This window comes from Leptodactylus fuscus, chromosome 4 (assembly GCF_031893055.1).
Source record: "Leptodactylus fuscus isolate aLepFus1 chromosome 4, aLepFus1.hap2, whole genome shotgun sequence".
Classification (NCBI taxonomy): Eukaryota; Metazoa; Chordata; class Amphibia; order Anura; family Leptodactylidae; genus Leptodactylus; species Leptodactylus fuscus.
Window position 1 is genome coordinate 87,477,383 of NC_134268.1, and position 144,179 is coordinate 87,621,561.

Below are 144,179 nucleotides of genomic sequence, written 5' to 3' on the forward strand. Positions count from 1 at the left end.
CTACTGTTATGATTGGCAGGCTTGTTTAAAAAAAAACTAAAATAAACAATGCCTGCGGAGCCCACTGGGCTCTGAACCGCAGGGCACCCTGGTGTGAACAAGGCTCGACAGTTAACTTCACTGCCTGGCTTTGCCACCAACTGAGTGCTTCTCTTGATACCTTCTCAGAGAAAGCTCTTATAGTTCAGAGCAGCCACAAGTGAATTCTAAAGTCTTAGCAGTTGCTGCACTGCAAGATTAACACAAAGTAACAAACTAAGACTGTGTGCTCCCAGTAGCTCACTGGGCCGCACCCACACCACAGCCACCTGCAGCTGTAGTACCACAGGTAGCAGACTAGCTAGGTACGAGATTCCAAAATTCTAGCTAAGGGAAAGGGTACCCACAATGCTAACCCATAAAGGGGAATACTCCTTACCTGCCTAACTAAGGCAGTACTCTGCAAAACTAATGTATGCACTGACATGCACGATTCAGGTTTTTGGTTTGAGACTAGAGCACCCAGCAGCCAAACCAAACTCCTGAAATAGAGGGAAGGCGGGACCGATCAACCAGCCCAGGTGCTACAAGCCAGATGCCAATAGGCTGAAATCAATGTCAGTCAGCAGACCGACCACGCCCATCGGCTGCAAGGGAATTAACCCCATGCATGCTGGACTGAAACGTTACAACGGAACAGGCTGCGGCCTGATATCATGGCCACACCTGCCGCACAGTCCTAACAGCTACCTCCTATTAAAAACAATGGGAAGCAGATTCAAAAGAAAATTTAGCTCTGATTTTGATGTGAAATCCACCTCAAAATCAGTGACATAGTGACTATACCTATACATAAATTAAACATTCTGCCCTACCTATATGTCCTATAAAGCAGGAAGTACAGCACAGATTGCTTGGCAAGTAGGACATGAAAAGGTATCAAACAGATGGGTAATGGTTAATACTAATTTTAATCTAAGACTGGAACAATTATTCCAATTTCTCAAACCACTCCAATGGAATAGCTAACCAACTCTCTAAATTCACAAAAGCTTGCTACTGTAGACTATACTTCCTAAATATGTGTCTATTGATTCAAAGCCCATAGAGGTTTATGAGAGATCTAGTACTGATGAATAGTTTAAGCCATAACTGTTGGTACTTGCACCTTTTATTATATTTGACATGGTCTTCCTCTAGAAATGTACTTGCCAGAATGGAATGTAAGGATTGCCTATCCTTATTAGGTTCTGAATTGTGGTACCTAAAACAAGTGTAAATTTAGCTTATCAAATGAACAAGTTATTCAGTGTTCTCTTAACATAGTGGCTGTTGGCCAAATTACTGGTGGAAGTTATTTTCTCATGAAATAAGAATGACAAACATGAACTGTTAGATGTATTTATATAGAGTATAACCCGTCTGTTTGGGATACAGAACCCTTGCGGGAATCTTAGTGGTATGTGAGAAAATAGAAAACTAAATATCACTATAACAGACTTGTATCTCCATATGCTGTTTGCAAGGACATAAAAATGCAATATAAAAAAAATAAATGTCTAATACAGTACACAGTGATATTCTAAAGGATATAGTTCTAACAGATCCCAAATAAAAAGAGTAGCTAGAAACAAAATCTGTGTATTCTCTCCAGATCAGGTGTATATAGCCTTTAATCTCCTAACACTCACTAAAATGACAAAAAACTCTCCTGAAAATGTTACATTGTTATTGCAGGTTTTGAATTTATGGCTCAAGTAAATATTGAGGTGCATATTTAGTTTTTTTGTCATTCTATCACTAGAATACCCATTTTAAACTAAATACACGTAGGAATAGCATTATGAAAGACTATTCTTCTCTTACCTTTATTATTCTGATCCGCACCACCATTCCTGAGAGTTTTCTACTTTCTTCCTTATGTTAATGAGTTTTCTCACAACACTGCGCTGTTCCCCTGTGCTGCTTGAAAAGTCTCCAGTGACGGCCTTCGGTCTTCTTCTCAAGCTCCCGACTCTACTCTTGTGATACTCTTCTGTGGACTCTCCCGTTCGACCACAAGAAAAATGGCCGACGGACATGTGCAGTCGGCGCTTTTGGACCAAGGGAAGAGGAGCGTGAGAGAAAAGGCAGAGGCGGTGAAGAAGGTCAGAGGTCGTCGCTGGAGAGTTTTCAAGCAGAACTGGGGACACCGCCAGTGCGGCAAGAAAACTCATTTATAGAAGGAAGAAAGAAGATATTTCTCAAGAACAGCGGTGCAGATTAGAACAATAAAGGTAAAAGAGCTTTTCTTAAGGCTATTCCTACGTGTGTTTATTTTAAAAAGGGTAATCTAATGATAGAATCCCTTTATAGATTTTTTATGCCATACACAGCGCTATATAGATAACACATTAGTTAACAGTTTTTGTTTTCTACAGTTATGTCAATACCAAATTTAAATAGTTTTTTTTTCTATTCCTTTGACACAATAAAGTTTTTTTTTCAAAAAGTTATTTTTGCTTGTGTGTCACCATATTCCAAGACCCATAACATTAATATTTTTCCATTGTCCTGGCTGTACGAGGGCTTGTTTTTGCAGGATTTTTTTTAAATATTGGTGCAATATAAGCATATAGATTATTTTTGATTTGTTTTTATTTGTTCTCGAGAGGTGAGGTGAACAGAAAACATCAATTTCTGGCATATGATAATCAAAATCTTTGAAATATATATATAATATGTAGTACTACCACTACAAGTACATGGTGTACCATTTTATTTTATGGGTTGTTATGGATGTGATGATACAGAGTGTATTTATCTCTGGGTGGTTGTTTTTTTTTGGTCTATTTGCTTACTCTTTCTGTAAAACCAGTTAGGTGCTGTGGCACCAAAAAACAGCCTAACTAGCCACAAGACAAGTGAAGTGTTCTTCTAATGACTTTACACATAGGACCCCAATATTTCATAATGATAGATCAAGTGGCCAGGTGGGGATAGCATGAATAAAAGTTTATGGTACCCCTGCCCTAGGATTATCAGGAGGACAAGAGAATAAGAAATCATTCTCCTCTCCCTGCACACTGTCAGCCTTACACACAGGCTGAAGTTAGAGCTGTGAGTATATGCAGCTCCCAATCCAACCAGTGATAGCCCTGGTTCTAACAGGGTTACAGACATGAACATAAACAGGTATGCAGACCCTCCAACAATCGACATCAGGTACAATAGAGATGTCAGAATTGAATTAACCCTGCAGAATCACCAACTCCCTCGATTGTAGGTGACCTTTAGCCTTACAAAATGATCATGTACTATTTTGATTATAATAATGAGGAACTCCTCCAATCTTATAGGAGACATAAGAAGCCTGCTATTTTTCGAAATATTCTGATCAATATCACGCAAAATCAGTGAGTACAAACTAACTATAAGAAATAAAGTATGTTTCAATAATTAGCTGAACATAGTGTGATGCCAGTCCTTCCATCTGCTTGGTAAGATACCATAGATCTGATTAGACACTAAAACCTTGAGAAGAAACACTTGACTAGTAGTCACTGATGCACAGAGAAGGCATCTGTGCCAGGCTACTACAGTTTATAAAATTTAAGCAGTTCAGTATTGAAGACAAAGATGCTATTAGTCGGGCAGTCTAGGGAGCAGGGCTTAACCTAGCAGAGTGTTGCAGCGTGTCATTTTTTTTCTTAAAGGCACAACAGAAAGTCTTGGTACCATTTGCAGATTCTTAGTTGCATTGGTGACCTATTTGGTTGACATCTGGAGACCTGTCGTGTCCACTTCAAATTGAATAAAATTCCACACCCAAAAAGATTATGGTAAAATTTCAGTTTATATTTACAGACATAGATTGGAAAGTTTATAATTATATAACTATGCAGCAGATACAGTAGTTGTGTTTGATACCCCAAAAGGAATTCTGATAAATTCCCTAGCATTCAAGGATTTGTCTCCTTCATCATAGATTATTACCCTGACCGTGGCAACTCCTTTTCTTTTCAGTTGCAAACATTTGCCCATCAAGTTGTCAACATAATGCCTAGACTAAAAAAGGTTATTCCTTGGAAGGATTAGTCACGTAAAGAACACTTGATAATAGGACGCAACAGGGAGTTAAATATCAGCAAAACCTAGGTAGAACTGGGCAGGCAACTGAAAGATAATGTAAGTAACAGGTTTTATGGTCTTCTACCATGGCTATACATGACTCTCTTTAAATGCATCTTAGATGATCATGCATAAAATACTATACTTATTATAATCTTATCCAGTTATGACTTGGGTATGAAACAGAGCATGCAAATATTGATATGTTGGCCCATTTTAATGGCAACACAGTATACAAAATACATTACATAACCAACTTTGCAGTACTGACTATAGGAATGGGAATGATTTGATAAATATACATTTTTTTTTTTATTTTAAGCAAATACAACAAAAAAATGTTTTTTGGGGGGTTTTTTTGCCTGATGCTCTCTTCATGATTTTGGATACAGACTTCCAGAAATTTGCTAATCCAATTATAGTTGCCATATAGTCAACAAATGATTCCTTTCATCTTAATTCATAGTGCAAAGTCCTTATTTCATGTAATATTAATCATATTTTATTCTTTAGTGATGCTTTATCTGAGCTGCAGAATTATTTTCTGCTTTTTTAACAATATCTACTGTATATCATTCTGTTGCCATATTGTAACGGTGTAGACCAAGTGACCACTGTATACGTATATACAGTAAAAAGATCATGACAGTTGCAGGGCAGAAGTTATATGAGTCAAGTGTCATACGTCTTGTTTTCTAACACATACTTCCTTACATCCAGAAAATTACTTTTTTTATATTGGACAACAGCATTAACCAATTTCAGATTTATTTTGAGAAATGATGTACTCCGCTTAAACCTACAGATTTATTTCAGATTTTACGCAGGCAATCGGATCGTCTTTCGTTACCTGAGTCTATTATGGCACCAAATCTAAAGTAGATTTGTTTGGAACTGAATTCTTCATCCATTTTTTTTTTCTCATTACCTACCTGAGTAATATACAGTCAATTACTTCCCAAGTTTGTTAGGGGTACAAGTGGTTGTGTTTGGAAACAGTAAAAATAATTGTTATCCTGAGGTAGAAAATGTTAAAGTATACATTAAAAACAGAAGCACAGTAAAAGTGATGACACAGTTCTTTGCTATAACAAAACGTGTGTTTTAGATATACTGATAATAAAGTGCCAAGTTGCCAACAAAACACAATTGTGGAATTCAATTAGAATTTGATTCAAGACCTGCACTTCAGTTTTGTAATATACTGTTTATCTCTGCAAAGGTATAGACAGAAAGATACATCTTAAGACCTCTTAACTCATCTAAGCTCTCTCTTCATTGGATGACAGTCACCAGTGTGGTGCCATTCTTAGAGTAGTGACTGCTTAATAGTACATTGGATTGTAGATACAAGTGCTGGGATAGAAGCTTTATGTCTCTGTAGTGTAATTGCTGTATGCCATGGATGAAAGAGAAGTTAAGTGGCTGCTCCATTGTCTTCCTGAATTTCCAGCGCTTGATTCTTCTTCATGTTGTTTATGTTTGGCAACAAGTTGTTTGGCTTCTTCCTCATCTAGAAAAGGGCTTTCACCATAAGTCTCCTTCAACCAATTTCTTAGCTACAAAAAAAAGTTAACACAAGTTATAAAAAAAAAAGTATACTAGCACCCCAATGGTAACATTATTAAAAATATGAAAATACTCAATGAAGGCGCAGGCACAGACTCACTAAGAATCTGAGCAACTGTGTTTGTGGAAAAAAGTTGTGAGCCAGTGGTTTGTGACTTTACAATTCTACTTGAGATAAAAATAATTGCAAGTGGTGTTTGTATGCTGAACTTACAAGTTTTCTAAAAGTGGGCAATGCATGAATGAAGCCAAAACCAAGTTCACTAACATTTACCACATTTTGTAGCATAAATGTCATCAAAAATCCAAGTCAGCTATCATCTGGTGTAGAGATCTGCAGAGGTGCACAGCACAGTGGAGGGAGTGCCTGATTCTCTGTCATTGCAGGGACCATATAATGGTCTGGATGAATCAGCTCCACAATCTTTGACAAATCATAGATAAAATCTGAATGTGTACTTCAAACATAACATGATCCAAAATGTTTTTTATTAAGTAAAATCCTCATTCATATTGTTTGTAGTGCACTTCCTATTTTTAACCATGATTTATAATGATAATCTTTAAGATTACCGTATATACTCGAATATAAGCGGACCCGAATATAAGCCGAGGCCCCTTATTTTACCATAAAAAACTGGGAAAACTTATTGACTCGAGTATAAGCCGAGGGGAGGGGGGATGCAGCAGCTACTGGAAAATTTCAAAAAATAAAATGGTCGAAGTTTTTGGGTGCAGTAGTTGCTGGGCGCCGGGGAAGGGGAGGGGGTGTTTTGGTTGTCTGTCTGCCCCTTCCCTGAGCTTGAGGACTGTTTTTTTTTCCCCCACTTGGAATTCAGCCTGGCTGAATATAGGATATCTGCAGTGCTCCTATTAACCCCTTCCCGACGGAACAGGAGCACTGCAGATCCCCTATATTCAGTAGACCGGGCACTTTCAGACACAGGGATACCTAATGTGTATGTGTTTCACAGTCATTTTCAACCTTTATATGTATTCTAGGGAAAGGAGGGATTTAGAACTTTTATTTACTTTATTTTATTATATTTTTTTAAAGCTTTTTTTTTCAGTATTTTATGGGAGATTCTATACATTATTATTGCGACTGGTCATAGACCCCCCACCCTCCCCCCCCAAAAAATAAAAAAATAAATTTTTTTTTTTTTTTTTTTGCTTCACTCAAGTATAAGCTTAGGGGGGCTTTTTCAGCAAAAAAAACTGTGCTGAAAAATTCAACTTATACTCGAGTATATACGGTATGTTTTTAATCGATTGAGAAGCCGAATCAAATGGGATGGGAGAGATCTACATTGTGCAAAGGGATAGCATTCATATCATTAATTTTTTTTCATCAATTTCTATTATTTTTTAATATCATATTTGTTTAAAAAATGAGCAGAAAGCTTAGCATCTCTTGAATGGTGCTACTTAGGCAAATCAAAATTTGGTTGTCAAGTAGCATTCCATATTGCTGGTGTGAGAGAGTGAAGGGTGTGGTCTGGGAAGACAGGTACATTCCAGTCAGGCACCTAAAGGGTGTATGGTAAAAACTCACACCAGGGAGGTCAGCTGTGTAATCAAGGCCTGATAAAGTCTGTGTGTGAAGACTAGCAGGGTGGCACCACACTGACAGAGCTGAACTGTCCAGACCGGACCTCCAAAGCAGGTACTGAGACACCCGTTGTTGTTGCCACGGTGGGAGACTGGTAGCCAGTCTCCTGTATAGTCAGGGAGAAGTTTCCTTACGTTTAAGTTAGTTTTCTCAGCTGAGAAGGTGTTTGTTTTGTTTATCCTTTGCAAAAGCAGTGCATGCGTTACATGTGAATAAAGCCTGAACCAATCCAGTGTCTGTGTCCCTGTTTCCTGCACTGCTACAAGCATCTACCTGAGCGATTCCCCACACTGGCCAAACCTAAAATTCCATCACACGAGTCTCAGGAGTTTCCCAAGATTTTCAGTAGTAGAAGTCTTTTAATATATAGATACAGCAAAATATAGATCTCTACTTATGTATACAAATATTAATATGCTGTAATGTCATACAACTAAAATATTTCCTTTGCATAAATAAACCTACAATCAATAACAACAATACAATTTGTGAATTTTATTTCAAATTTCCCCAGTATACAAACCTGCACGGTCGCTAGATAATATAGAAATAAAAGTTTGAGAAGAATAATAATGATATCAAATGTAAAAGCTCATTTTTTTCTATAAATCCAATAAGCAACAATGGAGAAACTGAAGTGCAGCTTGTACCCAAGATAACAGGGACACTTCATATTCATTTACCTCCCATTATTAATTGATTTTTTTATGGCAATGCTTTTGTACTAACACCATAGACATGACTAATGCCCTGCATATGAAATGAAGGAGATGGAAAGTCCCTAATATTTTCATCAATGTCTTCAAACCCAATAGAGTGAATTACATGATCAGGGAAAAAGCTTCACAAACGACTCTTCACGGTCGACATTATTCAGTGTTTTAGGAGTAAAATAGCCTGTCTACATGGACTGAATCACAATCTAAACTTGCACACAGACATTTTTTTTTTTTTTAAATCAGGTCTTGTATTAAGAATAGCTAAATAGAAAAAAAAAAATTGTTATATTATAATATATGTAATGAACCTGCTGGAGTTCAAGTCTGTGTGTGAGGAAGTTAACTGAGTACGAGTGTGACAACGGTACTAAGTGACAATTGGAAGTCATTACACTTTAATCTGAGTAACAGTTAATAGGAGAAAAGAAACATTTTATCTCCAAATACGGTTCCGGTATACCTTGGGGTTCTACCAAAGGGTCTTAAGGATTCCCCAAAATTAAATCAAGTAAGGAGGGCATTTTATTAGTGTTATAAACAACCAGTTAGAGCTCTATAGCACATTAGATATAATTTTAGCCATAAATATCAAACCATTTGGGCCATTTGCCATGGAAAATACCGTGAACATCGAATAGCTATGGCTGGTGGTAGACTTTAGCTCAGTCATGCTGGATATATTAGGCCTGTGGTCAGCTGAAAATATCAGAGTTGGACATGATTGTCCTATAGCAGCCATTCACCAGCTGATTTGTATAGACTCAATGTGTTTTTTCTTCTTTACAACTAAATCGCCTCCTGATTGGGTAGTCTGTCTCATCTTTTCAATCATTTAACCCCCACACCTACCACCACTCTAGTGATATGGTCAGTCAGTGCTTATAAGGCTGGGTTTCTACATTCAGATTTTGTTCATGTTCTCTGTTATTTTTGAAACCAATACCAGGGGGAGAAAGTATATACAGCTGCTCCTCTTTCTCTTTTACTCATTCCTCTCCTGGTTTTGAACTTGGACAAAACCTGAATATGGAAACCAAACAGTTACAATAGGCATGGCCTCTAGAGGACCTTTCATGTGAGTGTCATACACTGCTGAAATCAGTGCACTGCAAGTTTTGCTCATATCTGCTCCAGTTGTAGAGATATTGGTGCCAACATCACTGCACTCACAGAGGGGCCAGCCTTACAGCTCTGGGTGGTGAAGAACAGCCCCCCAACAGTGTACCTCTATAGATGTGTCCCACGGTCCAGTGGTGAGACAGAGCTGTGTATTCGGCATGCTGTACAGCAGTATATAACACACACAATATTAGAGGACATGAAAGATTCTCTTTACTTTGTGGCTATGTAATACTAAATACATAGTATAAGGCCTACACCCGGGTGGTATGTGTTGAAATGCATTTTTTTCTAGTGTATAGGAAAGTACAGCCAACTGCACATCCTGATAAAGAGGGCGATACCATGCGATATACATTTTAGCAATACCATGTCATACTTAGTAGACCATTAACAAATAGCAGATCACTGACTGGCTGTCTATGGACTTCAATACAAGTATGAACAACCAATGTAAAACATAATAGTAGGTCATGATGGTTGGCAGGGGTACAGATAGGGTCAGGAGATGAGCCCCCCTACATACACAGCAAAGAGTGTCTACTCTCTTATACAGAAGGCAACTTCTAACAGCTGCTTCAGAAACCATTTGTGGCTTTTAACTTTTTGCATGTCTCTGTCAATTTCGACTGATGCATCAAAGCAGTGGTGTTGCAGAACTGGACTGGATCGCCACCGCAGATCCCATTGATTTCTATGGGTGTCGGCATATGCGCGCTACCCATTGAAATCAATGGGAGGCTTTTTTACCTATTGCTTTCAATGTGATACGCGCGTATGCCAGCACCCATAGAAATCAATGGGATCTGTTTTAACGCCGCTCATTCTGAACGAGTTTATGTTCAGAATGAGTGGAGCATTTACTCCGTACGAAGGCTCCCTAAAGGATTATATTGTAATGAATATCATTGTTTTTTTTTCATTCTTTATGTACCGATGAGCAGATGGTTCCAGTTACACAGCTATAATGAAGGAAGTCACAACTCATTCCCAGTAACTAGATAAACTATATACTTATAGAATAACAATTACACTGCCCCCAACAGGTAGACATAATACAGTCTTTAGTTGCCCATGTGATGCATGCAAGTCAATATGATATCTCATCAGGAGCTCAGAGATATGGGGGGCAGTATACATGAAAGAAGCCTGGAGAGTGAGAGACAAACACTGGACTTCTTTTTTAATAATGTCCAGTCTATAGAAAAAAAAATTGCTATTCTGTACTGATTTCACGGCGTATTTAAGAGCACAGTTCTGTATGACTGTAACACACAAAGTATGTAAGGCGCGTGAAGAAAATAGCAGTTTTTCATATTTGTATGCAGATGTTAACATGAAATATAACTGAATGATTGCTTATTGAGCACTACATACATATGGTTAAACCCCTGGCTTAACAGAAACAGGTATTAGGGATGAGGTTTTTCAGTCAGTTAGACAGAATTTAATAGTAAGGGAGGGGAAGCAAATAAATTATTTTAGTCTTAAAGTGGATTTTTCAAGTCTAGTGGAAATGAGTCAGCATTTAAACATAGATTTCAAGAGTTGACTATTAAACAGGTCTGCAGACTTCACTTTGCACTTTTCCGTTCCTATATAATAAATGATTTAACTTCATGGCATATCATAAGCATTAACAAGTATTTTCTTAAAGGGATATCCCCATATGGGAAATTTGCAGCATTTATGATATTCCCGATTGGGAATACCCCTTTAAGCTATTTATATTGAATTGTTATATGTTATATTGTTTGACAAGTTGCTGTTATGTTACACAGTCTTAATAGTAAAGTGCATGCTTAGTTTACTTACATGATGGACATCACATTTTCCAAAGTCCTCAAGTTGTTTCTGAAAACCCATATTGGGATTAGCACATGTTCTTGCTCCCCTAACAGCAGCCAATGCATCTTCCCAACCCAAATCTGTGATCGCCATGACATAGGCTACTACCAAAGTGACACTTCTGGACACACCTGCCAAACTTAAACATAGAGTAAATTGCACAACTGATATTAAATAAAGTCATGTTCATTCTAACTAGAATAGTATAGAACTATAATAAAGTTTTTGTTTTAGTGGCAGGCCTTCTGCTAAGGTGCAGTTAATGTTTAATATTTCCAAACCATAGGTCAGAATGGGTCTTTGTTGCTCAGCTCTGAAGTAATTTACTATTTATATGGCACTAGAAGTCTATCAAATGAACAATGCAGAATCTAAAAAAATGCTTAAAGATCTGCAAAGACACGTACCAATGGACAAGGCATCCTTCACCTTTCAGCCGACATTCATGGATAAATGCTGTACTTTCTTTAAAATGTTGTACTCTAGAAAATATACAAACAATTATATTAATGTTCTCATTTAGCCTTTTTACATGACAAAAAATGTCAAACTGAACAAAACTAGAATTAGAAGCTTTCAGGCAAAAGGAAAATTTTTATTAGGATTTCAAATGAACCAGTGAGTTAAAATAAGGTTGTTGTGTAATAACACACATATTATATATATATATATATATATATATATATATATATATATATATATATATATATATATATATATATATATATACATACACACACATATATATATATATATATATATATATATATATATATATATATATATATATATATATATATATATATATATGTGTGTGTGTTTGGGAGCATTTAAAATACAAGTAATCAAAATAGTATTTAAAATTTGTAATTAAAATCCTTTTTTTTTATTCAGTATTTTATATTTGTAATTAAAATACTTTTAGGAAGTATTTTACATATTTTAAAACAAAATGTTGGAATTTAAATAACCTGCCTCACCGCACTTTAAAAAAAAAACAAAAAAAAAAAAAAACACAATAGCGTGAATCACGTCATCACTCTCATTTCTCGTATCTCATGCAAGATGTGACGAGAGGAGGGAAAATTGCAGAGCATTCCAGCAACGCAAGTCCGCCTTTTAGTGAAGCATGATTTATTTTTAGTTTTTAATCATCCCGATCGCGTAATCCATTCTGTAAAATTACTTAAAAAATGGAGGAAAATCGTAATACCAGTGAAGGGGATGCAACCAACAATGATTCAGATCTTGAAGACCCACATCTCCCTGCAATTTTGGATGGAACTTTTTTCAAAATTAACAAGACTAAATCCGAAGAGGCAGGGCAGGACAAAAAGTGTCTGCTTACTGCAAGGCCTGTCCAAACAAGTTAACACTGGGCGGTCAAACCAGTGTGGGAGAACGCTCCGGAGAGAGGACGCTGCTACAGTGCCGGCCATCTCTTGCACATGAGAAAGGGCCGATTAAGGCTCGAAACATGCTGTGCTGTGCTGTATTTACTTCAATAAACGCTTCTGAATTTTGGAAATTTGCTATGTCATCTCCTTTCCATACCAGTGAGCGCGGTTCTCCTGAATTGGACCTTTGGTCCCAATTGTTTTTTTTTTTGTTTTTTTTTTATAAATTCTTTATTTATAAACAAAGGATACAACAGGAAAAACCAAAATGCAACATTAGTCACAACACAGCAAAACAGGGAAGGCCCAAGACGGGAACAAAGGCCCAAAACCTGGAAAAACATCACAGGAAGCAGACACAGGACCTCTCAAGTAAAAATAGGAACCAGTGCTGCCAAAGGACAACAAGGGGAAAGGGAAAACCCAGGAGGAAAAAAAAGGATAAAAGGGGAGGACAAAGGAAAGGAGGGGGAGGTAGCAGAAGGAGAAAGGGGAAAGAAGGTGGAGAGAAAAAGGGGGGGGGGGGGGGGCCAGGAACGGACCACAATCAGAACCCTAGAAACAGGTCGAGCCTTAGCCAATGATATCCCTGTAAGATTGGGACCCCTGAAACAAGATCCAAGGAGTCCAGGCCTTCAGGAAAACCTCGTGGGTGTCCCTAAGAGAGGCCGTGAGATCCTCCATGCACTGGATGTCCTCCACTTTACGGATCCAGTGGCGAAGGGAAGGTCCCAATTGTTTTTGTCCAAACAAGTTAACCAACCACCCGGTGAGACGTGATGGAACTCGACGTACGACACTGTCTGTCGTTTGATTTCTGAAAACGTGGAGCCCAAATTACACGACAGCCTTCAAACTTCCAGCTTTCAAGCCCGGTGAGTTGCTACACCAGTATAAATCCATTATGAAGCCAGTTACAAGGGGTTTTATCCTATTACAATCAGAAAAGGGGCGGCTCATGCCAACCATCTTGCAAATTGAGAAGAAATTGCTCTTGTTTAAATTTGTCAAGTATTTTGGTATTTTTAAAATACGTTTGAAGTAGTATTTAGTATTTCTATTTAAAATACTTCAGTCATAAGTATTCTGTATTTAAAATACTTTCGCAAAGTATTTTCCTGAACACTATATGTATGTATATAAATTATAAATCAGGACCAGCGTAGTTTGGGCAATAAAGGGTCTGTCCACATATATAATATACAGGTACAGTGACAGCACGCTCATTCGTCACACGGCCATACAGCACCTCAGTCCCATTCAAATGAATAGCATTGAGATGCAATATCAAGGATAGCCACTGTCAGAAAAAGCAGCATTTTCACCATTGTTTTTGCCTTTTTTGCTGAAATATTAAAACGTGCTTCCAATTATAAAACATTTCATATGTGAATATATATCTCATAGTTAACAGTTTCTGAACCATCCATTGACTATTTCTGTTCGGTTAATCCACTCCTAACCCTGTAAGGATGCACCTTCACATCCTTGCAATGTTATGTAGTTGCATGAATTTGTGCAGCTGCAGAAGCAGGAAGCTAGCTGCTACAACAACTGGACCTTTCATAGACAGAAGGAAGGGATGGTAATACACAGCAATGGAAGTTGTAACAATGCAGCTTATGGAGGGAGCTGAAGGTCCGAGTTGCCAAGTGACAGCCTCAAAATCTTAATTTAGAGATGATCTGCAAAGAGGAGTGGACCAAATTCCTCCTGACATGTGCGCAAAACTCATCATCAACTACAAAAAAAAAAGTCTAACTGTTGTACCCGCCAACAAAGGTTTTGCCACTAAGTATTACAGTAAGTCTTGTTTGCCAGAGGGATCAAATACTTATTTTTCTGTATAAAATGCAAATAAATTTATTAAAAAATTATACAATGTGATTTTCTGGATTTTATTTGTGACATTTTATCTCTCGCTGTTAAAATTAATCTACCCTTAAAATTATAGATTGTTCATGTCTTTGTCAGTGGGCAAACTTACAAAATCAGCAAGGGATCAAGTACTTATTTCCTTCACTGTATAAAAACAAAAACCTTTGCCACTACCACGTCCATGACTTAAGTGCATTTACACCTTTTTTTAACTCATGAAGACTGTGTGAAAAAGTAGAAGCTAGAAAGAAGATACAGCTATACAGCTAAAACAAAAGAAGAAATGTAACAGGTAAAGAAATCACATTTATAATCTAACCTGATTTTACAGAAATAAAAGGCAGTGAACTGATAGTTTTAGATATATACCTTTTAAACCCCCCCTTTTTTTGCTTCTTGTCCTCTTAGACTAAGAATAAGAGGACAAGTTCCTCGAAATGCGTCAGATGATCTTCTCCCTCCCGTACTTCCAGGGATGATACCCTTCATTTTATCATTTTAATGGCATTCTTGTTGTTTGGACACAAGATGAATAAAAGCGAAGTTTTATTTACAAGACCTGGGTTCTGGATCTTTTACTTTTTTTGCCTGCAAACCTATGGAGCAGACCATGTGTGGCATTTAGATAAGGGAAATAGATCACTTTTTTCTAAGACTATTTTCTGTTCAAGTTAATGAGAACTTGATTTTACCTGTGCCACTGTTAACATGAACCACATAGACCATAGAAACATCTGGATATATTTATTGTGGTCTATGAGAGTGTTTTCTAGGCATGTTTTGAGACCTATTGTCGCCATTGTGCAGTAAAGACAAGTAGGCATGACCATCGCCGATTGTGAGTAGTGGTTCCCATGTTGTTTATACATTGGTGTCACCTTTCATTTTAATCTTGCCTGTGCAGATAATGAGGAGACTGCTGCAAAATAAATCTCCTACAAAGCGTGAAGTGTCATCTTACTATTAGGCTTAGTGGCCAAAGTGAATACTGCAGGATTTTAGGTTTTGTTGTAAAAATATAAATATTGACAAAATATGTCATTTTCTGATGACACACTCCCTTCAAAACAGCACAATTCAGTTTCGGTTTACTTTCTTCTTCAAAGATTATGTTAGTTTCATTTGAGAAAACTTTTCTCCTCTTGCTAATTTCTTATCTCTGTTTTACTCACATTATAGAGTATTTCGGTAGCTTCAGATATGGATTGCATGATTATGGGTAAATAAATATGGCGTTGATTTCCCTTCTATATCAATGACAGCTTCCATGCTTACCACAGAATTTTGGAAAGTATCTGTGGGAATTTATGACTGGCCACTTGTGAAACCATGTTCTAATGGGCCCCATAGCTGGAAATGCACAACTGTGTAAAAGATCTATGTCGCTCTTCAATAGAAATAAGAGGCCAAGCCCAAATCCTGATGAATAGCCACTTGTTATTATTCCTTCTCCATCTAATTTTGCAGTAGGCTCTGTGCATTCGGTAAGTAGAGTTCTCTGGTAGAGATGAGCGAACAGTGAAATATTCGAGATTCAATATTTGTTTTGAGTAGAGCCTCAATATTCGACTACTTGATCGAATATCGAATCCCATTATAGTCTATGGGAAAAAATGCTTGTTTCAGGGGAAACCACTATTCAACTAAAGGAGAGTCACCAAGTCCACGAGTAGCAGGAGGAGAGTGTTTAGGAGGAGCGCTGTGCAATTAAAGTGCACGAACCCCATTATAGTATATGGGGACCATGCGCTTTAACTGCACAGCGCTTGCAGTTGCGCTGATAAAAAAGTAAGTTCCTTCGTAATAGCAAGCTGCCAGCTCTCCTGACTAGCAAAGAACTTCTAGAAGCTACAATGTCACAATAACAGTCCATTTAGACTGCAGAAAATGAAGAGGAATTCAGGCAGACTTTCAACTTAGATTCCTCTCCATTTTCCAGCCCTTTGGCTTTCGACTGCAGCGCTCATTCACTAACTAGCCATAGATGATCAGCCGAGCACCTCATGCTGCAGGTTCTCTGGCTGATCAGCTGCAGGATCTGAAGCAAGATCGAGCAGGACTCTTCAGCATCATGCTTTGGCCTCTGCCCCCGTGAAATACAATCAAAGACAGATTCAAAGAGGAATTTTGACCTGATTTGAGGCAGAACTCGCCCCAAAATTATCACCACATTCCTTCACATCAATAAACTGAGGTATTTTAACAAAAACGTAAGCTTTTAAAAATAAATTTGGGTCTCATGGAAGAGCAGTGAACTATAACAGTCCAACAAGTCACTGCTGAACATCACAGTTTCCAATGGGGTTCAAGGTTTCCTCTCACCCAACAGAAACCATGTGCTTAACAACCCATTACAAATAGGACACGCTTCCCTCTTCAATGGAGCAAACTGTTCTTGATAAGAGTCACACATTACTAAGTTCACTTTGGGTTCATTTTTGCATATTGTTAGGGACTTCCCCTTTATATCACCTTTAACGTAGTTTTTTTTTCTCACTTCAATGTTTGCCAAGTTCCCCCTTTTAAGAGGCATTTAAATTTTTACCTTTCTTTCAGCATGTACCCATAATGAAGCAGTTAATATCAGAATATTATACAGCTCTAGCAATGTGCTTGTGACAACCAGGATTTATTCAGTACTGGGGATTCTATTACTGAAACTGCTTTGTTGTCAGCACCATCATTCTCTGCGGTTCTGCTTCTATTGTAAACGATAAATTCTATGATATTGTTTGATTAAAAAATGACAGTAAAGATTAAGCTACTACATCTCCTGACGCATCACTTTTACTATGTACGTGAAATTCATTTGTGATACTGTACTGCTGTATATGACAAAATAGGTCACATTATAGGGTTCTATGGTGATCTTTAGTTTAGTTCAGTAGAGCAATTGGGGTTCCAAGTGTTAGGTCCATTTTACAGAATGCTACATACATATATCTACCTCAAATTTGTTTATGCGGAAACAAATATTTTTTTTATTGCAGATTTTGTTGCTGTTTTTTGAGCCAAAGCCAAGAATGGCTTCAAAAGGAATGGGAAATATAAATTAAGCTCTGATACTTCTCCCTTCATTGGCATTGGCTCAAAAAAACGTAGCAAAATCTTCAACCAAAAAAAGCTGCGTTTCCGTAATGTGGGGCCTCAGCCTAAAGGGGTTTTCCAGGTAATGATAATGAGCAAATGAAGAGTGGCCATCAGATTACATTGGGTCTGAGACCCAGCAATCTCCTATCAGCTGTCTCCAGCAGTTACTGGAGCAGAGTCCTATTCTTTGTGTAGTGGACAGGCTGGGTTACTGCATCTTAACTTCCATTAAGTTCAATAGAGTTGTGTTTCGATTCCATTCACTTTTTTAGCTCCAAAGCCATGGACTGCTGGAAATAGCTGATGGGGGTGCCGAGTGTCAGATCTGATATTGATTACTTATCCTAAGAATAGTTCATCAATATCTGTAACATGGAGAGCTCCTTTAATGCCAAACAGTTCAGGATTGGAGTATGTCAAGCCCATATTTTTTGTTGGATTTACTACATTAGAACCGTGATATGAATTAAAGATCTTTCTAGGAGAATACCAAAGTCAGCACTTACAGATTTTGATTTGGTGAGTCAGATGCTGGAATGCAAAGATATTTCATGCCCTGTGGAGATAAGAAGACACTATATTAAATGTTATCCAGCATATGTACTTCTTAAAATACTTTTCAAATGTCAGTTTCTGGTTTTAGTTAGTAAAGAAAAAAAAAAAATTAATTATATATATATATATATATATATATATATATATATATATATATATATATATATATATGAAACATTCCCTTTAACATAGAAGGAAGCTTCTCAATGAGCAAAATTGAAATAATATTTGCTTTAGGGGTGTTTAAGGCTAGCAACCTCGGTACATATTGGTAAATGGTCAGGTGTCATGGTAAAATGCTTATTCAAAATTTAGCAAAATGGAAGGGTATAAAGTAACAGAATAAGTGCTGTATTCTTGTCCTTATACACTTGATAAAGGAGTCCTGTACCCCAAAACGTATTGTGTGTGCAACATAATAAAGAAGATTATCGTTGTTCATCAATCCTGGTTGAAGCGCAATGAACCTTGGTGATCCTTGGAGATCCCATTCTGGTCCTTTCTGGCTAAGTAACAGAACAAGGATTTTAGTAGTTAGTGTTAGGACGGGCTGGGGCCTCCGCTGTGCTGCGTGGAGGCTCCCAGCCCGTTCTGTGTCCAGCGCCAGGATGACTGCTGGTTCTGGCACAGGGTAAGCCGGAGGCCTCTGCTGGTGTTTGCGGGCGTTCCGGTCTTCCCCTGACACCGGAGCCAGCACTTCCAGGGTCAGAGGGATCAGCGGCAGGCCTGAGGCTATTTAGGCCTCATTGTGGCCCTGGCCCACCGCTGGTTATTCATTTTACCCCGGAATCAGCTCCCTAGCTATTTCTCCCTGCCTGTCTCCTGTCCCTGCTATTCCTGAACCCTCTGCATTTGTATGACCCGGCTTGCTTTTCATACCTCTCCTCCGTGATCCTGATTTGACACCTTTCTGACCTCCTGTGTATGACCTTTGGCTTCCACCTGACTTCTCTTTTGGATACTGATTTTGCTACTTCGTTGACCTCCTGTGTATGAACCGTCTTCCCTGACCATGATTCTGCCTCTGCCTTCTGCTACCACATGACCTCCAGTTATCGACCCGGTTTGCTTGACCATGGTATCGTTCCTTGGTTATTTGCATGTAATCCCTGGATTTCCCTCCTGCTCATCTGTGACTCCATTCTTTCCGCTCTCTTGGACTTCACTCTAAGGTTAGTGTCTGGGTCCTTCTGGGTTCTCCTTTTTGGGATTCGCTGGGTGTGCGTCGCTCTCTGGGCAGTTGCGGATCCGGGCCTCAAACTTTTTCCAAGTCCAACTCTACCATCAGGAGCTCTGGTGAAGAACTCTGGGGCCCTGTTCCATTCCGGTTAGGAGAGCGGGGCACACCCATGATTGTTTTTGCTTCAGCGATTGGGGATTTTAGTTGCCCAGAACTTACTGACAGGTTCCTAACAGTTACATTCTGACAATACTGCTATGTAGTTAAATGCATTTATTTTTAGCAAACCTGAATGCCAAGCCAGAAGGATCGCCTTAACAAAGAAATATCAAAGGAATATCAAAGGACTATGTAACCCTGTGGCGCACCACCACAACCACCAATCAACAATATTCCTTCAGGAGAAGCTTATTGCTGAACTTTCCATTTATTGAAATGGGACTCTAAGGCACATTTAGGGATTACTGTTCTTCCGCACAGTAAGATACTTGATCATTGTATGAAGAGGATGAGCATTTCCATTTGAGAAGACATATTAGTATATAGCGCACTGCACCATACAACCATTTTGACATCAATCTATTCATCAAAGTGACTTTTCAAGAACAACATTTGATGACCTTGAAACTCCTGTATGATACGACTACTTTATATCAAGTTTATAAATAGGAAACTACTTTAAAACCAAGGCAGCTGTGTCATATGAAACTCGAAAGTTAAATGTCGAGAGAAGAAAAAGTAGCGTATGTGAAACATGCTGAGCTATAATGAGAGCTTTTGTTTCACATGAAAAACAGGTGTTGTAGCACAAGAATGTGTTCGGCAGCTGTGAGGTTGTCAGTGGTAGAGCTGCCTGCTTAAAAACAGCAACACACAGATACACCATAGTGTTCCAGCATTGGGAAAAATGCGAAATGCATCAAGTATCATATAGAAAATTAAGCTAACCATACATCCATCCATATCATCTAGTAAAATAAAAGAAATAATTGATTACACTAATTCATGGACACATTTTTTTGCACTGTACACCAATAGCTTGCTATAGATTTCAACGAAACCCACACAATTTACATAACCAAGAGAAATTTACATATTGAGTCTCAATTTTAAGACTTCATGCTTAGAAGAAAAAAAGTTAACGCTTTCTATCAAAAATATATTTCTCATGAGAAAAGCAATTATTAATTGACATGTTAAGACATGTGGTAGAACGTGTGTTTCTTTAGCGCCTCAGTCTATATGGTATATTCATTTTTCACAATTTATAGCAAAAATGTATAATATGTTATCTTTCTTATGATATTGTTCAAAAAGTCATTTCAATCAATAAAATTTAAAAATCTTTTAACCCACAAAAGAACTTGGATGTATAAATTCATAAATACATTTATAAAATTGGGGTGCATAAGGTTTACTTCATACCAAAGCTATGGAGATATTAATATTACTATAGTTTGAAGATACTTTATCATACAAGTCACTGGAAATATTCCATTGACATGTGTCTAAATAATAATTGTATAAACCACACGAATGTCAGAACCTGAAGATCATAGAGAAAGGGGGAGCTGCTATTAATCTCCGTGACAAATACTGTAGCTATAGTAAAATAACAACTTCTACAGCTGCTACACTTTATATTATTCAGTTTTGTATGCCAAGTGCAAAACATCGTAATATATAACTATCACGGAACTTTTTTTATTCTTAAAGCTTACCCACAATTTTATACATTATATATATTATATATATATATATATATATATATATATATATATATATATATATATATACACACACATACGGTATATATATATATATATATATATATATATATATATATATATATATTTTTATATTAACAGCCTCCTTCTCCCCCCTCCTCTCTCCAAAGAGTTCTGTGTGTCAGCTGGTTAAAGCTAAGGATTCTATGTATACAAACAAGCTGATAAGGAGGAGCAACACGATCTTATACTTATTACTAAATTAGAATACAAAGTTTCTTATATTCATGTGCACTATTCCTTTATGAAAACTTGTTGGACGTATGCTTTAACGGATGGCTTCTGAGGCAGCTGAAGCCTGTATTATAAAAAAACAATGCAACTCTGAAGCCAAAATAATATTAACAGTCTCATTGGAGTTCATAGTCTAGCCTTGGCCGTTGATCTGTATTGGAGTTTAAAGATCCTAATATATGTATATAGAGAAAGAATGCCATGACACTCCCCATAAAGTGAAATCAGCCTTCCGCTATTCCACTGCTTTCAAACAAGTCAGCGTGGTGGATACATCAGGCATGTTGGACAACAGTCATTTTGTACTATAGATACTGCATTTTGGTCAAAAACTTATCTGATGTATCTTGACTTATTTCAAAGCACTAGAACAGAAAGAGGATTTTACTTTCTGCTGAGTGCAATGGCTATCTTCTTATATATTATTGGACTAATGTTTCTTGATCACTGGCCACCACTATTATTCCTCTACTGGTGTCATTAATCTCCACGTGTAAGTTATTTCTTATATAGGGGTCTATGGAGAGGGGAGTAGGAGTAGACTGCTGGGAAAAAAAAACAAAAAAAACACTATCCTGTACTTTGATCTTAATAGCTCTTTTGACACTGCTGGACCTTACAATGCATTGCAACTGTATAGAATGAGGCGATACATTTTCAAGCCAGCAGTGTTATCTCCAAACTCTCCTCCTCATAGATTTAGATAGATATAGACACATGTACTATTAGTGATAAGCCGCAGTGAAGGGAAATAAGAGTAAAAAAAAATCCTTATGAATTATATGGAAACATTTAATAAAATATGTTACAAAGTTTCGTGGAGTCACTTGTACTATTCATTTTTATGTTTTAGAATCGGAGGTATGCTTTAAAAGAACTATTATACTGATGGATTGATCTCTCAATGTAGCAAAATACATTTTACATGGTATGCATGGAGAGATATCAGGATTTACTTCAAACAACAATCAATAATAAAAGTAAGATTATGGAAGCGTAATAAAATTCATAAAGCAAATAAACAGGAAGAAAGTAGTATACAAGAGCAATTGATGTTAGAAATGGATACCAAGCAAACCACCAGCCAGGACATTCCTTGAATGTTAACTAAGTCACATATAGAGGATCTACATGTGTTCCAAGTACATCAATATGTAATGCAGTCAGTTAACAATTACAGACAGGATCTATAAATACAAGTGAGGAACATTTCAGCTATTGGAAGTCTTGAAATAAATACCTTACTTAATGTATTCATATCCTATAGCACACAAAATGTGAAATTCTGGAAAGTAACAGTGTACAACAGTATAAATCTGTGTTATGTTATTATTTTAATATGGGCCATAACTGCACAAATCACATTATATTTAAAATGTCTTTCTAAAATAAACCAAGCAATAAATTTGTTAAAAACCAAGACAACCATGACTTAGTTGTCACTGACATCTACTATAGCCTAACCCCATTTCTCAGGTTTGAAGAAACTTGTAGCGGAGCTGAAAACACCTGATAGTAAAACATGAAAACAATTCATTTCACTGACTCAATTTCTTTTCAACATTTTCAAGTTTTTAAGAAAACTGTGATTTTGTTGTAGACTCTCGCTTGTTTCAACTCTTGACAATTTGGAAATCCTACAACTTGTTCTGTTTCAAGCTCTCACTGTATCGGTTTAACTGATTTTTGGTTTCAGGAGAAGCAACAATTTCTAGTTTTAGTGGTTAGGAATTGCATTGATCAACACGTACATACCTATTGTGAGCATAGTAAACCTATGACATTACATAGAGATATAGAATGGCTGCTTTCTAATGATGGACTTGCATACACATAATTTCTAGCTAGTAGAGCTGTCTACTGTATAATATATATGTGCACAGATACATATCCTATAGGAAAATGAAAATTCACTTTGTACTGTATGAAAGTCTTGAGACCGTTAAGGCCATCATCTACACCCTTGTATCAATTTTAGACAGTGTTCCTTAAAGCTATACTTATATAGTACTAGCAGAAGGAGTATACTTCATTTTTTTTGTTTGTGTAGTGGTTCCATAAGATTTGGCTAGTTTTGCACTGATCTATATTGTATGTTATTAGTGTGTGTGTTGAAAAAACCATGCCTTGTCAGATTGGAGTTGGGCTTGGTTCTGGTGAGAGTTTTCATTAACATTAACTCGAGCAGCAGCCATGCATTTTGCTGCAGGAGTGTTGCTATGGGAAAAAAAACCTGGCGTAAAGCTGTGTGTATGTCAAGACTGAAGAACCTGCAAGTTTATATTGGCCTATAAGCGTGATGTGATCATGTGTATTTCACTTTGGCTATGAATAAAAAACCTGCAATCAGTTGTTATGGAAACCTGGAGTAAAGCTGTATGTATGTGACTTTGTGTAACAGTGTCATCCACAGCGCTTTGCACCTTTAAAGCTGATCTACAGTATTTTGGGAATACTGTATCTCAGGAATGGTACATCTTAGAAAGATGAGACCAGATCTAAAACCTTCCCGCACACATGATATACCTGTGTGCCAAATTTGGTAAAGCTCAGTCCAGTCATTTGGTCGAGCATAAAGAACAGACAGACAGGTGGATAAACAGAAACTCATTTTTAAATAAGTAAGAGAAAGAGATAAGAGAAATAGTGTATTAAGTAAAACAATGGCTCTTGTGAGGGAGGAAGAATACGGAAGAACATTTACTACTATGCATTAATTAAAAAAAAGAACACAATTCTCATCTCTTTGTAGTGTGCGTATTGTTTTATTCAGATATTTTAGCTGGAATGTATTTGTGTGGCAGAAACATAGATAAACATACACAGATAACACAGAACCAGATCCTTAAGTATGAGATTGAGGATAACATGTAATATATACATTTGGATTTAATCACTCAATAAAAAAAATCTTTGATTATGAATATTTCAGAAACAATAAGCAATAAATTTGTGTATTCACATTTATCTAGTTAGCTAGTAAAAGTATGACTCCTAAAATTCTATTGTATTTTTTTTAAACAAAAAAAACATTTAAAATCATGGAAACAAATATGAAAACTCATATATGTTAATACAGATGTAGCACACTCTCGCCTGCATAAAAAAACAGTTCAGGCGAGAAGGTAATACAGGCTGAATCTGATGTCGGGGTGGAAGAGGAGATTTTTATTACAACCAAAAATACATTTCTCTATTTATGTCTAGCACAGACCTGGAGCTGTGTCTGAATGAGAGTGTGACAGTAAGGCTTTAACACCTTCCCATTGGAGGCTTTTTATTTTTTACAATATATTAACATTAGCCTTATAGCTACCATCAACAGGCCATAAATGTAACTAGTATAGCTACATTTATATAGTCACAGAATTAATGGCCCTTTGAAGACAACCATAAGGCTGATTTGGCCCTTAGCCAGTCACTTGCATTTTAACTGCAGAACCCTTTTGTTTCGGGGAGATAAGTCAACTTATGAACTTAGAGAAGTATGGCAGTGCCTTCTTCCTTTTCCCCAGTTCTGTACACATATACCACTAGGGCAAGTGTATGATGGCTTTTGGTGGTGCAAGAATAGAACTGCAGTTATGTATCACATGTATTACATATGCATGACCTGCAGTACTAGCATTAAAAGAGATATAAAATTAAAGTGATGTTCCAATATAACAAACAAAAGAATGTCCTAAGGGAAGGATGCAATAAACTAACCAAAAAACAATGCCTAGTAAATTCCCTGTCATTACAAGTCTCCGTTTAACTTGGATGTGGCAATGACATCAGAAACAGAACAAACACTTGATTTCAGAATATGCTAAAGTGTATAGAATACAGAACAAGCAGATTTACACCAATATATTTCCAGCAAGTTTTTACCTTGCTGGTGGCTCAGTGGTTAGCACTGCAGCCTTGCAGCGCTGGAGTCCTGGGTTCAAATCCCACCCAGGACAAGGAGTTTGTATGTTCTCCCTGTGTTTGCGTGGGTTTCCTCCAAGTACTCCGGTTTCCTCCCACACACCAAAGACACTGATAGGGAATTTAGATTGTGAGCCCTATATGGGACAGTAACTGTCAATGTTTGTAAAGCACTGTGGAATATGATGGGGCTATACAAGTAAGCATAATAAATAAATAAATAAATTACAATACTAATACTCATAGGTTATTATACAATAGATTAGAAACCGTACATTTTACAATGATCGCGCTAAAAAAGTAAGATTTATCAGATTTATCTAAGGGTGCATTCACACTGAGTAAACGCTAGCTTATTCTGAACGTAAAACACATTCAGAATAAGCGGCGTCTAAAGCAGCTCCATTCATTTCTATGGGAGCGGGGATACGAGCGCTCCCCATAGAAATGAATGGGCTGCTTCTTTCACTCCGTGCAGTCCCATTGAAGTGAATGGGGAGTGCCGGCGTGTACGCTCCGGCATGAGCAGAGCTTGCCGTATACGCCGGCACTCCCCATTCACTTCAATGGGACTGCATGGAGTGAAAGAAGCAGCCCATTCATTTCTATGGGGAGCGCTCGTATCCCCGCTCCCATAGAAATGAATGGAGCTGCTTTAGACGCCGCTTATTCTGAACGTGTTTTACGTTCAGAATAAGCTAGCGTTTACTCAGTGTGAATGCACCCTTACTCTTTAGTACACAGGAGAATCTGGGAAAAATAGAATTGCTTTAATGTAAAGGCTTATTACACAATAGAAATCTCTATTAACCTTTCAATCATATATTACACTTAAATCTATTATATCGCTATTTTCCTATGACACTCCAATTCTAACATGCAATATATTTTTTTAAATTCAGATATTACTTGAAAAAAAATGTTTTCATAAATGATTTCCAGGAAAACAAGTCACAAAAGATCTATCTCTAGAGTTTACCCGAAAGTTTAATTTGTTTTGCTGTATGCAAATAACTAGTTGCCACCTGGCTAGTCCTCTCAGATTTGTCAACCCTTATTTGACTTTTACCGGCAACAGGGGACCAAAATAGCCCATTTTCAAGGACATTTCAATTTCGGTGTACATGTGTTGTCAGTGTGAAATCTGTCAGTGGTTGCATGAGGGAACACTGAAAGTCTGGAGGATGTCCATCATGCTGTAATAAGTAGCATGCATCTGCCTGTCACAGCTAACGTGACTCATGAAAATTTTCTAAGCATAAACTATGACTAACAGTGTGTAATGAAGTGGAATAAAAGTATAGCTCATAAGCCAGCATTTCTCAATCAGCAATGTGTCACGGCATAAAGTCATACTTCTTAACGGACACCATACTAGTATTCGATGGCTTCTGAACAGATCAAAGCAAATAAAGTTAAATTATTGTACATAAATAGAGATGAGCGAACAGTGTTCGGATATCAGGCTGTTCGATGTGTTCGATTCGAATCGAACATCACGTGGCAAACTCCAAAAAAATTTGATTCCCCTCCCACCTTCAATGGCGCTTTTTTTGCACCAATAACAGCGCAGGGGAGGTGGGACAGGAACTACGACAACGGGGGCATTGAAAAAAATCGGAAAAAGTCATTGGCTGCCGAAATCAGGTGACCTCCATTTTAGACGAATAGTGGATTTCAAATCCGGGTCATATGAGAATGTGAACTTTGTGACTAAGAGACAGCTGTACAGGCTGTACAGGCAGGGATAGCTAGGGATAACCTTTATTTAGGTAGGAATGTTATTAAAAATAACTTTTTGGGGCTCTATCGGGGGTGTAATTGTGATTTTTGTGAGATAAACTTTTTCCCATAGGAATGCATTGGACAGCGCTGATTAGCCAGAGTACGGAATTCGACCAATCAGCGCTGGCTCTGCTGGAGGAGGCGGAGTCTAAGATCGCTCCACACCAGTCTCCATTCAGGTCCGACCTTAGACTCCGCCTCCTCCAGCAGATCCAGCACTGATTGGTCGAATTCCGTACTCTGGCCAATCAGCGCTGGCCAATGCATTCTATTAGCATGACGAAGTAGAGCTGAATGTGTGTGCTTAGCTCAACTACGCCGGTGGAGTAGTTGAGCTAAGCACACACATTCAGCTCTGCTTCATCAGGCTAATAGAATGCATTGGCCAATCAGCACTGGCCAATGCATTCTATTAGCGTGAGCTGAGTGTGCACAGGGGTTCCAGTGCACCCTCGGCTCTGATGTAGCAGAGCCGAGTGTGCACAAGGGTTCTAGTGCACCCTCGGCTGTGCTACATCTGATGTAGCAGAGCCGAGTGTGCATAAGGGTTCTAGTGCACCCTCGGCTCTGCTACATCTGATGGGCTGACCGGCACACGGTGTAGTTGAGCAGAACTGGCTCAACACTGCTGAGTCTCTGCATACCCATAGGAATGCATTGGCCAGCCTTCGGCCAATCAGCGCTGGCTCTGCCGGAGGAGGCGGAGTCTAAGGTCGGATCTGAATGGAGACTGGTGTGGAGCGATCTTAGACTCCGCCTCCTCCAGCAGAGCCAGCGCTGATTGGTCGAATTCCGTACTCTGGCCAATCAGCGCTGTCCAATGCATTCCTATGGGAAAAAGTTAGCTTGCAAAAATCGCAAGCGGACAGGGATTCCCATGAAATAAAGTGACTTTTATGCCCCCAGACATGCTTCCCCTGCTGTCCCAGTGTCATTCCAGGGTGTTGGTATCATTTCCTGGGGTGTCATAGTGGACTTGGTGACCCTCCTGAGACGGATTTGGGTTTCCCCCTTAACGAGTATATGTTCCCCATAGACTATAATGGGGTTCGAAACCCGTTCGAACACTCGAACAGTGAGCGGCTGTTCGAATCGAATTTCGAACCTCGAACATTTTAGTGTTCGCTCATCTCTATACATAAACATCATGTTTTCAGAAAACAAACTAGCGAGAAATGTCATAGAGTTTCACAATATACTGAAACTACACACCCCAAATTTAACATACTACAAACATTGCTTTTCAAATCACACTGGTTTTTGTCGCTTTTTTTGCACAGTATCCCAAGAAAACATCGAGATCGATTTAATAATGCCATCTTAGGCTAAGGCCCCACTTTTTTTGTTGCAGATTTTGTTGCAGTTTTTTGAGCCAAAGCCAAGAATGGCTATAAAAGGAATAGGAACTCTATAAAATGTTCTTATACTTCTACCTTCTGTTCAATCCACTCCTGACTGACTCCAAAAAACGCAACAAAATCTAGAACAAAAAAAAGCTGCAGTACCGCAACGTGGGGCCTCAGCCTTAATCTCAGACAGCTTAAAAGTAGACAAGATCCGCCAAATGTATTTAAGTGGTTGAGCGGATATTAAACGATGTATATTTGGACACTGTTGTCTAAATGCATGGCTGGCACCAAAATTTTGGTGCACTTGAAGTGATGCCCCTGACATCTAAATCATGCCTCATCCCTGATAAGCCCCATCAATAAAAAAAAATTTAAAAAAAACCCAACTTACATGATTTATTAGGTGTAGCATTTCTGCCAAAATTCTGGTTCAACTTAATTAGAAAGTCTGTTTAAAGCTAAGGCCCCACGTTGCAGAAATGCAGCTTTTTTATTGCAGATTTTGCGGAGTTTTTTTGAGCCAGGAGTGGATTGAGCAAAAGAAATAAGTTAATGAACTTTCTATATATTTAACATACCTTTTGTAGTCATTCTTGGTTTTGCCGCAAAAAAAAAAAAAAAACAGAGTAAAATTTGCAACAAAAAAAGTGACATTGTCATATATGATTTCCTACTGACTATTTGACTATTACTATTTGTAATGTTATATGTCTCCTGGTACAAATATTAATATATGCCTGCAGTTGTTATCACCATATGTTAGCTCAGTCACTAGAGTGGTTACCAGAATAAGGGTAGCACAAGTTAGATATTCCTATTAGTCTACAAATAGTTAAAAACCATTGTTTTTAGTTTTTATCTTGTATAGCAACGGAAGTGAATGTAAGTATTGTTGGTAGGAAACAACAAAGTATTTCTTTCTCTTTACACTAAAAAGAAAAAGGACTTGACTAAAATGCTGACCAGTACTAGGCTAAGTTCACACAGAATTTTTTGGTCAGGATTTTGAGGCTGTATCCGCCTCATAATCCTGACGAAAAAGATGGCTCCCATTGAAATCACTGGGAGCCGCTCAGGAGCTTTTCCGGAGCCGTTTCTTCCAGCTACCGGAAAAAAGAAGCGAGGTTCATTCTTCAGGCTGAAGAGCTTCACACAAAGATACGTGCCAACAAATCAGGTGTATTTTATTGGTAGAGCAAACGTTTTCGGTCTTGGCTAGACCTTCCTCAGGCTCTACATAAAGAAAAAATATCACAAACACAAAAACAAAGAAACGGGATATTAACAATACATCCCAAAATTGAAATAAAGTGCATGACACCAAATAAACACAGTTCACACAATTCAACTATCCGCAGACAGGAAATATAATATGTACAAAGAACCATGTGATAACTGGTCTTGATGTTATCTAAGGTAGACGCTTGGAGATATATACGAACATTTAGTTAAGGTGAAATAACATGTCAACGGTTTTGAACACAAGATATGGCCTAGTCTCCATATTACTTCAAACAGCAAAAAACAAATAAATAACCAAAATGCAAACCAGGCTAAGAGGTAAGACGAAAAGCGTATGTAGAATGATCTCAGTACCTGTTCAGTGTAATTATCAGTCACAGATGTTGGTCTGGCAAGTAAAGTGGGAGGTAAATGACCTAGAAGTATATGGGGTACAAATTAGTCCCTAAATGAAATAACCTCCAAGACAAAATATGGATTCAATATGGATCCCAGACCAGCACATGCTCGTTGTATAGGGGGACCTTACCTCTGCCGCCGCTATTCCGGGGCCCGCTCTCTCCGTAGAGGAATGAAGTGTTGCGCATAAAGAGTAAGGCACAGTCTGCCACAGGGAAGCGCAAAGATGCAGCGTCTCCCCTGTCTTAAAAAGGGCGCCGGACCGTTCCTCATTGGTCCGTCGGGCGCCTGCGCATCTCCGTGTGTGTGGAGAAGATGTTAATGCGCATGCGCGAGTGCGCGCTCAATCCAAGCCCGATGTACGGACTAAAATAGTGTACTGCGCATGCGTGCGCTGTCCAGGAACGTAGGGGAAGCAGGGGACACGAATTGAATAGACGTGAATAGAGATGGGCAGACGATGACCTTGTAGATGTGAGCTACCGTAATGAAAAGGACCCGGGTGATAGAAAGAAGGCATATAAATAGAAGGAACAATGATTGAAGCGGCTTCAGACCCAAAAGACTACATAGTATATATATAGCACTTTATTTCAATTTTGGGATGTATTGTTAATATCCCATTTCTTTGTTTTTGTGTTTGTGATATTTTTTCTTTATGTAGAGCCTGAGGAAGGTCTAGCCAAGACCGAAAACGTTTGCTCTACCAATAAAATACACATGATTTGTTGGCACGTATCTTTGTGTGAAGCTCTTCAGCCTGAAGAATGAACACCTCGCTTCTTTTTTCCAGTAGCTGGAAGAAACGGCTCCGGAAAAGCTCCTGAGCGGCTCCCAGTGATTTCAATGGGAGCCATCTTTTTCGTCAGGATTATGAGGCGGATAATTTGATACGGGGTGGGACCCTAGCTTCAACACCGGGACGAAGTCTGTATCCCTACTGGTATATTCTTCAGGCTGAGTCACCCTACGATTCGGCCTGAAGACACTCCCTCCTCCGGACTAGGCCCATTCATTGGGTCTAATCTGGAGCGGATTGTGCGCCTGGATGCCGGTGCAGTGCACCAGCTTTCAGTCGCGGCTACCCGGCTTGATCTTACCGTCTAAACTTACCCTTACTAGTATTTTATGCAACGTGCATACAGGGTGTGGTCAGTCTAGGAACTTAAGAGCTGAGGCTGAAGCTCTTCTTGTACAGTCCACTAACATGTAGCCATTGTGTTGTTGTCTGTGGTTAAGGACCTTTAGTGTACAGAGCCTGTGGGAAATTTGCATTTGAGGAATAAGATATAAAAAATAAAATATACCCCCTTGTAGGGTTAAATTTGCCCCGAGTTTATTTTTAACTACCTATTAACTTTAAAAATCTATATAATGGGAAAATTATTATAAAATAAATTTTAGTAGTACTTTTTTCTCATAAAAAAAAATAAATAAATGAATATATATGTGTGTGCGTGTGTAATATGTAAAATAATTTTCCTCCAGATATTTTCTATATTTATCTGGATATTTAATAAAAACTAATAAATACAAAAAATAAAAATAAAGCCCTAGGTATCACAAAAAAATGGAACAATTATTAGAAAAAAAGTTAAAGTCTTTATTACAGCATAGAACAAAAAAAAAAATAGATAGAAGTAGAGCAAACTTTTGTCACACATTACACATGAAAAAACTGAAATTTCCTTCGGCTAGATGTTCAATATCAGATCAATGAGGGTTCGACACCCTACACTCCCACCGATCAGCTGTGTAAAGAGGCAGCAGTGTTCAGACAAGTGCTGCAGCCTCTTCACCGTAACGATAAAAGTAATTTAGCAATAATACTTCTACTCAAACATTTCCTACTTTGTTCAGAATTTTAGATTACTCTAATTTAGCAGGTTTTTGAGTATATGCTGCTTGTTTCACTACCTGTATTCAGTTCAGGTACGAACACTCTAAATTGTTCATGTCAATGGACTATAATCTATAGCTTACTTTTATCTACGAACACAATTGCAACAACTTACCCAGCTATATTGTAAGTATAACATATATCAGGGGTAGGCAACCTTTTTTGTTTGGCGTGCAGATTTAAATGAAAAAAATCAAAGATGAGGTCCTCGGAGTGCCAGGCTGACAACCCCTATACTAAAGTCATATACCACAAACCATAACACAGAAGTGCTGCCACAACATGCTTTAGGACACATGCGCCTACTGCTATTTCCTGAGACACATCTGTACTATTCCATTAGAAGCAAAGAAAGTCCATGTGCAGCCCCATAATCAGTGGTAAATATGTGTCCAGGAGCACTGTATGACAGCAGCCTTATGGTGGAAACACACTATGTATCTGGATGCAATTATATTCTTAGGCTACTGGAACTTTTACTTAGATATACAGCTGCATTCACATGGCGCATTTCACAAAAACAAAAAAAATGCCTGTTTTTTTGTGCAAAAACATACCTTTATACAGAATAATGTCCCATAGCGGCCCCTGCACACAGTATTATGCCCCATAGTGGCCCCTGCACATGGTATTATGTCCCTTAGTGGCTCCTGCACACAGTATTATGTCCTATAGCGGCGCCTGCACATGGTATTATGTCCCATAGTGGCCTCTGCACACAGTATTAACCCCAATAGTGGCCCATGCACACAGTATTATGTCCCTTAGTAAGCCCTGCACACAGTATTATGTCCATTAGTGGCCCCTGCACACAGTATTATGTCCTATAGCGCGCCTGCACATGGTATTATGTCCCATAGCAGCCTCTGCACATGCTATTATGTCCCATAGATGCCCCTGCACACAGTATTATGTCCTATAGCGGCCCCTCCACACAGTATAATATTCTATCTTTAATAAAATTCCAATTTGCGCCACTTACTAGCTTTTATTATACTGTGGGGTCTCCTAAGGCCCCAGAGTATAATAAGCAGAGGGCCAAGAGACAAGAATAAAAAATGTTATGCAACTTCCCTGCACCTCAGAGCCGCTCGGTTCTCTTCCACACTTCTGCATGAAGTCAGCGACTGCTGATTGGGTCGCATGGGTCACATGATGCCGACGTGACCCCTGAGACCCTATCAGCAGTCTCTCACATCAGGCAGGTGCGCGTAACGTTATTTTTTAAGTTTGATCACCATCCCTGGTGCTCTGCCTATTATATTGTGGTGTCTGAAGATACCCCACAGTATAATAATAGCAGTATCGCTTTGGCGAGGACTCGGGCTGCCCATGCCAGGGAAATAAGCATCATGTGCCACTCTTGGCACGTATTCTGGGGGTTGCCAACCCCTGACATATATGATAAACTGGAATAATAGATGTAGCAGAGCATTCTCACATTTATAAACATTAGGTAACAACTAATCTTGCAGCATGCTCTTGTTTCCGATACCTTTAGTAACTCATATTGTACACAGATTTCTTGGTTCACTGACTAACCAGATGTAGTATCCTCTTAGAACATGATTGAGTTTACATACTTTTTGGAGGACAGCCAAGAAACAAATCATATTACAACAAAGCTTGAGCATTACAGAGATCAAAAATGCAAATAATGTTCCTGAAGACGAACATGGTATATGCAATTATTAGAAATGGAGTACCAAATGCCCTGGATGTGCTAAATGTAATAACAGGTTTTCCAAGAATACAAGAAGTCACTTGCTCTACGAATACTTAGTGGAATGCCATCAATGACAAAAAGATATACACCACATTAAAATATCCATATTAGATACCATTTGTGGCACCTTCATTTTTGGCCACGTGAACAGTTCCTAAAGAGGAATTTGTGGCCGACATGCGCCTCTACATTTTCCGCAGCATTTTTATGCTAGACTGCCCATGTAAAATAAAATTATAAGTATCCTAGAAAAGGACTCGCACATTTTCAAGATACCCTTGTCTCTGAATTCAGGGTTATAGACAAGGACACGTGGAAAAATGTAATAAATCATACTTACAAGGATGAAAAGAACTTACCTCTAACATAGGCCTGGCACTGTCGTGTATAGACAAAATGTGAGTAATGTTATTCTTCTGTAGCTGTTCAATATCTCGAGCATCTTAAAGGAAGGGTGAAAAGTAAGGTCACTTTCAGCCAAATGAAAACAGAAATATTCTGGAATTTTAAATAATTGCTCTAGGCCTAAAGATCAGCCAGGATATTATAAAATTGGATTCAGATTACAAAAATGACCTAGTTAACCAAAGTCGGCTTTACGATGTAATAATTAGATGGCATTCTGACCTAGATTTATTATGCAGAAATCGTGGAGATTGTTTACAAGCGTTTCGTTACTGGCATTACTATACGAGCAAAATTGGTAGGATAACGTAATTGTTTTTCCTAAAAATATCTTATGATCATATACAGTTTACATTAAGAAGTAAAGTAAATTCCATACGCCAGCAAGTATACCTGGCAATGATAAAGCGCAGCAAGTTATTTTTCTTTTTCAAAACATTACAATGTAGCTGTATCACATATAGTAGGAGACCGACATTTCTATGTCAATGCTCTATCACCCAGGGTAGGGCAAATACAGTGTGATAAAACATCGCCCATTCTGCCATAGAGAAGCCATAGACATGATGGGAAATGCAGGGTGCATTAGGGGAACCATATCAGAGGGGGAAAAAAACTAATCAAAATAGACAACTCATAAATGGTCACATCAATTCTTCTCTCCCCTGAGAGCAGAAAGAGCAAGCTGCCAGGAATGGAGACTGAAGGAAGATAAAGAGAGTAGAGACAATGTGTGTAAGAGGAGGGAACTGGGGGCAGATGTAGGGGGCAGTTACACTGAAGGCAGATGGAGGGTGACATTAAACTGGGGGCAGATGTAGGGGCAGATGGAGGGGGGACATTCAAATAGGGGGCAGATGGAGAGTGACATTAAATTGGGGGGCAGATAGAGGGGGACATTAAACTGGGGCAGCTGGAGGAGCATATTAAACCGTGGGGGGTAGCTGGAAGGGGACATGTCTGCCTCTATTTGCCCCCCAGTTTAATTTCCCCCTCCACCTACCCCCACTGTTTAATGTCGCTCTCCAGCTGCCCCAGTTTAACGTCCCCTCTAGTTTCTCCCAGTTTAAACTGGGGCACCAGGAGAGGGAATTAATACTGTGGAACATTTGGAGGGAAACATTATAATGTGGGGGTGTATAATGTACATGGCACATGGAAAAATGATTGAGAATGGGTGGAGTCAACATAGAAGTGGGTGGGGCTAAATTTGCCACGGCACGCATAGTCCTCTAGAACAGTTTCAATTTCTCATGCGGCCCCATGGGAAAATTAATTTCCCACCCCTGCCTTAGAGAGTACATGCTGGAATCAGAGTGCCCAGCTGTCGCCCAAATAACAATGTAATTTCACATTAAATTTCTATGCATTTTAACCGTATATTTTTAGTTTTCATGTAGTGTTCCTAAGCCGAGCAGTGATACATAACCATACTATCAGCATACAAATAATTATTATTAGAGCAGTAACTTCAGTGCTCTGGGTCGGATATATTACCCATTAGGGAGATTAACAACATAGCTTCTGTGCTGTTTCTGCACACAGAGCAGGCTGGAAGCAAATAAGTCAAGTATACATAAGGCTAGTTATATAGCCAGAAGCCTTACAAAACCTCTAATGAGAAGCTAGTTATGTCGGCACAAAAATGTATATGGGATGATGAATCTGCCAGTTACACGGACAGGCTTTTTCAGGCAGATGATGATAGCTGTAATGAACACGGACTTATTTATTACTAAATTTATGCTACACTCCTGGTGTCAAAGCTACATGAAGAATAGATTTGCCAAGTATAACTACATGCTGGTCTGTCATCACATATGTAGTACAGTCTGATATTTATATCTATTCTAGCTTGTCTGTGTTAAATGGGCAGACACAAATGGGAAAACCTATTACAAATCTAATATACAAAACAATCTAAAAGAACATATGACAATACAAAAATATTTGATTAAAATATTAACCCCTCAAGGTCACAGCGATTTTCCATTTTTGTGTTTCACGTGTCTCCTCATCTTTTTAGGGTGTATGCACTTAACAGATGATGTTAACTAAGGTGTCATGCCAAAGCATAAAGTGCGCTCTGGAACACAAGCTCCAGTTCCAACAAATTAAAAGGATTTTCCAGGATTTCTAAACTGAAGACTTATTCTTAGGAAAGGTAATCCATTAAAACCTGTGTAGGTCCAACAGCTGGGATCCGTGTGGATCAGCTTTTTGAGGCAGCATTGATGCTCCCTGAGCGACACTTCTGATTCACAGGACGTGTGACTTCAAGTTCATTGGATACATGATCTGAATGTGGCTCAATCCCATTCAAGTGAATGGACTTAGCTGTGATTTCAAGAATAGCCAGTATAATGTATGAGTATAATGTATGGTGCTATGCTTGGCAAGTCCTCATCTGAATGCAGCAGCCTCTTCAAACACTTGATCAGCTGGGGGCCTGGGTGTTGGGGGCTGAGGGAATAGCTCATTAGTTATTCAGCCTGGAAAACTCCTTTAAATACCAACTAAGGCTAGGTTCACACTTGTGCTGAGTCTCTGCTGGGGGATTCGATTTGCAGCAGATTCTGAGCCATTTGTAGACTTACTCGGAGGCAGCCTGGTTACTTGGCGGGAATATTAATATCCGAGAATGTGGATAAACTGTATTTAAACAACGACGCTCAATGGAGTGCACAGTCCCGGCTCGCAAGAAACTCCCGCCAACTGATCAGGTTTATTTGGCGAGTTAAAAATCCTACTGCTCCCTCATATATTTTCTTCTCTAACCCACACAACACCCATAAAGAATAGATATTTTTGGGGCAAAACCCCTGCTCTTCGCTTGCTTACTGATGCAGCGATTGGCTTCATATCTGTGTCTGCCCATTCCCCAGTGACTATATCATTGTCCCTAGCTACAGTCCCAACCAGGTGCTGCTTCTGGCGTCCTAATGAAGCCTTTCTTAATTCACCTACTTCCTAAATCACTTTATGAACACATTTACTTAACTATTTTAGAGATAATGCGAAGTCCATAAGTCAGTTATGTGCTGACATTGAATAGCATTGGCAACGCAACTCAAAAAAGACAGGAAGGATAGACAACAAGCCATGGCTATTAAAAGTAAGGCCCCAAACCGATCACTTAGCTATACACCCTTTCCTGTCTGTCCTCAGTCAGCTGGTAGCAGCTTGGACAGATCTGAGAGACTTAGCAATGCACACTGCACAGAGACTCCTTCTCCTTCAGTATTATTATAAATGAGGTAATAAGGCACATACTTTGCTGGCTAAAATTTTGAGGGATAACTATGGCTCCTCCAGTCCCAATTTAGTGCACTATGCTAGAGGGTGCCTCCATCACCACCCTGATGCTATTGCTTTGGCCCTCCAGGAGTACTATACTGCATTATATAACCTACCCTCAAAGAATCCATCGGACCCCCAACCTTATTCACAATAGCTGAGTGACTATCTGGAGAACTGTCATTTGCCCTCACTTTCTCTTATAGTCTTAGCCTTTCTCAACACTCCCATTACTGATGAGGAGCTTGCAGAAGTCCTGAAAGACCTTCTTAATGGCATGGCACCCGGACTTGACAGATTCACGTACTTGTATCACAAAACATTTCAAGCAGACCTTATTTCCCATATGACAAAGCTTCTTAATTCCTTTTTAGGTGGAAGCACCATCCTGCAAAAAATGCTTCACTCTCATATTACCCTCCTAATTCCTAAACCTAAAACAGACCTTCACCCTTCTGAATTAAGACCTCATTGTTCACAAATATATAAGCTAACCGACTAGGGGATTTTGTCCTCTGTTGCTAAGGGAAAGACAACATCAGAAGGGATGTGGACTTGACTGACATTTAGCTCACCATTCTGCAACACCTACCCTTCTCCTTAGGTTTAAGGCGGAGAAGGCTTTTGGCTGTCTTGATTGGTCTTTCATAAATACCACTCTGGAAAAGCATGGTTTCTCAGGGGCCTTCCTAACAGCAGTTACAGCACTCTGCTCCCTCCCTACAAGTCTTCAGCTCCCTTCTCCATTAGAAATGTTACTTTAATAATAAATAATAAATTTTATTTCTATAGCGCCAACATATTCCGCAGCGCTGTACTTTAGGCTGCCCCCTATCCCTACACCTGACCCCGATATTACAGGAGTTAGAGTTCAAGACTGTAAAATTAACCTTTTTGCTGATGTCTTCCATACTCACACCAACCATCATATCACCCTGCCTAACCTCATGCGTACCCTCCAAGACTATGGCCAACTGTCAGGCTATAAAGGTGACTCTTCAAAGACAGAGGCCCTTCCCTTAAATATCCCCAAGTCTCTGTCCAGTCACTACGCAATAATTTTGCTTTTCAGTGGTAGGAGGGCTCACTTTGGTGTCTCGGGATTAACTTGACCAAATAACTAGCGTCTTCTACACGTCTCCATTATTAGGCGTACAACTGCAGTAAACTTACAAAGATTTTGCATTATTTTGACTCTGCCAGTAGCCATTCCCAACTATGAATTTTGTGAATTAAAGAAGGCTATTTCCATTTCATCTGGAATGCAAAAAGTCATTGAATTCCTAGGTCAGTAATGTTTGTGGCGACGGGGAAAGGGAGAATAGTGGCGTCACATATTTTTCATTACTACTTGGCAGCTCACTTTTAAATGTATTCCATTTTGGGCTGCTCCAATGGTGCGTAACTGGAGTGGATCAAGCCTGTTCCATATAACATATTTAGTGAACCCTTTGATTCTGGAGCTCAGGCCCTTTGATTATTTTACCTCTGTTGTACATCTAGCCAAGACTGAGCAGCTCCACTAGCAACAAATTACCCAGTTCATGGTCACCCTATTTGGTATTCCACGGGTCTCCACCCTTACTGTATTTGAGAGACTATGCCGAGCAGGTACCTCTACAAGAGGTCTGATCGCTGCTGTTTACAGCTCCTTTCCTCTCCAGAGGAATGCACCCACCCTCAGATATGAGTAGATGGGACGAGGCTATTGGGAAGCCAATTTTCCCAATCGGTGGCAGATCATACAGTCCTATGAAAAAGTTTGGGCACCCCTATTAATCTTAATCATTTTTAGTTCTAAATATTTTGGTGTTTGCAGCAGCCATTTCAGTTTGATATATCTAATAACTGATGGACACAGTAATATTTCAGGATTGAAATGAGGTTTATTGTACTAACAGAAAATGTGCAATATGCATTAAACCAAAATTTGACCGGTGCAAAAGTATGGGCACCTCAACAGAAAAGTGACATTAATGTTTAGTAGATCCTCCTTTTGCAATGATAACAGCCTCTAGTCGCTTCTTGTAGCTTTTAATCAGTTCCTGGATCCTGGATGAAGGTATTTTGGACCATTCCTCTTTACAAAACAATTCAAGCTCAGTTAAGTTTGATGGTCGCTGAGCATGGACAGCCCGCTTCTAATCACCCCACAGATGTTCAATGATATCCAGGTCTGGGGACTGGGATGGCCATTCCAGAGCATTGTAATTGTTCCTCTGTATGAATGCCTGAGTCGATTTGGAGCGGTGTTTTGGATCATTGTCTTGCTGAAATATCCATCCCCGGCATAACTTCAACTTCATCACTGATTCTTGAACATTATTCTCAAGAATCTGCTGATACGGAGTGGAATCCATGCGACCCTCAACTTTAACAAGATTCTCAGTGCCGGCATTGGCCACACAGCCCCAAAGCATGATGGAACCTCCACCAAATTTTACAGTGGGTAGCAAGTATTTTACTTGGAATGCTGTTTTTGGACGCCATGCATAACACCTTTTTGTATGACCAAACAACTCAATCTTTGTTTCATCAGTCCACAGGACCTTCTTCCAAAATGAAGCTGACTTGTCCAAATGTGCTTTTGCATACCTCAGGCGACTCTGTTTGTGGCGTGTTTGCAGAAACGGCTTCTTTCTCATCATCTCCCATACAACTTCTCCTTGTGCAAAGTGCGCTGTATTGTTGGCCGATGCACAGTGACACCATCTGCAGCAAGATGATGCTGCAGCTCTTTGGAGGTGGTCTGTGGATTGTCCTCGACTGTTCTCACCATTCTTCTTCTCTGCCTTTCTGATATTTTTCTTGGCCTGCCACTTCTGGGCTTAACAAGAACTGTCCTTGTTGTCTTCCATTTCCTTACTATGTTCCTCACAGTGGAAACTGACAGGTTAAATCTCTGAGACAACTTTTTGTATCCTTCCCCTGAACAACTATGTTGAATAATCTTTGTTTACAGATCATTTGAGAGCGGGCTGTCCATGCTCGGCGACCATCAAACTTAACTGAACTTGAATTGTTTTGTAAAGAGGAATGGTCCAAAATACCTTCATCCAGGATCCAGGAACTGATTAAAAGCTACAGGAAGCGACTAGAGGCTGTTATCTTTGCAAAAGGAGGATCTACTAAATATTAATGTCACTTTTCTGTTGAGGTGCCCATACTTTTGCACCGGTCAAATTTTGGTTTATTGCATATTGCGCATTTCCTGTTAGTACAATAAACCTCATTTCAATCCTGAAATATTACTGTGTCCATCAGTTATTAGATATATCAAACAAATGGCTGCTGCAAACACCAAAATATTTAGAACTAAAAATGAATAAGATTAATAGGGGTGCCCAAACTTTTTCATAGGACTGTATGGTCCCAAGCCTCAAAGTCCTCCACTTGGGTGAAGTTTAAGGAAACACAGTATAAAATCTTGATGAACTAGTACACTACTGCCCCCCTGTGTTCCTTGAACCCCTCATTCCCCTATGAGTGTTGGCAGTGTCTTTCCACTTTAGGCATCACATTTTTATGTGACTGCCCTCTGATACAGGGTTTCTGGATAGAGGAGAAGGGGTTGACCAAATCCCTTTTTCTGCAGGGTGTCCTGCTAAGTCCTCTTACATATATGCTTCATCTATCAGCTAGACACCTTAACAAGAAGACTGCTAGACTATTCCTTTAATTGTGCATGGTAGCTAAAATTCTTATAGCATTGCACTGGATATGTGTTAACCCTCCTACAGGTGCTGATCTTATAGCCTGTATGAAGGATGTCCGTAGCTTAGAAAATTTAACAGCAAACTTTAATAATACAGTAGAGGTGTTTCAATCTATTTGTTCTCTGTAGGATACCAACTGTATGTCACAGGGTCTCGGAAGACTTACCCCTCTCCCCCCTCCTTACTTGCTCTCCACTTTCTTCCATGCGTTTTCCTCAGTGTATCGTGGTTTGAGTTTAGTCCATTTGTCTATCACTTTATAGCTGATTGTTATTTACACTTTCTATATTATGGACACATTGTTTGTACCATTTATTCTTATTTCTTTGAAAAAACTACAGTTTAGAAATAGAAAAAAAACATTTTATATGAAGTAAAACCATCATAAAATGTAACAACTGATAAATACTGGATAGATGCAAATAAGCATAATAAAACATACCTTTGAAATTGCCAATGAATAACCCAGGAAGAATCTGTAAAATAAAAGCAAATTAATCCACAAAGAAGAAATTATATAGATACATTTATATTTCAAATATAAGGGTGATCTGGTGTAAAAGAGTTAGAGCTGATTTGCCTAAAATAAAATCGCAATTATTTTTCAGGGTTTTGGATAATTTAGAATCTCAAATTTCTTGGATTTTTTGTCAAAAAATATACAGAAAAAGATGAATGAAGAAATTATATATATTCAATGTAGCCTTCATCTTCCTTCCACTCAACTATGATGGATACAAAGAAAGTTTCAATGATACCTGCTGGTAGGAAAAGGAAGTAGGTAGGAAATGCTTTCGGAAGTTTATGGTTTATTGTTCATATGTTTATGTTGGAATGGTTTTGTGATGTACTGTGTACCCAAAAGTGTAATCCTCAGGTAAAATTCCACTTACAATGTGTTATATATAGTTCCAGTGTCTTGTTATGTTGTAGAGAGGCCTTTGGACTACCTGAGGCTCTTTGGCCTGGTAACAACTGCTACCTCTGCACCCCCCTTCCCCAAATTTAAAACCAAGTATAGTAAATCACAGAGTAAATATATATTTGTTACTTAATGTCTTCATAAAGTACAGTAATGAAGTCTCTTATGTAACAAAAAAATAAGAGATGTCTGTTGGCCACTTTCAGCTTAACAGGGTCTGATAGAGATGTCTATTGTTCAGATACCCCAGTAACAGGCCCTAATACACAGATTATGTGGAAAAAAAAAGTAGACATGAACATACAACTGGTATATATGATTTTATGAATTCTATTGTAATACATAAGAGAATTGCATGTATAGCAATCCCCATATATCTGTATATAGATTTTCCACAAACGGTGTATACTAAATTCCTTTATTGAACCTGTATAGTACAAATAAATTGCAGGCTCAATAAAGGGGTCGTCCCATCTCAAGAATCATATTCAGACTTGTAGATTAGAGTAACTTACATTTTCTGCTCTGTTTCATTATATCTGCCATATACAACTAAATCTAATTTCCCCAGTATTTACAGCTGGTTGGCTAGGTTATAGACCTGTTCACAGGTCAGCATGATGACTTCTGGCCATCCCGGCCATCTATATTCTCTTCTACCCTCCCCCTAAATCCTGATTTTAGCTTTTGAGCCCTGATAAGGGTAAGATAAGTTTCTAAATTATTGCAAAGAGGATTTTTTTTCTGCACTGTGTTTGCTTCAAAACGACACCAGGCAGACTCCATTATATTCAATAGGGTCTGCAGGGTTCAGTGTTTAACCGCTGTTTTAGGGGGCCGCCTGTCCATTTGAGTTCCTTAATGATGGGTGTCGTGCAACCCTGGTCTGTCCAGGGTCTCCCGTTCGGCCACAGAAAAATGGCCGACGGACATGCGCAGTCAGCGCTTTTGGACCAAGAGAAGAGGTGGAGGTGGTGAAGAAGATTCTCCAAATCTACAGACATAATAAAAGTATGTTGTTTATTACTGTAATGTGTTCTGTAACATGGTGGTGACATTTACTTATGCTTCGGGGAGGTGACAGACTCCCTTTATACAACCTACAGCAGCTCTAACTGGCTGAGTGGGTATTTCCCGTATGTCAGGATGAGAACAGGAAGCCGAGACCAGCAGCGACCCAGTAAGCAGCAGAATAAAGTGGCAGAGAAATAAGCGAAGACAAGAGCACTTTCATGTTTCATTGCCATTCTCAGCCATCTGTAAATACGTTTTACCTGCCGTTTACAGGACAGTAAAATAGCAGGGGATGCATTTGCCATCTTTTTATTTACCTGATTTTTCAGTTTTACAATGAATGTATTACAATTTTTTAGAAAGTTTAAACTGTCAAAGCATTCCTACATGAATGACACTGCAAAAATAACAAGCAAAAGCAGCACAATGTTTCCTTCTGTCTCTGGTGATGTAACAGATTATAAATAAATGGGTATCCACCAAGGCTGGACGCACTTCCTCTAGCCATAGCAACCATTTAATATCCTCACAACCAGATCAACACACAAGCAAGGAATGCCAGAGTGTATATGTGATTAACTGCGGGCGACACTGACACCAGAACGACACCATGTTATAGCAAGCATCAACAAAGAGCACAAGGACGTCTGATTTTGTGGATTTAACGAGGACCTCTCATGTCCTCATTGATGTGCGGTATTATATACCAATAGAAAGTGCAGTGTGCAGAATTCAGCACACTGTCTGACAGCTCTCCTGTTGTGCGCCCTGGGCTGTTAATTTCAGCACCAAGGTCTCCCCACTGTCAGAAGGGCAGACCTTACAGCCTAGCCTCATTGCTGGGGAATAAGGAATGTCCCCCCAATAGTAGAAGTCAGGTTTGACATTCCTTACATCCCAGCGATGATGCTAGGCTGTATGGCCCGCCCTTCTGATAGTGGGGAGATATTGGTGCCACAATTAACATCACTGATATTTCCAGCATGGGCCACACACTGGGAAAGGCGAGAATGAGAGGAATTCAATGGACTGTGAGCTTTCTAGCAGTATATAATACCACACATCGATGAGGAAGCTAAAGATCCTCTTTAAAGAAGTCATATACAATTAATATACTACATTTACCAAGAGCAAGTTAAGTCAACAGTGAACAGTTGTTTCCCCTGATCTTCATATCAAGTTTCTACCTTACACATGTTTCTATGTTTACTGTGACTGTGTACTGTTTGCATAATGTACCACAATAGCGCAACTGTCCAACGAGACACACAAGCAAATGATGAATTACAAACTTTTGTTGGTATAAGACTGATTGATTGAACTTTTTATTTGCACTGATGTATGCATGAGGCCTGCATGTTAGGGCAATGCGTGTTTCGCCAACCTTTTCCAATGACTACCCACGTGTTCAGCTGGTATTCTTTGTGCAAAGTATCCAAACCTGAAGATGTTCTTTTCAGAAGCTGTGTAAGTAACCCCACCCTCCCTTTTCCCCTATTATGACATCCATATTCCCTATAAGGATATCATGCACAGGAACCGTTTGTGGTTCTACCGAGCGCCTCACAGCTACATATAAAAAGATGAACCATTATGAATTTAGTTTGCCATAAGGTAACCCTTCAGCTTATTCTATTTCGTCTTAACCAGTGCCTTTAAAAATATGAAATATCCCACATCATTGGGATGCAAGTCTATGTACTGTTCAAGATAAAGCTGATCCATGCAAGGAATTCCAGTTTTAATCTGTCACTTCACACCCAGCAAAACTGTAGCACTGGAGGTGGCGGCTCTCTTCTATTTTTAAGTGACTACCATAACTTAAAAATAGCCCCCAAGTGCCTAGTACGTCACCTTCTCTATAGTGCAGCAACAAAAATGAACGCTACTAAAAATATTCACCTCTAACATTATCCTACAAAGTACCAACTGCAGGGATGTAAAAAGGAACCTGGAAAAACACCAATATCTCTCATGTAAGAAGTAACGCCGCCTTAAAGTTTCCTGGTTAAGAATATTCTGAGGATAGGTCATCAATATTACATAGGAGTGGATCCAACACCCCACACTCCCTCCTGCAAGTGCTACAGCCACCACTAAGTATATAGTGTGCATGTGAATAATAGGAAACTGCAAACACACAAGCACTGTAGCTCCTTATAGGTGCAAGCTTATAGGTGGGGGTGTCAGGTGTCAGACTCCCACCGATCTGATGCTGGGTTCACACCAGTGCTTGATTTCCGTTTTCAGGTTTCTGAATTCAGCTGACAGAAGACGGAAACCTGTCAGACCGTGTCCGGCCGTGAGTGCCGGTGAGCATTTTGTGCTCTCCGCGGCGAAACCGATTTTTTTTTTTTTAACTGGACAACCCATTTAAATAAATGGGCTTGAAAAATAACTGCAAGTTTCCATTTCCTGCCCAGTTTCCGTCAGGAAACGGAAACCTGCATAACAGAGACCGGGGCGCAGGTGTGAACGAGCCCTGATATTGATCACCAATCCTGAAGAAATCTCGATTATCCTGAACCTGGAAACCTCCTTTAATAATTGTTATTCCATTCAAGTCTCATGTAATTTAAAATATAAATGTCACTATAAATTGCACAGTTGGCCTCGTACACAGCACAGCAGTAAAAAAAAAGTTTTTTTTAATTATTTTTAACATCCAAGTCTTAATAAATTCATCCCATCTTACATCAGCACAGTTTCAACTTACTCTGGCATATAAAACATCAATATTCAACATCAAGCCGTCACCTAGGTAGTTTTTAGTATTGTGTATACCGTATGTAAACCCTCAGACGTACAGCATCATGGAATTAATGGCACTATATAGATAAATAATTTATATAAATAAATAATAATAATCTACCCCTGGGTCTTTCACTCTCTGACAGCTAGAGGGACAAAGGTGAATACAATGTTTGTTTTTACTAACCCAACAGTTGTATTGCACAAACCGCCAAATCATTTGTGTACTCAAGACTGTCCAGCTAACACATAAATGTAGGAGCCTTTATTCTGTATACTTATAGGGTATGGCTGTAACATCTGGCCTACAGCAGACATAATTGTGATATTATCAGTATTTGCTATTTAGGAGAGTCTTTCATCACATCTTTTTTTCCCATTACGTCATTTCATCATGTACATTATGTCTGTTCGGTTTTTCTGGCTCTTCATACATTTAAGCAGGAACCAGCTATTAAAGACTTACAAGACTTTGGACAATCCTTTTTGTTAGGAGGGTCCACCGCATAGTTGATGGATGACACAGTGTTGCACATAAGAGACCTTAAGCAATTCACTTTATTCTCAGGGCCAAAGATAGTTTTTCAAACTGCTGCCATCACTGTCCTTGTAATACATGGACGTGCTGGGTTCTCTAGGATCAGCAAGTCTCCTGATAACTATTCTGGCTACAGATGATGGCCCTTAACCATTTCCGGACCGCCCATAGACTTTATATGTCCAGGAAGTGGTTGCCTTGTTCTGACAAGACGTGCCAGAACGTCTTGTCAGAACACAACAGCTGCACAAGATCATGCAGCTGCAGATACTGGGAGCCGGCTGTAACTTCAGCCGGAGCTCCCAGAGAGAAGACTGGGAAGGTTTATTACCGTCCCTGCCTTATTGAACTCTGTGTATACAGCGCTCAATGAGCGCTGTATATACAGCTATGCATGCCGCCATAATGGGGCCGCCCTCTGACCCGGTGGTCACGTGATCTGCCGGGCTCAGTGTCTTAGAAGAGTTGCAGGGGCCTACAGGACCCAGATCAGCTCTGTATACTGTGTATACAGTATGCAGGAGGCTGTATTCCTCCTGCAACTGGGGATAAATGTACCAGCCCCAGCTGCAGGGGAAATCAGCCTCCAATACAAAAAAAAAAGTGATCAGATGTCCCCTCATGTCTCTTATGACCTTATGGGGACACCATCTGAAAAAAAAAATTAAGTAAAAAAAAATTAAATAATTTAAAAAATAAGTAAAATAATATGCCAAAAAAATGCCGTTATTAAAGGTTATAGCTCCACCCCCGACAACACCATATAAAATAAAAATTATCATAACGGAGAGGAAAAACTATTTGATAAAGTTTTTCAGTAGCACTTTGTATTATTAATAGAGATGAGCGAACAGTGTTCTATCGAACTCATGTTCGATCGGATATTAGGCTGTTCGGCATGTTCGAATCGAATCGAACACCGCGTGGTAAAGTGCGCCATTACTCGATTCCCCTCCCACCTTCCCTGGCGCCTTTTTTGCTCCAATAACAGCGCAGGGTAGGTGGGACAGGAACTACGACACCGGTGACGTTGAAAAAAGTAGGCAAAACCCATTGGCTGCCGAAAACATGTGACCTCTAATTTAAAAGAACAGCGACGCCCAGCTTCGCGTCATTCTGAGCTTGCAATTCACCGAGGACGGAGGTTTCCGTCCAGCTAGCTAGGGCTTAGATTCTGGGTAGGCAGGGACAGGCTAGGATAGGAAGGAGAAGACAACCAACAGCTCTTGTAAGAGCTAAATTCCAGGGAGAAGCTTGTCAGTGTAACGTGGCACTGACGGGCTCAATCGCCGCAACCCAGCTTTCCCAGGATCCTGAATGGAATACACTGTCAGTGTATTCCCGTATACCCGATATATACCCCGATACCCGTTCCAACGGTGTGCCCCCCCACCTTCACCCCAGAAATACCCTGCAAGTCCCCTAGCAATAGAATTGGGGCTATATACACCCACAATTTTTACTACTGGTATACAGTGCCATTGTCTGACTGGGAATTCAAAGAATATATTGGGAATACAAATACCCTCATTTCTTGCTACTGCCATATAGTGCCAGTGTCTGACTGGGAATTCAAAGAATATATTGGGGTTACGTGCACCCACAATTTTTACTACTGGTATACAGTGCCATTGTCTGACTGGGAATTCAAAGAATATATTGGGAATACAAATACCCTCATTTCTTGCTACTGCCATATAGTGCCAGTGTCTGACTGGGAATTCAAAGAATATATTGGGGTTACGTGCACCCACAATTTTTACTACTGGTATACAGTGCCATTGTCTGACTGGGAATTCAAAGAATATATTGGGAATACAAATACCCTCATTTCTTGCTACTGCCATATAGTGCCAGTGTCTGACTGGGAATTCAAAGAATATATTGGGGTTACGTGCACCCACAATTTTTACTACTGGTATACAGTGCCATTGTCTGACTGGGAATTCAAAGAATATATTGGGAATACAAATACCCTCATTTCTTGCTACTGCCATATAGTGCCAGTGTCTGACTGGGAATTCAAAGAATATATTGGGGTTACGTGCACCCACAATTTTTACTACTGGTATACAGTGCCATTGTCTGACTGGGAATTCAAAGAATATATTGGGAATACAAATACCCTCATTTCTTGCTACTGCCATATAGTGCCAGTGTCTGACTGGGAATTCAAAGAATATATTGGGGTTACGTGCACCCACAATTTTTACTACTGGTATACAGTGCCATTGTCTGACTGGGAATTCAAAGAATATATTGGGAATACAAATACCCTCATTTCTTGCTACTGCCATATAGTGCCAGTGTCTGACTGGGAATTCAAAGAATATATTGGGGTTACGTGCACCCACAATTTTTACTACTGGTATACAGTGCCATTGTCTGACTGGGAATTCAAAGAATATATTGGGAATACAAATACCCTCATTTCTTGCTACTGCCATATAGTGCCAGTGTCTGACTGGGAATTCAAAGAATATATTGGGGTTACGTGCACCCACAATTTTTACTACTGGTATACAGTGCCATTGTCTGACTGGGAATTCAAAGAATATATTGGGAATACAAATACCCTCATTTCTTGCTACTGCCATATAGTGCCAGTGTCTGACTGGTAATTCAAAGAATATATTGGGGTTACGTGCACCCACAATTTTTACTACTGGTATACAGTGCCATTGTCTGACTGGGAATTCAAAGAATATATTGGGAATACAAATACCCTCATTTCTTGCTACTGCCATATAGTGCCAGTGTCTGACTGGGAATTCAAAGAATATATTGGGGTTACGTGCACCCACAATTTTTACTACTGGTATACAGTGCCATTGTCTGACTGGGAATTCAAAGAATATATTGGGAATACAAATACCCTCATTTCTTGCTACTGCCATATAGTGCCAGTGTCTGACTGGGAATTCAAAGAATATATTGGGGTTACGTGCACCCACAATTTTTACTACTGGTATACAGTGCCATTGTCTGACTGGGAATTCAAAGAATATATTGGGAATACAAATACCCTCATTTCTTGCTACTGCCATATAGTGCCAGTGTCTGACTGGGAATTCAAAGAATATATTGGGGTTACGTGCACCCACAATTTTTACTACTGGTATACAGTGCCATTGTCTGACTGGGAATTCAAAGAATATATTGGGAATACAAATACCCTCATTTCTTGCTACTGCCATATAGTGCCAGTGTCTGACTGGTAATTCAAAGAATATATTGGGGTTACGTGCACCCACAATTTTTACTACTGGTATACAGTGCCATTGTCTGACTGGGAATTCAAAGAATATATTGGGAATACAAATACCCTCATTTCTTGCTACTGCCATATAGTGCCAGTGTCTGACTGGGAATTCAAAGAATATATTGGGGTTACGTGCACCCACAATTTTTACTACTGGTATACAGTGCCATTGTCTGACTGGGAATTCAAAGAATATATTGGGAATACAAATACCCTCATTTCTTGCTACTGCCATATAGTGCCAGTGTCTGACTGGGAATTCAAAGAATATATTGGGGTTACGTGCACCCACAATTTTTACTACTGGTATACAGTGCCATTGTCTGACTGGGAATTCAAAGAATATATTGGGAATACAAATACCCTCATTTCTTGCTACTGCCATATAGTGCCAGTGTCTGACTGGTAATTCAAAGAATATATTGGGGTTACGTGCACCCACAATTTTTACTACTGGTATACAGTGCCATTGTCTGACTGGGAATTCAAAGAATATATTGGGAATACAAATACCCTCATTTCTTGCTACTGCCATATAGTGCCAGTGTCTGACTGGGAATTCAAAGAATATATTGGGGTTACGTGCACCCACAATTTTTACTACTGGTATACAGTGCCATTGTCTGACTGGGAATTCAAAGAATATATTGGGAATACAAATACCCTCATTTCTTGCTACTGCCATATAGTGCCAGTGTCTGACTGGGAATTCAAAGAATATATTGGGGTTACGTGCACCCACAATTTTTACTACTGGTATACAGTGCCATTGTCTGACTGGGAATTCAAAGAGTATATTGGGAATACAAATACCCTCATTTCTTGCTACTGCCATATAGTGCCAGTGTCTGACTGGGAATTCAAAGAATATATTGGGGTTACGTGCACCCACAATTTTTACTACTGGTATACAGTGCCAATTTCTAACTAGGAATTCAAAATGCGCAAGGCTCCCGGAAAGGGACGTGGACGAGGCCGTGGGCGAGGTCGGGGGAATGGTTCTGGGGAGCAAGGTAGCAGTGAAGCCACAGGGCGTCCCGTGCCTACTCCTGTGGGGCAGCAAGCATTGCGCCACTCCACAGTGCCAGGGTTGCTTGCCACATTAACTAAACTGCAGGGTACAAACCTTAGTAGGCCCGAGAACCAGGAACAGGTCTTGCAATGGCTGTCAGAGAACGCTTACAGCACATTGTCCAGCAGCCAGTCAGACTCTGCCTCCTCTCCTCCTATTACCCAACAGTCTTGTCTTCCTTCCTCCCAAAATTCCGAAGCTTTACAGAACAATAACCCAAACTGTCCCTGCTCCCCAGAGCTGTTCTCCGCTCCTTTCATTGTCCCTCAACCTGCCTCTCCACGTCACGATTCCATGAACCTAACAGAGGAGCATCTGTGTCCAGATGCTCAAACACTAGAGTCTCCTCCATCTCCGTTCGATTTGGTGGTGGATGACCAGCAACCCACCCTCATCGACGATGATGTGACGCAGTTGCCGTCAGGGCATCCAGTTGACTGGCGCATTGTGCGGGAGGAGGAGATGAGACAGGAGTTGGAAGAGGAAGTGGTGGATGATGAGGACACTGACCCGACCTGGACAGGGGGGATGTCAAGCGGGGAAAGTAGTGTGGATGTTGAGGCAGGTGCAGCACCAAAAAGGGTAGCTAGAGGCAGAGGCAGAGGTCAGCAGCTTAGGCGAAGCCAGGCCACACCCGGAATCTCCCAAGATGTTCCAGTTCGTACCCAGCCCCGAAAAACTCCCACCTCGAGGGCACGTTTCTCGAAGGTGTGGAGTTTTTTCAAGGAATGCGCCGAGGACAGATATAGTGTTGTCTGCACAATTTGCCTCTCGAAATTGATTAGGGGCTCTGAGAAGAGCAACCTGTCCACCACTTCAATGCGCCGTCATTTGGAATCCAAGCACTGGAATCAGTGGCAGGCAGCAACGGCAGGACAAAGGCCGCCTGCCGTTCACGCCACTGCCACTGCCTCTGCCTCTGCCTCTGCCACTGCCACTGCTGACTGTGCTGGCGATGCACTCCAGAGGACGAGCCAGGACACCACTTCATCTGCCTCCGCCACTTTGTTGACTTCTACCTCATCCTCCCCTGGTCCTGTCTTATCTCCTTCTCCTGCACCATCAAAGGCACCATCAGGCGTTTCTTTACAACAACCCACCATCTCTCAGACATTGGAGCGGCGGCAGAAATACACTGCTAACCACCCACACGCGCAAGCCTTGAACGCCAACATCGCTAAACTGCTGGCCCAGGAGATGTTGGCGTTCCGGCTTGTTGAAACTCCCGCCTTCCTGGACCTGATGGCAACTGCGGCACCTCGCTATGCCGTCCCTAGCCGTCACTACTTCTCCCGGGGTGCCGTCCCCGCCTTGCACCAGCACGTGTCACTCAACATCAGGCGGGCCCTTAGTTCCGCGCTTTGCACAAAGGTCCACTTGACCACCGACGCGTGGACAAGTGCATGCGGACAGGGACGCTACATTTCACTGACGGCACACTGGGTGAATGTAGTTGAGGCTGGGACTGCTTCCCAAACTGGCCCGGTGTACCTCGTCTCCCCGCCTAACATTCCTGGCAGGGACACGAGAAGAACACCCCCCTCCTCCTCCTCCTCTACCGCCTCCTCCTCCGCCACCGCCTCCTCCTCCGCCACCGCCTCCTCCTCCGCTGTTAGATTGACCCCAGCTACGAGTTGGAAACGTTGCAGCACTGGCGTTGGTAGACGTCAGCAGGCTGTGCTGAAGCTGATCAGCTTGGGGGACAGACAGCACACTGCCTCCGAGGTGAGGGATGCCCTCCTCGATGAGACGGCAATATGGTTTGAGCCGCTGCACCTGGGCCCAGGCATGGTCGTTTGTGATAACGGCCGGAACCTGGTAGCAGCTCTGGAGCTTGCCGGACTCCAACATGTTCCATGCCTGGCCCACGTCTTCAACCTAGTGGTGCAACGTTTCCTAAAGAGCTACCCCAATGTTCCAGAGCTACTGGTGAAAGTGCGGCGCATGTGCGCCCACTTTCGCAAGTCGACAGTAGCCGCTGCTAGCTTAAAATCTCTCCAGCAACGCCTGCATGTGCCACAACACCGGCTTTTGTGCGACGTCCCCACACGCTGGAACTCAACGTTTCAGATGTTGAATAGAGTGGTTGAGCAGCAGAGACCTTTGATGGAATACCAGCTACAAAACCCTAGGGTGCCACAAAGTCAGCTGCCTCAGTTTCACATCCATGAGTGGCCATGGATGAGAGACCTTTGTGACATCCTACGGGTCTTTGAGGAGTCCACAAGGAGGGTGAGCTCTGAGGATGCGATGGTGAGCCTTACAATCCCGCTCTTGTGTGTTCTGAGAGAATCCCTGATTGACATCAGGGATAACTCAGATCACACAGAGGAGTTAGGGATAGCATCCGATCCGTCACAGCTGGAGAGTAGGTCCACACATCTGTCCGCTTCACTGCGTTTAATGGAGGAGGAGGAGGAGGAGGAGGAGGAGGAGGAAGAAGAGTTGTCCGATGATGTGATGGTGATACAGGAGGCTTCCGGGCAACTTCGAATCGTCCCATTGTTGCAGCGCGGATGGGTAGACATGGAGGATGAGGAGGAAATGGAGATTGAACTTTCCGGTGGGGCCAGAGGAGTCATGCCAACTAACACTGTGGCAGACATGGCTGAGTTCATGTTGGGGTGCTTTACAACCGACAAGCGTATTGTCAAAATCATGGAGGACAACCAGTACTGGATCTTTGCTATCCTTGACCCCCGGTATAAAAACAACATCTCGTCTTTTATTCCGGTAGAGGGGAGGGCCAATCGCATCAATGCTTGCCACAGGCAATTGGTGCAGAATATGATGGAGATGTTTCCAGCATGTGACAGTGGCGGCAGGGAGGGCAGTTCCTCCAGTAGGCAACCAAGTTCTCACCGGTCCACACAAACGAGGGGCACACTGTCTAAGGTCTGGGACACCTTGATGGCACCCCCTCGCCAAAGTGCCGCCACGGAGGGTCCTAGTGTCACCAGGCGTGAGAAGTATAGGCGCATGTTGCGGGAATACCTTTCCGACCACAGCCCTGTCCTCTCCGACCCCTCTGCGCCCTACACGTATTGGGTGTCGAAGTTGGACCTGTGGCTTGAACTTGCCCTATATGCCTTGGAGGTGCTGTCCTGTCCTGCCGCCAGCGTCCTATCTGAGAGGGTGTTCAGTGCAGCCGGTGGCATCATCACTGACAAGCGCACCCGTCTGTCAGCTGAGAGTGCCGACCGGCTCACTTTGATAAAAATGAACCACCACTGGGTAGAGCCGTCATTTTTGTGCCCACCTGTGTAAAGCACCCCAACATGAAACTCCATGTCTGTACTCAACCTCTCCAATTCCTCCGCATCCTCATACTCATCCACCATAAGCGTTGCACAATTCTGCTAATACTAGGCTCCCTCCAACATGATTTCCCCCAACTCTGCTGGTTAGAGGCTCCCTCCACCCTGATTTCCACCAACTCTGCTGGTTAGAGGCTCCCTCCACCCTGCTTTCCCACAACTCTGCTGGTTAGAGGCTCCTTCCACCATGAATTTGCCCAAACTGGGCTGTTTAGAGGCTCCCTCCACCATGAATTGGTCCAAACTGGGCTGGTTAGAGGCTCCCTCCACCATTAATTGGTCCAAACTGGGCTGGTTAGAGGCTCCCTCCACCATGAATTTCCCAAAACTTGGCTGTTTAGAGGCTCCCTCCACCATTAATTGGTCCAAACTGGGCTGGTTAGAGGCTCCCTCCACCATGAATTGGTCCAAACGGGTTTTTAGAGGCTCCCTTCACCATGAATTGGTCCAAACTTGGCTGTTTAGAGGCTCCCTCCACCATGAATTGGTCCAAACTGGGGTGGTTAGAGGCTCCCTCCACCATTAATTGGTCCAAACTGGGCTGGTTAGAGGCTCCCTCCACCATTAATTGGTCCAAACTGGGCTGGTTAGAGGCTCCCTCCACCATGAATTTGCCCAAACTGGGCTGGTTAGAGGCTCCCTCCACCATGAATTGGTCCAAACTGGGGTGGTTAGAGGCTCCCTCCACCATTAATTGGTCCAAACTGGGCTGGTTAGAGGCTCCCTCCACCATTAATTGGTCCAAACTGGGCTGGTTAGAGGCTCCCTCCACCATTAATTGGTCCAAACTGGGCTGGTTAGAGGCTCCCTCCACCATGAATTTGCCCAAACTGGGCTGGTTAGAGGCTCCCTCCACCATGAATTTGCCCAAACTGGGCTGTTTAGAGGCTCCCTCCACCATGAATTGGTCCAAACTGGGCTGTTTAGAGGCTCCCTCCACCATGAATTGGTCCAAACTGGGCTGGTTAGAGGCTCCCTCCACCATGAATTTCCCAAAACTTGGCTGTTTAGAGGCTCCCTCCACCATGAATTGGTCCAAACTGGGCTGGTTAGAGGCTCCCTCCACCATTAATTGGTCCAAACTGGGCTGGTTAGAGGCTCCCTCCACCATGAATTTGCCCAAACTGGGCTGTTTAGAGGCTCCCTCCACCATGAATTTGCCCAAACTGGGCTGGTTAGAGGCTCCCTCCACCATGAATTGGTCCAAACGGGTTTTTAGAGGCTCCCTTCACCATGAATTGGTCCAAACTTGGCTGTTTAGAGGCTCCCTCCACCATGAATTGGTCCAAACTGGGGTGGTTAGAGGCTCCCTCCACCATTAATTGGTCCAAACTGGGCTGGTTAGAGGCTCCCTCCACCATTAATTGGTCCAAACTGGGCTGGTTAGAGGCTCCCTCCACCATGAATTGGTCCAAACTGGGGTTTTTAGAGGCTCCCTCCACCATGAATTGGTCCAAACTTGGCTGTTTAGAGGCTCCCTCCACCATTAATTGGTCCAAACTGGGCTGGTTAGAGGCTCCCTCCACCATGAATTGGTCCAAACTGGGTTTTTTAGAGGCTCCCTCCACCATGAATTTGCCCAAACTGGGCTGTTTAGAGGCTCCCTCCACCATGAATTGGTCCAAACTGGGTTTTTTAGAGGCTCCCTCCACCATGAATTGGTCCAAACTGGGCTGGTTAGAGGCTCCCTCCACCATGAATTGGTCCAAACTGGGGTGGTTAGAGGCTCCCTCCACCATTAATTGGTCCAAACTGGGCTGGTTAGAGGCTCCCTCCACCATTAATTGGTCCAAACTGGGCTGGTTAGAGGCTCCCTCCACCATGAATTTGCCCAAACTGGGCTGGTTAGAGGCTCCCTCCACCATGAATTGGTCCAAACTGGGGTGGTTAGAGGCTCCCTCCACCATTAATTGGTCCAAACTGGGCTGGTTAGAGGCTCCCTCCACCATTAATTGGTCCAAACTGGGCTGGTTAGAGGCTCCCTCCACCATTAATTGGTCCAAACTGGGCTGGTTAGAGGCTCCCTCCACCATGAATTTGCCCAAACTGGGCTGTTTAGAGGCTCCCTCCACCATGAATTTGCCCAAACTGGGCTGGTTAGAGGCTCCCTCCACCATGAATTGGTCCAAACTGGGGTGGTTAGAGGCTCCCTCCACCATTAATTGGTCCAAACTGGGCTGGTTAGAGGCTCCCTCCACCATTAATTGGTCCAAACTGGGCTGGTTAGAGGCTCCCTCCACCATGAATTTGCCCAAACTGGGCTGTTTAGAGGCTCCCTCCACCATGAATTTGCCCAAACTGGGCTGGTTAGAGGCTCCCTCCACCATGAATTGGTCCAAACTGGGGTTTTTAGAGGCTCCCTCCACCATGAATTGGTCCAAACTGGGGTGGTTAGAGGCTCCCTCCACCATTAATTGGTCCAAACTGGGCTGGTTAGAGGCTCCCTCCACCATGAATTGGTCCAAACTGGGGTTTTTAGAGGCTCCCTCCACCATGAATTGGTCCAAACTTGGCTGTTTAGAGGCTCCCTCCACCATTAATTGGTCCAAACTGGGCTGGTTAGAGGCTCCCTCCACCATGAATTGGTCCAAACTGGGTTTTTTAGAGGCTCCCTCCACCATGAATTTGCCCAAACTGGGCTGTTTAGAGGCTCCCTCCACCATGAATTGGTCCAAACTGGGTTTTTTAGAGGCTCCCTCCACCATGAATTGGTCCAAACTTGGCTGTTTAGAGGCTCCCTCCACCATTAATTGGTCCAAACTGGGCTGGTTAGAGGCTCCCTCCACCATGAATTGGTCCAAACTGGGTTTTTTAGAGGCTCCCTCCACCATGAATTTGCCCAAACTGGGCTGTTTAGAGGCTCCCTCCACCATGAATTGGTCCAAACTGGGTTTTTTAGAGGCTCCCTCCACCATGAATTGGTCCAAACTGGGCTGGTTAGAGGCTCCCTCCACCATGAATTGGTCCAAACTGGGGTGGTTAGAGGCTCCCTCCACCATTAATTGGTCCAAACTGGGCTGGTTAGAGGCTCCCTCCACCATTAATTGGTCCAAACTGGGCTGGTTAGAGGCTCCCTCCACCATGAATTTGCCCAAACTGGGCTGGTTAGAGGCTCCCTCCACCATGAATTGGTCCAAACTGGGTTTTTTAGAGGCTCCCTCCACCATGAATTTGCCCAAACTGGGCTGGTTAGAGGCTCCCTCCACCATGAATTGGTCCAAACTGGGGTTTTTAGAGGCTCCCTCCACCATGAATTTGCCCAAACTCTGCTGGTTAGAGGCTCAATCCACCCTGATTTTCAAAACAAATGTTGGTGCCAACCTCAACTTACTACAAGGGCCAAATTCACTGCTGGTGACAAGCTCTCCTCACTGCAAGTGCCAAATACACATGTTTCAAGGTGTTTTCCTACTGTCAGAGAGGTGGTATTGAGTGTGTAAAGTGTGTAGTTGTTAGGCTGTGATGTTGGGGTAATAGAGGGTCTTTGGTGTGTTAGATGCCCCCAGACATGCTTCCCCTGCTGTCCCAGTGTCATTCCAGAGGTGTTGGCATCATTTCCTGGGGTGTCATAGTGGACTTGGTGACCCTCCAGACACGGATTTGGGTTTCCCCCTTAACGAGTATCTGTTCCCCATAGACTATAATGGGGTTCGAAACCCGTTCGAACACACGAACATTGAGCGGCTGTTCGAATCGAATTTCGAACCTCGAACATTTTAGTGTTCGCTCATCTCTAATTATTAAATAAAAACAGACACAATTTCCCTCCTATTTTGTTTATATTTTCCCAGATATAAAAAAAACTAAAACATATTCGAAAATAAAAACAACATGAAAATAAAGTCCTATGTCTCCCTGAAAAAAAAGACGCAAAAATTAGTTGAATGAGACGTATGAGAAAAATTTTACAGCCCTCTAAACTGCACATACAAAATAAACCTAAAATGTCTCTGGTCCCTGGACCACAAATTGGCCCGGTACTGAAGTGGTAATGGGTATGGTGGAAGGAATAAGAGTTGATGGATGGGGATGAGAGAAGTCTTCCACGAGTGATTTTCTGCAGCACAGAGTAAAGAGAGTTGAAGGAGAAGGCAGCAAAGAGTAGCATAGCATGTGAATGAATGAGCCATCTTGCGGTGCGCTCTCTTCTGTGTTAGGGTGCATTCACACTGAGTATACACTGAGCTGATTCTGAACGTAAAACACGTTCAGAATCAGTGCGTACAAAGCAGATCCCAATCATTTCAATGGGAGTCGCATACGTGCGCTCCCCATTGAAATGAATGGGCTGCTTTTTTCCCTATTGGTTTCAATGTGATATGCGCATATTGAAATGAATGGGATCTGCTTTGTACGCGCTGATTTACGTTCAGAATCGGCTCAGCATATACTTAGTGTGAATGCACCCTTAAACTGTAGACACCTGGTACAGTAGAGGTCAATGTACACTGTTTCTGATTGCTATGATGCCCAAATCTAAAAATGATAATCCCTTAGTAGCCTTACTGCACATGGCTGTGCCATCTGAACAATCACTAGCAAACGTCTTACAGTCAGTACTTCAGCTGTTGAGCAGTTCAGCTTACAACATGCCATTGGTTGGCCAGGCATGCAGTGTATTGTATTTCAATAAAAGCTAGAGCAGTACATGGTGCTACAACTGAGTGTAGTGACATCAACCTGTTAATGAAGGAATGTACTATCAGACACCTCAAGGAAGACAAAGCTGGATTAGCCCACCCATGACAAGCAAAACAGCTTCATTCTCCAATTCGTATCCATGTGCTCTTCCCAAAGACAATTTTAAGGATGAGACAAAGACAACCGGTTGATGATATAAACTACGGACATATACACAAAGTCATTCATAAGTTTTTAAATGATGGGGGATTCCAAACTGTTCATAGAGCTGATAGCTGTATCAACATAAAAAAACCCTATTACTTGCGAAAGAATCTCCCGATTCAGCGATGCAAGGGCGAATCCCTGGGGCTTCTGTCCTACTACAGACCAGAAGTGACGACAGCAAAACTGTTGTTCAAGTAATTGCTCAGCTAATCGCCAGCCTAACGAGTTATATGTACGTGAAGTCATCACCTCAATGAACATGATGTCATCACTTTCCGCCAGGGAAACAAACTCTGAAGTGCTGGAACAGGCCCTTTAGCAGGGAAGTTAGATTTTGGCCTCATGTTTGCATGACTATCAGCTCCCTGCACAGTTCTGATAAATCTTCACATACCCTGTTAAAAGTTTAGAAGGAATTGATTCATAACTAACAGGGTATAACCTTACAGGTTGCAAACTAAACAGTTGCTTTAATAACTAAGGATTTCCAAAGGTGTGGAAACCATTTCCGAATTTGTACAGTACCGGAGTGGAAGATCTGGAAATCTGAATGCAGTGAAATCTTCTACTGCTATGAACTGCATTATAACCTGGGTTTAGTATAAGGAAAACGTTTGTATTTGTATCGTGTTAGGCAGTGGGTATGAAATATAATAAAAAAATCTAAAAACTTGTAATCTGTACATAAATATGCATCCTTCAGACATTGTTTTAAAATTTACCTGAGGAAGAAGCCGACAGCTTCGAAAGCTTGTAGTCTGTCATCATTATTAGTTAGTAGAGATGAGCGAGTACTGTTCGGATCAGCCGCTTAACCCCCCGCGTGTCGGCTACGTCCATTCATTTCTATGCGAGCGTGCTGTTCGGATCGGCTGATCCGAACAGTACTCGCTCATCTCTATTAGTTAGCCATTAAAAAAGGTATCAACTACTGAAGACTCTCGACCTGGGTTTGGTATGCTACAGGCTGCCTGTCCTTCACATTTATTTTTTTAGGAGCAGTTAAAGTGTCCGCTAACTAAAATCTCTCCATGTGATGCTGTCACTTTCTTAGACAGGTGCAAAGAGAAGCAAACACCATGTTGGAAAGATCCAGGAGTTCAACCTTCATTTTATTATACTTCATTATTCCATGCAATTTTCTAAGAAATGCCTTTTAGAATACCAGTGTACAAATTTTCCTAGACCTGAGTTTTTAGTTAGATCTGTTAAATTTATTGCATAAAAATACATAAATCAAGATACATAAATCAAGATACATCAAAATACATAAATCACACAGTATGTAACCTGCCATACAAGAGACAACTAAACACTGGACTTGCTCTTTGCCAATGTAAGGTATGCATATAACTCATCTGCCCTACCACCCTTAGGCAGATCTGACCACAACCTGGTACATCTGCAACCCACATACATTCCACTGGTGCGCAGAGAACTGGCGGTTACCCGTACAGTGAAGATTTGGTCAGAGGAAGTGTGGAGTCTCTAAGGGACTGTTTTGATATAACTTTATGGGAAGTGTTTCAAGACTCATTTCCAGAGGACATTGAGGAACTCACACACTGCATAACGGACTACATTAATTTCTGCGTGGACAGCACGGTACCAACTAGAAAGGTGAGGTGTTTCTCCAATAACAAACCATGGATCAACTCTGAGATTAAAACTCTTCTCAAGGAAAAAAAGAGAATTTTTAGGTCTGGGGACAAAAATGGCCTGGGGGCAGTTCAGAAACAGCTAAGACAACTGATCAGAAAAGGGAAAGCCAACTACAGGCGGAAGATGGAACTACAGATGGGGGAGGGTAGAATCTCTGAGGTGTGGGACAGCCTTAAGGCAATTTCAGGACACAAGAAAAAAACAACAGGGCATCGAACAGTAGGGGACAGGAAGTGGCTTAACGAGCTTAATCTATTCTTCAATAGATTCGACTCCAAGCAAATGCTCCCTCCACCAGCATGTCAGCCAATCCCCCTCCCCTCACACACCAAGACCCAACCCCCACCGAACTGCGGTCAACTGCAGTCTGAATATCTGATCCTGCAGGAGTCTCTAGTGTGTAAGGAAATGAAGAAGATTAGAGCAAACAAAGCGGGGGGGGGGGGGGGGGGGTCTGATGGTATAAGCGCAAGAGTTCTTAAAATGTGCAGTGACCAGCTGTGTGGTATTATTACGCACATGTACAATATGAGTCTAAGCTGGGAGTGGTACCTCAACTGTGGAAAACATCTTGCGTGGTACCAGTCCCAAAGAAACCCAACCCGATGGGCTACAATGACTATCGACCAGTAGCACTGACATCTCACCTGATGAAGGTCCTAGAGAGACTGGTCCTGACACACCTACGCCCCCTAGTGAGCTCCACTCTGGACCCCCTCCAGTTTGCCTATCGGCCGGGCATTGGGGTAGATGACGCCATCATCCACCTTCTTCATAGAGCTCTCTCTCACCTGGAGAAACCCGGGAACACTGTGAGAATAATGTTCTTTGATTTCTCTAGTGCTTTCAACACCATTCAGCCAGGGCTACTGAGGGAGAAGCTGAACCTTGGTGGTGTGGACCATCACCTGTCCAACTGGATACTAGACTACCTGACAAACCGCCCTCAGTATGTGAGAGCCCAGGACTGTGTGTCTGACACTGTGATCTGTAGTACGGGGGCACCTCAAGGTACAGTTCTTGCCCCATTCCTCTTCACACTGTACACTGCTGACTTCAGGCACAACTCATCCAGCTGTTACTTACAGAAGTACTCCGATGACTCTGCTATAGTCGGCCTTATCACTGATGGCGATGATAGGGAATACAGAGACTTAAACCGGGATTTTGTTGAATGGTGCCAGCAGAACCAGCTGGGAAGACCAAGGAGATGGTGGTGGACTTTAGTAAACGGAGAGGTGCTCCGACCCCGGTGATCCAAGGAACATGAATTGAGATAGTCAGGACGTATAAGTACCTGGGCGTGCTCCTCAACAATAAACTAGACTGGGTTGATCACCTGGAGGCGCTGCACAGAAAGGGCCACAGCAGACTCTACCTGCTCAGGAGGCTGAGGGCCTTCGGAGTCCGGGGGACACTTCTTAGGGCTTTCTTCAACTCTGTGGTTGTCTCAGCCATCTTTTTCGGTGTGGCCTGCTGGGGAAGCAGTATATCAACCAGGGACAGAAATAGACTTGACAAGCTGATCAGGAGGGCCAGCTCTGTCCTGGGGAGCCCCTTGGACCCAGTACAGGTGGTGGGTGACAGAAGGATACTGTCTGTGGTGACCTCCATGCGGGAGAACAAATCCCACCCCATGTATGGGACCCTGATGGGACTTGGCAGCACTGTAAGTGACCGTCTGCTTCACCCCAAGTGTGAGAAGGAGCGCTATCGCAGGTCCTTCCTTCCAACCGCCACCAGGCTGTATAATCTACATCAAACCAAGCGTAGATCACTCCGCGCAGAGAACTAATGATTATGACGATGACCATGAGGTCTTCCTCTTTCTCTTCTGTTTTTTCTTAGCTGCTATGGCCTCCTAGTATATCTTCTCTCCTCAGCTTATGTGTGTCTACGTCTGTAACATATTACTCTGTATTATCCTGTATCTGTATTACTATGCTGCTGTAACACGCTGAAATTTCCCCAATGTGGGACTATTAAAGGATTATCTTATCTTATAAAACTCACATCAACAGCCTCCATGTTTTGACCCATTTTGGACCATTAACTGAGAGAAGAAGAACAGATTGTGATGTTCTGGATCCCTTCCACTGAGGCCACAGATTGGCTTTAGTGGTCACATGACAGCTGAGACCAATCAGTGGCCTCAGGAAGGAAATTGGGGAAGTCACAGGTAATGACCTCAGCTGTCACGTGGGATGGGTACTTCTGCCAGAAGACAATAAAGGAGTTGCAGGACTGCGAGTATGGTTTTCTTTAATTTTTTTTCACCTCCCATGGCACAATTAATAAATAAAATTTTAGGAGAACTTCTTTAAGTTTAGAAGACTATTTGCAAACTTTTATTGCACGACTGTTGTTGCAAAAAAAAGTAACAAGTTTAGCATGCCCTTAATAAATTTGCTGTTTTGTACAGTACTAATAAAATACTATAGATATATGCATATATATTGTATGTAACTATATAATGTGTGCATATATTATATATGTAAAAATAAACACACAAATGTGGTAAAGTGTATGGTAAAGTTGTGGGTGCACATCTCACTTGGTTTCCTCAGCCAGGCAAGGTAGCAGAAATCCAGAAGGCTATATGTTGCTTTAACTGAACATAGTCTGCTACGGATCTTTATTTAAAGGGATTCTACTAGAGAAGAGCGAATACCGTTCGATCGAGTAGGTATTTGATCGAATATTAGGGTATTCGACATATTCGATTCCGATCGAATAACATGCGGTAAACGCAGTAAAAATTTGTATGCCCTCCCACCTTCCCTGGCACTTTTTTTGCACCAATAACTGTGCAGGGAAGGTGGCACAGGAAGCAGGAAAACGTAGGCATAAAAAAAAATAGGAAAAAGTCATTGGCTGGCTAAATCAGGTGACATCGGATTTATAAGAATAGTGTCAGCCATATTCATGCCAGATGCGTTTTGGTGAGATAGGGAGAAATTGTACTGAGGGTGAGAAAGCGATTGTAGCTTCTGCTAGGCAGGAAAATATTCATAAACAACAGCTCTTTTCAGAGCTACACTGCAGGAACAGTGTACACATACACTGAACCTGCCAAAGATGCATCAAGGTAGCATCAAGGGACGGGGGCGGGCACATGGACGTGGAAATCCAGTCCACAGTCCAGCTACTCGAGAGGGGCTACTAGCAGTGCCCTTCATCATTAGCACAAGGGGACGAGGACGTGGAAACCAGCTGGAGATCCAAGTCCACAGTCCAGCTACTGGAGAGGGGCTGCCAGCAGTGCCACTTGTCAGTAGCACAAGGGGACGAGGACAGGGACGTGGAAGAGGAAATCCAGCTGGGGATCCAGGCTGCAGTAGTTCGACTCCAATTATACTGTATACTGGAGAGGGGCAGCCAGCAGTGCCACAACATCAAGCAGGGTGTAGTTCTGACGAGGCCCAAGGACCAGGAACCTATGCTAGGGTGGATAACAGATATTGTGGACCCGCAACCAGCATGTCCCGCCCACAGTACTGACGAGAGACAGTTCCATGTGTCTGTGCCAGCACACAAGTTCTTTGTCCTCCTCCTCCTCCAGCACAACCACCTTCACTGTTAACAAATGGTTAAAAAAAATAAATTAATGTTTTAGGGTTCCCCCCAAGGGCTTGAAAATTAATGTTTTAGGGCTCACCCCAATGGACAAAACTAAAACTGCTGGTTAAAGACTCAATTCACCCAAAGGGCCTAAAACACTGCTGGTTAAAGGCTCTAGTCACCCCAAGAGCCAAAAAGTAAAACACTGCTGGTGCAAGGCTCTACTCACCCCAAAGGCCAAAAAATAAAACAATGCTGGTGCAAGGCTCTGCAGGTTAAAGGCTCAACTCACCTCAAATGCCAACAAATCTCTGCTGGTTAAAGGCTCAATTCAACCAAAGGGCCAAAAACGAAATCTCTGCTGTTTAAAGGCTCAACTCAACCTCAAGGGCCAAAAACACTGCTGTTTATAGGCTCAATCCACCCAAAGGGCCAAGAACTACGCTGGTTAGAGGCTTAGTTCACCCAAAGGGCCAAAAACTATGCTGCTACAAGGCTCAATCCACCCAAAGGGCCAAAAACTAAGCTGGTTAGAGGCTCAACTTCCCCGAAGGGCCTAACATTCTGCTGGTTTAATGCTCAACTCAATTAAAGGTACAACGTTTAGATGGCTTCTTTCCAAACCAAGGGTGATTCCTTTCGGTAACATCTGATGGCTGTTTCCAGCCCTGATTATCCTGGTTGATCTTGTTCAGTAATGAGGCCAGCTCAGCATGAGGATCTTCTACATTAGGTTGTCCATGCTCACTAGTGTGCATGAAGACTCGATCACAGTAAATGTCCTTATTTTTCTCCAATTCAATCTCTGAATGAACTGCTCTGAAAGATGGCCTAGGCACTGCGGCAATGGCAATCACTGGGTTTTCCTGTTCTGGTTCCAAAGAATCTTGTGTCTTACTTGAAGAAGAGACAATCTTAGTCTGACTGCTGGTTGCTTGTGCTGCAGCATTTGGAGTAGGGTCTGTCAGCCTTGTGATGAACTCCTCATTCTGGATCCCATTACTTTCAACAGTCTCTAAAGTATTTTGACACGTTGAATTTTGTTCAGTTCCAAACGACTCTGTTTTTAGATTTGGCTCAGTCACAGCTCCAGGACATGCCTTGGAAGGCAAGGTTTTCTTTAAAGGCTCCATCTCAGCAGGATGATGATGATGATGATGAACCTTGGTTAAATCTGGTGTCGGAAGGGAAAGTGGTTTCTGATCTACATCTAAAGTACTAGAGCATGTTGTTTGGACTATTAACACCTGATCAGAACCCTGTATAGGTAATGTAGAGTCCGATATTAGAGGACCATTACCGGTAGTAGTGGTTGCAGCCAATTCTCCACCTTTGCGGTCCTCTAAATAAAAGTTACCCCCAGGACTTAATGCCAAAATGTTATCAATTTCACAATCAAAATCAAGGTCAATGTCTGGGTCTTCACTCCAATCCACTGCATCAATCCCACACAATGAGAGTGATGGTTCTGGAACCACCGTTTTAGGGGCTAGCAATTTTAAAGGGGCTAACACTCTGCTGGTGCAAGGCTCAACTCACTTAAAGGGCAAAAAAACTCTGCTGGTGCAAGGCTGAACTAACTTAAAGGGCCTAAAACTCTGGTAAAAGGCTCAAGTCACCTCAAGGGCCTCAATCTCTGCTGGTAGCTCAGCTTAAGGGACTCTAACTTAATTTGGAAGGGCTCACGTTAAGGGCCAGAAAAGTGAATTTTTGAAGGTCTTACCACATCACACACACATCCACAATGACAGTTAAGGGTGCATGCACACTACACACTACGTAACAGCGGCGTTTACGAGCGCTCCCATTGAAGTGAATGGGAAGTGTTCGGCAGCCCTGCTGTAACGCCGGCGTGTACGGCTCTCATACACGCCCGGCGTTACGTAGTGTGCATGCACCCTAAGGGTGGTAACTGTTGGATTTCACATTGCCTATGCCATCTGTGGTTGTCATGGGCAACGTGATTTAAAGAGGACCTTTCACCACTTTTGGGCACATGCAGTGTTATATACTGCCGGAAAGCTGACAGTGCGCTGAATTCAGCGCACTGTCGGCTTTCCCGATCCGTGCCCGGTGTAAAGAGCTTACGGTGCCGGTACCGTAGTGCTCTATGGTCAGAAGGGCGTTTCTGACCATTAGCCAGGAACGTCCTTCTGCCTCGCGGCGCCAATCGCGCTGTGCTGTGGAGCGGGGAGGAATGCCCCCTCCCTCTCCTGATAATACTCGTCTATGGACGAGCGCTGTGAGCAGAGGGAGGGGGCGTTCCTCCCGGCTCCACAGTACAGCGCGATTGGCGCCGCGAGGCAGAAGGACGTTCCTGGCTAATGGTCAGAAACGCCCTTCTGACCATAGAGCACTACGGTACCGGCACCGTAAGCTCTTTACAGCGGGCACAGATCGGGAAAAAGAATAGCCACACGATGAATCCAGCAAACAGACTTGAATAAAACGTAGCATTTATTTCATAGCCTATGGCTATGAGTAAGGAGCCCCCTTAGAGCTCCGAAACGCGTCAGCCAGACGTCATCTTTTTCCCCTTGTCATCATAGACATTTTTGAATATTGACATTGACGCATATTTTATTCTGGATTTATGAAATAAATGCTACGTTTTATTCAAGTCTGTTTGCTGGATTCATCGTGTGGCTATTCAAGTTTACCTCGAGCTGGGAGGCTGGTTTCCGTGCATGCACACTTAATCTGGAGGACTACAACACGGCATAACCAAAGTGGTTTCCATAATCAGTAACTGACTGAAGACACGTGAGTGAGCTGACACGCTTTTTGCCTTTTGTTTTCACAGATCGGGAAAGCCGACAGTGCGCTGAATTCAGCGCACTGTCAGCTTTCCGGCAGTATATAACACTGCATGTGCCCAAAAGTGGTGAAAGGTCCTCTTTAAAGGGGTGTATGCTAATGTTTCTTTAGCTTTAAATTTTTGTTTCTGTCCATACTATTGTGGAGGAAAGAAGGTTTCCAAGTTTTTTTCAACTTTCATACAGGTTCTATTGAGTGTGGAAAATGTCTAGTTGATAGGCTGTGATAGTAGGGTAATACTGTGACTTGGGCGTTTTAGATGCACCCAGGCATGCTTCCCCTGCAGTCCCAGTTGCATTCCAGAGATGTTGGCATCATTTCCTGGGGTGTAATAGTGGACTTGGTGACCCTCCTTAGTCGAATTGTGGTTTCCCCTGAAACAAGCATTTTTTCCCCATAGACTATAATGGGATTCAATATTCGGTCGAATATTCGAATATTGTGGGGCTACTCGAAACGAATATCGAATATTTCACTACTCGTTCATCTCTAGGTTCTACCATTAAAAACTTTTTTTTTGTAGTTGACACGTTGGAATAGCCTTAAGAAAGGCTATTCTTCTCCTACCTTTAGAGGTCTTGTTCTCCCCGTTGTTCGGTTAAAATTCTGTTTTCCGTCAGTATGCAAATGGGTTTTCTCACAGCACTGGGGGCAGGCCCCAGTGCTCAAACAGCACTGGGGGCGTCCCCAATGCTGCAAGAGAACTCTCCCACGCCGCCTCCAATCTTCTTCTGGAACGTCGTATTCATGCGTCATCTTCCGGCGCAGGCGGTGAAACTTGTAGGCCTCGGCCAGAGACAACTGCGCATGCCCACAGGCCACAAGAAAATGGCTCCGTACTTACTGTGTAAGCAGACATTTTTATTGTGGCCGCAGGAATGTGCAGTCAGCTCTGCCCGAGGCCTACAAGTTTCACCGTCTGCGCCAGAAGAAGACGACGTTCTAGAAGAAGATAGAGGTGGAGCTGGAGAGTTCTCTCGCAGCATTGGGGACACCCCCAGTGCTGCGAGAGAACTCATTTGCATACCGACGGAAAACAGAATTTTAACCGAACGGCGGGGTGAAGAAGACCTCTAAAGGTAGGAGAAGAATAGCCTTTTTTAAGGCTATTCCGACATGTCAACGACAAAAAAAAAAAAAAAAAGTTTTTAATGGTAGAATCCATTTATGTTATTTGGGCTGGATTTCGTGGACTGGAAGACAGGTTGGCAGTGGGAGTCTTCCAGTTCACACCCCTAGTCTACTACTGTGTTTTTCCCTAGTCCCAGGTGAAGCTTCCTAAAATTCATTACTGGGGAAGGAGGCCTGAAAAGGGCTCACAGAAAATACCCCTTTGGCGGTTACAGACAGTTTTCTACTGTGTTTAGTGCCACGGCATTCGGCCTGCACCGGGATAGTGAGGCAACCTGCTGTATAGTTAGAGAAGGACAGGCTTAGGTTTATTTTGTTTGCATGCTGTTTTTGTGCTGAAGCATCTGAATAAAGCACCCTTGGAGTTTAAAACCCGCTGCCTGTGTGAACTTTATCATAGCCGAACCCCACCGTGTGAGTTGGTGTAGTGGATGTGAATGAAAAACTGCTAGGATGTGCAGTGGCAATGGCCAGAGGCTGGGACGGGATGCCTGAAAAAGCACTGACACTCCAACAACCAGGGCATGTAAACCAGGACGTATTGCATGAGCCTGAAGATATGAGGAATAGTAAATGAGCCACCATATCCTGTTATACACCCGTAACTAAGGCCATGAGCCAGCATATCCTGCTGTATACCTGTAACTAAGGACATGAGCCAGCATATCCTGCTGTATACCCGTAACTAAGGACATGAGCCAGCATATCCTGCTGTATACCTGTAACTAAGGCCATGAGCCAGCATATCCTGCTGTATACCCGTAACTAAGGCCATGAGCCAGCGTATCCTGCTGTATACCTGTAACTAAGGCCATGAGCCAGCGTATCCTGCTGTATACCTGTAACTAAGGCCATGAGCCAGCGTATCCTGCTGTATACCTGTAACTAAGGCCATGAGCCAGCGTATCCTGCTGTATACCTGTAACTAAGGACATAAACCAGCATATCCTGCTGTATACCTGGAACTAAGGACATGAGCCAGCGTATCCTGCTGTATACCTGTAACTAAGGCCATGAGCCAGCGTATCCTGCTGTATACCTGGAACTAAGGACATGAGCCAGCGTATCCTGCTGTATACCTGTAACTAAGGCCATGAGCCAGCGTATCCTGCTGTATACCTGTAACTAAGGCCATGAGCCAGCGTATCCTGCTGTATACCTGTAACTAAGGACATGAGCCAGCATATCCTGCTGTATACCTGTAACTAAGGACATGGGCCAGCATATCCTGCTGTATACCTGGAACTAAGGCCATGAGCCAGCATATCCTGCTGTATACCTGTAACTAAGGACATGAGCCAGCATATCCTGCTGTATACCTGGAACTAAGGACATGAGCCAGCGTATCCTGCTGTATACCTGTAACTAAGGCCATGAGCCAGCGTATCCTGCTGTATACCTGTAACTAAGGCCATGAGCCAGCGTATCCTGCTGTATACCTGTAACTAAGGACATGAGCCAGCATATCCTGCTGTATACCTGTAACTAAGGCCATGAGCCAGCATATCCTGCTGTATACCTGTAACTAAGGACATAAACCAGCATATCCTGCTGTATACCCGTAACTAAGGCCATGAGCCAGCATATCCTGCTGTATACCCGTAACTAAGGACATGAGCCAGCATATCCTGCTGTATACCCGTAACTAAGGCCATGAGCCAGCATATCCTGCTGTATACCCGTAACTAAGGCCATGAGCCAGCGTATCCTGCTGTATACCTGTAACTAAGGCCATGAGCCAGCGTATCCTGCTGTATACCTGTAACTAAGGCCATGAGCCAGCGTATCCTGCTGTATACCTGTAACTAAGGCCATGAGCCAGCGTATCCTGCTGTATACCTGTAACTAAGGACATGGGCCAGCATATCCTGCTGTATACCTGGAACTAAGGCCATGAGCCAGCATATCCTGCTGTATACCTGTAACTAAGGACATGAGCCAGCATATCCTGCTGTATACCTGGAACTAAGGACATGAGCCAGCGTATCCTGCTGTATACCTGTAACTAAGGCCATGAGCCAGCGTATCCTGCTGTATACCTGTAACTAAGGCCATGAGCCAGCGTATCCTGCTGTATACCTGTAACTAAGGACATGAGCCAGCATATCCTGCTGTATACCTGTAACTAAGGCCATGAGCCAGCATATCCTGCTGTATACCTGTAACTAAGGACATAAACCAGCATATCCTGCTGTATACCTGGAACTAAGGACATGAGCCAGCATATCCTGCTGTATACCTGTAACTAAGGACATGAGCCAGCATATCCTGCTGTATACCTGTAACTAAGGACATAAACCAGCATATCCTGCTGTATACCTGGAACTAAGGACATGAGCCAGCATATCCTGCTGTATACCTGTAACTAAGGATATGAGCCAGCATATCCTGCTGTATACCTGTAACTAAGGACATGGGCCACCATATCCTGCTGTATACCTGGAACTAAGGACATGAGCCAGCATATCCTGCTGTATACCTGTAACTAAGGCCATGAGCCAGCATATCCTGCTGTATACCTGGAACTAAGGCCATGAGCCAGCGTATCCTGCTGTATACCTGTAACTAAGGACATGAGCCAGCATATCCTGCTGTATACCTGTAACTAAGGACATAAACCAGCATATCCTGCTGTATACCTGGAACTAAGGACATGAGCCAGCATATCCTGCTGTATACCTGTAACTAAGGACATGAGCCAGCATATCCTGCTGTATACCTGTAACTAAGGCCATGAGCCAGCATATCCTGCTGTATACCTGTAACTAAGGACATAAACCAGCATATCCTGCTGTATACCTGGAACTAAGGACATGAGCCAGCATATCCTGCTGTATACCCGTAACTAAGGCCATGAGCCAGCGTATCCTGCTGTATACCTGTAACTAAGGCCATGAGCCAGCATATCCTGCTGTATACCTGTAACTAAGGACATAAACCAGCATATCCTGCTGTATACCTGGAACTAAGGACATGAGCCAGCATATCCTGCTGTATACCTGTAACTAAGGCCATGAGCCAGCATATCCTGCTGTATACCTGTAACTAAGGCCATGAGCCAGCATATCCTGCTGTATACCTGTAACTAAGGACATAAACCAGCATATCCTGCTGTATACCTGGAACTAAGGACATGAGCCAGCATATCCTGCTGTATACCTGTAACTAAGGACATAAACCAGCATATCCTGCTGTATACCTGGAACTAAGGACATGAGCCAGCATATCCTGCTGTATACCTGTAACTAAGGACATGAGCCAGCATATCCTGCTGTATACCTGGAACTAAGGCCATGAGCCAGCATATCCTGCTGTATACCTGTAACTAAGGCCATGAGCCAGCATATCCTGCTGTATACCTGTAACTAAGGCCATGAGCCAGCGTATCCTGCTGTATACCTGTAACTAAGGACATGAGCCAGCATATCCTGCTGTATACCTGTAACTAAGGACATGAGCCAGCATATCCTGCTGTATACCTGGAACTAAGGCCATGAGCCAGCATATCCTGCTGTATACCTGTAACTAAGGCCATGAGCCAGCATATCCTGCTGTATACCTGTAACTAAGGCCATGAGCCAGCATATCCTGCTGTATACCTGTAACTAAGGCCATGAGCCAGCGTATCCTGCTGTATACCTGTAACTAAGGCCATGAGCCAGCATATCCTGCTGTATACCTGTAACTAAGGACATAAACCAGCATATCCTGCTGTATACCTGGAACTAAGGACATGAGCCAGCATATCCTGCTGTATACCTGTAACTAAGGACATAAACCAGCATATCCTGCTGTATACCTGTAACTAAGGACATGAGCCAGCATATCCTGCTGTATACCTGTAACTAAGGACATAAACCAGCATATCCTGCTGTATACCTGGAACTAAGGACATGAGCCAGCATATCCTGCTGTATACCTGTAACTAAGGACATGAGCCAGCATATCCTGCTGTATACCTGGAACTAAGGCCATGAGCCAGCATATCCTGCTGTATACCTGTAACTAAGGCCATGAGCCAGCATATCCTGCTGTATACCTGGAACTAAGGACATGAGCCAGCGTATCCTGCTGTATACCTGTAACTAAGGCCATGAGCCAGCGTATCCTGCTGTATACCTGGAACTAAGGACATGAGCCAGCGTATCCTGCTGTATACCTGTAACTAAGGACATGAGCCAGCGTATCCTGCTGTATACCTGTAACTAAGGCCATGAGCCAGCGTATCCTGCTGTATACCTGTAACTAAGGCCATGAGCCAGCATATCCTGCTGTATACCTGTAACTAAGGACATAAACCAGCATATCCTGCTGTATACCTGGAACTAAGGACATGAGCCAGCATATCCTGCTGTATACCTGGAACTAAGGACATGAGCCAGCGTATCCTGCTGTATACCTGTAACTAAGGCCATGAGCCAGCATATCCTGCTGTATACCTGGAACTAAGGACATGAGCCAGCGTATCCTGCTGTATACCTGTAACTAAGGCCATGAGCCAGCGTATCCTGCTGTATACCTGTAACTAAGGCCATGAGCCAGCATATCCTGCTGTATACCTGTAACTAAGGACATAAACCAGCATATCCTGCTGTATACCTGGAACTAAGGACATGAGCCAGCGTATCCTGCTGTATACCTGGAACTAAGGACATGAGCCAGCATATCCTGCTGTATACCTGGAACTAAGGCCATGAGCCAGCATATCCTGCTGTATACCTGTAACTAAGGCCATGAGCCAGCGTATCCTGCTGTATACCTGGAACTAAGGACATGAGCCAGCATATCCTGCTGTATACCTGTAACTAAGGACATGAGCCAGCATATCCTGCTGTATACCTGGAACTAAGGCCATGAGCCAGCATATCCTGCTGTATACCTGTAACTAAGGCCATGAGCCAGCATATCCTGCTGTATACCTGTAACTAAGGCCATGAGCCAGCATATCCTGCTGTATACCTGTAACTAAGGACATGAGCCAGCGTATCCTGCTGTATACCTGTAACTAAGGCCATGAGCCAGCATATCCTGCTGTATACCTGGAACTAAGGACATGAGCCAGCGTATCCTGCTGTATACCTGTAACTAAGGACATGAGCCAGCGTATCCTGCTGTATACCTGGAACTAAAGAGATGGCCAGTAATGTGACATGTGCCTGCATATACTACTGTACACCTATCACTGAAGACATGGGCTGTCCAGTCCTGCTTGTACCCCTTTCACTGAAGGCACAGGTCATTAGATCCTTCTATAGACCTGTCACTGAAGATATGGGGCAACAAAGCTACAGGTGTACAGCAGTATAAGGAGATGGGCCAGCATATCCTGCTGTACACCTATCACTGAAGACATGGGTTGGCAGGTCCTGCTGTATACCTGTAACTAAGGAGATGGGCCAGCATCCCTCCTGTACCTGTCACATGGAGCAGCAGGTCCTGCTATATACCTGTCCCTGAAGACATGGAGCAGCAGGTCCTGCTATATACCTGTCCCTGAAGACATGGAGCAGCAGGTCCTGCTATATACCTGTCCCTGAAGACATGGAGCAGCAGGTCCTGCTATATACCTGTCCCTGAAGACATGGAGCAGCAGGTCCTGCTATATACCTGTCCCTGAAGACATGGAGCAGCAGGTCCTGCTATATACCTGTCCCTGAAGACATGGAGCAGCAGGTCCTGCTATATACCTGTCCCTGAAGACATGGAGCAGCAGGTCCTGCTATATACCTGTCCCTGAAGACATGGAGCAGCAGGTCCTGCTATATACCTGTCCCTGAAGACATGGAGCAGCAGGTCCTGCTATATACCTGTCCCTGAAGACATGGAGCAGCAGGTCCTGCTATATACCTGTCCCTGAAGACATGGAGCAGCAGGTCCTGCTGTGTACCTTGCACTGAGGACAGGGGCTGTCAGATCCTGCTATACAGATGTCACTGAAGACATGGCTAGGCAGGTCCTGCTATATACCTGTCACGGAGGACATGTGGCATGTGTAGTCACACATGGACTTGCCTATGTAAATGAGTGACATGAGAGCAGCAAGTGCCCTGTCACCTCACTGGCCTGACTATACAAGACAGTCAGGAGGAAGCCTCGAGCTCCAGTAAGAAGCAGTGAAGACAAGTCACACCCCTGTGTGAGGTCACCCGGCAGGAAAGTGCCTGCACACTATATAGTCTCTTCTGCTCACTATGGCTGCTCCCTTCTATGTCATACATGCTAATACCAGCTCCATGTCGGATCTGACTGTCCATTCATCACTGGGTGCGGCAAGACATCATTACAAGTGAGCACTCTCCTCATGGACATGCTGGCTGCACAGACAAGTAGACAGAAGCCATGCAGTGTACTGTACCTTGTTCATGCCATTCCCCATGGCTGTGACTGGAGCGCACTACTCTGTAGCACAACAGGAAGCCCTAGAACATGTGTGCCTGGTGCTCGCACTCCAAGCCCTGGGATCACGACTGCTTTGGTTTCCCTGGCACAAGGACTTGTCAGTGATCAGTCAGTAACAGCTGGAGCTGCTCCCTGCTCACTAGGCCCGCCTCAGGCTGCACGATCTCCTCCTCTGCTGACTCCCTGTTTACTGACTGAGGCTCACTACTGACATCTGCTGCTCGTTGGCTGTATCGTCACTATTGGTCAGGCCCATTCACAAAGGCTGCTGAAAACATGACACAAAAAGTTCATTTACACTCAGGGACACGAGTAACCATAATGAAAAAAAACCTCTTAGGCTGCAGTCACACGTAGGGGATGTGCGGATTGTCATTCATTTACACTCCTACAGTATAAAATAGAAACTAGGCCATTCTCCCAGAATTAGTGCAGAAATAGCAGCATGGGGACCCCCGGAACGGACTACTGAACGCTCTAGCAAGCGGTGTGCAGTGAAGCACACGGACCCCATAGACTATAATGGGGTCCGTGTGCTTTCCGCACGCTGCCCACACAAATCATGCGGAAATGAAAATAGATCACAATCTAATTTTCTGTCCACATGTTCTGTGCGGACACCGTGGGGTCCATGTGCTTTCACTGCACACCGCTTGCCAATGTGTTCGGTAGTTCGTTCGGAGGGTCCCCATGCAGACTCCTTGAACAGATTACCAAACGCAGATGTGAACTCTTAGCATTGAGAAGACACTGGGGCACATTTAATAGGCTACTTGTCCCTTTTTTGGCATGAATTGCACCTTTTGAGGTCTTTTTCTGCCACTATACTGCATTTATGAAGCATTTGCGCCTATTTTTCTCAGATGTTATACTGCTGAGGTCCACGCTACATGTAAATGTATATGGACAGTATCTAAAGTGCCCTGGGCTTTTCTCTCAATTGAATTCTGCATGATCTCTTATTTCAGTGCCTATCCCGCTGGGGCTGCTTCAACCATGGGGCAACAGTGCACTTGCAGCGGGCAGTATGGTAGTGGGAGCCACCTTGGGACAGCGGGATATGTGCTATCCTGCCATTCCAGGCTGCCCTAATTTCAGCTCATCAGCGTCCTAAAAACTTTTCATACAATGCTGAGGCAGGATCTTTCCGCTCCCTGCCTTACCATTCATCCCCTCTCATCCCCGGGAGCTACAGGCATGATGTAATGACTTCGGACTTGAGACAGCAGGGGAGCAAGGAGAGGTAAGTACACTGCTCAAAAAAATAAAGGGAACACTCAAATAATACATCCTAGATCTGAATGAATGAATGAAATATTCTCATTGAATACTTTGTTCTGTACAAAGTTGAATGTGATGACAAGAAAATCACACAAAAATCATCAATGGAAATCCAATTTATTAACCAATTGAGGCCTGGATTTCGAGTCACCCCCAAAATTAAAGTGGAAAAACACACTACAGGCTGATCCAACTTTGATGTAATGTCCTTAAAACATGTTGAAATGAGGCTCAGTAGTGCGTGTGGTATCCATGTGCCTTTATGACCTCCCTAAAAACGCCTGGAAATGCTCATGATGAGGTTGTGGATGGTCTCCTGAGGGATCTCCTCCTAGCCTAACATACATAATAAAAAATTGCCACAAGTTTTCACAGTGGAAAAATGGCAAACTAAGTACAAGGAAAGTATATACACACTGAAACACTTCCTGTTTCACTGTAATTTTTAAAGGGGCTCTATCATTGGGAAAAGTCATTTTTAATTAAGCACATACTTACATAGCCTTTAGAAAGGCTATTCCACACCTATAGTATGCTAATTACCTCAGTAGATTTTGAATGAGTCTGTTTTTATTCATATGCTAATTAGATTCCAGCATGCACCCTGGAAGTCTCATCGTGCACCCTCTGCCATTCTCTCCTATGTGTATGTACAGCACAGGCTGCTGCAGATGACTCATCTCCCTGTTCGCACGCAACTAGGAGAAAATAGCAGAGACGAGTGCTGGCAAAGAACTTCCTGTGCTCGCTGAAAGCTAATTAGCATATGAATAAAAACAGGCTCATTCAAAAACTACTGAGGCAATTAGCATACAAAAGGTATGTGTGGCATAGCCTTTCTAAAGGCTATGTAAATATGTGCTTAGTTAAAAGTGACTTTTCCAAATGATAGAGCCCCTTTAATATCCATTGCCCTACTGTGACATCTAGTGGTCATAAGTACCATCACAGGCATATTGCATGCATAGAGTAACATTAGGCAGTGGCAATGCACAAGTCCTAACACAGCAGTATCAGTATAAGTACCACCTAGAACAGGATAGAACATTGTTGTACAAGTGCCAGATGAGTGGAAGCTGGGTAGTGGCAAGAATATGGGATGTGAGGACGTGAGCTCAAGTAGAGCTTTCTTGTTCTAGACAGAATAACAGTAATAGTTTCCTCACTGTATTTCTTGAATACTTGTCATTATTAAAGAGAGAGATTAAAGGGGTTTTCTGGGCAAAAAAAAATCTTTTTTTTTTTTTTTAAAAAAAGGTCTGTTAGTGTTGTTTATGGGTTAATAGGTGAACCCAAATACCTTTAGCAGTGTTTTGAGTAATTACCGGGTTTCTCTGGGAGCTCCTGGCATCTTCTGTATTTGTTTACATGGTGTAGCTTTCTGCTGTCTTAGCTAATGCAATGCTTCATGGTACTTGTAGGCTGACTCACACCAGTGGCGGATCCAGGGTTTGCGGGGCCCTGGGCAATTGACTTTGGCGGGGCCCTACGCGCAGCGCGCCGCAGCAAATTAGGCCCCGCCCACTTTTATGTTGACTCCGCCCATTCTCATTCATTTTTCATGTGATTCCACACAGTATAATCCTCCTACAGTCACCCGTAAATTATATGTCCCCCCTCCATCTCTCCCCATTTTCAAATACACCCTTCATCTACCCCTAGTTTCATGTCCCCCCCTCTATCTCTGTCCCCAGTTTCATGCCATTCTCCCCCTTTATCTGCCCACAGTTTCATGTCCCCCCCGTCTCTGCCCCAGTGTCATGCCGTTCTCCCCCCTTCATCTGCCCCAGTGTCATGCCATTCTCCCCCCCTTCATCTGCCCCAGTGTCATGCCATTCTCCCCCCCTTCATCTGCCCCAGTGTCATGCCATTCTCCCCCCCTTCATCTGCCCCAGTGTCATGCCATCCCCCCCTTCATCTGCCCCAGTGCCATGCCGTTCTCCCCCCCTCTATCTGCCCCAGTGTCATGCCGTTCTCCCCCCTCCATCTGCCCCAGTGTCATGCCGTTCTCCCCCTCCATCTGCCCCAGTGTCATGCTGTCCCCCCCTCTATCTGCCCCAGTGCCATGCCGTTCTCCCCCCTCCATCTGCCCCAGTGTCATGCCGTTCTCCCCCCCTCCATCTGCCCCAGTGTCATGCCGTTCTCCCCCCTCCATCTGCCCCAGTGTCATGCCGTTCTCCCCCTCCATCTGCCCCAGTGTCATGCTGTCCCCCCCTCTATCTGCCCCAGTGCCATGCCGTTCTCCCCCCTCCATCTGCCCCAGTGTCATGCCGTTCTCCCCCCCTCCATCTGCCCCAGTGTCATGCTGTTCTCCTCCCCTCCATCTGCCCCAGTGTCATGCCGTTCTCCCCCCCTCCATCTGCCCCAGTGTCATGCCGTTCTCCCCCCTCCATCTGCCCCAGTGTCATGCCGTTCTCCCCCCCTCTATCTGCCCCAGTGTCATGCCGTTCTCCCCCCCTCCATCTGCCCCAGTGTCATGCTGTTCTCCCCCCCTCTATCTGCCCCAGTGTCATGCTGTTCTCCCCCCCTCCATCTGCCCCAGTGTCATGCTGTTCTCCCCCCCTCCATCTGCCCCAGTGTCATGCTGTTCCCCCCCTCCCCTTCATTTGCCCCCAGTTTCATTGGGCCCCCTCCATCTCTGTCCCCAGTTTCATGCCGTTCTCTCCCCACCCCCTTCATCTTCCCCAGTGTCATGCCGTTCCCCCCCTCCACTTCATTTGCCCCCCAGTTTCAAGGGCCCCCTTATGTTCCACCTTAATATTTAATACAAAACAAACACTTACACTCACCTTCCATCACTCACCTTCCATCGTTCCCCCGACGCTCCTCTCTCTCTCTCCAGTCACATACGCGATGCAGGAGCTGTGACCTCAGCTCCTGCTTAGCTGCGGCCCGGCTTGCGTGTGTAAGCGTGATTACGTCATCGCGCCTACACACGCAAGCCGGGCCGGAGCTTTAAAGCAGGAGCTGAGCTCACAGCTCCTGCTTTAATCGCGATTCAGCTCATCGGCGGACGGACGCCGATGAGCTGAAATCGTGACAGGCAAGTGCCAGGGGGCCCCCAGAGGCTCTGCAGGCCCCGGCACTTGCCCGACTATGCCGAGGCTGACCGGGACCATTTTGTTAGGGCCGGGCCGTGGGGCCCCGCTAAGCGCGGGGCCCAGGGCGGTTGCCCGGCTCGCCCGGCCCTGGATCCGCCTCTGACTAACACTACCTCCCTCTCACACTCCCCCTTCCTCTCCCACTCCCTCATACCCCTCCCTGTCTCCCTAGCTATACTACCCACTACTAGCCATTCCCAACTAACTAACTCAGCCCACCCCTCCGCCCCATCATACTTACCTGTTTTCTATCCTTCTGTGGGGATGTCTCCTCCTTTTCTTTGAATCAGCCTGCACATGCACAGGCCAGAGGTTCCTCCAACACCTGTTAAGTAGACATGGAGAGCTATCTTTACTGTGCATGCGTCAGAGGCACCTCTGGCCTGTGCATGCAATGACGGAGTCAAAGAAGCGGATGTGCCAGGGGCCACACGGTGGCTCAGTGGTTAGCACTGCAGCCTTGCAGCGCTGGAGTCCTGGTGTTCAAATCCCGCCAAGGGCAAAAAACCATCTGCAAGGTGTTTGTATGTTCTCCGTGGGTTTGCATGGATTTCCATCCCACATTCCAAAAAAAAAAAGACATACTGATAGGGAAAAATGTACATTGTGAGCTCTATGTGGAGCTCACAATCTACATTTAAAAAAAAAAAAAAAAAAAAGAAGCGGATGTGCCGTCCCCGAAGGGAAATCTGGACATATAAGTATGATGAGGTGGAGGGGGGAGAAGTATTGGTGACTTCTGTTTCCAGAAAAGGGGAAATGGAATGTCACCAAGATAATCAGAAAATGTGCCCCAGGGATTTGGGTAACTATAAATTTTGCCAAAGTATGTCATTTAGAAAATAGGCGGGGGAAGGTATTTAGATTAGTGTAGAAATTCCATTTTATCCCAGAGAACCCCTTTACACAAGTCTGTGTCCTGATGGTGGAAAATAACCTGTGTCTGGGCTGTATTTCCTGGACTGAACTGTACCGTGTGTATAGGAGTCACTTTACCATGGTCAGTTATGATGCAGTGATACTATAAACAACTCAATTTCTACAGTAATGAAGGACTGCTTGGACATATCACAAACCCCTTTTACTAAAATAGACTTCTAAATAAAGACATTAGACTTCTTTGTGCGTAAAACTGGGGTTGGCCACAGCTTAATTTATTTAAATTAACAAAAACAAACAACTAAATAACCCGATAAACAACTCCATGCCCTGGAACTTCACTCCACCTTCTTCGCCCGAAATGCCGGACCGCCTTCCGACAGCGGGCATGTAGACCGTCTCATCTCTGGGGCATGGAACCTTCCGCTTGCTGTGACGACAAATAAACCTAGAAAAAACACACCATTAGAACAACCAAAACCAATCGTGAGGGCAGGGTGGGAGGGAGATCCTCTCGATGCGTTCCTAACAGAGAGAAGGTGATGCCCAACCACGTGACCTCAATTTATATGATATCTCTTACTACCGCCCCTCAAGGCAAAAGCCCCAATCAGGAAACATTTAGGAGTCACCAATAGAATTAAAGATAAACCCCTGGTAACTATACCAACCAGTCCTGGCCCTTTTCTCTATGCGCTTTAAGGGCCATATGGATAGCATTATGTTACTTCATTACTGTAGTGATTGAGTTGTTCGGAAACTCACTGCATTATAGCTGACTATGAGGCAGTGACTCCTATACACATGGCTGAGTTCTGAATGGGTACAACACAGGCCATTTTCTATGCATGGGACTCATCATATAAAATTGCTCTAAGGTTGCATTCACATACCTCCCAACTTTTGAACAAGAGAAAGAGGGACAAAAATGTATTTAGCTCCGCCCGCTTTTATGTTGACTCCGCCCATTCTCATTCATTTTTCATGTGCCCCCACACAGTATAATTCTCCTACAGTCACCCGTACATTATATGCACCCACATTATAATGTTACCTTCCAACTGCCCCACAGTATTAAGTCTCTCTCCTGGTGCCCCAGTTTAAACATGAAACTGGAGCAGCTGGAGGGGGACATTAGCAGTGGGGGTAGTTGGAGGGGGACAATAAATTAATGCCAGATGAAGTGGGACATTAAACAGGGGGCAACTAGAGGGGGACATTAAACTCGGGCAGCTCGAAGCAGACATTAAACCATAGGGGTAGCTGGAGGGGGACATTACACTGGGGGCAACTAGAGGTAGACAGATCCCCCTCCAGCTACTCCCACGGTTTAATGCTCCCCTCCAGTTGTCCCCAGTTTAATGTCCCCCAGTTTAAGTGCCCCCTTCATCTGCCCCATTTCCCCATGTCCCCTCCTCCATCTCTGCCCCCGGTTTCTTCTCCCCCCCTCCATTTCTCCCTCAGTTTCATATCCCCTTTCAACTGCCCCCAGTTTCAAGTCCCCCCTCCATCTCTGCCCACAGTTTCATGTCCCTACTCCATCTCTGCCCCCAGCAGTGGCGTAACTAGGAATGGCGGGGCCCCGTGGCGAACTTTTGACATGCCCCCCCCCGACCGACACCAACGCCAACGCCAACGACCTCGACCGACCCCCTCCTACGCATTCCTGCGCGTTCTATTATCCCCCATAGTGGCCCCTGCACACAGTATTATCCCCCATAGTGGCCCCTGCACACAGTATTATCCCACATAGTGGCCCCTGCACATAGTATTATCCCCCATAGTGTCCCCTGCACACAGTATTATCCCCCATAGTGGCCCCTGCACACAGTATTATCCCCAATAGTGGCCCCTGCGCACAGTATTATGCCCCATAGTGGCCCCTCCACACAGTATTATCCCCTATAGTGGCTCCTGCACCCAGTATTATGTCCCACTGTGGACACCCATAAACAATTATTATACTCTGGGGTCTTTTCAGAGCCCAGAGTATAATAATCGGAGACCCAGGGGGAGAAAAACATAAAAAAACCTACTGTTTCTTACCTGTCCCCCGGCTCCTACGCTGTCGGCCTCCGCTGCCATCCTTCTGCAATGACGTCGGACGTCACATAAAGCGGGATGCAGGCCGGGTTCATGTGACGTCAGAGACATCAGACAAAAAGGAAGGAGGCCTGGCCAGGATCGTGGAGAGGTAAGTAACAGTGTTTTTTATGTTTCTTACCTCTCCCGGTCCGTCAATCATTATACTCGGGGGTCTGAAAAGACCCCCGAGTATAATGATAGCAGCGGTCACGGCTGTCACCGAGCCCCTAATGTCCCAAGCCCTGTGGCAGCTGCCTCTGCTGCTATGGCGGTAGTTATGCCACTGGCCCCCAGTATAATGACAAACACACACAGACAGACACACACACAGACACTTTCACTCTCTCTCTCTCTCTCTCTCTCTCTCTCTCTCTCTCTCTCCCCCCATCCTGCATCTCACATCCCCCTTCCTTCTCAGTACCTTACATGCATCTCTTCATCTCTTCACTGCACGGGACACTTCGGAGGAATGATTGTTCAGTAAAAAATTAAAGGGACATAACGGGACATGTAGGGAGCTGCGCGGGACAGGGGTATAAAAGCAGGACAGTCCCGCCAAATGTGGGACACTTGGGAGGTATGTCTACCCCTCCATACCCCTCTCCTCTAATCATTCATGCCTCATGCCCCCCCCCCTTTACCCATCTGTGCTTCTCACCTCTCTCGTCTACTCCTCCATGGTTTGTTCTGTACTCTATCCCTCCACAGCTCACACTTTGCTCCTTTACTTCTCCGTTCCTTGCGCCTCTCTCCTCTATCCCTCTGAGTCTTTCGCATCTCTCCACTGTTCTTTTGTGCCTTTTGTCTCTCTTGTCTATGCCTCTGCACCTCTTCCCTTCTAAGTCTGTCACCTCTGTCCGCTCTCTCTTCCATATCTCTGCATGTCTTGCCTCTCTCATTTACTCTTCCATGCTTTTTGCCTCTCTCCACCTCCATTCCACACCTCTGCACCTCCCACCTGTTTCCTTTACCATGGGGGCCTGACATCTCTCTCCTCTACCCCTCCGCACCTCATGCCTCTGTCCTCTACTTCTCTACACCTTGTGCCTCTCTCCCTCCGTGCCTCGCACCTTTCTTCTCTTTCCTCTACACCTCTGCTGATACTTCTTGTGTAGAATTTTAAATGATAAAGTGCATGGACTACATGTATCACTGACTACAGATATAATTGTGAGGTTCTTAGCGCACAGTTTGACAAATTGTGCGAGCCCATCTGCCACGTCACGGCGACCTCATTCAGATGGGTCCCTACACTAAGACTTTATTTGTTTAATAAATGCTGTACCCCACTACCCATAGATAAGACCCCAGAGATCAAGTTTTTAGAAACTGCTCTGTAACAGTGGGTCTATAAGAATGTAATTTCCTGTCCTATATGTAAAGTGTTAGTGTAGGGACCCATCACAATAAGGCCACTAAGTGGTCGATGGGCTCAAACATGTCATGCAAAATGTTTGCTATGACATCACTATAACTAAAACATAGTAATATACTATAATATACTAATAATAGTAATGTACTATAACATATATAATATTGTATTTATTGAAATACAATATATTTAAAGACACACAGTAGACAACTTATACATAATTTATATAGAGATACTTATTAGGTAAATGGCACAACTCAAAGATATATATTTAGATAATTATAGAAATAAATACATACAGTACACACTTTACACACTCTTAATTTATAAAAAAAAATTATGTACCCATCGTATAGTACATATATTATATTACATATGTGTGTATATATATAATATATATATATATATATATATATATATATATATATATATATATATATATATATATATATGGTATATATATATATATATATATATATATATATCTCCCTATCTTATAAAAATGAATTCTTGTCTGTCTGTCTGTCTGTCTGTCTGTCTGTCCGTCTGTCTGTCTGTACTCTAATGCGAACCAAACGACTGGACCGATCTTCACCAAATTTGGTACAGAGATACTTCAGGTATCCGGGAAGGTTTAAGACAAGACTCCAACTCACTCGGACGTACCGTTGCTGAGATACAGCATTCCAAACACAGTGCCCCCCCTCCCCCCCCCTTAGCCAATACAAACCTGCAAGACTTTCACTCATATTCCAACTGCAATACACACGGTCACTCCACATGCACAATACAACACTGATATCCAAACTGAGATACACGCATCAGAGGATTAGATACACAGATCAGCACACAGTCCCACACACCAGAGGATTAAATATGCATTTCTGCACACAGTTCCACACACTGAAGGATTTGATACGTGCATCTGCACACGGTTTCACATGCCGAAGGATTAGATACAGGCGTCTACACACAGTTCCACACTCCAGAGGATTAGATACGTGCGTCTGCACACATTTGTACACGCCATAGGATTAGATACACGCGTCTGCACACAGTTCCACATTCCAGAGGATTAGATACACGCATCTGCACACAGTTGTACATGCCATAGGATTAGATACATGCGTCTGCACACAGTACCACATGCAGTAGGATTAGATATGCGCGTCTACACATAGTTCCACACGCCAAAGGATTAGATATGCACGTCTGCACACAGTACCACACGGGGGAGGATTAGATACGCGTGTCTACACACAGTACCACATGCTATAGGATTAGATACGCGCATCTGCACACAGTACCACATGCCGGGGGATTGGATACGCGCGTCTACACACAGTTCCACACGCCATAGGATTAGATACGCGCCTCTTCACACAATACCATACAGGGGAGGATTAGATACACGTGTCTTCACACAGTTGTACACGCCATATGATTAGATACACGGGTCTGCACACAGTCCCACACACCAGAGGATTAAATACGCACTTCTGCACACAGTACCACATGCCATAGGATTAGATACAGGTGTCTACACACAGTTCCACACTCCAGAGGATTAGATACACATTAGATACGCCATTACATTAGATACATTAGATACGCCAGAGGATTAGATACACGGGTCTCCACACAGTCCCACACACCAGAGGATTAAATACGCATTTCTGCACACAGTTCCACACACTGAAGGATTTGATACACGCGTCTGCACACGGTTCCACATGCCGAAGGATTAGATACAGGTGTCTACACACAGTTCCACACTCCAGAGGATTAGATACATGCATCTGCACACATTTGTACACGCCATAGGATTAGATACACGCATCTGCACAGAGTACCACATGCCGTAGGATTAGATACACGCGTCTACACACAGTTCCACATTCCAGAGGATTAGATATGCGCGTCTGCACACATGCCGGGGCATTGGATACACGCCTCTACACACAGTACCACATGCCTTAGGATTAGATACACGCGTCTGCACACAGTACCAAATGCCGTAGGATTAGATACACGTGTCTGCACACAGTACCACATGCCGTAGGATTAGATACATGCGTCTACACACAGTTCCACACGCCGTAGGATTAGATACGCGCCTCTTCACACAATACCACACAGGGGAGGATTAAATACGTGCGTCTGCACACAGTACCACACGCCAGAGGATAAGATAAGCGCGTCTGCACACAGTACCAAATTCCGTAGGATTAGATACGCACGTCTGCACACAGTTTCACATGCCGTAGGATTAGATACCCACGTCTACACACAGTTCCACATGCCGTAGGATTAGATATGCGCCTCTTCACACAATACCACACAGGGGAAGATTAGATATGTGCATCTGCACACAGTACCGCACGCCAGAGTCATTAGATATGCGCGTCTGCACACAGTTTCACTTACTGGAGGATTAGATACGCGCCTCTTCACACAATACCACACGGGGAGGATTAGATATGTGCATCTGCACACAGTACCACACCAACAAGGATTGGATACTTGCATCTAAACACAGTACTACACGGGGAAGGATTAGATACAGCTTTACTCCAGGTATCCATAACAACTGATCACAGGTTTTTCACTGACATCCAAAATGAGATACACATAATCACATGACGCTTATGGACATACACACAAACAACATACAAAATACACCAGTGCAAAATTGGACAATTCTTATGGGGCCACTACACAAACATAAAATGTAATATACCCGTGCGAAGCCGGGTCCTCCCTCTAGTATATATATATATATATATATATATATATATATATATCTCCCTATATTATAAAAATGAATTTCTGTCTGTCTGTCCGTCTGTCTGTCTGTGCTCTAACGACTGGACCGATCTTCACCAAATTTGGTACAGAGATACTTCAGATATCCGGGAAGGTTTAAGACAAGACTCCAACTCGCTTGGACGTACCGTTGCTGAGCTACAGCATTCCAAACACAGTGCCCCCCCCCCCCCTTAGCCAATACAAACCTGCAAGACTTTCACTCATATTCCAACTGCAATACACACGGTCACTCCACATGCACAATACAACACTGATATCCAAACTGAGATACACGCATCAGAGGATTAGATACACAGATCAGCACACAGTATCACACACCAGAGGATTAGATACACGGGTCTGCACAGAGTCCCACAAACCAGAGAATTAAATACGCACTTCTGCACACAGTTCCACACACTGATGGATTTGATACGTACATCTGCGCACGGTTCCACATACCGAAGGATTAGATACAGGCGTCTAAACACAGTTCAACACTCCAAGGGATTAGATACGCGCGTCTGCACACATTTGTACACGCCATAGGATTAGATACACGCATCTGCACAGAATACCACATGCCTTAGGATTAGATACACGCGTCTACACACAGTTCCACACTCCAGAGGATTAGATACGCGCATCTGCACACAGTTGTACACACCATAGGATTAGATACACACGTCTTCACACAGTACCACATGCAGTAGGATTAGATATGTGCGTCTACACACAGTTCCACACGCCGAAGGATTAGATACGCGCCTCTTCACACAATACCACACAGGGAAAGATTAGATACGTGTGTGTGCACAGAGTACCACACTTTGGAGGATTAGATACATGCCTCTGCACACAGTACCACAAGCCAGAGAATTAGATACGCGTCTCAGCACACAGTACCACATGGGGAGGATTAGATACACGCGTCTACACACAGTACCACATGCTATAGGATTATATACGCGCATCTGCACACAGTACCACATGCTGGGGGATTGGATACGCGCGTCTACACACAGTTCCACACGCTGAAGGATTAGATACGCGCCTCTTCACACAATACCACACAGGGGAGGATTAGATATGTGTGTGTGCACACAGTACCACACTTTGGAGGATTAGATACATGCCTCTGCACACAGTACAAGCCAGAGAATTAGATACGCGTCTCAGCACACAGTACCACATGGGGGAGGATTAGATACGCGCGTCTACACACAGTACCACATGCCATAGGATTATATACGCACGTCTGCACACAGTACCACATGCCGGGGGATTGGATACATGCTTCTACACACAGTTCCACACACTGTAGGATTAGATACGCACCTCTTCACACAATACAACACAGGGGAGGATTAGATACACATGTCTTCACACAGTTGTACACGCCATAGGATTAGATACACGCGTCTGCACACAGTACCACATGCCGTAGGATTAGATACGCGCGTCTACACACAGTACCACATGGGGGAGGATTAGATACGCGCGTCTGCACACAGTACCACATGCCGTAGAATTAGATACGCGCGTCTACACACAGTACCACACTTTGGAGGATTAGATACATGCCTCTGCACACAGTACCACAAGCCAGAGAATTAGATACGCGTCTCAGCACACAGTACCACATGGGGGAGGATTAGATACGCGCATCTACACACAGTACCACATGCCATAGGATTATATACGCACGTCTGCACACAGTACCACATGCCAGGGGATTGGATACATGCTTCTACACACAGTTCCACACACTGTAGGATTAGATACGCACCTCTTCACACAATACAACACAGGGGAGGATTAGATACACATGTCTTCACACAGTTGTACACGCCATAGGATTAGATACACGCGTCTGCACACAGTACCACATGCCGTAGGATTAGATACGCGCGTCTACACACAGTACCACATGGGGGAGGATTAGATACGCGCGTCTGCACACAGTACCACATGCCATAGAATTAGATACGCGCGTCTACACACTCCAGAGGATTAGATACGCGCGTCTGCACACAGTTGTACACGCCACAGGATTAGATACACACTCCAGAGGATTAGATACGCGCGTCTGCACACAGTTGTACACTCCAGAGGATTAGATACGCGCGTCTGCACACAGTTTTACACGCCATAGGATTAGATACACACGTCTGCACAGAGTACCACATGCCGTAGGATTAGATACACACGTCTACACACAGTTCCACACTCCAGAGGATTAGATACGCGCATCTGCACGCAGTTGTACACGCCATAGAATTAGATACACGCGTCTGCACACAGTACCACATGCAGTAGGATTAGATACGCGACTCTTCACACAGTACCACACAGGGGAGGATTAGATACGTGTGTGCACACAGTACCACACTTTGGAGGATTAGATACATGCCTCTGCACACAGTACCACAAGCCAGAGAATTAGATACGCGTCTCAGCACACAGTATCACACGGGGGAGGATTAGATACGCGCCTCTTCACACAATACCACACAGGGGAGGATTAGATACGCGCGTCTGCACACAGTACCACATGCCGTAGAATTAGATACGCGCATCTACACACAGTTCCACACTCCAGAGGATTAGATACGCGCGTCTGCACACAGTTGTACACGCCATAGGATTAGATACACACGTCTGCACAGAGTACCACATGCCGTAGGATTAGATACACACGTCTACACACAGTTCCACACTCCAGAGGATTAGATACGTGTGTCTGCACACAGTTGTACACGCCATAGAATTAGATACACGCGTCTGCACACAGTACCACATGCAGTAGGATTAGATATGCGCGTCTACACATAGTTCCACACGCCAAAGGATTAGATATGCACGTCTGCACACAGTACCACACGGGGGAGGATTAGATACGCGTGTCTACACACAGTACCACATGCTATAGGATTAGATACGCGCATCTGCACACAGTACCACATGCCGGGGGATTGGATACGCGCGTCTACACACAGTTCCACACGCCATAGGATTAGATACGCGCCTCTTCACACAATACCATACAGGGGAGGATTAGATACACGTGTCTTCACACAGTTGTACACGCCATATGATTAGATACACGGGTCTGCACACAGTCCCACACACCAGAGGATTAAATACGCACTTCTGCACACAGTACCACATGCCATAGGATTAGATACAGGTGTCTACACACAGTTCCACACTCCAGAGGATTAGATACACATTAGATACGCCATTACATTAGATACATTAGATACGCCAGAGGATTAGATACACGGGTCTCCACACAGTCCCACACACCAGAGGATTAAATACGCATTTCTGCACACAGTTCCACACACTGAAGGATTTGATACACGCGTCTGCACACGGTTCCACATGCCGAAGGATTAGATACAGGCGTCTACACACAGTTCCACACTCCAGAGGATTAGATACATGCGTCTGCACACATTTGTACACGCCATAGGATTAGATACACGCGTCTGCACAGAGTACCACATGCCGTAGGATTAGATACACGCGTCTACACACAGTTCCACATTCCAGAGGATTAGATATGCGCGTCTGCACACATGCCGGGGCATTGGATACACGCCTCTACACACAGTTCCACACGCCGTAGGATTAGATACGCGCCTCTTCACACAATACCACACAGGGGAGGATTAGATACACGTGTCTTCACACAGTTGTACACGCCATAGGATTAGATACACGCGTCTGCACACAGTACCACATGCCGTAGGAATAGATACGCGCGTCTACACACAGTACCACATGCCTTAGGATTAGATACACGCGTCTGCACACAGTACCAAATGCCGTAGGATTAGATACACGTGTCTGCACACAGTACCACATGCCGTAGGATTAGATACATGCGTCTACACACAGTTCCACACGCCGTAGGATTAGATACGCGCCTCTTCACACAATACCACACAGGGGAGGATTAAATACGTGCGTCTGCACACAGTACCACACGCCAGAGGATAAGATAAGCGCGTCTGCACACAGTACCAAATTCCGTAGGATTAGATACGCACGTCTGCACACAGTTTCACATGCCGTAGGATTAGATACCCACGTCTACACACAGTTCCACATGCCGTAGGATTAGATATGCGCCTCTTCACACAATACCACACAGGGGAAGATTAGATATGTGCATCTGCACACAGTACCGCACGCCAGAGTCATTAGATATGCGCGTCTGCACACAGTTTCACTTACTGGAGGATTAGATACGCGCCTCTTCACACAATACCACACGGGGAGGATTAGATATGTGCATCTGCACACAGTACCACACCAACAAGGATTGGATACTTGCATCTAAACACAGTACTACACGGGGAAGGATTAGATACAGCTTTACTCCAGGTATCCATAACAACTGATCACAGGTTTTTCACTGACATCCAAAATGAGATACACATAATCACATGACGCTTATGGACATACACACAAACAACATACAAAATACACCAGTGCAAAATTGGACAATTCTTATGGGGCCACTACACAAACATAAAATGTAATATACCCGTGCGAAGCCGGGTCCTCCCTCTAGTATATATATATATATATATATATATATATATATATATATATATATATATATATATATATATATATATCTCCCTATATTATAAAAATGAATTTCTGTCTGTCTGTCTGTCCGTCTGTCTGTCTGTGCTCTAATGTGAACCAAACGACTGGACCGATCTTCACCAAATTTGGTACAGAGATACTTCAGATATCCGGGAAGGTTTAAGACAAGACTCCAACTCGCTTGGACGTACCGTTGCTGAGCTACAGCATTCCAAACACAGTGCCCCCCCCCCCCTTAGCCAATACAAACCTGCAAGACTTTCACTCATATTCCAACTGCAATACACACGGTCACTCCACATGCACAATACAACACTGATATCCAAACTGAGATACACGCATCAGAGGATTAGATACACAGATCAGCACACAGTATCACACACCAGAGGATTAGATACACGGGTCTGCACAGAGTCCCACAAACCAGAGAATTAAATACGCACTTCTGCACACAGTTCCACACACTGATGGATTTGATACGTACATCTGCGCACGGTTCCACATACCGAAGGATTAGATACAGGCGTCTAAACACAGTTCAACACTCCAAGGGATTAGATACGCGCGTCTGCACACATTTGTACACGCCATAGGATTAGATACACGCATCTGCACAGAATACCACATGCCTTAGGATTAGATACACGCGTCTACACACAGTTCCACACTCCAGAGGATTAGATACGCGCATCTGCACACAGTTGTACACACCATAGGATTAGATACACACGTCTTCACACAGTACCACATGCAGTAGGATTAGATATGTGCGTCTACACACAGTTCCACACGCCGAAGGATTAGATACGCGCCTCTTCACACAATACCACACAGGGAAAGATTAGATACGTGTGTGTGCACAGAGTACCACACTTTGGAGGATTAGATACATGCCTCTGCACACAGTACCACAAGCCAGAGAATTAGATACGCGTCTCAGCACACAGTACCACATGGGGAGGATTAGATACACGCGTCTACACACAGTACCACATGCTATAGGATTATATACGCGCATCTGCACACAGTACCACATGCTGGGGGATTGGATACATGCGTCTACACACAGTTCCACACACTGTAGGATTAGATACGCACCTCTTCACACAATACCACACAGGGGAGGATTAGATACACGTGTCTTCACACAGTTGTACACGCCATAGGATTAGATACACGCGTCTTCACACAGTACCACATGCAGTAGGATTAGATACGTGCGTCTACACACAGTACCACATGCAGTAGGATTAGATACGCGCGTCTACACACAGTTCCACACGCTGAAGGATTAGATACGCGCCTCTTCACACAATACCACACAGGGGAGGATTAGATATGTGTGTGTGCACACAGTACCACACTTTGGAGGATTAGATACATGCCTCTGCACACAGTACAAGCCAGAGAATTAGATACGCGTCTCAGCACACAGTACCACATGGGGGAGGATTAGATACGCGCGTCTACACACAGTACCACATGCCATAGGATTATATACGCACGTCTGCACACAGTACCACATGCCGGGGGATTGGATACATGCTTCTACACACAGTTCCACACACTGTAGGATTAGATACGCACCTCTTCACACAATACAACACAGGGGAGGATTAGATACACATGTCTTCACACAGTTGTACACGCCATAGGATTAGATACACGCGTCTGCACACAGTACCACATGCCGTAGGATTAGATACGCGCGTCTACACACAGTACCACATGGGGGAGGATTAGATACGCGCGTCTGCACACAGTACCACATGCCGTAGAATTAGATACGCGCGTCTACACACAGTACCACACTTTGGAGGATTAGATACATGCCTCTGCACACAGTACCACAAGCCAGAGAATTAGATACGCGTCTCAGCACACAGTACCACATGGGGGAGGATTAGATACGCGCATCTACACACAGTACCACATGCCATAGGATTATATACGCACGTCTGCACACAGTACCACATGCCGGGGGATTGGATACATGCTTCTACACACAGTTCCACACACTGTAGGATTAGATACGCACCTCTTCACACAATACAACACAGGGGAGGATTAGATACACATGTCTTCACACAGTTGTACACGCCATAGGATTAGATACACGCGTCTGCACACAGTACCACATGCCGTAGGATTAGATACGCGCGTCTACACACAGTACCACATGGGGGAGGATTAGATACGCGCGTCTGCACACAGTACCACATGCCATAGAATTAGATACGCGCGTCTACACACTCCAGAGGATTAGATACGCGCGTCTGCACACAGTTGTACACGCCACAGGATTAGATACACACTCCAGAGGATTAGATACGCGCGTCTGCACACAGTTGTACACTCCAGAGGATTAGATACGCGCGTCTGCACACAGTTGTACACGCCATAGGATTAGATACACACGTCTGCACAGAGTACCACATGCCGTAGGATTAGATACACACGTCTACACACAGTTCCACACTCCAGAGGATTAGATACGCGCATCTGCACGCAGTTGTACACGCCATAGAATTAGATACACGCGTCTGCACACAGTACCACATGCAGTAGGATTAGATACGCGACTCTTCACACAGTACCACACAGGGGAGGATTAGATACGTGTGTGCACACAGTACCACACTTTGGAGGATTAGATATATGCCTCTGCACACAGTACCACAAGCCAGAGAATTAGATACGCGTCTCAGCACTCAGTACCACACGCCAGAGGATTAGATACGCGCATCTGCACACAGTACCACATGCCGTAGGATTAGATACACGCGTCTACACACAGTTACACACACCGTAGGGTTAGATACTCGCCTTTTCACACAATACCACACAAGGGAGGATTAGATACGCACATCTGCACACAGTTCCACACACCAGAGGATTAGATAAGCACGTCTGCACACAGTACTACATGTCGTAGGATTAGATACACGCGTCTGCTTACAGTTTCACATGCCAGACGATGAGATACGCACGTCTTCACACAGTTGTACACGCTATAGGATTAGATACATGCGTCTGCATACAGTACCACATGCTGTAGGATTAGATACGCGTGTCTACACACAGTTCCACACGCCGTAGGATTAGATACGCGCCTCTTCACACAGTACCACACTTTGGAGAATTAGATACATGCCTCTGCACACAGTACCACATGCCAGATAATTAGATACGCGTCTCAGCACACAGTACCACACTGGGGAGGATTAGATACGCGCATCTGCACAAAGTGCGCACGCCAGAGGATTAGATACACCTGTCTGCACATGGTACCACAACATGCTGTAAGATTAGATATGCACGTCTGCACACAGTTTCACTTACCGGAGGATTAGATACGTGCCTCTTCACACAATGCCACACAGGGGAGGATTAGATACACACATCTGCACACAGTACCACACGCCGGAGGATTAGATATGTGCATCTGCAAACAGTACCACACCAACAAGGATTAGATACTTGAGTCTAAACACAGTACTACACGGGGAAGGATTAGATACAGCTTTACTCCAGGTATCCATAACAACTGATCATAGGTTTTTCACTGATATCCAAAATGAGATACACACAATCACATGACGCTTATGGACATACGCACAAACCACATACAAAATACACCAGTGCAAAATTGGACATTTCTTATGGGGCCACTACACAAACATAAAATGTAATATACCCGTGCGAAGCCGGGTCCTCCCTCTAGTATATACATAAATATTGACTGTTATGCGAAGAGCACTGTCTCTGTACACAGCGGGGGGCAGGCCACTCTACAGATTACATACCCTGATAACATGAGTGCCAATGAAAAGAAAAATGCAAAGAAAGATCTCCTCAAAGCCCATGCTGAGACCCTGTTTGCTGATTACACATCAAACCAAAGAATGACTAACCTCATTATGCACACCGATTATATAAGAGCCTGGCAGCATGCAATATGTGACTGCTACAAGAGTACAACAACAGAAGAGGCGGATACAGGCAAAATAACAATCAGAATAAAAAACCCACAAGGGGCCGGCGAAGTGATTCTCACAACAACCATTTTTAATAATGGGACTTTAATGATTCAAGGAAGAGAAGATAGGCTTCACCAATATATAGAAAAATTCCCAGAAATCAAGAATCAGGCACAACTAAAAAGGGGCACAGACACAGGATCACCCACTGACTCAGGTGAATTACCCGTGACATCCCCCAACACTGCCAGTACACAAGCCAGCAAGCCCTCCCCCGACTCCTCACACCTCTCAGTAGAGTCCCTCACAGAGATTGTATCCCGGCTGGAGAGAGATTTTACTATCTATAAACACAATTATAACAGAAACTGTAATGTCAACGAACTGTCCAGCACAAATGGCGACACAAAAGCCATCCACAAACTTATCCAGGAAAACACAAATCTGAGAAAAGAGATAGCAGCCTGCCAGCAAGAGAATGTCAAGCTGTGGGATAAAATGACGCAGTGCCTACAAGAAATCACAGAACTAAAGGAAGAGTTATCAGGCCTGAAACTACAGGCACAAGAGATAAGATCTAAGGAAGAGGGGGAGGAAAACACAACAGACTCTGATCAAGGTATCAATAAGCCAGAAATGCCTCACACATCACAAGAAAGCCCAGAACTGCCCATCACCCCAGACATAGAGCCAGAGAGAACCCAAACAACGAGAACCTCAAACCCAGATATAGTCCTGATCATAGACTCCAATGGCAAGTACATTAATACAAGAAAGCTCTTCCCACGGCAAAGAGTCAAGAAAATCCACAGCCCAACCATTGAAAAAGCCAATACCGTCATTTGCAAGCCTTTCTTCACTACCCCGAAACACATTGTCATACACACAGGCACAGAAGATCTCACTGACCAGCCCCAACAGACAGCGGGCCAACTGGTCCAACTAGCAGAGAAAGCAAAGCAACAGTTCCCAGACAGTAGTATCATCCTGTCATCTCTGCTCCCACGAGAAGACATCTCTGAAGCTACCATCATGGGGATCAACAAAGAGCTGGCGACCAGAATCAGACAAACATCAGGCATCACCCTGGCACAACACCCCTCCATAGATAAGCGTCACCTATATGATGACAAACACCTCAATAAACATGGCGTCAGCCTCCTAGCGAAGGAATTCAAAGACTTAGTGCTCAACAGAGCCCCCGGGCCTAGACAACAAACAAGACAAAGAACCATGGAAATAATACCCGACAACCGCCAATATCCAAGACAGAACCCCCCAAAGATGCCACCTATCAAGAAAAAGCCAACCAGAGCAACCCAGAGCACCAACATAGAGACAATAAAGAGAATAGAGCATGCGGTTACTACAATGGCCACAACAGCAATGCACATAAACCAATACCTGGCCACACTGCAACCAACCAAGAACCCAGCCCGTCCTCTGCAGGACAGCTCATTACAAGGTTTACACACTGAAGATGAAATCACTAACTATCAGTAGTTGGAACATACAAGGGCTGAACGCCTCAGCCTTTGGATCTAAATCAAAAGATCCAGACTTCATAGACAGACTAAAAAACATAGACATTCAAATCCTCCTAGAGACATGGACCCGGGCAGATGACGAGTCCCTAACACCCATGGGCTACAAGGAATTCTCAGTGCCCGCCCAGAAAAATAAGACCACCAAACATGGCCGCCACTCAGGAGGCATACTAATATGGTACAAGGAGGAGCTCAAAGAACACTTAAAAGCTACCAAACGTGGAACTAATCACATATGGATAAAAATAAGCAGCTCCATCCTCAGCGGCCAGCAGGACATCTATCTCTGTGCAGTATATATGCCCCCACCAGGGTCCCCCTACCACGACCCCGACACTTACGAGGTCCTACAAAGGGAAGCTGTCCACTTCCAACCCAAAGGCAGAGTACTAATATGCGGAGACCTGAATGCAAGGACAGGCACAGAGTTAGACTACCTGCCTCCTGACGACAACCCACATACGCACGGTAGTGAGATCCACCACCCAGAACCCACACAGACAAGAAGAAACAGCCAAGACAGAATTGTCAACAAGAGTGGGAGACAACTGCTGAACATGTGCCGAAGCCTAGGACTGTACATAATAAACGGACGTACCACAGGCGATCCCAGAGGACGCTTCACACTAAACTCTCAAGTGGGCAACAGCGTGGTGGACTATGCCATTACAGACGCAGACCTGTCAGACATTGAAGACTTCACAATCGCACCTGACTCCCATCTATCAGACCACAACCAGATCCTACTATACATGAGAACCAGGAACAAAACACCCATACATGAGCCCCAACAGTCCGGCCTCTACAACCTACCAAGACATTTCAAATGGGCCAACCACCAGGCCATAGAATATAGCAACGCAACCAACCGACCCGAAATCAAGACACTGCTCACAAACTTCCATACAAACAACTATCAGCCAGACCAACAGGGAGTCACCAGAGCTGTGAAGGATCTCAAGTACATCCTACAGACCACAGCAGAACTAGCAGGCCTGAAACGAACCAAACCCATAAGACAAACCAACAAACAGTCCCACAAATGGTTCGACAGCGACTGCAAAGCACTACGCCATACCCTAAGAACAGCCTCCAACCAAAAACACAGGGACCCCAACAACAAGGAGGTGAGGGAAGCCTACAGCAATCTATGCAAGCAATACAAGGGCACCCTCAGAGAGAAGAAACAGAGATACCTCTCCCACAAAATTGAGCAACTAGAGGACTCCCTCCAGGACAGCTCATTCTGGGAGACCTGGCACCACATGGGCACAAAGCCCAAGAAAAACTCTCTCCACATCCAAAATGGCAATATCTGGCTCAACTACTTCAGAGGTCTCTACAAAAACATCCCAGAAGAAGAACTAACTCCAGAACAGCAACAGATAATCACCAAACTGAGGGACATGGAGAAAGTCATCAAAGACTTCCAGAACCCTCTGGACTCGCCAATCACCATAAAAGATATACAGGAAAGAATTGCCGTGCTGAAAGGCAAAAAGGCCAGTGGCCCTGACGGCATCCTACCAGAGATGATCAAATACAGCCCTCCAGCAATACACGCGGCACTGGCAAGGCTATTCACCCTCGTGCTCAATGCTGGACACTTCCCCGAAGACTGGAACAAAGGGCTCATAACCCCCATCTACAAGAATGGGGACCAATATGACCCCAACAACTACAGAGGGATCTGCGTCAGCAGCACGCTAGGGAAACTGTTCAACAGCATCATCAATAACAGAATCCTCACCTTCCTCACACAACACGGGGTCCTCAGCAAGAGCGAAGCAGGGTTCATGCCAAACCACCGCACCACAGACCATATCTACACCCTGCACAGCCTCATCAAGACGCACGTCCACAACACCAGAAGAGGCAAGATATTCGCCTGCTTCGTGGACTTTAAGAAGGCGTTTGATTCAGTATGGCACCCAGGTCTACTTCTAAAACTCCTAGAGAGTGGAATAGGAGGAAGAACGTACGACGTCATCAAGAGCTCCTACACCGGAAACCAGTGCAGTGTGAAGGTGAATGGGAAAAGGACAGCATACTTCCAACAGGCCCGAGGGGTCAGACAAGGCTGTAGCCTGAGCCCAACGCTCTTCAACATCTATATCAATGAACTGGCTACAGCCCTGGAGGCCTCACCAACCCCAGGCCTCACCCTGAACAATCGAGAGGTGAAGTTCCTGCTATACGCCGATGACCTCCTACTCCTGGCCCCCACCGAGAAAGACCTCCAAGAAAGCCTGTCAGTGCTGGAAAAATTCAGCACCACATGGGCCCTACCCATCAACCAGAAGAAGACCAAAGTCATGGTATTCCAGAAGAAGGGCCACAATAAAGCCTCCACCACCTCACAATTCACACTGAACGGCTCCACACTGGAGAAAACCAACAGCTACACCTACCTGGGGCTGGAGCTCAGCCAATCAGGAAGCTTCAAAGCAGCAATAGAAACCCTGAAAGCAAAAGCCTGCAGAACCTTCTACGCCATCAGAAGACAACTGTACCACCTCAAACCACCGGTGAGGGTCTGGATGAAGATATTTGACGCTGTCATCTCCCCGATCCTTCTCTATGGCAGTGAGGTTTGGGGCCCAGCCACCTACCCAGACCAGTCAAGGTGGGATTCCAGCCCAACAGAGAACTTCCACCTGGAGTTCTGCAAATACCTGCTACATGTCCATCGCAACACCACCAACATAGCCTGCAGGGCAGAGCTAGGCAGACTCCCCCTATGGCTCACCATACAGAAGAGGGCGCTAGCTTTCCAGGCACACATCCAGGGGAGCAAGCCTGACTCCTACCACCACCAAGCATGGCTAAGCCACCTGAGCAAACCAGACATTCAACAACCAAACAGCAGCCAACCACCAAACCAAAAACTCCAACAGATGATAACCAAGGCCGAAATAAAGGCGACCACAGAGGCAAACAGAGAGCGGTACATTGAAGAATGGAGAAACGAAATAAATAACTCCAAGAAACTCACCGTGTACCAATCCCTACAAAGGGACTACACCATGGCCACCTACCTGGAGAGAATACGCCACCCCAAGCACAGACAGACCCTGAGCCGGTACAGACTGAGCGCCCACAACCTAGAGATAGAGACGGGGCGATACAGGCAGACGTACAAGCCACGGGAGAACAGACTGTGCCAGCACTGTGACCAGGGGGCCCTAGAAGACGAGACCCACTTCCTGCTACACTGCACCAAATACTCAGCTATGAGGGCCGTCTACTACCAAAGACTCTCTGCCCACATCCCAGACTTCATATCTGCAGACGAGAAGAGGAAACTCTACATCCTACTGGGAGAAGAAGAGGCCACTGTGGAGATCGCTGCCCAATACGTGTCCAGCTGTCACCAAACAAGAGGAAGATGAGACTCCATGGACTGTTATATTTATCCCAAAACACCCGCCCCACCCACCCCCACCCCCACCTCCCCATATAGCAGTCACCAACGAAGAGGAAGATGAGACTCCATGGACTGTTATAACCGAACCCCCCCCCCCCATACCCACCACCCACCCAACCCAACTCCCCCCCCCACCCACCCACTTTACTAGCTTTGGCAATGCCAAATACCTATTCGGACGTGCCAATAAAGCATTTTTTGATTTGATTTGATTTGATTTGAATATAAACAAGTTCATTCATTCATAAATTCAAACATACATATATAAAACATATACCATACAGACACCTGACATTTACTATAAATATAGATATAGATCTATTACACTATTACATAAGTGTACAATAACAGATACAAATTGCATAACTTGAAGTACATGTAGACATGTCTACATATATAACTAACACAAACACTCATGTACAATATATATTATATACATAGATTGCTACATGTATTATAGTATGAAGTATTAAAGGGGTTATGTCATTCTCATCTTCTCCACCCCTCCGTTGTTATTCACCTCTCTCCTATACCACTTTGCACTTGTTGCCTCTATCCTCTACACCTCTCCAATCTCCTCTATTCCACCACACCTCAGGCCTCTCTCCTTTACAAAAATAAACAAATATATGGACACTGTGACTCACCATATATCGATGCTTAAAGGGTGCACGACCTATCACTCCGGACTTGAGGAGAAAATTCCATGTAGATAGCTTTAAACAAACAAACGGTCCGCAGTCCTTCTGGCTCAATTAAAAATTAACCTTTAATGTTCCTTTAAAACATAGTTTTTCATATCCCAGAAACAGACATGTGTGAAAGCAGACGAAGAAATACAGCACAATGTGAACAAAGATTAAAAACGCCGACGCGTTTCGAGGTTATGCGACCTCTTAGTCATGGCATATTAGGCAACTAGTATCCACTTCCTTATATATATACAGTAATTGGTTCACCTGTGAAAGGTACCTACGTAACTTCCCATTGTTTCTATTTTAAATTTCCTTTAACAAATAGGTCCGCTCATATATAGCGAATTGGTCAATCAACCCTTTACCAACCATTATTTAAATAATAAAAACATTTTATATATATATCCCATATTCAATAGAGATTGTCCAAAAATAGACACGAATTTAATCCTATTTATCCTATTAAATCTTAAGCTGTAATAGTGTCTGATGTTATAATAAAACATAGACATACCATAACAATAATAGATCCTTATGAACCTTCGTCACTCCAATAAATCATTCAGGCCGTCCCGTACTATAAACACAATCATTCATAAGGGAGCCGATCCACGTGATACATAGTCACGTGACCGCATATGGCCAATCCCCATGAAAGGCGGGACTTATGCTTTTCATGTCAATCATCTTATAACGTAGACACTTACAGATACAAACTCGAGATATAACAGTTCACAAACATATATCATACGGGGTAAACCTGAAACTTAATAGATGTATGTGAGGTCTGTCCTAATGTTAAGACCATAGGGAATCCTGCAATTAAACTTTAAGATATAATACGCTTCCCTTTTAAGCAATTTGTCCCTGTTATTTCCTCCTCTAATAGGTTGGTGCACTTTTTCTAGGGCAAAAAACCGCATCGTCTGTATGCTACCTTCATGTTTTTCTACAAAATGCCTGGAAGCTCCCGACATGTGTTCAACATTTCTTTTGCTACTATCCCTTATATGTTCCTGTATTCTAATATTAAGTCTTTTGCTGGTACAACCTATATAGTCAAGACTGCAGCACACACACCGTATACAGTATATAACAGATGCAGTGCTGCAATCTAAATAATCTCGAATTTGCATATGAAAATCTGAAGCGCTACTACACACTTCTTGCATGGTAATGGCTTTAGCGCATACGTTGCACCTAGGCATACCGCATTTGAAAAAGCCTGTTTTTTTCTTACTACTAGTTGATTTATCCATTACTGGTAAGTAACTTGGGGATAATATATTCCTTAGAGTTTTATTTCTCCTCTCAACAAATTGCACCCCTTCCTCCAATAGAACACTTGTTACAGGATCCAATTCCAATATCGGTAAGTTTTTTTTAACCAATTTTTTTATATAATTAAATTGTGGACTATATGTTGTACTGAAAATGATCTTATTATCAGATTTCCTAGTCTTTTCTTTGTCAATCAGTAATTCATCTCTGTCCCTAAGTTTAATTTTATTTTCTGCTCTTTTGAGCATCCAGCTTGGCTAATCTCTATCCTTAAGTCTGTCCATAACTACAGTACTCAATTGTTCATAATCTGAATCCCTGCTGCAAGCTCGCCTAGTCCTGGTGAGCTCACCAACTGGTATACTTTTCAGGGTGTGTAACGGATGACAACTGTTGGCTCTTAAGATATTATTCCCTGCGCTAGGTTTTCTATATAATGAAGTATGCACTACCCCTTCATTTACACTACCTGTCAGTGTAATGTCCAAAAAACTGACAGACACTTGATGATGCATAAATGTGAACACAAGTCCATGTTCATTCCCATTGAGATATATGACAGGACTAGGCGAGCTTGGAGCAGGGATTCAGATTATGAACAATTGAGTACTGTAGTTATGGACAGACTTAAGGATAGAGATTAGCCAAGCTGGATGCTCAAAAGAGCAGAAAATAAAATTAAACTTAGGGACAGAGATGAATTACTGATTGACAAAGAAAAGACTAGGAAATCTGATAATAAGATCATTTTCAGTACAACATATAGTCCACAATTTAATTATATAAAAAATTGGTTAAAAAAAACTTACCGATATTGGAATTGGATCCTGTAACAAGTGTTCTATTGGAGGAAGGGGTGCAATTTGTTGAGAGGAGAAATAAAACTCTAAGGAATATATTATCCCCAAGCTACTTACCAGTAATGGATAAATCAACTAGTAGTAAGAAAAAAACAGGCTTTTTCAAATGCGGTATGCCTAGGTGCAACGTATGCGCTAAAGCCATTACCATGCAAGAAGTGTGTAGTAGCGCTTCAGATTTTCATATGCAAATTCGAGATTATTTAGATTGCAGCACTGCATCTGTTATATACTGTATACGGTGTGTGTGCTGCAGTCTTGACTATATAGGTTGTACCAGCAGAAGACTTAATATTAGAATACAGGAACATATAAGGGATAGTAGCAAAAGAAATGTTGAACACATGTCGGGAGCTTCCAGGCATTTTGTAGAAAAACATGAAGGTAGCATACAGACGATGCGGTTTTTTGCCCTAGAAAAAGTGCACCAACCTATTAGAGGAGGAAATAACAGGGACAAATTGCTTAAAAGGGAAGCGTATTATATCTTAAAGTTTAATTGCAGGATTCCCTATGGTCTTAACATTAGGACAGACCTCACATACATCTATTAAGTTTCAGGTTTACCCCGTATGATATATGTTTGTTAACTGTTATATCTCGAGTTTGTATCTGTAAGTGTCTACGTTATAAGATGATTGACATGAAAAGCATAAGTCCCGCCTTTCATGGGGATTGGCCATATGCGGTCACGTGACTATGTATCACGTGGATCGGCTCCCTTATGAATGATTGTGTTTATAGTACGGGACGGCCTGAATGATTTATTGGAGTGACGAAGGTTCATAAGGATCTATTATTGTTATGGTATGTCTATGTTTTATTATAACATCAGACACTATTACAGCTTAAGATTTAATAGGATAAATAGGATTAAATTCGTGTCTATTTTTGGACAATCTCTATTGAATATGGGATATATATATAAAATGTTTTTATTATTTAAATAATGGTTGGTAAAGGGTTGATTGACCAATTCGCTATATATGAGCGGACCTATTTGTTAAAGGAAATTTAAAATAGAAACAATGGGAAGTTACGTAGGTACCTTTCACAGGTGAACCAATTACTGCATATATATAAGGAAGTGGATACTAGTTGCCTAATATGCCATGACTAAGAGGTCGCATAACCTCGAAACGCGTCGGCGTTTTTAATCTTTGTTCACATTGTGCTGTATTTCTTCGTCTGCTTTCACACATGTCTGTTTCTGGGATATGGAAAACTATGTTTTAAAGGAACATTAAAGGTTAATTTTTAATTGAGCCAGAAGGACTGCGGACCGTTTGTTTGTTTAAAGCTCTCTCCTTTACCCCTCCGCTCCTCCCACCTCAGACCTCTCTTCTATCCATCCATGCCTCTCTCCACTAGAAAAAAACACAAACAACACCGCACCGTACCTAGCGCATTATCCCTTATATCGATAATCCAACTATACTAGGGTAATAGAAAATCACCTTGTGATAGATATTATTATGCCAAACACATATCACCTCTAAGGGGGGGGGGGGGCTTTGTAGCAGCAAGGATCACCGTAATAGTTCAATCCAAATAAGACCAATCATCCAGATATATGCATACAAGATGAATATAAAAGCAATGGATCCGCGCTTACCCTCCAATCGATTTTATTCAGCTATCAAAAGACAACACACTCTCTCCACTAGACCTCTTATCTCTCCCCTCCGCACCTCTCTTCTCTGGGACTCTTGCCTCTCTCCTCTATCCCTTCACACATCACTCTTCTCTCCTCTACTACTCCTCTACTACTACCACTCCATATCTCTCTCCTCTACCCCTCCATTCCTCAAGCCTCTCCCTTTTACCCATTCATGGTCCTTACCTTTGTCCTATAGCATTACATTCCTTGTTCCTCTCTACTCTATCCCTCCACTGCTCACACCTCGCTCCTTTACTTCTCCGTTCCTTGCGCCTCTCTCCTCTATCCCTCTGAGTCTTGCGCATCTCTCCACTATTCTTTTGTGCCTTGTTCCTCTCTTGTCTATGCCTCTGTACCTCTTCCCTTTCCAAGTCTGTCACCTCTGTTCTCTCTCCTCCACACCTCCGCACGTCTTGCCTCTCTCATTTACTCTTCCATGCTTTTTGCCTCTCTCCACTACTCTCCACCTCCACTCCACACCTGTGCACCTCCCGCCTGTCTCCTTAACCACGGGGGCCTGACATCTCTCTCCTCTACCCCTCCGCACCTCATGCCTCTCTCCTGTTCTCCTCCAAGCCTCGTGCCTCTCTGTTTTACCACTCTACTTATTAGGTAAATGGCACAACTCAAAGATATATATTTAGATAATTATAGAAATAAATACATACAGAACAAACTTTACACATTCTTAATTTATAAAAAAAAAATATGTACCCATCGTATAGTGCCACATTTCTAATATTCTGCAACTGCTGTCCACTTATATAATTCTTCTTTACAGTATATATACACTCACCGGCCACTTTATTAGGTACACCTGTCCAACTGCTCGTTAACACTTAATTTCTAATCAGCCAATCACATGGCGGCAACTCAGTGCATTTAGGCATGTAGACATGGCCAAGACAATCTCCTGCAGTTCAAACCGAGCATCAGTATGGGGAAGAAAGGTGATTTGAGTGCCTTTGAACGTGGCATGGTTGTTGGTGCCAGAAGGGCTGGTCTGAGTATTTCAGAAACTGCTGATCTACTGGGATTTTCACGCACAACCATCTCTAGGGTTTACAGAGAATGGTCCGAAAAAGAAAAAACATCCAGTGAGCGGCAGTTCTGTGGGCGGAAATGCGTTGTTGATGCCAGAGGTCAGAGGAGAATGGCCAGACTGGTTCCAGCTGATAGAAAGGCAACAGTGACTCAAATAGCCACCCGTTACAACCAAGGTAGCCAGAAGAGCATCTCTGAACGCACAGTACGTCGAACTTTGAGGCAGATGGGCTACAGCAGCAGAAGACCACACCGGGTGCCACTCCTTTCAGCTAAGAACAGGAAACTGAGGCTACAATTTGCACAAGCTCATCGAAATTGGACAATTGAAGATTGGAAAAACGTTGCCTGGTCTGATGAGTCTCGATTTCTGCTGCGACATTCGGATGGTAGGGTCAGAATTTGGCGTCAACAACATGAAAGCATGGATCCATCCTGCCTTGTATCAATGGTTCAGGCTGGTGGTGGTGGTGTCATGGTGTGGGGAATATTTTCTTGGCACTCTTTGGGCCCCTTGGTACCAATTGAGCATCGTTGCAACGCCAAAGCCTACCTGAGTATTGTTGCTGACCATGTCCATCCCTTTATGACCACAATGTACCCAACATCTGATGGCTACTTTCAGCAGGATAATGCGCCATGTCATAAAGCTGGAATCATCTCAGACTGGTTTCTTGAACATGACAATGAGTTCACTGTACTCCAATGGCCTCCACAGTCACCAGATCTCAATCCAATAGAGCATCTTTGGGATGTGGTGGAACGGGAGATTCGCATCATGGATGTGCAGCCGACAAATCTGCGGCAACTGTGTGATGCCATCATGTCAATATGGACCAAAATCTCTGAGGAATGCTTCCAGCACCTTGTTGAATCTATGCCACGAAGAATTGAGGCAGTTCTGAAGGCAAAAGGGGGTCCAAACCCGTTACTAGCATGGTGTACCTAATAAAGTGGCCGGTGAGTGTATATATATATATATATATATATATATATATATGAATAAGTTCATTCATTCATAAATTCAAACATACATATATACACGTTGTTGTAAAGATTTTACTATGTGTATATGTCTATATACCATACAGAGCCCTGATATTTACTATAAATATAGATATAGATCTATTACACTATTACATAAATGGACAATAACAGATACAAATTGCATAACTTGAACTACATTTAGACATGTCTACATATATAACTAGCACAAACACTCATGTATAGTATATACTATTTACATAGATTGCTACATGTATTATAGTATGAAGTATTAAAGGGGTTATGTCATTCTCATCTTCTCCACCCATCCATGCTATTCACCTCTCTCCTACACCATTTTGCACTTGTTGCCTCAATCCTCTACACCTCTCCAATCTCCTCTATTCCACCGCACCTCAGGCCTCTCTCCTCTACCCCTCCGCTCCTCCCACCTCAGACCTCTATCCTCTACACCTCTCCAATCTCCTCTATTCCACCGCACCTCAGGCCTCTCTCCTCTACCCCTCCGCTCCTCCCACCTCAGACCTCTCTTCTATCCATCCATGCCTCTCTCCACTAGACCTCTTATCTCTCCCCTCCGCACCTCTCTCTTCTGCTCCTCTGGAACTCTTGCCTCTCTCCTCTATCCCTTCACACATCACTCTTCTCTCCTCTACTACTCAACCACTCCATATCTCTCTCCTCTACCCCTCCATTCCTCAAGCCTCTCCCTTTTACCCATCCATGGCCCTTACCTTTGTCCTATAACCTTGCATTCCTTGTTCCTCCTCTACCCCTCCCCATACCTCTGCCCTATACTCCTCCACACTTTGTACTTCTCTCCTGATCCCTTTATGCCTCATGACTCTCTCCTCTATTTTCTACCCTTCTGCGCCTCTATACCTTGCTTCTGTACTCCACCACACCTGGTGCCACTATCCTCTACCCCTCTATGTCTATCTCCTCTTATACTCTGCACCTTGCACCTCTCGTCTCTAACCCTTTGTGCCCCTTATGACTCTCTTTTCTAATCTTCTGCACCTTGATATTCACTTCTCTACACCTTTGTTACTCTTGCTTCTCTTCTCTAACTTTCTGCACCTTAGCCTCTCTTCTCATCTCTCTTCTATCACTCCACGTCCCAGTCTGTTCTCTTCCTATACCTTCCTATTTTTTTCTTATACTTTTACCTCTCTCCTCTGCACCTCTCTCCTTTACCGCTTCCGCCCATACCTCTCTCCTCTAACCCTGGCACCTGTCTCCTCTGTGCCTTACCGCCATGCCTCACTTCTCTCTCTTCACGCTTCTCACCTCTCTCCTCTACACTTCTGTGCCTTTCTCTTTTGCCTCTATTCTCACCTTTTTCCTCTCTTCTCTACCCCTTTGTGCCTTGCTTCTTCAATGCATTTTGTTTCTACCCTTCCCAGCTCTCTATTGCCTCCTCTACCACTCTGCACCTTTTATCTTACACACCTTACACATACTATGTATTGACATACTTACCACAACTGTGGTCACCCTACACACGGACATTTACATACGTGGTACCTGGTATCTCTGATACATTCATGTAGTTTATCCTATATGGAAACAAAGATAAAACCATGTAAGTTAGCTAGCAACAATGACAGATAATAGCAACGAACATTAGCAACGGTAGTGTGAACGTCCCCTTGCAAGTATATGGCAGCCATGCTTTTGGCATCTGTCAATCTGTAGACATATTTGGCATTTCATAGGACATTTACTAAAGCAGAAAGATTATGACTTTAGTTTCCAATGGATGAAAACAGGAGGCAGGACAAATGTCATTGGTTTTAACTGTCTAAATGTAACATCAGAAGATCCGGCTCTCACTTGTATAACTATGTAGAATAGCAGAGCTGACTGCGCTATCCTGCCTGCCCCATAACAACCCAAACCTGTCTAAGTGGAGATAACTGATGACAACTGACACCATTGGACATAGGAAGAAATCTTATTAACAATGACAAGGCAAACTAATGGAAATATTTCTTATTGTTATATAAATGATGGGTCAGATTAGAGAGAAGCTCATGTGAACAGAGGCTAATACTGGTCATTTATTAACAGTCGCCCCCTAGCTGTTATCTGTAATACAGTCTGTGTAATGATTGGTCATGTCTTAAGGTCTTTGATATTAGGATTAGATCCCGGTCACTTATCACAAAGTCATCACCTCTGCAGAGCCCGAGCACCTCCATGTCCTTCTTCTCTCTTCACCGTCTACTAACTGACCACAGCCAACTGATTTCTTCAAATTCCCATCCTGCAATCCTATTGGTTGTCGCTGGCTGTAGTTGCCATGGTGACAAATGCAGCTGAAGATTTAACCCTTTAAGCACCAATACTGTTTTAGCATCAATGTCTATTTATTTCTCTACAGACATTGCTGTATGAGGGCTTGTTTATTGCAGGATAAGATACATATTACTAAATGACCATCTTTTATTAACTATTTTTCATTCAATGGATCCAAACATTTACATTAATTATATTAATTAATATGTATAGTTTAGTTTTTTGTCTCTCTGCTTTTGCAACATAATAGCACATTTCAAATGAAAAATATTTTTTCATGCCGTCAAAATTCAAGTCACACATTTTTATTTGCTTTACCATTGATGTAGCCATAGCCATGAAAAACTTTGCAAAATAGAAAAAAAAAATTGTGTTGTCATGTTCTAACACCTGTAACTTTCTCATATTTCCATGTATGGAGCTGGTTGTGGTGTCTTTTTATGCGGGACAAGATGACATTTCTATTGATACCATTTGGGGAAAGATCTGATGGTTTGATGACTTTTTATTAAATTTTTTTTATAGGAAGCAAAGTGTTGAAAAAACGCTATTTGGCTTTTTTTTTTGCCGCTACGCCGTTCGCAGTACGGGATAAATGTTTTAATATTTTAATAGTTCGGGCATTTTGGAGCGCGGGGATAACTAATATATTTATGTTTAATGTTCTTTACTTACTTTTATATCTGTTCTAGGGAAAGGGGGATGATTTGAACTTTTATATTTTTTATTTTTGTAATACTTTTAAAAAAACTTTCTTTTTTCTACTTTTACATTTATGATCAGACCCCTTAGGTACCTTGAAACCTAGGGGGTCTGATCGCTGATACTATTCGCTGCAATACTACAGTATTGCAGTGAATAGGAAAATCGCAGCACTTCTATTAGACGATGCCTCTGGCATCGTGCAATAGAACCAATGCTATGACAAGCCTGGAAGCCTTCAATAGGCTTCCAGCTATCATAGCAACCGATCACCGCCCTCCGATGACGTTCAGGAGGGCGGCAATTGGCGGAAAATGGCAGTGCCCGTGCCGCCTGCACCGTTTACATGCTGCGTTTGACCGCAGTTTGTAAAGAGTTAACAGCAGTGATCGGCTCGGGCACCGACCGCTGCTGTTAGTGGCAGGTCCTGACTGTATTATACAGCCGACACATGCTGTGTATGGAGAGAGCTCAGCTCGTGAGCTCGCTCTATACATCCCCATGCGACCCATGCAGTAATAGTACGTCATGGGTCGCTAAGGGGATCTATTTTGTGGTAGATATACAGTATATCATTGTCTGCCTTTTATTTTGGGGGGTGTAGAGAGGGACAAAAAAAATCCACAGTCTTTTTTGCAAATGTATATATAATATGTTAATTTTCTTATATGAGTCGTGATGAGGGTGAACTACGATCATAAGCTTTTAAATGTTTATTGACTGAGGTAGATTATTATTATTATTATTATTATTATTATTATTTATTTATTTATATAGCACCATTATTTCCATGGTGCTTTACATTTGGGGGTTACATACAATACACAAAGTATACAGGTAAATATAATACTAACAGTGACCGACTGGCACAGTGGGGTAGAGGGCCCTGCCCGCGAGGGCTTACAATCTATGGGGGAAGGGGGGAGAGACAGAAGGAGAGGGGGAGACTGTACAGATGTCAGTGAGGTGATAGTGTTAGGTAGTGATAGGTAGATGGCAGGGGCTCAGCAGCATGACAATATAATGCACTACACGGGGTATAATGGCCCTTCATACTCAGCACACAGAATAATGGCTCCCATAAGCTCCCAGATACTGTAATGACCCCCACACAATATATTGCTATATGCTCTCACCATAGTATAATGGCCCACTTTTTTCCCCTTAGGCAGTATAATGGCCCTCTTTTGCCCCCATTCACAATTTAATGCCCCCTATCAATATGTATGTGACACCCTTTTTCTCCCCCCCCATAGTATATGGCATCCCTTTTTTTTCCTCCTCCCCCCGACACAGTATATGACCCCTTTTTGTCTCCCCACAGTATATGATCGCTTCCCTCCGGTATATAATAACCTTTTTTGCCTCTCCCACAGTGTATGACATACTTTTTTTGGCACTCCCACAGTATATGTCCCCCTTTTTTGCTCCCAACCCCTCTCAGAATATGATCTTCTTTTTTATGAGCCCCCACCAAGTAGATTACAGGCGGAAATTTTTTCCTTCGTCTAACAGAACTAATGAAGGATATATTATTCCTATACTCTATATAGATATCATTTGATGTTGCGCTATCATATGAATTGTTTTATCACCTTGTATGGCATTAATGATGATTTTTATTATGGTTTATGCATTTGTCTGGATATACGCATACACGCATATAACGTTTATTTACTTCTATTATGTTAAAGGGGTTGGCCACTTTCAGACCAATATTGGCAAACAAATGTACAATAAAAAGGTATACAATTTTCCAATATACTTTCTGTATCAATTCCTCACGGTTTTCTACTGTAGATCTCTGCTTGCTGTCATTCATTCTGTTACTTCTAGAGGATAAAAATCTGACCATGGTCATGTGATTTACGGTTCATGGTCATGTGATTTACGGTCCATGGTCATGTGATGATTAGCTCCGCCCACTTTTAAGTTGACCCCCACCCATTCTCATTATTTTTTCATGTGCCCCCCCACACAGTATAATTCTTCTACAGTCACCCATACATTATATGCCCCCACATTGTAATATTCCCTTCCAACTGCCCCACAGTATTAAGTCCATCTCCATCTTTAAACATGAAACTGGAGCAGCTGGGACATTAGCAATGGGGGTAGTTGGAGGGGGACAATAAATTAATGGCAGATGAAGTGGGACATTAAATGGGGGGCAAATAGACGGGGACATTAAACTCGGGTAGCTAGAAGCAGACATTAAACCGTAGGGGTAGCTGGAGGGGGACATTACACTGTGGCAACTAGAGGCAGACAGATCCCCCTTTCATCTGCCCCCAGTTTCATGATCCCCCTTCCATCTCAGCCCTCAGTATAATGACAAACACACACAGACAGACAAACACACATACACACGCTCTCTCTCTCTCTCTCTCTCCATCCTGCATCTCACATTCCCCCTCCCTTCTCAGTACCTTATATGCATCTCTTCATCTCTTCACTGCATGGGACACTGACATGCCCACCTAGTCACGTGACCGTGTGATGTCACACAAGGTCCTTGAACCATAGTGAAGCGTTTCTCCGATCACCAGAACCTTTTATCTGTTATAACAGCAGGCGGTGATCGCAGGAATGATTGTTCAATAAAACATTAAAGGGACATAGCGGGACATGTAGGGAGCTGCGTGGGACCGCGGGACAGGGGTATGAAAGCAGGACTGTCCCGCCAAATGTGGGACACTTGGGAGGTATGCATTCACTTAACTGATTTTCATGTATGAAAATCAGTCTGTGAGTTAAACGGATTTACTAGCCTGCCTATTGTGCCGGGAGAAGGATTGTAGTTGGTACAGGGCAGTATGACTCTTGGAGGCAGGAACTCCTAGCATCATAGATAACTATACTTCTAGGAGTCCCCTTCCCAGCAATCTGATCAGGCCAGGAAATCCGGCAAACACATGGACCTTGTCTGAAACTCAGTGGTGTGAATGCGGGGTAAGGGTGAATTCACACTGAGTAAACGCTAGCTTATTCTGAACGTAAAACACGTTCAGAATAAGCGGCGTCTAAAGCAGCTCCATTCATTTCTATGGGAGCGGGGATACGAGCGCTCCCCATAGAAATGAATGGGCTGCTTCTTTCACTCCGTGCAGTCCCATTGAAGTGAATGGGAAGTGCCAGCGTATACGGCAAGCTCTGCTCATGCCGGAGCGTACACGCCGGCACTCCCCATTCACTTCAATGGGACTGCACGGAGTGAAAGAAGCAGCCCATTCATTTCTATGGGGAGCGCTCGTATCCCCGCTCCTATAGAAATGAATGGAGCTGCTTTAGACGCCGCTTATTCTGAACGTGTTTTACGTTCAGAATAAGCTAGCGTTTACTCAGTGTGAATGCACCCTAACTCTCTTAAAGGGATTCTATCATTGGTGTCAGTAGTTGTAAGATAAAGACATTCCTGGATAGCCTTTAAAAAGACTATTCTACTACTACCTTTTATGTTCCTGGTTAATTACTTTATGTAAATGAGCACCCTAGGTGTTCCCCAGGATCTGCGAGCACCCCTCCATGTCATACCTTTATTCACACCTCTCCATTGCTTGTGCCCTGTCTGACCCTCCTCCTCCCTAGATATTCTTCCTGCCAGATCGCGCTGCTGCATTTGAATTCTCGGGAATGCGCAGTTCCACTTCGTTCAGAGCGGTACTGCGCATACCTGAGCACCATTTTGGTGTAGCTCGCTGAAAGTGGTCATAGAATAGCCTTTTTAAAGGCTATCCAGGAATGTCTTTATCTCAAAACCACTGACACGAATGATAGAATCCCTTTAAGGCAATTTCATTCCCCCAAGTCTATGATTGTTAGGCAGTATAAACCTGGCCACTTGCATCAGCTAATCTACTCACAGCTATATTGTCAGTGTTGACATCCAAGTATGGGATAATAATACATGGACAATAAAGAAAAGAAGAAATTGATTTTTGCAGCATTGATCAAATGCACTATGTTGTCAGTATTCTAAAAGGAGATCAATGATAAAAATTCTTCTTATTATAAATAATTGTGATGGCTCAAAATAATGGTTATTGGGGGTACTGAAAATAAATGTACCTAAGGCATACTGCAGCACAGACTGGCAGGTTCTAGTGTTCAACTTAGTGAACTGTGCTTCACCAGTCTAAATGCTAGAACTTGTCTGTGAGCTCAATAGCAAAGTGGGAAATATGGGGCACACTATGCTGAACCAGAACCCGAATGCTGCCCTTCACAAAATTGCAAACCTAGACACTGAACATACTGCATAGTGGTAAATAAAGCCCTAAAAAGAATGGAAGCAAATTACTCACTATGTACACATGAGGACAAAATTGTTGGTACCCCTCGTTTAATTAACGAAAAACCCACAATGGTCACAAAAATAACTTGAATCTAACAAAAGTAATAATAAATCAAAATTTTATGAAAATGAATAAATGAAAGTCAGACATTGCTTTACAGAATTTTAAAAAATATATATACCGTATATACTCGAGTATAAGCCGAATTTCTCAGCACAGTTTTTGTGCTGAAAAAGTCCCCCTCGTCTTATGCTCGAGTCAGCAAAAGAAATTTTTTTTTTTTTTTTTTTTTTTTGGGGGGGGGGGGATGTCTATGACCAGCCACAATATCAAAGTATAGAATCTCCCATAAAATATTGCAAAAAAATTTTAAAAAATAAATAAATAAATGTTCTAAATCCCTCCTTTCCCTAGAGTACATACAAAAGTAGAAAATGACTGTGAAACACATACACATTAGGTATCCCTGTGTCTGAAAGTACCCTGTCTACTGAATATAGGGGATCTGCAGTGCTCCTGTTCCATCGGGAAGGGGTTAATAGGAGCACTGCAGATACCCTATATTCAGCTAAACTGAATTCCAAGTGGGGAACAAAAAAATAGTCCTCAGGCTCAGGGAAGGGGCAGACAGACAACCAAAACACCCCCTCCCCTTTCCCAGCACCCAGTATCTACTGCACCCAAAAACTCTGATTTTTGAAATTTTCCAGTAGCTGTTGCATTTTCCCCCCCTAGGCTTATACTCGAGTCAATAAGTTTTCCCAGTTTTTTTGTGGTAAAATCAGGGGGGTCGGCTTATATTTGGGTCAGCTTATACTCGAGTATATATGGTAACTCATAAAACAGGCCTGGACAGAAATGATGGTTCCCCTACAAATAATGTGACCAAAGGGACGTGTTTCATCAAGGTGTGTCCATTAATTAGCAACAATCTAATAATCTTATAATCAGTCAGTGGCCTGTATATAGGGCTACAGATACTTGCAGTGCTGTTTGGTGACATGTATATAGGGCTACAGATACTCACTGTGCAGTTTGGTGACCTGTATATAGGGCTACAGATACTGTGCTGTTTGGTGACATGTATATAGGGCTACAGATACTCACTGTGCAGTTTGGTGACATGTATATAGTGCTACAGATACTCACTGTGCTGTTTGGTGACATGTATATAGGGCTACAGATACTCGCTGTGCTGTTTGGTGACATGTATATAGGGCTACAGATACTCACTGTGCTGTTTGGTGACATGGTGTGGACCATACTCAACAAGGACCAGATGAAGCGAAGGAAAGAGTTGTCTCAGGAGCTTAGAAAGAAAATTATAGACAAGCATGTTAAAGGTAAAGGGTATAAGACCATCTCCAAGCAGCTTGATGTTCCAGTGACTACAGTTTCACATATTATTCAGAGATTTAAGATCCAAGAGAGTGTAGCCAATCTCCCTGGACGTGGCCACAGGAGGAAAATTGATGACAAATCAAAGAGACGGATAATCCGAATGGTAACAAAAGAGCCCAGGAAAGCTTCTAAAGAGATTAAAGGTGAACTTCAAGCTCAAGGAACATCAGTGTCAGATCGTACCATTCATTGTTGCCAAAGCGGTCTTCATGGGAGAAGACCAAGGAGGACACCATTGTTGAAAACAAATAATAAAAAAGCCAGAATTTGCCAAACTACATGTTGACAAGCCACAAAGCTTCTGGGAAAATGTCCTATAGACAGATGAGACAAAAAACAAATTTTTTGGCAAGGCACATCAGCTCTATGTTCACAGACGGAAAAATGAAGCATATCTTAAAAAAAGAACACGGTCCCTACTGTGAAACATGGAGGAGGCTCTGTTATATTCTGGGGCTGCTTTGCTTCATCTGGCACAGGGTGTCTTGGATCTGTGCAGGTTACAATAAAATCTGAAGACTATCAAGGAATTCTAGAGAGAAATATGCTGCCTCGTGTCAGAAAAATCGGTCTCCGTCACAGGTCATGGGTCTTACAACAGGATAATGACCCAAAACAAACAGCTATAAAACACCCAAGAATGGCTAAGAGGAAAACATTGGACTATTCTGAAGTGACCTTCTATGAGCCCTGACCTAAATCCTATTAAGCATCTTTGGAAGGAGCTGAAACATGCCGTCTGGAAAAGGCACCCTACAAACCTGAGACAACTGGAGCAGTTTACTCATGAGGAGTGGGCCAAAATACCTGCTGAGAGGTGCAGAAGTCTCATGGACACTTACAGGAATCTTGTGATTGCAGCGATTACCTCAAAAGGTTGTGCAACAAAATATTAAGTTAGGGGAACGGTCATGTCTGTCCAGGCCTGTTTCATCAGTTTTATTTAAAATAAAAAAAATCTTCTGAAGCGAAAAGCAATGTCTGAATTTCATTTGTTCATTTTCATAGAATTTTTATTCATTATTACTTTTGTCAGATTCAAGTTATTTCTGGGACCATTGTGGGTTTTTCTTTCATTAAACGAGGGGTACCAACAATTTTGTCCACGTGTACAGTCACTTTTATAAACAAAATCTAAAAAATCTTTTCATCCCTGATATTCTGCCCACTTTTTCAAATACAAAGCACAAAGCATGTGTGACCAGACTGCCATATTTCTTAGTGTATAGATACCACTGTGGTCTTTATGAGCAGGAATTGGATGCATTTCTTTAGTCTCGTTTGATAGATTTGATTAAAAGCTTAAGGATGAAAGGTAAAAAAACAAAACTTGAGACTTAGCAGGTAAGTGTGGCTACAAAAAGGAAGTCACGGGTGGATACAAAGGCACTGAAGGAGAACATATTCAGAGAGGAAGTTCTTCTGACAGGTGCCAAGCGGTGGTGGATGCGCAAGGATAGCTGCTAACTCTGGGAAATCCATCTACTACACTACTGTGTGGGTGTGTTATATATGTACTGAAAGGGGTTACCCCAGCATGCTGAAATATTGTATGTAAAACTGCTCTGATGATGAGTTATCAATGTTATTACATAATCTGTAGTGAACTAGAAATGAAGAGATATCTATCTTGTGGCTTGAGTTATCTAAGTGATAAAAGCCTTTATGGCCATTCAGGAGCTGCTGTATTAGTCTATAAAGGTAGTTTATGGGGAATAGAATCATTTCATATACAGTATATGTGTATAGTCATGTATGTGTATAGTCATGTATGCCATGACTAGATGTATATGTGGTCATAGTAGCAGGTTTGTTCATAAATAACATGAATCTTTGGGCTTTTCATGTACTGTATGATATTCAGAGATTAATGTTTTTGTTTATAGGCAGCGAGAGTAATGGGAAAGAAACTTCTGAAAAGAAAAAAGGTCTTTTTTACCCATAGCATCTTATCACACGGGCAGTGCGCAGCAAACACAAGGACCCCATTATAGTCTATGGGGTCCGTGTGCTTTTACAGCACAGCGCTTGCAATTGCGTTTGAATTCCTTTCAGGGGGTCCCCATGCTGACTCTCCCCGGGTGGAATACAACAGCAGATGTGAACCAACCCTTAGACCACACAGGTCCTCACAGCACCTCTTCTTGTTAACATACTCCAGATCTAATGCAAAAACATCAATGTTATTGGGCCATTGCTGTAATATTTTGCAGAAAATATTGTTTGGTACAAATATCTGAACACACATAACCCTTATTATACCATACATTACTTTTTTGTTTCCTTAACCCCTTAATGATGCAAGGTAGTTTGTACGTTAATGCTCGGTGACTTTTTTCATATTTTCCCTCCCCGTCTTCCAAAATTCATAACTTTTTTATTCTTCTTTTGACATAGCTATGTGAGGGCTTATTCTTTGTGTGACGAGTTGAACTTTCATTTGCCGCCATCTTGGGGGACATATATTGTTTTCATTAACTTTTATTTACGTTTTTTGGGGGTCCATGTGAAATAACACACAATTCTATGATAATTTTTTGTATTTTGTTTTTACAGCATTCACTCTGCATTAAAACTACATGGTAAAAGGAAAATGTTTGTTTTGGTACCGTGTTAGCCAGTGGTTATAAAATATAAAAAACAAAAAAAACTTTGCAAGTCTTCAGTAGGTGATACCTTTTTTAATGGCTAACTCATAATGATGACAGAATATGACGTTTCGAAGCTTTCCTCTGAGCTTCTTCTTCAGATATAACTAAAAAACACTTTCTAGAGGCTGCATATTTATGTACAACAGGACACATAGGGATAGGATTACAGGAGGGAGGGGGGAAGAGGCTTATTACTATATACTTATAACAACAAACAATCAATTGCCAGATCCCCCAGTTCTTATCTTAATGGCTGTCTTAATGATGTGTATAAAAAGACATAAACCCACGTGAGATGTTCATCCCATTGTCCAACGTCTGGAATAGGGTCATGGCCTTGTACTCATAAATCAGTCGCTGTTTCCTTGATTTAAAGTTCCCTTTTAAGATCAAGATTTTCATGTCATTGATGATGCTGTGGTCTTCCTGGCAAAAATGATTTGGCACGGGAAGATCAGTTCTCTGTTGTTTGATTGTATGGCGATGTGAATTAATTCTCATTCTGAGTTTCTGTCCGGTCTCTCCAACATACAGATTTTCAGTGGAACATTTGGTGCAAATGATCAAATACACCACATTAGGTGTGTTACAGGTGAACGTACCTGGGATTTTATATTCCCTGTTAGAGTTTGGTATCTCTATCTTGTCAGTGGTCAGTATGTGCGGGCAGGTTTTGCACCTCTTCTGTCCACATGGAAATGTTCCTTTGTTAGTTGGAGGTGACAGAGAGCTGCTAATAATCATATTCCTGAGGTTTGGTGGCTGTCTGTAGCATAGGAGAGGGGGGTCAGAAAATATGGATTTTAGACGGTTGTCTTTTTGCAGTAGTGGATGTAATTTGCGTGTGATTCCTCTCAGCGTCTCCAGGTGGGGGTTGTATGTGACAACCAGGGGTACCCGAGTGTTCTCCTGTTTGGTATTGTATTTTAATAACTCCAATCTTGGTATCCTGGTGGCTCTGGTGATTTGGTTATCAACTGTTCTTGGATGGTAACCCTGCCTCAAGAATGTGTTTTTGAGGCCCCCAAGGTGTTCGTCCCTATCTGCAGGGTTTGAACATATGCGATGGTATCTGATGGCCTGGCTGTATACAATGGAGTTCTTTATGTGTTTAGGATGAAAACTATCCCATCTTAGGTACGTAGGGCGGTCAATTGGTTTCCGATACAGCGATGTCTCAATTTTGTTGTCCTGTATCTTGATGACTGCATCCAGGAAGTTTATTTCGGAGAAGGAGTGATTGAGCGTCAGGTTGATGGTGGGATGGAACTGGTTGAACTGTTCATGGAAGGTTTTCAGCTGTTCCTCAGACCCGGTCCAAATGATTAGGATATCATCAATGAAGCGATAGTAGGCCCGAGGCCTAATGGTGCAGGTGGATAGGAAGTCACTCTCAAGCTTGGCCATGAAGAGATTAGCGTACTGTGGCGCCATTTTGCTCCCCATTGCGGTGCCGGTCCGTTGTAAATAGATGCAGTCACCAAAGGAGAAGTAATTGTGAGTGAGGATGAATTTTGTCAGTTTCACCACCGATTCAGCGTTCATACCTCGCTTTTCCATGAAAAACTGGCAGGCATTTATACCGTCCTGGTGTGGGATGTTGGAGTACAGGGATTCTACATCCATGGTGGCCAGGATGGTTCCATCTGGAAGGGGACCTATAGTGGATAGTTTGTTTAATAGGTCTGTAGTATCCTGTAGGTAGCTGGCTGTATCCTTCACTAGGGGTTTCAGAGTGCCCTCCACCCATCCAGAGATTTGTTCAGTGAGAGTCCCAACACATGAGATGATCGGTCTCCCTGGGTTCCCAGGTTTGTGCAGTTTTGGAAGCATATAAAAAGTCCCTGTCCTAGGGCTTGCTGGTATGAGGCTGCTTAGGCTTATTGCTCCATCAGATAGGCCGGAGATAACCTTTTTTAGTTTTTTGGAGTACTCCACTGTGGGGTCTGAATCCAACTTGGAGTAGTAGTGTGTGTCATTCAGCTGTCTGTGTGCCTCCTGTATGTAGTCTGATGTGTTCATCATGACTGTAGCACCACCCTTGTCCGCTGGTTTAATGATGATGTCGTTATTATTTCTCAGAGATTTTATGGCCCTTCTTTCCTGGGCAGTGATGTTAGATGGCAGTGCTTTATTTGTATCCAGTATAGTGGATTTGACCATGTGTCTGAAACAGTCTATGTAATTATCCAAATCAAAATTTCGTCCAGTTGGAGGTGTCCAATCAATCAAACAACAGAGAACTGATCTTCCCGTGCCAAATCATTTTTGCCAGGAAGACCACAGCATCATCAATGACATGAAAATCTTGATCTTAAAAGGGAACTTTAAATCAAGGAAACAGCGACTGATTTATGAGTACAAGGCCATGACCCTATTCCAGACGTTGGACAATGGGATGAACATCTCACGTGGGTTTATGTCTTTTTATACACATCATTAAGACAGCCATTAAGATAAGAACTGGGGGATCTGGCAATTGATTGTTTGTTGTTATAAGTATATAGTAATAAGCCTCTTCCCCCCTCCCTCCTGTAATCCTATCCCTATGTGTCCTGTTGTACATAAATATGCAGCCTCTAGAAAGTGTTTTTTAGTTATATCTGAAGAAGAAGCTCAGAGGAAAGCTTCGAAACGTCATATTCTGTCATCATTATGAGTTAGCCATTAAAAAAGGTATCACCTACTGAAGACTTGCAAAGTTTTTTTTGTTTTTTATATTTTAAAACTACATGGCAGCTTTGTCCGGCAGGTCATTACGATTACGGCGATACTTTGATATTTTTGAAAATAAATGATTTTGCTGGGGTTACCGCCTTCTGATGCCTATAACTTTTTACTGTCAAGGCTCTTTATTAGCAGGACAAGTTGTACTTTTTATTGGTACCAATGTGTGGTATATATGACATTTTCATCATGTTTTATTGTTATTTTTTGGAGAAAGCAAAGTGACTAAAATACTATAATTTATGCATTGCGGTATTTTTTTTTTTTTTTTACGGCGTTCACCATACGGGAAAAATAACACTTTTTATGGATAGTGGGAACTTATACGCATATAGGGATACCTAACCTGTTTGTTTATTTATTTTGTTTACATTATATTTTTTATATATATATATATATAAAAGGTGGGTTTTTTGAATTTTTTTATTATTTGTTTATTTTTTAATAATATAGAAAAAATATAATTCAGCTCACCATATATTCACCCAATGTCCAGATTCCGGAGAGCGCGGTGTATGGGTGGACTCATACACAATAAGTGCTGATAGTCAAGATAAAAGTGAACCAGCTACATCCAGAACGGAAATTAGAAGTTCCGCAGCAAATATATAAAATTTTACTTTTATTCTTCATCTTCCAAATAAAAAAGTTACATCGTAACTCTGGTGGTACATCAACAATAAAGCGACGCGTTTCGAGACATGTTGTCTCTTCCTCTCGGCTCTCTCTGGCCGTGGAAGATGAAGACTAAAACTTAAATTTTATATATTTGCTGCAGAACTTCTAATTTCCGTTTTGGATGTAGCTGGTTCACTTTTATCTTGATTATTTATTTTTTGTCTGTTTTATCAGTGTGTTTCTGTGTGTTTTCACTTTTTACCTATCCCACAAGGGGACTTAAAGCTGAGATCTCAGATCTCCTGTGCAATGTCCTGCAAGACATAGTATTGCAGAACATCGCACAATAGTTCATATGGGAACTGTGCAAAGGTAGTCAGGAGGCCGTGGCCCAGCCTTCTGGCTGCCATGGCAACCCCTTTGAATCCGTGATCTTATCATCTTCTGTGCCCGCGGCATTACAGCGCTGAGCCTGTAATAGTACTGAGCAGAGTGTAAACTATATACATGCCACGACATGCTATTACGGCGTGGAGCGTTAAGGGGTTAATATGTGTTTCAGTCCATCAGAGCTGTAACCAGGCTTCCCATCTCCAGTTAATAGGTTCAGCTCGCTGCCCTTATAATGCATCTAAATAGATCAAAAGTGGCTTGTTGGTGCCACAAGGACAAAGTACTGTATATACTCGAGTATAAGCCGAGGAATGTTAGAGTGGGAGTGTCTCTCTATCATCTATCTATCTATCTATCTATCTATCTACAGTATCTATCCAATTTCCAGCTTGATGCTTCACGTGCCCATGTGGCCCAATCACAGGCCTCAGAGGTGATCCCGGGTGCATGACGTCATCAGGATAGTGCCAGATGCCATGAGGAGTCCCAAAAGAGGTATGAGAGTATGAATATTTTTTGATTTTTGGCAACTCCCCAAGAGTATACTGTGGCGGCTATTTTAGTTCTTCTAAGATGAGATTCCATTTGTTCGGTTTCGTAAAAATCCAAACTCGGGACTCCACTAAGGAGCATGATACTGTGTAGGAGGCACTAATGTGGCATTATACTGTATGGGGGCACTAAGGAACTTTATACTGTGAGGGGGGCATCAAGGAGCAGTATACTATGTAGGAGGCACAGTATGATTCCCCACACATTATAATGGTTCTGCATACCTCCCAACCGTCCCGATTTCCGCGGGACAGTCACGATTTGGGTGACATGTCCCGCGGTCCCGGTTGGAGGGAGGTATGTCCCGATTTCAACTCAGATCTGCGTCCAGAGGACGCAGATCTGAGTTGAACACACATGCGGCTGAAGCAAGGAGCTGACACAGGTTAGCTCCTCGCTTCCCGCTGCCCGCCTCTCTCACTGACACATGCGGCTGAAGCTGCTCGCGTGCTCGCTTCGCCGCTGCGTCTCTCTCTCTCGCTGACACATGCGGCTGAAGCGAGGAGCTGACCTGTGTCAGCTCCTCGCTTCGCCGCTGCCGCCAGCTCCTGGCTTGTACATCGCGTCTACAAGCCAGGAGCCAGCGGCAGCAGCGAAGCGAGGAGCTGACACAGGTCAGCTCCTCGCTTCAGCCGCATGTGTCAGCGAGAGAGAGACGCAGCGGCGAAGCGAGCACGCGAGCAGCTTCAGCCGCATGTGTCAGGGAGAGAGGCGGGCAGCGGCGAAGCGAGGAGCTGACCTGTGTCAGCTCCTTCCTTCAGCCGGATGTGTCAGCGAGAGAGGCGTGCAGAGAGCGGCGAGGGAGCGGAGGAGAAGGTAAGTTTAATGTGGAGGTGGAACGTGAATCTGGGGGCAGATGAAGGAGAGGACGGCATGACACTGGGGGCAGAGATGTGGGGACATGAATCTGGGGGCAGAGATGGAGAGGACATGAATCTGGGGGCAGAAATGGAGGGACATGAATCTGGGGGCAGAGATGGAGGGACAGGAATCTGGGGGCAGAGATGTGGGGACATGAATCTGGGGGCAGAGATGGAGGGACATGAATCTGGGGCAGAGATGGAGTGAACATGAAACTGGGGGCAGAGATGTGGGGACATGAATCTGGGGGCAGAGATGTGGGGACATGAATCTAGGGGCAGAGATGGGGGGACATGAATCTGGGGGCAGAGATGGAGGGACATGAATCTGGGGACAGAGATGGAGTGGACATGAAACTGGGGGCAGAGATGTGGGGACATGAATCTAGGGGCAGAGATGGGGGGACATGAATCTGGGGGCAGAGGTGGGGGACATGAATCTGGGGGAAGAGGTGGGGGACATGAATCTGGGGGCAGAGATGGAGAGGACATGAAACTGGGGGCAGAGATGTGGGGACATGAATCTGGGGGCAGAGATGGGGGACATGAATCTGGGGGCAGAGATGGGGGACATGAATATGGGGGCAGAGATGGAGGGACATGAATCTGGGGGCAGAGATGGAGTGGACATGAAACTAGGGGCAGAGATGTGGGGACATGAATCTAGGGGCAGAGATGGGGGGACATGAATCTGGGGGCAGAGGTGGGGGACATGAATCTGGGGGCAGAGGTGGGGGACATGAATCTGGGGGCAGAGATGGAGAGGACATGAAACTGGGGGCAGAGATGTGGGGACATGAATCTGGGGGCAGAGATGGGGGACATGAATCTGGGGGCAGAGTTGGAAGAGGGACATGAAACTGGGGGCAGATGAAGGGTGTATATGAAACTGGGGGAGAGATAGAGGGGGGACATATAATTTACGGCTGACTGTAGGAGGATTATACTGTGTGCGGGCACATGAAAAATTAACGAGTGGGCGGAGTCAACACAAAAGTGCGCGGGGCTAAATTTGCAGCGGCGCGCTACGCGCACCGCACATTTTGTCCCTCTTTCAGTTCTTCAAAAGTTGGGAGGTATGGGTTCTGGCTGTCCCCCACACAGTATAATGGTCCCTACAGTCCCCCACACAATATACACACAGTATAAAGCTCCTTTAATTCCTTCCCACCTCTCACACACAGCATTATACTCATAATTGTCCCCTCACACATACCTTAACAGTGGTCGGTAGATACACTTACCTCCTGTCTGCTGTTTTTTAGCATTAATGCATTACTATTGCAGTAGCTAGGATCAGTAATCATCCCTGCTGTCTGCATGCAAGTTGTACAGCAGTAGATAAGATTACTGATTCCTGCCACATGCAGTAATGTATTAATGTTAGAGAACGCTGTGATTATGAAAGGAGGGGACTGGACATCTGGCTGGCAATCTGCCGGCTAAACTATCTCCTTCCCTGCCCTTTACTGATCTAAGGGCTCGTTCAAATGGGGCAAGAGGGGGCGGATTTTGGTGCTGAATCCACGCCAGAATCCGTCCCCTCACAATAGTGGTCTATGTAGACCGCTAGCTTCCTTTTTGCCATGAGCGGTATGTTCTCACTCACAGAAAAAAGAAGTGAGCTGCCCTTTCTTCAGGCGGATTCCGCGGCTGACTCAGCCACGGCGTCCGCCTCGCAGCAGCACCCTCCATTCTAGGCCTATTCATTTGGGCCTACTCCGGAGCGGGAAGCTACAACTGTCGGAAGCCGCGACAGATAAGGCAGGCGCATTTTGGTCCTATTCTGAGACGACTTTCTGCATCAAAATTAGGACCAAAATACACTATCCCTTGCCCTGTGTGAACGGGGCCTTACAGACTGGTATGGGGCATGTAGGGAGAGAGCTGAAGGAGCAACACAACACAAGCGCAGCTGGTCTGGTATTATTGGATCCCGCTGTCTTTGGACTATAAGAGGCAGGGATTTTTTAGCAAGGTTTTACCATGATAAAAAGTGCACGTTATAGTCTGAAAAATAAGGCATTTACTGACCACTTCTAAATAGTGTACATACCTCTATATGTTGAATGTTTATGGTGTGCATACCGTATCTAGTCATGTATGTAATTAGTGACCTCTTCTAAAGAACATACAAACCTCTATATAGTGAATATATATGGTTTGTGTATACTGTATTTAGTCATATATGCAATTAGTGCCCACTTAAATAATACTTATTTCTATATATAGTATGTAACATGAGGGTAGGTGAACAATAGTGAGGATGTGACCCGTTCAGTATGGGAACGCCTATATTCAGCCTGGCTGCTATCAGTCTACCAGTAAAACATCCTACGTTCTCCGGATCGGTGGGGATCTCAACAGTCAGACCATAATGTATCAGCTATACTGTGCATGGGCCACTATGCAGCATTATACTGTGGGGCATATTATGCTGTTCAGAGGTCACTGTGGAGCATATTATACTGTTCAGAGGTCACTGTGGAGCATATTATACTGTTCAGAGGTCACTGTGGAGCATATTATACTGTGTGTGGGCCACTGTGGAGCATATCATACTGTGTGTTGGCCAACTTTAGAGCATAGTATACTGTGCAGGGGCAACTGTGGAGCATATTATACTGTTCGAGGGCCACCATTGAGCCTATTATACTGTACAGTGGACAATGTGGAGCGTTATGTTTAATCAATTTTTTATTGAAATTTTCACAAAAATATAGCCATTTCATCACTGAAAAAAGATGCAAAAATTATTTGTATAACCAAATGGGGAAAAAAGGTTATAACCCTCAAAACCGAATGTACGAAAAAAAATGAAATTGTGGCACTGAACCAGGGAAAGTGGGCAAGGTAGGTGGTAATATCAAAAGAGGGACTATCCTACAATATTATCAACCAAAAGAGGGAAAGTGAAATTGAGAAGTGGGAAAAACGTGGGGGAACGCAATGTACAGATTGTATAAATTAGTATTATCAATGTGCTCTTTAAATGCAGTGATTTCAGATTTATGTGCTCACTGAATGTTAGGAGGAAGTAGGTGAGATGTTTCGAAAGGTGTTTTCTAGTTCCTTCTATGCTAGAAATCTTTCTTCCACTGTTACACCCTTCTCTTTGGTAATTTGTTAAGTAGGTTGTGCAGATGTCCTTCCTGGTAAGCAACATCTGTTCATCTGACTTCCTTTATAGCTAAAAATACTGAGAAAAGTTTAATGAAAGGTAAATTATGAAACATTATTTTAAAAGTATAAATTTTAACAAAAATTGTTACAGTACCCTAAGTTGACAATTAAAGTGGTCTAAGAGAATTTTGATATTAATGATTTTTCCATAAGATATGTCTTCAATATCACATGGATGAAAGCCAAAACCTTACCACCAGTTGATGCCAGTAGCTGTGGTGGCAGTGGTAAAAACACAGTGATCCAGATTTATTAGTCAGATAGTATAAACTAAGGGTCTATTCACACGGAGAAAAATGGTGAGGAATTTGGTGTGGAATTTCAGCGATGAAAAAAAAAGCCTCCCATAGACTTCATTGGGTTCCTTTTTCTGCAAGCAGAAAAAGGAACCCATTGAAGTCAATGGGAGGACATTTTTTCAGTGCTGAAATTACACACCAAATTCAGTGCCATTTTCCTCCGTGTGAATGCACCCTTAAATAGACAGTCTGAACATGTGCCAGATTTATCACAATATCTGAGGCTGGATGTTAAATCTGGCATATAGTTAGACTGTCTAGTCTAATTTTATACCATTTTACAGGCTAAGGCTCCTCATTGCAGGCCGCAGCAAAAAAGTTCTACAGGAAAAATTGAGCATTTGCGTTTTTTCTTGCATCTCTTTTCACAGTAAGTCAGCAGAGGTTTCCTCTGCTTACATTATGCTTTAACTATATCTATAGGGAAACCGCCGGTGTTTCTGTAGGTATAATTGGCATTAATACCACATGGGGTCCCAGCCTTAAGTGATTATCCCATCTCTGACACTAGCTGGACACAACATACTGTGAACTGAAATTACGTATTTCTGGAAAAAATTGCCATTTTCAACTTTCACCATCAGCTGTACATTCATGTCTGGAAAAGAAATGAATACAACATTTGGGGGTTAACAATGTTCACTGTACCCTTGAATAAATGCCAGTGGGGTCATTTCCAAAAAGGGGTCACATGTCAAGGGATTTCACTTTCTTGGCATTTTTGGCAGCACTGCAAAAGTGTCATGTCTTCCACAATCCAAACCGTCTAAATCTGTGTCCCAATAAATAGCGCTCCTTTCCTTCTGTGCCCAGCTGTGCCCTAGCAGCAATTTGTACCCACATATAAGATTAACTATGTTATTTTTGGTACAACAGTGTCACATATGTGGCATAAACTGCTGTTTGGGTACACAGCAGGCCGCAGATGTGAAGGAGCACTATGTGGCTATTGGACTGCAGATTTAGATTTCGTTTTTTGCCATATTTGCAGAGCCCCTGATGTGCCAATAAAGTGTAATCCTAGGGAGGGACCCCATTTTGAAAACAGCACCCTTCAAAGAATTTATCAGGCAATTTATCAGGTTTTCCCAGATGTGAATGCACAGAGGACTGTGAAAAGTGAGTATGTAAACTGTGCAGATATACCAAATTACCAAATTCCCTATATTTTCCCAGTAACTCCTATGATTGGGGGGTCACTTTAGGGGTTCACATTTGGTGTTTTTTCCCTTCTAAGCTCTAAGCCTGGGGAGTACCATGATATACGTTTGCACAGCTTATACATTCCTTTCTTGCCACAGACAGTTTTGCCATAAAGATTTGGCAATTTTTGTTGGGGTTTTCGTCACATTGTACAAGCTATATTTTTTTGTAATGTAGCCATATGAGGGCTTGTTTTTTGGAGGAAGGGATTAATTTTGTAATGACACCATTTTGGGGTGCCTATAACTTATTTATTAAATTTTTAACACTTTCTTCGTAAATTAAAAAAAAAAAAATATTCAATTACAACAATACTTCATTTGTATTATTTTTTTATACGTAACTCATTTTTCAGAACAAAAACCCGTCTGGGGAAATAAATCAATTGTTTTTGCATAGCCATTTTATAGGAAGCTTAATAATTTAAAATTTCTGTTGACAGAGCTGGTTGAGGGCTTATTTTTTGTTGGACAAACTATGATTTTGATTGGTACTGTTCTGGGATACATATGACTTTTTGATCACTTTTTATACTGTATTTTGTGACGTGAGATAGCGAAAAATAATTGATTCATGACATCACAGTGAAGATTAAATAGTGTTTCAATCTTATTGTATGAGTTGTTAAGGGTGTGGTGATGCCAAATTTTATTGTTTTGTATTATATTTATTCATTGTATTTTTGTACATAATAAATAATTATATACAGAAAAGTGGCATTTTGGGAGTTTATTTATTCATTTATTTTTTTTACCTAGATTTTTTACATTATTTTGTTGTCCCACTAGGGGACAACAATAAATTAAACAGGAGGTACAATTATAAGACTGGGTTCACACTGGGTTTTTTTGGACCACGACTGTCACGTCATTCTGCTCCGGATTAGACCCAAATTAATGGGCCTAGTTGGGAGGGAGTGTCGCACCGCGGATTCCACGGCTGATTTAGCCACGGAGTCTGCGGCAAGAAAGGGCAGGTCGTGCAAGAAAGGGCAGGAAGTAAACGGCTCCCATTGAATTCAATGGGATGTGGTTCTTTGAGCCGGATTCTGAAGCGGATTCCACGTCAAAGTCTGGTCCAAAAAACCCTGTGTGAACCCAGCCTAAAAGCTTCTTATATATTTTCTATAATAATAGTAAATAATAATAATAAATTTTATTTATATAGCGCCAACATATTCCGCAGCGCTGTACAATTTGTAGGGTTCAAATCCAGACAGAAAGATACGTTACAAAGAAAATCATTTCACACAATGGGACTGAGGGCCCTGCTTGCAAGAGCTTACAATCTATAAGGTAGAGGGGGTGACACAAGAGGTAGCAGGGGCGGCATTGCTTATGCAGAGGTCAGACACTTTTGTAATAGAGGTGACTGTCATTGCATAAACATAAGACTTTATGAGCAGTCGACAGTCGTGTCCTGTAACATGTGGATGGAGCTTGGACAGATAAAGTTATCCTTAGATGACATCATATCATGTGGGGAAGTGTGGGAGCGGAGACAGAGGAGGGTTAAAGGTTTACGTTAGACAGTGTGATAGGCCTGTCTGAAAAGATGCGTCTTTAGTTTGCGTTTGAAACTGTAGAAATTGGGAGTTAATCTGATTGTCCGGGGTAGAGCATTCCAGAGAAGTGGTGCAGCTCGGGAGAAGTCTTGTATACGAGCGTGGGAGGTTCTGATAATAGAGGATGTAAGTGTTAGGTCATTGAGTGAGCAGAGAGCACGGGTTGGGCGGTAGACAGAGATGAGGGAGGAAATGTATGGAGGTGCGGCATTATGGAGAGCTTTGTGGATGAGAGTGATAACTTTATATTTTATTCTATAATGAATAGGCAGCCAGTGTAGTGACTGGCACAGACCAGAGGCATCACTGTAGCGTCTAGCCTGATAGATGAGCCTAGCCACTGCATTCAGAATAGATTGTAGAGGGGAGAGTTTAGTAAGGGGAAGACCGATTAGTAAGGAGTTACAGTAGTCAAGGCGAGAATGAATCAGAGAGACAATAAGTGTCTTTAGTGTATCTCTGGTAAGGAAAGGGCATATTCTGGAGGTGTTTATGAGGTGGAGGTGACATGAACGTGCGAGTGATTCAATATGAGGGGTGAAGGAAAGGTCTGCATCAAACATGACCCCGAGGCAGCGGGCCTGCTGCCTAGGAGTTATAGTAAGGCCTCAGACTGCAATGGATATATCAGGGACAGATCTATTAGATGGTGGAAACAGTAGTAGCTCAGTCTTGGAGAGATTTAGTTTCAGAAAGAGTGAGGACATGATATTTGAGACAGCAGAGAGACAGTTGCTGGTGTTCTGTATGAGTGCAGGGGTGATGTCCCGGGAAGATGTGTATAATTGGGTGTCATCAGCATAAAGATGGTACCTGAAGCCAAATCTGGCGATGGTTTGTCCAATGGGGGCTGTGTAGAAAGAAAAGAGCAGGGGGCCTAGGACCGAGCCCTGAGGAACCCCAACAGCAAGGGAAAGCGGGGAGGAAACAGAGCCCGCAAATGATACACTGAAAGTGCGGTCTGAGAGATAAGAGGAGAACCAGGAGAGCACAGTGTCATTGAGGCCAACTGAGCGGAGCATAGTGAGACCTTTAGTAGCCATTCTTGGCTGTGGCTCAAAAAAACGCAGCAAAATCTGCAACAGAAAAAGCTATGTTTCTGCAATGTGGGGCCTCAGCCTGAAACACACAGTGTTTACATGCTTGTGTTTTTGGAAAAAGCAGCATGTTAGTTTTATCTATGAAAATGTTGCATTTTCCCAATAGACCTAAATTCAAAATAAAATGGAAAAGTAGTGAAAAACAAAAGCATTTTGGGGTTTATTTTTTTATTTTGCTTCGCTTTCACAGTCCGATTCACTATGTGGGGCTTCAACCTAAGGACTTTAAACCACATGTTGTAGAAGCAGAATAATTTTGTCTATCACAGAAATGCAACAGAAAAAAACTATGTATTTTTGAATTTCAACAAAATGAAGGAGACTTTAAAGAGGACCTTTCACCATTTTGCCCATAGGCAGTTCTATATACTGCCGGAAAGCTGACAGTGCGCTGAGTTCAGCGCACTGTCGGCTTTCCCGATCTGTGCCCGATGTGAAGAGCTTACAGTCCGGTACCGTAGCTCTTCTATGGTCAGAAGGGCGTTTCTGACAGTTAGCCAGATACGTCCTTCTTCACAGCACAGCCAATCGCGCTGTGCTGTGAGAGCCGGGAGGAACTCCCCCCCTCCCTCCCTGATAATGCTCGTCTATGGACGAGTACTGCGAGCAGATGGAGGGGGCGTTCCTCCCGGCTCTCACAGCACAGCGCGATTGGCTGTGCTGTGAAGAAGGACGTCTCTGGCTAACTGTCAGAAACGCCCTTCTGACCATAGAAGAGCTACGGTACCGGGACTGTAAGCTCTTCACACCGGGCACAGATCGGGAAAGCCGACAGTGCGCTGAACTCAGCGCACTGTCAGCTTTCCGGCAGTATACAGAACTGCCTATGGGCAAGATGGTGAAAGGTCCTCTTTAATGAGTCTCATCCACACATTCCAGGGAAATAAAAATCAAACAAAACAGAATATTAATATTACCGGCCAAAATGCTGCATTTTTCTCATAGACTTGCATGGGGGTCACAACATTACAGATTGGTGGGGGTCACAACATTACAGATTGGTGGGGGCCACACGGTGGCTCAGTGGTCAGCACTGCAGCCTTGCAGCGCTGGAGCCCTGGTGTTCAGGTGTTCAAATCCCACCAAGGGCAAAAAACCATCTGCAAGGAGTTTGTATGTTCTCCCCGTGTTTGCATGGATTTCCATCCCATATTCCAAAAAAAGACATACTGATAGGGAAAAATGTACATTGTGAGCTCTATATGGGGCTCACAATCTACATTAAAAAAAAAAAAAAAAACCATTACAGATTGGTGTGAAAAATGTGTATGTATAAAGAGTTGTGTATTTTTCACAGCATTTTTTTAGCTGCCTTTCGCTAGGTGTGGCCTTAGCCTTAGGCTAAAACTACATTTTTTTTTATTACAAATTTTGCTGCTTTTTTGCTTTTTTTGAGCAAGAACCTCAAAAGAAGAGTGGCTTCAAAAGAAATCTGCTGCTACATACACCTGTGGCTTTGGCTAAAAAAAAAAAAAAAAAAACCTGCAGCAAAAACTAAAAAAAATAACAAAAACCACATCTTTGCCACGTTGTTTGCTCTTAGCCTTAAGTATGGTACTGTACAGGTACTGTGTAAAAATAAGTACTGGTAAAATTAATTCTTATAACAATAGTAAACAATAAAATCAGTAATATGGCCAAATGTAAGTAGTGAGAATTACAGGATATTATATTAAAATGTTGTGGTTTTCTGCACCTTTACATTGTTACGTTTTTCTTTACATTTGTACTAATGTTATTTCACTAAATGCACTCAACCATTAAGATAATTTATTTAATGAGCATTTATTTACCGGATGTATAGGTTTTCCTTGTTACAATGCAAAAAATGAATTTCAAAAATAAAAATACTATTGTTCAAAATTAATACTAATGCCTAAACATTCTAATGCTAGACAAATAAAGCACATGGTTTGCTGTAAGAATGTACAATGTTGCCTCTAGATGGCAGTGTTCTACTTCTGTCAGTAACAAATACTGCGCAGTGTCTTTATTTTGCAGTTTGTTAGAGTGTTATTTTTTTCACTAGGGGAAGCCTATACACATTTACTGTATGTTGTGAATATCCAGAGCTGAGCATGGGGGAGAAGGTCACTTCAAATGGCTGTATCTGGTTTTATACCACCTAGAAAAATGGATCTGGCATCACAATAAAGCTGAGACTGATGTACTAGGTTTGAAAGAACCTGATATATCTTGAGATAGTCAGGAATGTGAAAATGTGATTTTTATAAGGAGCAAAAGCTGCTGAACTGCTGCATATTCAGTTAATGCTTGGGAGTTTGGCTTTTTAGTGGGTTTTTTTGTGTGATGCTAAGTTCTGTTTATTCTATCCTTTTCAAAGTGTCAGTACTGCTACATTTATTCTCTAGTCTTTACTTTGTGTATCCTCATAATCACCTTTAGTACAGTTGGACACCTGTGGTGGGCTTTTTCTGAATCTAACATCTCCAAGTCAAATGTGAAACAAGTCACAAGTGTTTCTCTAGTAGACGAGTTATTTCTCCGGCTGCATTCGTGCCCTCTCAGGATGGTTAGCCGGGCCCAGGGCTACTTCGAGTTTGTAAGGCAGGGACTAGGAGTATCACACATGAGTTATTCAAAACTGCTCGAGATACTGTGATTTGTTACTTTTTGTTTTTCTAAGTTCTTTTTAGTGGTTTTCTCTATATCTGACTGGGAATTTATCAGTTTTCTGGCCAGTGATTACATAGGTTACATAATAGATGAGGTTGAATGAAGACATCAGTCCATCATGTCCAACCTATAACCCTACAGTCCCCTACAGTGTTGATCCAGTGGTAGTCAAAAAAAAAAAAACATGGGGTTTATGCCAATTGCCCCATTTCAGGGGAAAAAATCGCTTCCCAACTCCAATTTAGCAGTCAGTATAAAAACCCTGGATCAACGTGTCCTTAAAATCTAGAGTCTATAACCTGTAATATTGTTTTTTTCAAGAAAGGCATCCAGGCCCTCTTTGAACTTGTTCAGTGAATCCACCATCACCACTTCCTGGGGCAGAGAGTTCCAGAGCCTCGCTGTTCTTACTGTGAAGAATCCCCTTCTATGTTGCTGGTGAAACTTTCTCTCCCCCAGACATAAAGGATGTCCCCTTGTCACTGTCACTGGCCTAGGAGTAACCCCACATAGAGCTCACAATGTACATTTTTCCCTATCAGTATGTCTTTTGGAATATGAGATGGAAATCCATACAAACACGGGGAGAACATACAAACTCCTTGCAAATGGTTTTTTGCCCTTGGCGGGATTTGAACACCAGAACTCCATCTCCAAAGGAGGCGGCGCTTGGACACACTTCACTGGCAGCGGTGGGGACACCCCCATCGCATTTTCAGCGCTGGGGCCTGCCCCCATAGATGCCAGAGAACAAGTAGGGGACGAATAGCCTTTCTAAAGGCTATTCCGACGTGTGATCGCCAAAAAAAAAATTTTAATGGTAGAATCCCTTTAAATATAGAGATAAAGTCTAACTGAAACATCTGCATTTCTGCTATTTTTGAACCTACTCCTGATTTGGCTTACAAAATAATGATGCAAAATACTGAACTTTTGTGAAGTGACCTTAAGGAAAAAATATGGTGTAATAGTTGGTACTTGATTCATCATATTACATATATTAACCTGCTGCCACTAATAGGCTCTTTCACTGAAATAGCCATCATCATTTTTATCTGAGGCGTGAAATCCCTAAGGGTCAGTACCTTGGGGTATTCAGGAATTATTCTTGTATTTCATCATCAGACTCAAGTCCTTAAGGATTGTTTTCTTGCAGGGGAATACATGCATGGTATATTTACAAAAACAAATTTGGACAAACATATATGGCCCTAAAATTACAATATATCTAATCTATATCAAATGGTAAGATTGAACAATAGCATGATATATCCATGAGCATGATATATCCATCAAAGAATATGAGATGTTAGTAGACGTTTGGGATATACCATTAGTAGATACGTGTTTACATAATGTTTTAAGTGAATGCCCCTCGACCACATGACTGTGCGTTGCAGACTCAGAGCTGAGTGTTGGATTCACATCTGCGTTTGGCTCTTCACAAAAAATTAGTTTTTGAAACTCAAAATCCTCAAAAGCTGATTTCAAATCATTCATTTTAAAACCCATTGATTTCAATAAACATCCACAGGTGAGTGTGAGGAGCATTTCTATCTAGTATCTGCTTTTTTGAGCGGAGAAAAATTCGGACTTGCAGTACTTTTTCTCTGTTCAATAAATAAGGATTCCAGAGGGACAACAGCCAATCCGCTTTGTTTTCAAAAAGGACCCTTCATGTCCTCAGGCACATGCGGTGTAATATACTGCTAGAAAGCCGACAGTGCGCTGAATTCAGCACACTCTGCCGGGCCTCCTGTGTCAGCCGGTAACGGCCTATTAAGAAAAAAAAACGCCCCTAATATCCCGGGCCCTGTGGCAGCTGCCTCTGCTGCTACGGCGGTAGTTACGCCACTGTTCTCAAGTATACTGTTAAGTTTATGGAGCTGGCATCATGAGCTGTACATTGCACAGGCTAAGCCTATCCACTAACATGGCTGAAATCAGGAAGTGAAGAGGTGGGATGGGAATCAGACTCATACGCTAACACAACATATTTGTATGATGACTAGAATTTATGTTTAATCAATGTTTATTAAGGAATTTTTCAAATATAACTCGTATGACAAGAAACAACAAAGGAAAAGTCTCAAAAATAGGCACACACTGCTAGAAAATATTTTTTAATGCATTTCCTAATAAACATTTTCTGAAACAAACAAAAAAATCCCACTCAATACCATGGACACTCTTATATGTGCTTTAGTGCTGAGGATTCTGCATTCAGTATTTAGGCATCTAGAAAGCACCTGACTCCAGAATTTTCAGAAGGCAGACACTCTTTCAGGCTAAGACCCCTCATAGCAGGCCACACAAAAAAAAAAACGCTGTGGAAAAGACCATGGCGGAAATGCATCTGTTTTTCTGTAGAGTTTTTCTCTGCAGACTTACTGCCCCATTATATCTACAGTGTTGATATTGGCACCCCTGCAATTCTGTCAGATAATGCTCATTTTCTTCCAGAAAATGATTGCAATCACAAATTCTTTGGTATTATTATCTTCATTTCATTTGTCTTCAATGGAAAACCACAAAAAGAATTGTCAAAAAGCCAAATTGGATATAATTCCACAGCAAACATAAAAAGGGGGTGGACAAAAGTATTGGCACTGTTTGAAAAATCATGTGATGCTTCTCTAATTTGTGTAATTAACAGCACCTGTTACTTACCTGAGGCACCTAACAGGTGGTGGCAATAACTAAATCACACTTGCAGCCAGTTGAAATTGTTATGGTCTGGAAATCCTTGACCACGGACTGGCCCCGGACTGATAACTTCTCAGTCCAGTAACGGAAAAAACATATAAAAAACAATAATAAGTATGAGCAGTTTGGACTTCTAGTGTGGACACTCCTACACCCTGCCTCGCACAACTAGAAGTAGCCGTGGGCCCGACTAACTTGCCTGAATGGGCACGAGCACAGCCGGAGAAGTAGCTAACCTGAAAAGGGAAATAGAGCCCCTGTCTAGCTTCACGTTTATGAAGGAGAGGCAGATACAGAACAAGCCCCCCACGGGTGTCCAGACTTGGACTAACGGTGAACATGAGAACACAAAAGCATAGGAAGAGAATAAACGTGAAACACAGAATAACTGAACTAAAGCAAGGGATAGGAAAAAACAGAACTAAGTATCACACACCCAAAAACCCCTACCAAAAAATATTCCAAACCTCCAGACAGAAAAATACCTAGGGCTCACTGCGCCCGGAACACTATGTCTGGACAGGAGCTCAATACTTAGCGAACTATCCAGTGTGAACAGGAGCAAGAAACTGGATGGGCCGGGATGCAGATGGTAGCAACTTCAGACACAGACCATACTAGAGCACAGGTACAGAAGATTAAGACCGGCATCAGATAGCATGTGCAACAGCCTTATATACTGAAGAGAAGGCCTCGCCCATGGCCTGTCAAGTATTCAGCACTGCAGAGAACTTAACCCCTTCAGAGGCCAAGACACACCAGGCACTAATCCACCAGGCAACTCAGCACGTGAACCACGCCCAAGTGCCAGAGCAGAAACTGCATGTCTGGTGTGAATATTCCCCTGCCGTGCATCAGGTGATTCACGCGCTGAATGCCGTCTGCACACTCTGCGCCTGAACCTAACAGGCCGGGACTGCTGAGACAGGGTCATAACAGAAATGGATTAAAGTTGACTCAACCTCTGTCCTGTGTCCTTGTGTGTACCACATTGAGCATGGAGAAAAGAAAGAAGACCAAAGAACTGTCTGAGGACTTGAGAAGCAAAATTGTGAGGAAGCATGAGCAATCTCAAGGCTACAAGTCTATCTCCAAAGACCTGAATGTTCCTGTGTCTACCGTGCGCAGTGTCATCAAGAAGTTTAAAGCCCATGGCACTGTGGCTAACCTCCCTAGAGGTGGACAGAAAAGAAAAATTGACGAGAGATTTCAACGCAAGATTGTGCAGATGGTGGATAAAGAACCTCGACTAACATTCAAACAAGTTCAAGCTGCCCTGCAGACCAAGGGTACATCAGTGTCAACCCGTACTATCCGTCGGCGTCTGAATGAAAAAGAACTGTATGGTAGGATACCCAGGAAGACCACACTTCTTACCCAGAGACATAAAAAAGCCAGGCTGGAATTTGCCAAAACTTACCTGAGAAAGCCAAAAACGTTTTGGAAGAATGTTCTCTGGTCAGATGAGACAAAAGTAGAGCTTTTTGGGAAAAGGCATCAACAAAGAGTTTACAGGAAGAAAAAGAGGCCTTCAAAGAAAAGAACACGGTCCCTACAGTCAAACATGGCGGAGGTTCCCTGATGTTTTGGGGTTGCTTTGCTACCTCTGGCACTGGACTGCTTGACCGTGTGCATGGCATTATGAAGTATGAAGACTACCAACAAATTTTGCAGCATAATGTAGGGCCCAGCGTGAGAAAGCTGGGTCTCCCTCAGAGGTCATGGGTCTTCCAGCAGGACAATGACCCAAAACACACTTCAAAAAGCACTAGAAAATGGTTTGAGAGAAAGCACTGGAGACTTCTAAAGTGGCCAGCAATGAGTCCAGACCTGAATCCCATAGAACACCTGTGGAGAGATCTCTTGATGGCAGTTTGGAGAAGGCACCCTTCACATCTCAGGAACCTGGAGCAGTTTGCCAAAGAAGAATGGTCTAATATTCCAGCAGAGCATTGTAAGAAACTCATTGATGGTTACCGGAAGCGGTTGTTCGCAGTTATTTTGTCTAAAGGTTGTGCTACCAAGTATTAGGCTGAGGCTAATACTTTTGTCTGGCCCATTTTTGGAGTTTTGTGTAAAATGATCAATGATTTGTCTTTTTTTTCATTCTCTTTTGTGTTTTCTCATTGCAAGTAAAATAAATGAAGATATTAATACCAAAGAGTTTGTGCTTGCAATCATTTTCTGGGAGAAAATGGGTATTATCTGACAGAATTGCAGGGGTGCCAATACTTTTGGCCAACACTGTATACAGAAAGTATAATTGATATGCTGCGATTTTCAAAAACACAAGCATTTATGAATTTGAAAGTATTCCGATGCAGATTTTTTTCCAGAATCCCATCCACTTTCTAGGTATTATACAACACAGTGATTTCAAAACATGGGGCCTCAGTTTTCCTTGGGTGAAAATACTATGTTTCTCCCTGTACATAATACAGTATTTAAATTTTATGTTGTGGTTCTGGCAAATCCTTTATCTCAGGTAGGGAACATTGTTCAATCCTAAAACCATTAGTCTTACATACTAGATTGTCAAAAGTCAGCCTTGAAAGAGAAGCAACATAGGAAGAGGCATGATAATTCTTAAAGGGATTGTCCAGGGGGGTATGGATTTTGTGACCTAACCACATGGATAGGCCTAAGCACAGGTCCTAAAATCCATATTCCTGAACAAACTCTTTCAAAGTAATATAATGTTCTATTAGATTCCCGAAATGTCTTGATTCCTGAAAGTCCTGGATATATGGATATACATTTTAACTTAAATATACAGATATAACATACTGGAAATTTAAGTAACCCGTCTCAGACCTTGCTGAACATGAATGGTAGAATTGCTAAACCACATTTACAGGTTTTTGTTTCCAGTTTAGTTCAAGTGGATATGTTGATGTGTGAAATAATAGTATCTATATGATAATATTATAATGGACATTAAATGGGTTGTCCAGTTTTTTTTTTTAATATTGATGACCTCTCCTTCTCCCTTTCAAGTGAATGGTATCTAAAATGTAGTAACTAATCCCGGCCACTACACAGTGAATGGAGTTACCTGCTTCCTGCTCCGTCCACTTTGTAGTTAGGGTGCTAGGGGTTACTGTGAACACCTGAAGGTGAGGGTGTTAGATGGCGGACTCCTACTGATCTGATATTGATAACCTATTATGAGGATAGGTCATCAGTTTCGAAAAGATGAGCAGCTTTAACATTGCATGCTACCTAAATATATTCATTTGGGCTTAAAATAAAAAAGGAACATTTTCTTGACTGTAGGTTTTAATTAGGTAAATCCAGTAAGGGAAGCAGATTTCTCCAGTTCGGGAAATTATGGAATTTGGGTCTACTGGCGAAATTTCACAAAATTAGGGTGCATTCACACTGAGTAAACACTAGCTTATTCTGAACGTAAAACACGTTCAGAATAAGCGGCGTCTAAAGCAGCTCCATTCATTTCTATGGGAGCGGGGATACGAGCGCTCCCCATAGAAATGAATGGGCTGCTTCTTTCACTCCGTGCAGTCCCATTGAAGTGAATGGGGAGTGCCGGCGTGTACGCTCCGGCATGAGCAGAGCTTGCCGTACACGCCGGCACTCCCCATTCACTTCAATGGGACTGCACGGAGTGAAAGAAGCAGCCCATTCATTTCTATGGGGAGCGCTCGTATGCCGGCTCCCATAGAGATGAATGGAGCTGCTTTAGACGCCGCTTATTCTGAACGTGTTTTACGTTCAGAATAAGCTAGCGTTTACTCAGTGTGAATGCACCCTTATACATAAATGTGTCGTTGAAGCCTGGTAAAAGTATGACATGTCTACATAAACAACATACTGGAGTATATAAACTAATGAAAATGAAATTTTGTGAGCATGACCTGTAAATAAAAGGCCTTTGTCTTTGTCCCTTTGTTTTTCGGGGATAAGCTATTTTAAGTGTTGGTGTTGTTGGAAGTCCAGCGAATACGGGAGCACTCACTATTCACTTCAGTGATTAACTAAGACCCTTAACCTTTTTTGTTTTTGTTTTTTTTGTTTTGTTGTTTTTTTTTTTGCTGCTATTATTACAAAGGATTATAAAAGAAAACACAAACTGCTAACGTCTCTGATAACGTAGGGTTTGAACCATAAAGACCTCTACACTGTGCATTGTCACTAAGCTTGTAACCTCTCTGGTACTGTAGTGTGTAAGCCGTGCACAGCTCTAAGCTATCTATTGTCACTTGTGATGCTCACCAACTGCACAGTTCATTTCTATGGAAGAGGATGGGAACTGATGTACACGGCTCTTGTTTCCTAGGGAATACAATTCAGCTTGAGGTCTAAAACACTACTGAGTCCTGGTAATAACATAGTCTGCACGCTGGATGAATAAATAAGCCAGGAATAGGTTACCTGCTGGATTTGCGCTCACTTTTCTATTGACAACACTGATTTTATTAAACCAGTGACTCCCAGCACTGACAGACTGCCTTATTTTACATTCAGACACCTTATACTAGATACATTTAGGAAACAACAGTAACAGAAGACTCAATTTATAGAAGACAAACCCTTAAAATGTCAGGTAAGAATATTGGTTTTATTCTTATTTTAAAATGACTATGTGTTACATTGGTAATGTTGAATCATATAAATATAAACCTAGTCCAATAGCATGTTTTGCTTTGTCATAACTGCAAAGATGTATCTGATTATGAGCTAAACATGGGACAATAGATTTATACATTGTGCTAAATAAACTGTAATGTATACTGTATTATATTGTAGAGCTTTTATAGATAAATATCAATTATTACATTCATCTCTTTCTTACTACAACATTCAAATACTAGTGGGCAGACTCATACATTTACAAAAGGTTTTTTTTTAATATCTATATACTTCTTTGCACCTTATAACAAGGTATATCAAGGTGTGGAACAAACAAATAAGATATCCTGTTGTCCTAAACATACAATCTCTCCTATCTAAAATAGATTCCAGAACAACAAAATCATGTAAAACAATGTTATCTTTATTGAAGTAGAAGTTAGTCTATACATAGAATGTAAAGGATGAACAAGCTCTATGATAACAACCACCACCAATCCCTTGAGCAGTATAGAAACATGCCGAAATTATAACATATGCATATATAAGTAAAGTGGTAATACAAAGTAATAGTATGCAACAATAATCATAGTATATACCAGACCTGGGCAAAGCCCGGCCCAGGGGCCTCTGACTGATTCAGTCTGGACCGCACAGCTTGACTAGGGAGGCGTGTCTAGGGGGCATGTCTAGGGGGCGTGTCTTAGTGCAGAAGATGGAGACATGTAGAGTGTGTCATAAGGTACTGAGAGATGTAAGGTGAGATGCAGGGTGGAGAGTGTGTGTGTCTATATGTGTGTGTGTCTATATGTGTCTGTGTGTGTGTGTCTATATGTGTCTGTGTGTGTTTGTGTGTCTATGTGTGCGTGTCTATATGTGTCTGTCTGTATGTGTGTGTCTGTATGTGTGTCTGTCTATATGTGTCTGTACAGTATGTGTGTGTGTGTGTGTGTGTGTGTGTGTCTATATGTGTCTGTCTGTATGTGTGTGTGTCTATCTGTCTATATGTGTCTGTCTGTCTGTGTGTGTGTGTGTCTCAGTAACCTAGGGGCTGTATACATCTTCCAGACTGACCGAGCTTTGTGTGAAGTTACGCACTTGAGAAAGGGCAGGTGTGCCCGAAACGCGGCGATTTTTTAGCGTTGTGCATCATTGTCTTATTGAATAAAATCCTGTTGTGACCTGAGAGCGCCGTCTTTCCATTTCATTGAAAACGCTACAGCAAGGAGCTGTCACAGTTCAGCTCCTTGCTTTGCCGCTGCGTCTACACTAGTCGCTGTGGAGACGCGATGTGATGACGTCACATCATGTCTACAACTGTGTGAGAGAGAGAGGCGCACAGAGAGCGGCGAGGGAACGAGGAGAAGGTAAATGTAATGTGTACACTGAGGTGGAACGTGAAACTGGGGGCAGATGAAGGAGAGGACGGCATTACTGAACTGGGGGCAGAGATGTGGAGACATGAATCTGGGGGCAGAGATGGAGGGACATGAATCTGGGGGCAGAGATGTGGAGACATGAATCTGGGGGCAGAGATGGAGGGACATGAATCTGGGGGCAGAGATCGGGGGACATGAATCTGGGGGCAGTGATGTGGGGACATGAATCTGGGAGCAGAGATGGAGGGGACATGAATCTGGGGGAAGAGATGGGGGGCATGAATCTGGGGGTAGAGATGGGGGACATGAAACTGTGGGCAGAAATGGGGGACATGAATCTGGGGACATGAATCTGGAGACAGAGATGGAGGGAACATGAATCTGAGGGCAGAGATGGGGGACATGAATCTGGAGACAGAGATGGAGGGGGAGACATGAAACTGGCGGCAGAGATAGAGTGGGGACATATAATTTACAGGTGACTGTAGGAGGATTATACTGTGTGCGGGCACATGAAAAATGAATGAGAATGGGCGGAGTCAACATAAAAGTGAGTGGGGCTAAATTTGCCACATTTTGTTCCTCTTTTGGTTCTTCAAAAGTTGGGAGGTATGGGTACAGGGGGCAATGGAAAGATGTTAGAAGGTGGATGGGGGGGGGGGGAGATTGTTGGGGCATCGGGTGTGCCGTACTGCAGAGAGGGAACTGGGGCAATAGTATATAATATATAATAGAACTAATAGAACTACAAAGCACACAATACCTCCAAAGGTATGTGTGCTTTGTATTAATAATGATGTAGGGGCTGCTATGCTACTAGCATAGCAGCCTGTTTGGGGGTGGGACTTTCACTTTAAAGGAGTGTTCACATTGCGTTTTTGGCCTCCCTTGCCGGGATACGTTGGTAACCAGTCACAATCAGCTACCCACTTATCCCTGCACGGAGAACTGCAGGCCCCCCTTTTTTTTTAATGGCCAGTTCTTCGTACAGGGATAAATTGACAGCTGATTCTGACTGGTTACCAAGGTATCCTGGCAAGGGAGGCCAAAAACGCAATGTGAAAAAGCCCTGAGGATTTATTAAGAGGGCTCTTATAAATGGTGTTGGCTCTCTATAGGCACCGTCACACGTAGCAGATTTTACCTGCAAATAGAATCTGATTAAGCCTTGTAATGCTGCTAAATAAAGGGAAATGTAATACAGAATTGGTATGTCGCAAAATAAGGTAGTTTTAAAATGGGGGAGGGGGCAGACACTTAGGCTATATGGGGCCCCAAAATTCCTGATGGCGGCCCTGCTTCTGCTTACTTACGACTCCAGACCATTCTGCTCTCTGGGACTTCACTCTAAGTTTAGTGTCTGGGTCCTCCTACTTGGGGTTCACTGGGTGTGTGTTGCTCTCCTTCTCTCCATTTTCCCCTGCAAGATACAGAAGCATGTGTGTAAATTGGTTGTTTTTTTTGCTGATAGCTGCCAGGTCCGACATAACCCTGACTCTGGAAATATACTTCTCCTTTGTTTATGTTTGACTGACTCCAAGAGATCCTACATATTCGGCAAATGGAGAACCTGATCGCGATTCTACATGTGGAATACTTTGTACTACTCTTCCATTCCATTTTAGAATTCTAGATTTTTGGTAAAGACAAGTTGATCCTGGGTTTTATATTGATTGCTGAAGGTGGAGTTAGTAAGGAGTGTTTTTCACTTGACATGGAGGAATTGGCATCAGACTCATGTTTGTTTTCTGCCTTCTTCTGGTTTAACACTGTAGGGTTATAGGTCGGGTTTGATGGACCTGTGTCTTCACCCAACCTCATCTACTATGATACAATGTATGTTACTATGCCTCTAAATAGATGGTGATGCAAAAACAATAGAGTTTTTCCCAAAATGGATTTTTATTCTGCAAAATTATTATAACATAAAAAACTATAAAACTTAGGTTTGCAGTAATCGTACTGACCCATAGAATCAAGGTTACTTATGATGTGCGGTCAATGGCAAAACATTTAAATGATTAATAAGTAATGTTAGAACAGATTTGTTTTTTAAACCCCCCAGAAAGAGTTAAAGGGTTTATGCAGGATTAGAAAACATGGCTACTTTCTTTTTCTCAGGAAGTGACCTCACATCCGTAGATCACATAAAAATGATACAGAAGTCCCATTAAAAAGAACGAAATGGAACTGTAGCATGTCTAGGTGTCCAAAGGATGTTTGGACATAATTGCCGACTTTTTTCATATTTTTTTTATATTTTCCATTTCCGCCTTTCAAATCCATAACTTTTTTATTTTCTATTTACATAGCTATGGGGGGCCTATTCTTTGAGCGATGAGTTGTACTTTGGTACTATTTTGGGGTACATATAATGTATTGATTAGCTTTTATTAACTTTTTTTGAGGGACCGTGTGAAAAAAACTAACAATTCTATCATTATTTTTATGCATTATGTTTTTATGGCATTCACTCTGCATTAATAATGTTTCATAGATAAACGATTTGGCTGGAGTCATGGTATTCTAATGTCTATAGCTTTTTTACTGTTTTATTTATGAAGCAAGTTGTAGTTGTTATCAGTGGCAATTTTTAGTATATATTCCGTGTCAAAATCCTGACCATTTTGCCCCATGTGAACTAGCCCTTAGAATGTCCTTTTGTCCTTTTTTGTATTATGTTTTTACTGACAAGATTTCTTTGAACAGTGCAAAACAAACAAAAGACCATGAGGAGTGAGTATAAGAATAAACCAATAAAACTGCCATAAATGGTTAAATTAGATTTCCGCAATGACATCTAAATTAACATGTTGACTCCAAATATTTTCTGCTAATTCTATCTCTCTTTTCTCTCAATAGGTAAAAATGTTCTGATTGTGTATGCTCACCAAGAGCCAAAGTCAATGAATGGGTCTTTAAAAAACATTGCCGTTGATGTTCTGAGTAAGATGGGATGCAGTGTTACTGTGTCTGACCTATATGTCATGAAGTTTAATGCAGCAGCAACCAGAAATGACATCACGGGTAAATAAGAAGGGTTAAAAATGTGGAAAATATGGAAACTTGGTTTAAAACTTAAAACATTTAACCACAACTTAGGGAATCTTAAGCCTAAAGCCCCCACGTAGCAGGCTACCATGAAAAAGTACTGCTGGAAAAACCACAGTGGAAACACCTTGCGATTTTTCCTGCAGCACTTTTCACAAATAGTCCGGAGCTCCACTGAAGACACTGATTGGTCAATCAGCAAAGGACCTGCAAT

The 144,179-nt window shown here is 42.9% G+C and overlaps 2 protein-coding genes across 2 annotated transcripts in view; one reads left to right on the plus strand and one right to left on the minus strand.

Annotated features, from left to right (window-relative positions):
- Window positions 1-3,839: 3,839 nt before the first annotated feature.
- On the minus strand, window positions 3,840-74,280 carry DUSP22 (dual specificity phosphatase 22). Its single transcript, XM_075270779.1, has 7 exons — window positions 74,059-74,280; window positions 41,251-41,284; window positions 33,750-33,832; window positions 17,828-17,877; window positions 11,364-11,438; window positions 10,924-11,095; window positions 3,840-5,648 (listed from the first exon to the last, which is right to left on the minus strand). The coding sequence occupies exons 1-7, from the start codon at window positions 74,077-74,079 to the stop codon at window positions 5,460-5,462; spliced, it is 624 nt and encodes a 207-aa protein (XP_075126880.1). The 5' UTR covers window positions 74,080-74,280; the 3' UTR covers window positions 3,840-5,459.
- A 69,500-nt stretch (window positions 74,281-143,780) lies between these two features.
- Window positions 143,781-144,179, plus strand: part of NQO2 (N-ribosyldihydronicotinamide:quinone dehydrogenase 2) — a 10,291-nt gene continuing 9,892 nt past the window's right edge. The window contains exon 1 of the mRNA XM_075272177.1: window positions 143,781-143,941. Coding sequence (XP_075128278.1) covers window positions 143,821-143,941 — 121 coding nt within the window. The 5' untranslated portion in view covers window positions 143,781-143,820. The remainder of the gene's footprint in view (window positions 143,942-144,179) is intronic.

Bases quoted from the DNA above. Each gene is read 5' to 3' on its own strand.
- DUSP22 (XM_075270779.1), bottom strand. From the start codon at position 74,079: ATGGGGAATGGCATGAACAAG. The intron at 33,833-41,250 runs GTATGTTTTATT...CCTTCCTTTAAG, and splicing joins ATTCATTGGCAATTTCAAAG to ATGCTCGAGATATTGAACAG. The intron at 11,439-17,827 runs GTAAGTGCTGAC...TATATTTTCTAG, and splicing joins GACTCACCAAATCAAAATCT to AGTACAACATTTTAAAGAAA.